Genomic DNA, 144179 nt, shown 5'->3' with positions numbered 1-144179 from the left:
CCACATGGAATGAAGGTCGTGCCACTGACTTTCACAGTTCGGAGGAAGAGGCAGTGGTGAGACCGAGCCAACAGCGTAGCAAAAGAGGGAGCAGTGGGCAAAAGCAGAACACCCGCCGCCAAGAGACTCCGCCTGCTACTGACCGCCGCCATCTGGGACCGAGCACCCCAAAGGCAGCTTCAAGGAGTTCCCTGGCATGGCACTTCTTCAAACAATGTGCTGACGACAAGACCCGAGTGGTTTGCACGCTGTGCCATCAGAGCCTGAAGCGAGGCATTAATGTTCTGAACCTTAGCACAACCTGCATGACCAGGCACCTGCATGCAAAGCATGAACTGCAGTGGAGTAAACACCTTAAAAACAAGGAAGTCACTCAGGCTCCCCCTGCTACCTCTTCTGCTGCTGCCGCCTCGGCCTCTTCTGCTGCTGCCACCTCGGCCTCTTCCTCCGCCTCTGGAGAAACATTGGCACCTGCCGCCCAGCAAACAGGGGATGTACCACCAACACCACCACCTCCGTCACCAAGCATCTCAACCATGTCACACGGCAGCGTTCAGCTCTCCATCTCACAAACATTTGAGAGAAAGCGTAAATTCCCACCTAGCCACCCTCGATATCTGGCCCTGAATGCCAGCATTTCTAAACTACTGGCTTATGAAATGCTGTCATTTAGGCTGGTGGACACAGACAGCTTCAAACAGCTCATGTCGCTTGCTGTCCCACAGTATGTTGTTCCCAGCCGGCACTACTTCTCCAAGAGAGCCGTGCCTTACCTGCACAACCAAGTATCCAATAAAATCAAGTGTGCACTGTGCAACGCCATCTGTAGCAAAGTCCACCTAACCACAGATACATGGACCAGTAAGCACGGCAGGGATGCTATATCTCCCTAACTGCACACTGGGTAAATGTAGTGGCGGCTGGGCCCCAGGCGGAGAGCTGTTTGGCGCACGTCCTTCCGCCGCCAAGGATCGCAGGGCAACATTCTTTGCCTCCTTTTTGCCACCTCCTCCTACATAGCTTCCTCCTCCTCTTCTCCCACCTGCTCATCCAGTCAGCCGCACACCTTCACCACCAACTTCAGCACAGCCCGGGGTAAACGTCAGCAGGCCATTCTGAAACTCATATGTTTGGGGGACAGGCCCCACACCGCACAGGAGTTGTGGCGGGGTATAGAACAACAGACCGACGAGTGGTTGCTGCCGGAGAGCCTAAAGCCTGGCCTGGTGGTGTGCGATAATGGGCGAAATCTCGTTGCAGCTCTGGGACTAGCCGGTTTGACGCACATCTCTTGCTTGGCGCATGTGCTGAATTTGGTGGTGCAGAAGTTCATTCACAACTACCCCGACATGTCAGAGCTGCTGCATAAAGTGCGGGCCGTCTGTTCACGCTTCCGGCATTCACATCCTGCTGCTGCTTGCCTGTCTGCGCTACAGCGTATCTTCGGCCTTCCCGCTCACTGCCTCATATGCGACGTACCCACTAGGTGGAACTCCACCTTGCACATGCTGGACAGACTGTGCGAGCAGCAGCAGGCCATAGTGGAGTTTCAGCTGCAGCACGCACGGGTCAGTCGCACTGCGGAACAGCACCACTTCACCACCAATGACTGGGCCTCCATGCGAGACCTGTGTGCCCTGTTGCGCTGTTTCGAGTACTCCACCAACATGGCCAGTGGCGATGACACCGTTATCAGCGTTACAATACCACTTCTATGTCTCCTTGAGAAAACACTTAGGGCGATGATGGAAGAGGAGGTGGCCCAGGAGGAGGAGGAGTAAGAGGGGTCATTTTTAGCACTTTCAGGCCAGTCTCTTCGAAGTGACTCAGTGGGAGTTTTTTTGCAACAGCAGAGGCCAAGTACAAATGTGGCCAGCCAGGGCCCACTACTGGAGGACGAGGAGGACAAGGATGAGGAGGAGGTGGAGGAGGATGAAGCATGGTCACAGCGGGGTGGCACCCAACGCAGCTCGGGCCCATCACTGGTGCGTGGCTGGGGGGAAGCGCAGGACGATGATGATACGCCTCCCACAGAGGACAGCTTGTCCTTACCCCAGGGCAGCCTGGCACACATGAGCGACTACATGCTGCAGTGCCTGTGCAACGACAGCAGAGTTGCCCACATTTTAACGTGTGCGGACTACTGGGTTGCCACCCTGCTGGATCCACGGTACAAAGACAATGTGCCCACCTTACTTCCTGCACTGGAGCGTGATAGGAAGATGCGCGAGTACAAGCGCACGTTGGTAGACGCGCTACTGAGAGCATTCCCAAATGTCACAGGGGAACAAGTGGAAGCCCAAGGCCAAGGCAGAGGAGCAGCAAGAGGTCACCAAGGCAGCTGTGTCACAGCCAGCTCCTCTGAGGGCAGGGTTAGCATGGCAGAGATGTGGATGTGGAGATGCTAACTGCACCACCACCTGATACGCAACGTGTTAGCAGGAGGCAACATTTCACTAACATGGTGGAACAGTACGTGTGCACACCCCTCCACGTACTGACTGATGGTTCGGCCCCATTCAACTTCTGGGTTTCTAAATTGTCCACGTGGCCAGAGCTAGCCTTTTATACCTTGGAGGTGCTGGCCTGCCCAGCGGCCAGGGTTTTGTCTGAACGTGTATTCAGCACGGCAGGGGGCGTCATTACAGACAAACGCAGCCGCCTGTCTACAGCCAATGTGGACAAGCTGACTTTCATAAAAATGAACCAGGCATGGATCCCACAGGACCTGTCCATCCCTTGTGCAGATTAGACATTAACTACATCCCTTGAACAACTGAATGAGGTAGTTACACTCCGTGTCTCACAGGCAGCTTGGTACTGCCTGTATAGCGCATGCAGTAAAGTTAAGTCAGTGCAAGGGGAAGTTAAACATACGGCGGCGTCCCGCTGTATGTATACTTCAACAATGTTTCATTGCCCGGTTACTTGATGGCACATTAGGTTATAACGACCTCGAAGCCGGAACGGTCTTACCCGATTGGTGCGGCTCCAGCCGTCCTGAAGATCGGATGGACTTGCGTTTTCTTTCCTCCAGAGTTTCTTACCCTAGCGTAGATTTATACACGTGGGTCCGCCGGTTTGGCTTCGGATCCAGTTTGGTAATGTCCTCTACACGGGTTTTCACTGGACAATGAGCAGCGGTCTTTATCCTTTTGAGTAGTGCACTACTTCTTTAGTTGATGGGGGGTCTGACCAGACGCGTTTCGGGGCTAGAGTATCCCCTTCTTCAGTGGTAATCAGACCTCCCCCCCCCAAAATGTCTCTTTTATATGGTGAAAAAACTTGAAATTTAGGTCCGGCTAAGGTCATCACCCGGAACTATTCCCAATTTTGTATTTAACCCTTGCATGTGTTTTTACAGCTTAAGCGTAGTGATTCCGTTCTTTAATACATCCTCCTATTTCTTCTCTGTTCATGCGTATAGTACACTTATCTATAATTCCATATATATTATCAATGACTGCAATATATATGTACATATATATGTATTTTGCCCTCCTAATTATCAATTCTATTTTATAACAAGGTTCGTGCGGTGGCACTTTATAACAATGGTATAATTACCCATAATGTTAAACAATTTTAAATATATATCTAAAAGTTATTTTCTTTGTTTTAATTTAATAAAACTCTTTTAATCACCGATCTGAACAAACAGTATAATAAAAATAAAAATATATAAATATATCAAAAAGTATAATATGCAATAAACAGAGGGAAAATCAAGGCACATCGTGTGACAGAATCTAAAGTTAATGTTGCAGGCACGTCTATTTGTAGCTATAAATATACAAATGTGTATGTATTAAATATTGACATCACAAAATGGTCCCCCATAGTACACCTATATCGTATAATTGTTAAACTAATTTTAATATTATCATGGTTGTTAGCATGAATCGGAATCTATGCATTCATAGGTCTATAGTGAGTGAATGAATGAAGGATGGAACACGGATATTTCGAGTTTGGTTATGTGTGGTAGGATATATAGTTTTTTCTATATAGAAAATGTCCTACAGAAACGTAATTATTTATTTATTTGTAAAATCATTCATAATAGTTTATGACATAAACTTCAGTTTTATGTTGCGAGGTCCTCTATCCGGAACACGTAGGTGCTTTGAAGGCTCACTGCCGAGGGGGAAATCCGCCCAACTGCACAAACCGTTAAGCGGAGATCACCCCCGGCAGGAAGCCCCCACTGACCTCACAAAAAGCCAAACAACTCGTATTCCGCATTGAGGCCTCCCGGAATCATAGTTTCCATTTAAAAAATTCTCTGTGTTTCCATCCTAGACATCCTACTGATGTGGTTCCCTCCTCTCCAACTTCTAGGAACTTTGTCTATAGCCGCAAACTTTAGGCCAGTTGGGTTACTATTGTGGGCAATCTTAAAGTGTTTGGATAACGAATGAGTTTCCACACCTTTTTTAATGTTTCCTACATGTTCCGCGATCCGTTTTTTCAGGGTTCTTTTGGTCCGACCTATATATTGTAATTTACACGGACACTCAATGATGTAAATCACATTATCTGGATGACAAGTCAGAAACTCCTTTATATTGTGTTTGAACCCGTTAGTTGTTGAAATTACCTCCTTAGTGTGTTTACCAAAGGAGGTGATTTTACAATTGCAGCATTGTCCACATCTAATAAAGCCTATCAAATTAATCCATTTTTGTAAAGTTGGTTCTTCTAGTCTGTCTTCCCTAACTGTTTGTGCTATTTTATTCCCCAAGTTTGGTGCCTTTGTAAAAAATATTATAGGTTTGGGAGGGATGATTGTCCCCACCACCTTATCCTTTTTAATTGTGTCCCAATGTTTATATATAATGTTTTTAACTTTTTTATGTTCGCTACTATACGGTAAAATTATTTTTAACTGATTCTCCTTTTTAGTTTGGTCTTTAATCACTTTTTCTTTCTCTACAAAAAATTCTCCCCTTTCCATGTTTCTCACCTTAGTCAGTGCTAACTCTAAAATTTCTTCTGGATACTCCTTGTTTAAAAATTGTTGTTTCATTTTAACTGCTTCAAGCTCAAACTGCTCCGTTGTTGTGCAGTTACGCTTTAGTCTGCGAAATTGACCCTGGGGGATATTTAAAAGCCAACTTGGTAGGTGGCAACTGTTAAATAAAATATAACTATTACGTGATGTTGGCTTTGTATATGTGCAGGTCCTTATTGTCCCGTTTTCGACGTAAATTTTCAAATCTAAGAATTCTAGGCTTTCTCTACTATTAATGCCCAAAAATTTAAGGTTAAAAATGTTATCATTGATGGAATTTAAAAATGTCTCAAGTTTTTCGGGTCCTGATCGCCAAATAAAAACCACATCATCAATATATCTCTGCCAGAGCACCAGGTCCGTCCCCAGTTTGGGGGCCACTATTTGGTCCTCCCACTCGGCCATAAAAAGATTGGCATAACTGGGGGCGAACCTGGTGCCCATGGCAGTACCTCGGGTCTGTAGATAAAAAGAACCGTTAAAATAAAAGTAATTATGCATTAAAATGAATTCAATTCCTTCAGTTAAAAATTCTATTTGTTCCAATGTCAGTCTCTTTTCCTGTATCAGTTGTTTTTTAACGGCTTCCTTTCCCTGTCCATGATCTATAATTGTATACAGGGATTGGACATCTAATGTGCCCATTATCCAATGATCCTCAAATTGAGTATTTTCTATTTTTCTTATGATTTGTGTTGTGTCCTTTATATATGAGGGTATTTTTTTAACTTTCACTTGGAGTAAGGAATCAATATACTGGGAAAGGTTCGCAGTTAATGAGTCTATGCCAGAAACTATGGGGCGACCTGGTGGATTATTTTTATCTTTGTGTATTTTGGGGATACAGTAATGGAGGACCTCGCAACATAAAACTGAAGTTTATGTCATAAACTATTATGAATGATTTTACAAATAAATAAATAATTACGTTTCTGTAGGACATTTTCTATATAGAAAAAACTATATATCCTACCACACATAACCAAACTCGAAATATCCGTGTTCCATCCTTCATTCATTCACTCACTATAGACCTATGAATGCATAGATTCCGATTCATGCTAACAACCATGATAATATTAAAATTAGTTTAACAATTATACGATATAGGTGTACTATGGGGGACAATTTTGTGATGTCAATATTTAATACATACACATTTGTATATTTATAGCTACAAATAGACCTGCCTGCAACATTAACTTTAGATTCTGTCACACGATGTGCCTTGATTTTCCCTCTGTTTATTGCATATTATACTTTTTGATATATTTATATATTTTTATTTTTATTATACTGTTTGTTCAGATCGGTGATTAAAAGAGTTTTATTAAATTAAAACAAAGAAAATAACTTTTAGATATATATTTAAAATTGTTTAACATTATGGGTAATTATACCATTGTTATAAAGTGCCACCGCACGAACCTTGTTATAAAATAGAATTGATAATTAGGAGGGCAAAATACATATATATGTATATATATATTGCAGTCATTGATAATATATATGGAATTATAGATAAGTGTACTATACGCTTGAACAGAGAAGAAATAGGAGGATGTATTAAAGAACGGAATCACTACGCTTAAGCTGTAAAAACACATGCAAGGGTTAAATACAAAATTGGGAATAGTTCCGGGTGATGACCTTAGCCGGACCTAAATTTCAAGTTTTTTCACCATATAAAAGAGACATTTTGGGGGGGGAGGTCTGATTACCACTGAAGAAGGGGATACTCTAGCCCCGAAACGCGTCTGGTCAGACCCCCCATCAACTAAAGAAGTAGTGCACTACTCAAAAGGATAAAGACCGCTGCTCATTGTCCAGTGAAAACCCGCGTAGAGGACATTACCAAACTGGATCCGAAGCCAAACCGGCGGACCCACGTGTATAAATCTACGCTAGGGTAAGAAACTCTGGAGGAAAGAAAACGCAAGTCCATCCGATCTTCAGGACGGCTGGAGCCGCACCAAGCGGGTAAGACCGTTCCGGCTTCGAGGTCGTTATAACCTAATGTAACCGGGCAGTGAAACATTGTTGAAGTATACATACAGCGGGACGCCGCCGTATGTTTAACTTCCCCTTGCACTGACTTAACTTTACTGCATGCGCTATACAGGCAGTACCAAGCTGCCTGTGAGACACGGAGTGTAACTACCTCATTCAGTTGTTCAAGTGCACGGTAGCTTCTAAGGAACTCTCCCATTACGATTGACTGCCATTCTCCACTATTGCGCTATTCATATGACTGCTGTCGAGCTCTACCTTACAAACTATTATTAACGCATTGGTTCCAATTGTATTCTTAAAGATTTTTAATTATTTAAGTATTTTATTAGTAGTATATATTATATTTATATAGGGTTTTATACAATATTGTCTGCCAAATTATTGTTGATGTTTATAAGGTTTTAATGTATCACTATTTGCGTGAGTATACTAGTGTCTGTCTGAATATTGTTACTTTTAACTATTTTTAACCATTAAAATCAGTGGCCCAATATCTGGAGGTGTGCCCAGTCTCTTTCCTATATATATTATTTCCATTTTGAGTAGTGGGGTGATACTACTCGACTGTGGGCACCCCGTGTGGTGGTCATTCAAACCTGTGCGTCTTAACTACCTATTTTGAACCTATTAACTACATTCCCTTAACAATATATTATTGTACTCCAGGGCACTTCCTCATTCAATCCTATTTTTATTTTCATTTTACCATTATATTGCGAGGCAACCCAAAGTTGAATGAACCTCTCTTCTGTCTGAGTGCTGGGGCCTAAATATATGACAATGGACTGTTCCAATGTTGGATGACGTGAAGCATGATTCTCTGCTATGACATGCAGACTGATTCTCTGCTGACATGAAGCCAGATTCTCTGTTATGGGACCTCTCTCCTCTGCCTGGGTGCCTGGGCCTAAATATATGACAATGGACTGTTACAGTGGTGGCTGATGTGAAGCCTGATTCTCTGCTATGACATGCAGACTGATTCTCTGCTGACATGAAGCCAGATTCTATGTTACGGGACCTCTCTCCTCTGCCTGGGTGCCTGGGCCTAAATATCTGACAATGGACTGTTTCAGTGTTGAGTGACGTAAAGCATGATTCTCTGCTATGACATGCAGACTGATTCTCTGCTGACATGAAGCCAGATTCTCTGTTATGGGACCTCTCTCCTCTGCCTGGGTGCCTGGGCCTAAATATATGACAATGGACTGTTACAGTGGTGGCTGACGTGAAGCCTGATTCTCTGCTATGACATGCAGACTGATTCTCTGCTGACATGAAGCCAGATTCTCTGTTACGGGACCTCTCTCCTCTGCCTGGGTGCCTGGGCCTTAATATCTGACAATGGACTGTTCCAGTGTTGGGTGACATAAAGCATGATTCTCTGCTATGAAATGCAGACTGATTCTCTGCTGACATGAAGCCAGATTCTCTGTTATGGGACCTCTCTCCTCTGCCTGGGTGCCTGGGCCTAAATATATGACAATGGACTGTTCCAGTGTTGGGTGACGTGAAGCATGATTCTCTGCTATGACATGCAGACTGATTCTCTGCTGACATGAAGCCAGATTCTCTGTTACGGGACCTCTCTCCTCTGCCTGGGTGCCTGGGCCTAAATATCTGACAATGGACTGTTGCAGTGTTGGCTGACGTGAAGCCTGATTCTCTGCTATGACATGCAGACTGATTCTCTGCTGACATGAAGCCAGATTCTCTGTTACGGGACCTCTCTCCTCTGCCTGGGTGCCTGGGCCTAAATATATGACAATGGACTTTTGCAGTGTTGGCTGACGTGAAGCCTGATTCTCTGCTATGACATGCAGACTGATTCTCTGCTGACATGAAGCCAGATTCTCTGTTACGGGACCTCTCTCCTCTGCCTGGGTGCCTGGGCCTAAATATATGACAATGGACTGTTACAGTGGTCGGTGACGTGAAGCCTGATTCTCTGCTATGACATGCAGACTGATTCTCTGCTGACATGAAGCCAGATTCTCTGTTAAGGGACCTCTCTCCTCTGCCTGGGTGCCTGGGACTAAATATGTGACAATGGACTGTTACAGTGGTGGGTGACGTGAAGCCAGATTCTCTGCTATGGGACCTCTCTCCAATTGATATTGGTTAATTTTTATTTATTTTATTTTTATTTTTATTCATTTCCCTATCCACATTTGTTTGCAGGGGATTCACCTACATGTTGCTGCCTTTTGCAGCCCTCTAGCTCTTTCCTGGGCTGTTATACAGCCCTTTTAGTGCCGAAAAGTTCGGGTCCCCATTGACTTCAATGGGGTTCGGGTTCGGGACAAAGTTCGGGCGAACTTCTCGAACCCGAACATCCAGGTGTTCGCTCAACTCTATCAGGGATGAAACCCACTGTCTGGTGATGTCTATGTGTTCCAGACTTCCGGCTGTAATTGACTGCAAAGGATTTGCAACTAAGTATTAAAAAGTGAAAGTTTGATTTATGATTATTAGTCTGTCCTATTACTTTTGGTCCCTTACCAAGTGGGAGGCACATATGCAAACTGTTGTAATTCCTACACCGGTCACCTGATATAGATGTAAATACCCTCAAAATAAAGCTGACAGTGTGCAGTTAAATCACATCTTGTTCGTTTCATTTCAAATTCATTGTGGTGATGTATAGAGCCATAAATGTTAGAATTGTGTCGATGTCCCAATATTTATGGACCTGACTGTATATCACGGCCACCTATAAAATAATATACAAGAAGCCATCAGCCAAGGTTTAGCTCCAGCTCCCAATGCAAAGCAATGGTAGCCAATTAAAATTCCTGTATAAAGATGAAGCACTGTATAGTATGGTTCTGTGCCGCCATTAAGGGGTGGAAAGAGGTCTCCTGGTGTCCCTGGTGCAGTACGCAGTCTTTCCTATGTGATGGCGCCTCTTATAATTGCTTCTGTCACGTGAACAGTCACGTGGTCGGAATTCGGTCACGTGTTATATCGCGTGATCGGAACACCATCCCGTGCACTAAGCACATTTGCTGGTATTTACAATAGAGTGTAGTCACATGACTCTCTATTGGCCGTCTGGTCACAAAGATCAATATATTGAAGTCAAAAATTTTGAGAGAAGGGGGAGTGACAATAATATGTATAATGAGCTGATGTTGTAAACAAGGGAAAAAAGAAAAAGAAAAGATAGAGGAACTTGTGCAAACAATTACAGTTGCACTAGATTAATCAGAATTAAGTTATAAAGGAAAAGATCAAAGGGATATTGCCTTTATAGAGAGAATGGGTTGTCTACATGCCCCAGCGTCATTTAATACTCTATATAATATAGCTAATGTGGTAGTCCCCATCTAGATAATGGATCACAGAAATAAGATAATAATGCACTTAGTAAAGTAGATGCAAGCATTATATTTGAACAAAGTCCTCACTCTGATATGATAATATCTGAGACACTTAGCCATTATAGGCGGGTCCTACGCTAAACCTACCTAAGCCGTTGGGCTTCTATGTTCAGGAGCGCAGACGCCACACATATGGTGTGCTGCTCCTAGTCACCTCCATGTGCATCAAGCAACCAATGGGAGGAGGAGCAAGAACAACTATATGTACCACCTAATCAATTCCCTTGCACTTTTGCCCTTCCAATCCAATAGCCCAACATTTATGTGGGTTTTTCTTGTGTATGTTAACATGTGCATGCTAATGTTTAGCGTAGGAACTGCCTGACCTGAGACCACCTTGGTGCTTGGTAGGCGGGCACAGATGTGTTTTGATCCAAATATAATGGCTAAGTGTCTCAGATTTTACCATATCAGAGTGAGGTCTTTGTCCATATATAATGCTTGCATCTACTTTACTAAGTGCATTATTATCTTATTTCTGTGATTTTCTTCAATAATATGGCCAGTAACATCTGCAAATTTATATATCATACTGTGCAGGATGTTTTTACCTTAGTTTTTTCTGTGATTTTTTTTTTACTTCAAATATTACCCTCATAATTAATTCCTCCCATAGACTTTATTAGACCAATGGACATGCTCTTAATAGGGTTGTCCGAGTGTGTAATACCGATATTCAGGTAGGTCACCAGTATGTAATAGGTGGAGGACTGTTACTGATCAGCTATTTGATTGGATAACATCTGTGCTCGGTATTGCAGCTCAGTCCCATTCACTTGAACGGAACTGAGCTGCTCTTAGGCCATGTGACCAATGAACGTGATGTCACTGGCCTATGATGAGGTTTACCGGAATTCCATAGCCTCTTCAAATAGCTGATCAGTGGGGGTGCTGGGGGTCAGACCCACACCTATCAGATACTGATAAACTATCCGGAGGATAGATCATCAGTATTAAAAATTTAGATAACCCCCTTCAACTAAAACACATTGGCCCAGATTTACTAATGTGACTGGGCCCAGGATATAAGAAGTGTCTCAAATTGGCACAGTTTTCTAACACTTTTTTCTGACTTGCTCAAAAAAGGTACATAGGCTTTTGCACCACAATTCAGGTGAAAAATGTATGCCTCAAACTAAGCTAACAACTCTATACCAACGGTATAGAGTTAGACAAAAATATCTATCCCTGTATCACATTTATCACCCAGTCTGAGTCACTGTGTTAAATGTGGTGCAGGTCTAGACAGCCTAAGTTTATGCCAGCTATTGGATTAGTGAATATAGGTCACTATATTAAATTGTATTTTTTTATTTTCAGGGGCATGATCAACTTGTATAAATATATAACTTGTGTATACAAGAATTATGGTAAAAGTTGTTCCATGTAAAAAACCCTCAGAAGGCAAAGGGCACTGCCTCTGCCTAGAGAAGAAAAAGTTCAGTCTCCAGAGACAGCAAGGCTTATTTATTGCAAGAAATGTAAATATGTGTGTAAAGCAAGGTCCTTCCCTTTAATGTTTTTGTAACGTATGTTAGTGATGTCTGATACCTGGCAGCATTTCTGGGAGGGGCCAGGAGACTAGAAGACAATTTTGGAACAAGGAGCCCAGCCCCTTTGAAGACATCATCAGGGTAAGATGTCTTGCTGCCATCACCTCTCTTTGTATCATATAGGAATCAACTGAGTGCCATGTAGGGCACTGGTCGAAGTGGAGCTTGCTCAACTGCTTGAAAACTCTCCTTGGCTGTTACTTACTATATATTTGTGTATATATATACTGTATATATATATATATATATATATATATATATATATTGTGACAGGGTGTCACAATGTTTTGCAGAGAAAGTACTGGATGGTGTGTACATTGCACCAAGTTTCCAGCACTTCATGTGTTAAAAGGCTCCAGGAAGGTTTGGTTTTCCTTGTATCCAGAAGCTTTCTGGGAAAAAGAAAACCAGTTTAGGGTCCTGGAGCCGGTCAGGGAAGAGTTGGGTGGGTTCCCTGACCACCCGGAGCCAGTCCGGGTTTTACCTCCCTGGGGGACTGCTCACACAGCTGTACTAATTAAGTCAGCAGCCCTGACCGAGGGGCTCTCTCTCTGGCAGTCTTTTTGAGAAGCTGCAAGCCCAGGAGCTCTGAGAACGGTTAGTTTCTCCACCTAACTACTGAACTGTAAGTTGCTCTGTTTTCCCCTTGAAAAGGCTCTTTGTGTTTTGTGTTATGAGTTTAGCTAGGGCTGCCGAGTGAGATAGGCAGGAGCCAGACGGCTATTGTTGTTTTTGGTTTTGTTTGTTAATTAGAGCAACTTGCAGAATAAACTAGCAACAGTCTGACGCACAAGCTACAACGGTGTCAGTGTACCTGTTTCGGCCCAAAACAACCCCGCAGGAAGGCGTAACAGTTCACAATATATATATATATATATATGCTGCCTCATCCTTTGGATATTTACAAAAACATTAAAGGGAAGGACCTTGCTTTACACATATATATATATATATATATATATATATATACACACATACACACACACACACACACACACACACATATCTTCTATTTTAGTTTATTAAACTCTGTTTGCACCTAAATCATGTTAAGTCTTTTTTTTCCTAAACTTCAGATCCCACGATAATACAATGTGGAATAGTCTACTTTAGGATGTGGTCACAGCAGGAACTGTGATGATTTTTTTTTTAAAAGGCTTAGAAGAATTCTTAGAACTAAATGACATTAATACTTATGAAGATGTGTGGAAGTCCTAAAATTTACCTCTCCACCCATCCCATGATGGAAGGAACTCATATCTGGTTGAAGACTCATATCCGTTTTCAACAGCATCAGCTATGTAACTATTTATTTATCTGTGCCTAGAGTAAAATAAATGTTGCATTGTTTTTCACTTCTATGTCGCCTCGTTACCTATTACGGTACTTACAAAACAGAAATATACAATAGAATATACAATATTCGTTCATGGATAACATGAGCAAATGCATTCTTATTCCAGACAGTTATAATAAATTACATCTCCTTTCTTCAAATTTAGATACAATTTTAGATATCTTGAAGGAGATACCTGATTGATTTTTACATTAAAAAGTTGTCTACCACTTGATAAGAAAATTAATGAACAATATTAGTAATTCTGCCAAGTTCAGTTGAATAGTGATTGCAGCAGAATATGAGTAATATATATGAAAGCTGTTATCTGTACGGTAATGATATGCTGCTTAGTCATATAGGAAGCATAACAAAGTTAATAACTAGGGATGAGCGAACTCGAACTGTATAGTTCGGGTTCGTACCGAATTTTGGGGTGTCCGTGACACGGACCCGAACCCGGACATTTTCGTAAAAGTCCGGGTTCGGGTTCGGTGTTCGTCGCTTTCTTGGCGCTTTTGTGACGCTTTCTTGGCGCTTTTTGAAAGGCTGCAAAGCAGCCAATCAACAAGCGTCATACTACTTGCCCCAAGAGGCCATCACAGCCATGCCTACTATTGGCATGGCTGTGATTGGCCAGAGCACCATGTGACCCAGCCTCTATTTAAGCTGGAGTCACATAGCGCCGCCCGTCACTCTGCTCTGATTAGCGTAGGGAGAGGTTGCGGCTGCGACAGTAGGGCGAGATTAGGCAGATTAACTCCTCCAAAGGACTTGATTAACTGATCGATCTGCAGCTGTGGATCATTGAGCTGCTGATCCTCAATTGCTCACTGTTTTTAGGCTGCACAGACCGTTTGTCAGTCTCATTTTTCTGGGGTGATCGGCGGCCATTTTGTGTCTTGTGGTGCGCCAGCACAAGCTGCGACCAAGTGCATTTAACCCTCAATGGTGTGGTTGTTTTTTGGCTAAAGCCTACATCAGGGTGAAGCTGTCACACCAAGTGCATTTAACCAGCAATAGTCTGTTCATTTTTTGGCCATATACAAAATCAGGGGCAAGCTGCGCCTGTCACCAAGTGCATTTAACCCTCAATGGTGTGGTTGTTTTTTGGCTAAAGCCTACATCAGGGTGAAGCTGTCACACCAAGTGCATTTAACCAGCAATAGTCTGTTCATTTTTTGGCCATATACAAAATCAGGGGCAAGCTGCGCCTGTCACCAAGTGCATTTAACCCTCAATGGTGTGGTTGTTATTTGGCTAAAGCCTACATCAGGGTGAAGCTGTCACACCAAGTGCATTTAACCAGCAATAGTCTGTTCATTTTTTGGCCATATACAAAATCAGGGGCAAGCTGCGCCTGTCACCAAGTGCATTTAACCCTCAATGGTGTGGTTGTTATTTGGCTAAAGCCTACATCAGGGTGAAGCTGTCACACCAAGTGCATTTAACCAGCAATAGTCTGTTCATTTTTTGGCCATATCCCAGTCTAATTCTGTCACTAAATCCATACCGGTCACCCAGCGCCTAAATACTAGGCCTCAAATTTATATCCAGCTAAATCTGTCCCTAGTGCTGTAGCTGGGCGAGTTATTTAGTGTCCGTTCAAGCACATTTCTTGTTCTGGGTTGAAATACAATTCTCAATTTAGCAATTTCATAATTTAGTGGTTCCTGCTATATCAGAGCTCTTTGAAATCTATCCCAAAAAGGGTATATAATATTGAAGGTGCACATAGGGTCATTCAGAGTAACTTCACACACACCCGCTACTGTGTATTTCCAAGTCTAATTCTGTCACTAAATCCATACCGGTGACCCAGCGCCTAAATACTAGGCCTCAAATTTAATTCCCTCTAAATCTCTCGTTACCCACCGCTGTACTGTTGTTGCTGGGCAAGATATTTAGTGTCCGTCAAAGCACATTTTTTGTTCTGGGTTGAAGTACAATTCCCAATTTAGCAATTTCATAATTTAGTGGTTTCTGCTATATCAGAGCTATTTGAAATCTATCCCAAAAAGGGTATATAATATTGAAGGTGCACATAGGGTCATTCAGAATAACTTCACACACACCCGCTACTGTGTATTTCCAAGTCTAATTCTGTCACTAAACCCATACCTGTCACCCAGCGCCTAAATACTAGGCCTCAAATTTAAATCCCTCTAAATCTCTCGTTACCGTTGTCCTGTTGTAGCTGGGAAAGTTATTTAGTGCCCGTCAAAGCACATTTTTTGTTCTGGGTTGAAGTACAATTCCCAATTTAGCAATTTCATAATTTAGTGGTTCCTGCTATATCAGAGCTATTTGAAATCTATCCCAAAAAGGGTATATAATATTGAAGGTGCACATAGGGTCATTCAGAATAACTTCACACACACCCGCTACTGTGTATTTCCAAGTCTAATTCTGTCACTAAATCCATACCGGTGACCCAGCGCCTAAATACTAGGCCTCAAATTTAATTCCCTCTAAATCTCTCGTTACCCACCGCTGTACTGTTGTTGCTGGGCAAGATATTTAGTGTCCGTCAAAGCACATTTTTTGTTCTGGGTTGAAGTACAATTCCCAATTTAGCAATTTCATAATTTAGTGGTTTCTGCTATATCAGAGCTATTTGAAATCTATCCCTAAAAGGGTATATAATATTGAAGGTGCACATAGGGTCATTCAGAATAACTTCACACACACCCGCTACTGTGTATTTCCAAGTCTAATTCTGTCACTAAATCCATACCGGTCACCCAGCGCCTAAATACTAGGCCTCAAATTTAATTCCCTCTAAATCTCTCGTTACCCACCGGTGTACTGTTGTTGCTGGGCAAGATATTTAGTGTCCGTCAAAGCACATTTTTTGTTCTGGGTTGAAGTACAATTCCCAATTTAGCAATTTCATAATTTAGTGGTTTCTGCTATATCAGAGCTATTTGAAATCTATCCCTAAAAGGGTATATAATATTGAAGGTGCACATAGGGTCATTCAGAATAACTTCACACACACGCTTCTGTGCATTTCCAAGTCTAATTCTGTCACTAAATCCATACCGGTGACCCAGCGCCTAAATACTAGGCCTCAAATTTAAATCCCTCTAAATCTCTCGTTACCCACCACTGTACTGTTGTTGCTGGGCAAGATATTTAGTGTCCGTCAAAGCACATTTTTTGTTCTGGGTTGAAGTACAATTCCCAATTTAGCAATTTCATAATTTAGTGGTTTCTGCTATATCAGAGCTATTTGAAATCTATCCCTAAAAGGGTATATAATATTGAAGGTGCACATAGGGTCATTCAGAATAACTTCACACACACGCTTCTGTGCATTTCCAAGTCTAATTCTGTCACTAAATCCATACCGGTGACCCAGCGCCTAAATACTAGGCCTCAAATTTAAATCCCTCTAAATCTCTCGTTACCCACCGCTGTACTGTTGTTGCTGGGCAAGATATTTAGTGTCCGTCAAAGCACATTTTTTGTTCTGGGTTGAAGTACAATTCCCAATTTAGCAATTTCATAATTTAGTGGTTTCTGCTATATCAGAGCTATTTGAAATCTATCCCTAAAAGGGTATATAATATTGAAGGTGCACATAGGGTCATTCAGAATAACTTCACACACACGCTTCTGTGCATTTCCAAGTCTAATTCTGTCACTAAATCCATACCGGTGACCCAGCGCCTAAATACTAGGCCTCAAATTTAAATCCCTCTAAATCTCTCGTTACCCACCGCTGTACTGTTGTTGCTGGGCAAGATATTTAGTGTCCGTCAAAGCACATTTTTTGTTCTGGGTTGAAGTACAATTCCCAATTTAGCAATTTCATAATTTAGTGGTTTCTGCTATATCAGAGCTATTTGAAATCTATCCCTAAAAGGGTATATAATATTGAAGGTGCACATAGGGTCATTCAGAATAACTTCACACACACGCTTCTGTGCATTTCCAAGTCTAATTCTGTCACTAAATCCATACCGGTGACCCAGCGCCTAAATACTAGGCCTCAAATTTAATTCCCTCTAAATCTCTCGTTACCCACCGCTGTACTGTTGTTGCTGGGCAAGATATTTAGTGTCCGTCAAAGCACATTTTTTGTTCTGGGTTGAAGTACAATTCCCAATTTAGCAATTTCATAATTTAGTGGTTTCTGCTATATCAGAGCTATTTGAAATCTATCCCTAAAAGGGTATATAATATTGAAGGTGCACATAGGGTCATTCAGAATAACTTCACACACACCCGCTACTGTGTATTTCCAAGTCTAATTCTGTCACTAAATCCATACCGGTGACCCAGCGCCTAAATACTAGGCCTCAAATTTAATTCCCTCTAAATCTCTCGTTACCCACCGGTGTACTGTTGTTGCTGGGCAAGATATTTAGTGTCCGTCAAAGCACATTTTTTGTTCTGGGTTGAAGTACAATTCCCAATTTAGCAATTTCATAATTTAGTGGTTTCTGCTATATCAGAGCTATTTGAAATCTATCCCTAAAAGGGTATATAATATTGAAGGTGCACATAGGGTCATTCAGAATAACTTCACACACACGCTTCTGTGCATTTCCAAGTCTAATTCTGTCACTAAATCCATACCGGTGACCCAGCGCCTAAATACTAGGCCTCAAATTTAAATCCCTCTAAATCTCTCGTTACCCACCGCTGTACTGTTGTTGCTGGGCAAGATATTTAGTGTCCGTCAAAGCACATTTTTTGTTCTGGGTTGAAGTACAATTCCCAATTTAGCAATTTCATAATTTAGTGGTTTCTGCTATATCAGAGCTATTTGAAATCTATCCCTAAAAGGGTATATAATATTGAAGGTGCACATAGGGTCATTCAGAATAACTTCACACACACGCTTCTGTGCATTTCCAAGTCTAATTCTGTCACTAAATCCATACCGGTGACCCAGCGCCTAAATACTAGGCCTCAAATTTAAATCCCTCTAAATCTCTCGTTACCCACCGCTGTACTGTTGTTGCTGGGCAAGATATTTAGTGTCCGTCAAAGCACATTTTTTGTTCTGGGTTGAAGTACAATTCCCAATTTAGCAATTTCATAATTTAGTGGTTTCTGCTATATCAGAGCTATTTGAAATCTATCCCTAAAAGGGTATATAATATTGAAGGTGCACATAGGGTCATTCAGAATAACTTCACACACACGCTTCTGTGCATTTCCAAGTCTAATTCTGTCACTAAATCCATACCGGTGACCCAGCGCCTAAATACTAGGCCTCAAATTTAAATCCCTCTAAATCTCTCGTTACCCACCGCTGTACTGTTGTTGCTGGGCAAGATATTTAGTGTCCGTCAAAGCACATTTTTTGTTCTGGGTTGAAGTACAATTCCCAATTTAGCAATTTCATAATTTAGTGGTTTCTGCTATATCAGAGCTATTTGAAATCTATCCCTAAAAGGGTATATAATATTGAAGGTGCACATAGGGTCATTCAGAATAACTTCACACACACGCTTCTGTGCATTTCCAAGTCTAATTCTGTCACTAAATCCATACCGGTCACCCAGCGCCTAAATACTAGGCCTCAAATTTATATCCCGCTGATTTTGAATACAATACATTGGGCCAAATAATATATTTGTTGTTGTGGTGAACCATAACAATGAGAAAAACATCTAGTAAGGGACGCGGACGTGGACATGGTCGTGGTGGTGTTAGTGGACCCTCTGGTGCTGGGAGAGGACGTGGCCGTTCTGCCACATCCACACGTCCTAGTGTACCAACTACCTCAGGTCCCAGTAGCCGCCAGAATTTACAGCGATATATGGTGGGGCCCAATGCCGTTCTAAGGATGGTAAGGCCTGAGCAGGTACAGGCATTAGTCAATTGGGTGGCCGACAGTGGATCCAGCACGTTCACATTATCTCCCACCCAGTCTTCTGCAGAAAGCGCACAGATGGCGCCTGAAAACCAACCCCATCAGTCTGTCACATCACCCCCATGCATACCAGGGAAACTGTCTCAGCCTCAAGTTATGCAGCAGTCTCTTATGCTGTTTGAAGACTCCGCTGGCAGGGTTTCCCAAGGGCATCCACCTAGCCCTTCCCCAGCGGTGAAAGACATAGAATGCACTGACGCACAACCACTTATGTTTCCTGATGATGAGGACATGGGAATACCACCTCAGCATGTCTCTGATGATGACGAAACACAGGTGCCAACTGCTGCGTCTTTCTGCAGTGTGCAGACTGAACAGGAGGTCAGGGATCAAGACTGGGTGGAAGACGATGCAGGGGACGATGAGGTCCTAGACCCCACATGGAATGAAGGTCGTGCCACTGACTTTCACAGTTCGGAGGAAGAGGCAGTGGTGAGACCGAGCCAACAGCGTAGCAAAAGAGGGAGCAGTGGGCAAAAGCAGAACACCCGCCGCCAAGAGACTCCGCCTGCTACTGACCGCCGCCATCTGGGACCGAGCACCCCAAAGGCAGCTTCAAGGAGTTCCCTGGCATGGCACTTCTTCAAACAATGTGCTGACGACAAGACCCGAGTGGTTTGCACGCTGTGCCATCAGAGCCTGAAGCGAGGCATTAACGTTCTGAACCTGAGCACAACCTGCATGACCAGGCACCTGCATGCAAAGCATGAACTGCAGTGGAGTAAACACCTTAAAACCAAGGAAGTCACTCAGGCTCCCCCTGCTACCTCTTCTGCTGCTGCCGCCTCGGCCTATTCTGCTGCTGCCGCCTCGGCCTCTTCCTCCGCCTCTGGAGGAACGTTGGCACCTGCCGCCCAGCAAACAGGGGATGTACCACCAACACCACCACCACCACCTCCGTCACCAAGCGTCTCAACCATGTCACACGCCAGCGTTCAGCTCTCCATCTCACAAACATTTGATAGAAAGCGTAAATTCCCACCTAGCCACCCTCGATCCCTGGCCCTGAATGCCAGCATTTCTAAACTACTGGCCTATGAAATGCTGTCATTTAGGCTGGTGGACACAGACAGCTTCAAACAGCTCATGTCGCTTGCTGTCCCACAGTATGTTGTTCCCAGCCGGCACTACTTCTCCAAGAGAGCCGTGCCTTCCCTGCACAACCAAGTATCCGATAAAATCAAGTGTGCACTGCGCAACGCCATCTGTAGCAAGGTCCACCTAACCACAGATACGTGGACCAGTAAGCACGGCCAGGGACGCTATATCTCCCTAACTGCACACTGGGTAAATGTAGTGGCAGCTGGGCCCCAGGCGGAGAGCTGTTTGGCGCACGTCCTGCCGCCGCCAAGGATCGCAGGGCAACATTCTTTGCCTCCTGTTGCCACCTCCTCCTTCTCGGCTTCCTCCTCCTCTTCTTCCACCTGCTCATCCAGTCAGCCACACACCTTCACCACCAACTTCAGCACAGCCCGGGGTAAACGTCAGCAGGCCATTCTGAAACTCATATGTTTGGGGGACAGGCCCCACACCGCACAGGAGTTGTGGCGGGGTATTGAACAACAGACCGACGAGTGGTTGCTGCCGGTGAGCCTCAAGCCCGGCCTGGTGGTGTGTGATAATGGGCGAAATCTCGTTGCAGCTCTGGGACTAGCCAATTTGACGCACATCCCTTGCTTGGCGCATGTGCTGAATTTGGTGGTGCAGAAGTTCATTCACAACTACCCCGACATGTCAGAGCTGCTGCATAAAGTGCGGGCCGTCTGTTCGCGCTTCCGGCGTTCACATCCTGCCGCTGCTCGCCTGTCTGCGCTACAGCGTAACTTCGGCCTTCCCGCTCACCGCCTCATATGCGACGTGCCCACCAGGTGGAACTCCACCTTGCACATGCTGGACAGACTGTGCGAGCAGCAGCAGGCCATAGTGGAGTTTCAGCTGCAGCACGCACGGGTCAGTCGCACTACAGAACAGCACCACTTCACCACCAATGACTGGGCCTCCATGCGAGACCTGTGTGCCCTGTTGCGCTGTTTCGAGTACTCCACCAACATGGCCAGTGGCGATGACACCGTTATCAGCGTTACAATACCACTTCTATGTCTCCTTGAGAAAACACTTAGGGCGATGATGGAACAGGAGGTGGCCCAGGAGGAGGAGGAGGAGGATGAGGAAGAGGGGTCATTTTTAGCACTTTCAGGCCAGTCTCTTCGAAGTGACTCAGAGGGAGGTTTTTTGCAACAGCAGAGGCCAGGTACAAATGTGGCCAGCCAGGGCCCACTACTGGAGGACGAGGAGGACGAGGATGAGGAGGAGGTGGAGGAGGATGAGGATGAAGCATGGTCACAGCGGGGTGGCACCCAACGCAGCTCGGGTCCATCACTGGTGCGTGGCTGGGGGGAAAGGCAGGACGATGACGATACGCCTCCCACAGAGGACAGCTTGTCCTTACCCCTGGGCAGCCTGGCACACATGAGCGACTACATGCTGCAGTGCCTGCGCAACGACAGCAGAGTTGCCACATTTTAACCTGTGCGGACTACTGGGTTGCCACCCTGCTGGATCCACGCTACAAAGACAATGTGCCCACCTTACTTCCTGCACTGGAGCGTGATAGGAAGATGCGCGAGTACAAGCGCACGTTGGTAGACGCGCTACTGAGAGCATTCCCAAATGTCACAGGGGAACAAGTGGAAGCCCAAGGCCAAGGCAGAGGAGGAGCAAGAGGTCGCCAAGGCAGCTGTGTCACGGCCAGCTCCTCTGAGGGCAGGGTTAGCATGGCAGAGATGTGGAAAACTTTTGTCAACACGCCACAGCTAACTGCACCACCACCTGATACGCAACGTGTTAGCAGGAGGCAACATTTCACTAACATGGTGGAACAGTACGTGTGCACACCCCTCCACGTACTGACTGATGGTTCGGCCCCATTCAACTTCTGGGTCTCTAAATTGTCCACGTGGCCAGAGCTAGCCTTTTATGCCTTGGAGGTGCTGGCCTGCCCGGCAGCCAGCGTTTTGTCTGAACGTGTATTCAGCACGGCAGGGGGCGTCATTACAGACAAACGCAGCCGCCTGTCTACAGCCAATGTGGACAAGCTGACGTTCATAAAAATGAACCAGGCATGGATCCCACAGGACCTGTCCGTCCCTTGTCCAGATTAGACATTAACTACCTCCCCATAACCATATATTATTGGACTCCAGGGCACTTCCTCATTCAATCCTATTTTTATTTTCATTTTACCATTATATTGCGAGGCTACCCAAAGTTGAATGAACCTCTCCTCTGCCTGTGTGCTAGGCCTAAATATATGCCAATGGACTGTTGCAGTGGTGGCTGACATGAAGCCTGATTCTCTGCTATGACATGCAGACTAATTCTCTGCTGACATGAAGCCAGATTGTCTGTTACGGGACCTCTCTCCTCTGCCTGGGTGCTGGGCCTAAATTTATGACAATGGACTGTTGCAGTGGTGGCTGACGTGAAGCCTGATTCTCTGCTATGACATGCAGACTAATTCTCTGCTGACATGAAGCCAGATTGTCTGTTACGGGACCTCTCTCCTCTGCCTGGGTGCTGGGCCTAAATATATGCCAATGGACTGTTGCAGTGGTGGCTGACGTGAAGCCTCATTCTCTGCTATGACATGCAGACTAATTCTCTGCTGTCATGAAGCCAGATTGTCTGTTACGGGACCTCTCTGCTCTGCCTGTGTGCTAGGCCTAAATATATGCCAATGGACTGTTGCAGTGGTGGGTGACGTGAAGCCTGATTCTCTGCTATGACATGCAGACTGATTCTCTGCTGACATGAAGCCAGATTGTCTGTTACGGGACCTCTCTGCTCTGCCTGTGTGCTAGGCCTAAATATATGCCAATGGACTGTTGCAGTGGTGGGTGACGTGAAGCCTCATTCTCTGCTATGACATGCAGACTGATTCTCTGCTGACATGAAGCCAGATTCTCTGTTACGGGACCTCTCTCCTCTGCCTGTGTGTGTGCTGGGCCTAAATATATGCCAATGGACTGTTGCAGTGGTGGCTGACGTGAAGCCTCATTCTCTGCTATGACATGCAGACTAATTCTCTGCTGACATGAAGACAGATTCTCTGTTACGGGACCTCCCTCCTCTGCCTGGGTGCTGGGCCTAAATATATGCCAATGGACTGTTGCAGTGGTGGCTGACGTGAAGCCTCATTCTCTGCTATGACATGCAGACTGATTCTCTGCTGACATGAAGCCAGATTCTCTGTTACGGGACCTCTCTCCTCTGCCTGTGTGTGTGCTGGGCCTAAATATATGCCAATGGACTGTTGCAGTGGTGGCTGACGTGAAGCCTCATTCTCTGCTATGACATGCAGACTGATTCTCTGCTGACATGAAGCCAGATTCTCTGTTACGGGACCTCTCTCCTCTGCCTGTGTGTGTGCTGGGCCTAAATATATGCCAATGGACTGTTGCAGTGGTGGCTGACGTGAAGCCTCATTCTCTGCTATGACATGCAGACTAATTCTCTGCTGACATGAAGACAGATTCTCTGTTACGGGACCTCCCTCCTCTGCCTGGGTGCTGGGCCTAAATATATGCCAATGGACTGTTGCAGTGGTGGCTGACGTGAAGCCTCATTCTCTGCTATGACATGCAGACTAATTCTCTGCTGACATGAAGACAGATTCTCTGTTACGGGACCTCTCTCCTCTGCCTGGGTGCCGGGGCCTAAATATCTGAGAATGGACTGTTCCAGTGGTGGGTGACGGGAAGCCAGATTCTCTGCTATGGAACCTCTCTCCAATTGATTTTGGTTAATTTTTATTTATTTAATTTTTATTTTAATTAATTTCCCTATCCACATTTGTTTGCAGGGGATTTACCTACATGTTGCTGCCTTTTGCAGCCCTCTAGCTCTTTCCTGGGCTGTTTTACAGCCTTTTTAGTGCCGAAAAGTTCGGGTCCCCATTGACTTCAATGGGGTTCGGGTTCGGGACGAAGTTCGGATCGGGTTCGGATCCCGAACCCGAACATTTCCGGGATGTTCGGCCGAACTTCTCGAACCCGAACATCCAGGTGTTCGCTCAACTCTATTAATAACAAAATTATAATTTTTTTGCCAACAGTTCATTCACATTAGCTACTATTACTATTAGAGATGAGCAAATCGACTTCGATGAAACATCCAAAGTCGATTCGCATAAATTTCGTTTGAACAGTCTACGTACAGTATTAGAATGTATTGGCTCCTGTGAGTCTCGCAAGACTTTGCATTATAACTTCATAAATAAATTTCTACTGTAAAAAAACATTTCCCGAACTCGGGTTCGGTTCCAAAGACAGAATCAGTTGGTTTTTCATTTTTTGGGGGAGGGTGGCAATAGCATGAGGAGTCAACATAGTGGCCCAGTCACAGAGTGGAAAGGGTGGCAACAGCATGTAGAGTCAAGATGGTGAGTGGCAGTGGAAGAACATGGCAGCAGGTGTGTGGCATCAGGCAGGGGGCAGCATCAGAATAGTGGATGAAGTATGTGGCCAGAAATAGCGGGCAATTTTTCACAATGTTCTGCAGCACACTGCAGTCAGAACATTACTGCCAGAAAGATATAATCTGATGCTTCAGGCACCGGTGTGTGGAAATACTCACTGATCCACGCCTGATTCACCTTTAGAAAGGTTAATTTCTCAACATTTCATTTTGAAAGGGGAGTTCTCTTTGGGGTAACTATGCCCCTTGCTGTGCTAAACACCCGCTCTGATGACACACCACTGGATGGGCAGGAAAGCTTATCCAGGGCAAACTCGGCTAGTTGCAGCCACAAATCAAGTTTGGCTTACCAGTAGCCCAGGGGATCTAGAGTGCCAGGGTGCAGTCCATGTACACCATCACTTGCTGGTTCAAGTTCTGCTCCTTGTCCTGCTGCTGCTGTGTGGTTTCTTCAGTAAGCAGGTAAAGAAAACTGCTCATTAGAGACTCAGGACTCAAGTTGCTGTTAATGGACCTGGTGCTGCCCCTTCCACATTTCAACACCCCCCTCCAGCAGTCATGGCAGGGGAGTTGAGTGCAGACCCCAGACTACTGGCTCTCACTATGTTAGACCCTTGCTATTTTGTCCCAGTAGCAAGGGTCTAACATAGTGGAGAGCCAGTAGTCATCCCTATGCCTCAATCTCCACTGCATACTGCAACAATCTTTCAGGATCATCTGCCTGGTCTTCCTCAATGCCCTGCAGCTCCTCATGCTCCTCCTGTTCCTCTCCTGTCACTTGGGCACATAACCCACCTATTTCTGTATGCAATTCCTGGGCATTAATCTCCTCCGCCTCCTCCTCCACCAGTTCAGCCCCCACAGGGCTCAGGTGGCCATGAAATGTAGCCGCCAGATCTCCTGTCCCTTGGCCAGCCAGATTTATCAGCATCTGCTCCAGGGTGTGAAGTAGTGGAATGACATAATTCATCCCGTAGTCCTGGCGACTGACAAATAAAGGGGTCTCCTCTAAGGGACTGAGGAAATGGCAGGCGTCAAGCATGAGTTGCCACTGGCTAATGTCAAAGTTACACAGGGGAGTGCCCTTGTTCACCTGCATCATCAAGAAATCATTCATGCCATTCATCTGCTCATATAGTCGGTCCAAGAGGTAGAGTTCCAACATGTGGAAACATTGCTCATAAGGCAATGTTGGGGAACACTATTCTTCCTTTGTAGCTCAAGGAGGGCATACGTTGCAATGTAAGAGTGGCTGAAGTGAATGTACAGTTTTCTGGCAATTTTCAAGACATCTTTTATTTGGGTGAGAGACTTCAGGAACCACTTTACAACCAGATGAAAGACGTGCGCCATGCAGGATGCACAGGTCAGCCCTCCTTGATGCAGCACAGACATGATGTTCATCTAGTTATCGGTGACCATGGTTCCAATCTTCAGTTGACAAGGAGATAGCCAGGATTTAATTTCTTGATTGTTGAAGCGGATTAGTTCCTCCCTGGTGTGACTCTGTTCCCCCAGGCTGGCTAGGTACAGAAAAGCGTGACATTGCCATGCTCTTCATAGGTTGTATGCTGGAAAACCACTCAGAACTGTGTCTACAGTGGAGGCCGAGGACAAGGTGGAGGGTGATGAGGCGAAGGAGGACATGTCACCATCACAGCATGAGAACGCAGAGGCGGTATTAAAATCACCTGGACAAGTTGCTGGTATGCCTGGGCCAGAAACACATTTACCCAGTCATAAAGAACATATACAGTATTGTCCTTGAGCAAAGTTACAGCTCCACACATAGGTGCGGCCATGAACTGTTATATCGACAGGCTCAAGGACTGGCCTGTCTTCTGCTGTACGTACATATGCTGGTACAGATGTTTTACAGAAGTAATGATGGCTTGGGACTCTCCACCTTGACTTGGGACCAGCCATCAGGTCTCTGAAATATGTAGCATCAAACACATGGAAAGGAATGGACTGTAGTGCCAGCAACTTGGCTAGTAGCAGGTTCAGCTTCTGCACTGGTTGGAAAGGTGCATGCATACTGGTGTCTCTTTGTAATCGCCTCAGTGATCGATTGCTGACAAAACGTGTGACGAAGAGTAGGAGGAGCATCAGGACCAATAAACGATGGGAAGGAAACACAACTTTCTTCTGATGCTGGAAAAGGGGTGGGGGCTGCTGGAAGATGCATCAGGTTGTACCACTACATTAACAGAACGGTTTTCCCAGGCCACTTTATGGTGATGCTCCATGTGTTGATTCAGGGTCTTCGTACCAACATTGGCACCCTGACCAGGCTTCATCTTCTGCCCATAGATCCTGCATACGGCCACGTTGATGTCCTCAAGTGATCTGATGAAAAATTCCCACACTGATGAGTATGGCATTTTACCCTCATGTCATGCTGACTCACTGCCGCTGCCTCTATGAAGCTGTGTACTGCTATTTGTTTCTGGAAAGGTAGGCTTCTGAGTAACAGATGGTCTACTCTGGGCATATTTGACTCCAAATATCACACCGCTTCCGCTGGCTCATCATCACGCCGCCACGCTGCTGTTGTCTCACGAGCCTGCTGCCATACTCACCCCATGATGATGATGATGAAGCCCTCTCTTCACCCAGCTCCCACTTGTGATCAGCTACATCATCATCATCCACTACTAAATTACACAGCTTATTAACCTTGATTTGAGAATAAAGACAGAATAGAATTGTTAATCTGTTAACCAAGGTGAGCACAACAATAACGGTTAGATTATACAGTTTATTCACCCCAATTTGAGAATAAGAGGTAATAGAATTGCTTTTCTATTAAACAAGATGGGGACCACAATAACTGTTATATTACACAGCTTATTCAGCCTGATTTGAGAATAAAGATGTGATAGAATTGCTTATCTATTAAACAAGGTGGGCACCCAATGGCTTATTCACCCCAGTTTGAGAATAAAGACATAATAGGCAATTCTATTAATTAAACGAGGTGGGCACTATTCAGTTAGATAGCTCTTTGCCCTACCCAGGGGATTGATGCAAACTGCAATGCCTCTTATGAATCCCTGCAGCTTGCAGAGCATGCAATGTTCTGAAGTCTCCCTATTATCTCCCTATGCTCTCTCTACAATGTCTGAAAACTCTCCCTATGATCTCCCTACACTGTTCCTGCACTGTCCCTATCCCAGATTATGCTATTAAAAACTCTGTAAAACACTTTCCCTAGCACTTGTCACATCTCTCCCTATGCTTAGTACACTGTAAAATGGCAGTGACTGGGCAGAATGAGGCTTTTTATAGGGCTGCAACATCACAGGGCCTGGCTATCTGCTGTTTGGCTGGCTACACAGCATTATGGGTAATCCCTCTTTCCTGAGCTACTTACTTTCACTTTGTAACATGTGCAGCAGCCATTTTAGAAAAAAATTGATTTGTTACTATGAAGCGCAAGGAAATTCGGATTTGTGTCGAAACAATTTTTTTCTGAAATTCTAATTGATTTCCACTTCATTAACTTTGATTCACTTAACACTAGTAATCTTATTAAACATTAATAATATTAAACACTCAAAAAAACCTTTAAGAGTGTAACAGAAAATAAATCAAAGCATTCTCCTCACTGTAGTTTATATACCCGTTCTTCTAGAGGCTCTTTCACTTTGCAGAAATCAGTTATCATGCACAGATTTATTAAACCCCATGGAGATAAATATGTATCTAAGGCTACATTCACACGAACATATTTTGTTTCAGTGTCCGTAACGTCTTTTCTATGAGCTGTCTGCATCCGTACGTCCATTTTGTAGCCCCGCAAAAAATAGAGCATGTTATATTTTTGTCCGTTTTGCGGACAAGGATAGACATTGTTACAATGGATCCACAAAAAAATGGATCCGCATTTTGCAGAACCGCAAAATACATACAGTTGTGTAAATGTAGCCTAAGGGGATGGCCACACATAGCATTAACATTGTAGGCCTTCTGCAGAGGAATTACTTAGCACAAAATACACAGGCTTAGAGCTCATGCACACAAACATATTTTCTTTCCATATCCGTTCCAGTTTGTTTTTGCGGATCATATGCGGAACCATTCATTTCAATGGGTCGTCAAAAAAATGTGTGCATTCCATTTCCGTATGTCTGTATTGTTGTGCTGCAAAAAAATAGAACATGCCCTATTATTGTGCGCATTATGGACAAGGATAGTACTGTTCTATTAGGGGCCAGCTCTTCTGTTCCACAAAATACGGAATGCACACAGACTTCATTCGTTTTTTGCAGATATGTTTTTTGCGGACCGCAAAATACATACGGTTGTGTGCACGAGCCCTTATGCCTCATTAACATCAGTGTTTTGGTCAATGATTTCCATCAGTGCTTGTGAGTCAAAACCAGGTGCGGCTCTAAACACAGAGCAGGTGCCGATCCTCCCTTCAGGCCTCATGCACACGACTGTATGTGTTTTACGGTCTGTAAAAAAAACTGATAACATGTGCATTCTGTATTTTGCGGAACGGAACAGCTAGCCCCTAATAGAACAGTCCTATCCTTTTCTGTAATGCGGACAATGGACATGTTCTATTATTTTGCGGAACGTAAATACAGACAAACGCAAACGGAATGCATATGGAGTACCTTCCTTTTTTACGTACCCATTGAAATGAATGATTCCGTATACGGTCCATACAAAAAAACGGAACGGACACGGAAAGAAAATATGTTCGTGTTTATGAGCCCTTATAGCAAAGCAAACAATATTCAAAAAATAAGTAGATAGACGATAGAAAATAAACTTTAGAACCCTAGAATCATAAATTGTATTGATAACCTAAAATGACCGTACTGGTCAAACAATACACACATAACCCTAAAAAGGATAAAAAAAAGGGCCCAGGATTAAGTGGCATGAGGGAGGGCAATCATTTGGGGACAACTTTCCCTATTATGATCCTGATTGGTCCTCAGCCCGGAGGCATCACCTAAAGGTGGTGACCCTCCATTCTCGTACCTACCCTGGATTACCCTGGTTAGCCCTAACAAATAAATAAGTACCCTGTCAAACCGACGCGTTTCCCCCAGTCATTAGGTTTATCAGGGGGTACACAAGATGGGTGCTCAAAATAAATGTTCTAGTAGATAAAGGTGGGGCTGGTAGATACAAAGATACCTGTAGATAAAAAAAAAATACTGCAGTTATCCTGGACCATGGGTGGGGCTGAATGCCTGCTAGCGGCACATTTGAATGTAACACTCAATCATCCTAACAGTGAACTATTACCCACTACAGGTGTTTTTGCATCTACTAGCCCCATATTTATCTACTAGCCCATTTGTTGTGATGAACCTGATGACTGGGGGAAACGTGTCAGGGTGACAGGGTACTTATTTATTTGTTAGGGCTAACCAGGATAATCCAGGGTAGGTACGAGGACAGAGGGTCACCACCTTTAGGTGATGCCTCAGGGCTGAGGACCAATCAGGATAATAATAGGGAAAGTGTTGTCCCCAAATGATTGCTCTCCTCATGCCGCTTACTCCTGGGACCTTTTTTCATCCTTTTCAGGATTATGTGTGTATTGTTTGACCACTACGGTCTTTTTAGGATATCAATAACATGTATTATTCAAGGGTTGTAAAGTTCATTTTCTAGGTGTTTTTTCATGAGCCCTTATACCTTATCTCTGTGGAGGCTCCAATCCTGGTTGAAGCTTTATAGTAGCAGCAAAGTGAATAAAATTATAAAATATCTCATCCACACACAGAGGTTGTCCTGCCATTTATATTGATGACCTACTATCAAGATCGGATTGGCGGGGGTCCGACACCCAGCACCTCCACCGATCAGCTGTTTGAAGAGAAGGTGGCGCTCCAACTAAGCGCTGCTTCTTGTTCATTATACTGCCTATTCTCTCAAACGTTACAGCAGTCCAGTATAATGACAAGTACCATTCACTTGATTGAAGCAAATTCTTCTAGTTACACTGCGCTGCTGCTCCACGGGAGATGAGGCATAGTGTAGTGAAGTGGAAGCAGCACTTGGATGGAGCGCTGTCTCCTCTTCAAATAGCTGATCGGAGGAAGTGCCAGTGATCGATCCCCGCCGATCTGATGATTGCTCATCAATATAAATGGCAGGACAAAACCTTTAACAATTTATGTTGTGATATCTGCCATTGTCATCAGGGTATAGACTGCAGCAAACCCGTTGTATTTACCGCTAATATCCACAACAAAATCCGCACTTGTTGCTACAGATTTTGCTGCTGTGGATTTCCAGTTGTGGAGAATCCACAGCAGACCCACCAAGTCTAGTTAGAGTAAAGTGATTTAGGAACTAGTATCTGGTAGCATAACCTGTACCAATCCAATGTGTTTCAAATATTCCTGTTCTTTAACATGCCCGCTTATGATCCTAAGGTGCATATTGGTTAATAAATAGCTATTGAGGCTGTCTGCCACCTCACTGATGCACATGATGCTGCTGCAAACGTCCTTCACCATATCTTATTTTTGATAGCCAGTAGATGGTGCTGCTGTGTGGTCTCGGGATGTCGTGCACGCTATAATGAGGCTGAAAGCTCAAAAAACATTAAGTCACTGTTTTCAGCGTCCTTATTACGAACATAAAGTCAGAACATAGCCTACAGTGCATGCAACCTGATTGTCATAACACGGGGTACAGAGCCACTGGTCAGATTTTGTATGATAGATGTAATAATGAAAGCACAATAATATAATATCTTATCAAAATATACACTATATGGTTTCTAGAACCTGCATTAAACAGCATAAAATAATCCACGTAATTGTTATCACTAGACTTGGATTTTAGGAGAAAGCAACACATACTTTATAGTCAGGCTAGGGCTGCACATAGATGTTTAGACAGTAAAAAGTTAGTTTTATACATGCGGCACAGCAATCCGGCTGGCTGTTCTCTGGATCCATTATAGCTGGATAGTGCCACTAAGCCCATCGGGACTGGCCTTAGGAGGGATAGGGGGCAAACTGGGCAACTGCTCAGGGTCCCCATCCCTAGAGGGGCCCCCATTGCTGCCAGTGTCATACCTCAATAAGTCAGACCTCGCAACTGCTGTAGGTCAGGGGGAAGGCTACAGCTAACTATTGCTTATAGCAGTTTCCCCTACACTTATTAACAGCTAGTGCTCCCACCTGCTGTACTATCTTAATGGCTGCTTTGTCCTCATCTCCTCTCCACACACCAGAAAGACTTCCCTGATGTCTGTAAACAGTGCAGCTTGCAATTCTTCTGGTGGCCTGGGACCCTGCAGTCTCCCTGGAGTAATGGTCCTCATAGGTAAGCAGTGTTTTTAAGCCCCAAGGCCCATTGTGCGGGAGCAGAAGGGCATGCATCCTTACTCCAGGCTTGCTCTCTCTAAGCAGCATTTTTCTATTTGGCATGGGAAGCAGAGTGAGACAGATACGACATGAAACAGAATGTAAGCCAATGGTGCCAAATCAGTTTTCTCAGACACAAAAGAAAACGGATCCGGCGCCCACTGAATTAACAATGGTTTTAATGCCAGATCCGTCATGGTCATTTTAGAGATAATACAACCAGATCTGTTCATAATCCTAAATCCGTTTATAATCCTGTTTCATCCTAACGGAAGTGGTAGTTGTGGCCGATGCTTTGTGTTAATGGTGATAGCAGTAGGGGAGCAAGGAGCAACAGCAGCTGAGGCAGCAGCAGCTGCAGAAGGAGCCATAAGGTACTTGTTGGCAGAAAGGCAGCAGCATGATAAAGGCACCAGCAGTCTTATGGAAGATGATGCGTTAGCTGTTCTTCTTCCTCCTTATTCATCGCAACCTGTTGCATGAGGGTCAGTGTCTCTTCAAAAATACATAAAAAGGATGAAGGACAACTGCAGCATGAATGGTGTGAGCTGCCACTGTCCGACCTGGAAAAAACACATGCTCCCTGCTGAGGCTGTCTGGTGCATGACCAAGTGATTCATGGCTTTCCGCTGCTGCTACGGACACTCAAGCATGTGCAATGTTGAATTTCAGTGAGTTGGAATGTTGTGGATTAAACAGTGTGGCTGCAGAAACTTCTGATGCTTCAAGTCCAGGAGAACATTCCTCAACATGTGAGAATGGCTAAAAAGAGGGGCAGTCTCCTGGACATTGCCAGCACCTTGCAGATGCCAGGTTCAGGGCAACTAGGATTTTGCACCCATTGTCGCTGACCACCTTGCCCAGTTGGAGTTGGTGAGATGACAGCCAGCAGGATGTTTGCTGCTTGATGTACTTTAGCTGCAACTGCTAGCTGGTGTGGCTACTGTCGCCTACTACTACTACTACTACTAATTCTGGCTCGATAGCTGGTGCTGTTACTACCCACATTCTGGCTCCTTGCCTTTTATCTGGAACTCTTCTGTAGCCCTGACATTTTTGGATCTCAATTAATGTTATGCGCTACCCTGTGTATTGGTGTAGTAATCACGTATACACTACGTGCAGAATTATTAGGCAAATGAGTATTTTGACCACATCATCCTCTTTATGCATGTTGTCTTACTCCAAGCTGTATAGGCTCGAAAGCCTACTACCAATTAAGCATATTAGGTGATGTGCATCTCTGTAATGAGAAGGGGTGTGGTCTAATGACATCAACACCCTATATCAGGTGTGCATAATTATTAGGCAACTTCCTTTCCTTTGGCAAAATGGGTCAAAAGAAGGACTTGACAGACTCAGAAAAGTCAAAAATTGTGAGATATCTTGCAGAGGGATGCAGCACTCTTAAAATTGCAAAGCTTCTGAAGCGTGATCATCGAACAATCAAGCGTTTCATTCAAAATAGTCAACAGGGTCGCAAGAAGCGTGTGGAAAAACCAAGGCGCAAAATAACTGCCCATGAACTGAGAAAAGTCAAGCGTGCAGCTGCCAAGATGCCACTTGCCACCAGTTTGGCCATATTTCAGAGCTGCAACATCACCGGAGTGCCCAAAAGCACAAGGTGTGCAATACTCAGAGACATGGCCAAGGTAAGAAAGGCTGAAAGACGACCACCACTGAACAAGACACACAAGCTGAAACGTCAAGACTGGGCCAAGAAATATCTCAAGACTGATTTTTCTAAGGTTTTATGGACTGATGAAATGAGAGTGAGTCTTGATGGGCCAGATAGATGGGCCCGTGGCTGGATTGGTAAAGGGCAGAGAGCTCCAGTCCGACTCAGACGCCAGCAAGGTGGAGGTGGAGTACTGGTTTGGGCTGGTATCATCAAAGATGAGCTTGTGGGGCCTTTTTGGGTTGAGGATGGAGTCAAGCTCAACTCCCAGTCCTACTGCCAGTTTCTGGAAGACACCTTCTTCAAGCAGTGGTACAGGAAGAAGTCTGCAAGGTAAGAAAAACATGATTTTCATGCAGGACAATGCTCCATCACACGCGTCCAAGTACTCCACAACGTGGCTGACAAGAAAGGGTATAAAAGAAGAAAATCTAATGACATGGCCTCCTTGTTCACCTGATCTGACCCCCATTGAGAACCTGTGGTCCATCATCAAATGTGAGATTTACAAGGAGGGAAAACAGTACACCTCTCTGAACAGTGTCTGGAAGGCTGTGGTTGCTGCTGCACGCAATGTTGATGGTGAACAGATCAAAACACTGACAGAATCCATGGATGGCAGGCTTTTGAGTGTCCTTGCAAAGAAAGGTGGCTATATTGGTCACTGATTTTTTTTTTTTTTGTTTTTTTGAATGTCAGAAATGTATATTTGTGAATGTTGAGATGTTATATTGGTTTCACTGGTAAAAATAAATAATTGAAATGGGTATATATTTGTTTTTTGTTAAGTTGCCTAATAATTATGTACAGTAATAGTCACCTGCACACACAGATATCCCCCTAAAATAGCTAAAACTAAAAACAAACTAAAAACTACTTCCAAAAATATTCAGCTTTGATATTAATGAGTTTTTTGGGTTCATTGAGAACATGGTTGTTGTTCAATAATAAAATTAATCCTCAAAAATACAACTTGCCTAATAATTCTGCACTCCCTGTATATGCTGCTTTGAATATAATCAACAACACCCCCCTTCCCAAATTTAGGTCTAAATTCGCTATCACTGACACTTTAGTGCACTACCCTGTGTATTAGTGTAGTAATCAAGTATACAGTATATGCTGGTTTCATAAAATTGATCAATACCCCGAAAATAAAATTACAACCGCGTGGAAATGGAGTTTACGGAAACTGACAATTTGAGGCCTGACGCTCAATTTCTCGTTATCACTCACAGGAAAGTCGTTTGGTACACTACTGATCACCTACATGCTGGTTTTAATAAATTGAAACCTCCCCCCCCCAAAAAAAAAAATATATATATAAATAAAAAAATTCATAAAATTCCAACCGTGTGGAATTCACGGACATGGATGATTGAGTCCTGATGGACAATTTCTCATTATCACTCACATGTAGATTGCTGCCCTACCTTGTGTTTTGAAGTAGTCACGTATATATGCTGGTTTATTTAAATTGAACAAGTCCCCCCAAAAAATACATAATTTCAACCGTGTGGAATATACAGAAACGTATGATTGATGTCTGACCCTTAATATCTGACCATTAGAAATTTTTACCCTAGTGTGTATTGGGGTACTGATCACTGTTTTATTTCATTAAATTCAATTACCCACTCTCCCCCCACCCAAAAAATAAATAAAAACTATTGAAATTGGGTTCATCTGCCATAGAAAAAATTGCAAAGTTCAGATCAAACCCTGGTTCACTCATCCTTAGTTTCGACTATTGTAGCACAGAGAAAACTCTGGCTTTTGTGGCATGAATGGCACTATGAAGGGCAAATGTACAATGTACTAGCTAATTGTGGCTTGCACTATTCAGTCATGGGGTGAATCTGAGTGGATTGGGGTGGCAAGGCTGGCATGATATATTGCTATATATTAATTTTTTAGAATATTACGGCTATTCTAAAAAACAAATATATAGCAATGTAGCGAATATTATGTAATAATTATGTAGTAAGTCAGTGATAATATCTGACACTGGAAAAGCTGGGTATTAACTCAGTGTAGATCGTGAGTTATTACCCAGCTTTCCCAGTGTCAGATTTCATGACTAAGTTATTACCCAGCTTTCCCAGTGTCAGATATCATCATAGTGTAGATCGTGAATATTCTAAGCGCAAATTTTACATGTAAAAGGCTACACTCATGAGCTTGTCATAAGACTCAGTCTAATATTCTTGTCAGAAGACTATGAAACCAATAAAGGGCGCTATTGAGTTATGACCAGTGCCCTCTAATGGTTTTATAGTCTTCTGACAAGAATATTTGTCTCGTCATAAGACTATGAAACCAATAGAGGGCGCTGTTCATAACTCAATAGCGTCATCTATTGGTTTTCATAGTGTTATTATGACAGCTGAAAAACAAGGCAAATTCTGCTAATTTACCTTACCTGTAATTTACCATATGCTCATGTTTATGCAAATGAGTGTTAATATGACAAAACTGTATAGAAAGATTATTGAATATTATGTTAGGACAATAAGAAAACTTTTTGTCACCCTAATGATATTGATCTAGGTGTGCAGGTCCACCCAAGCCATCCTACAGATGCAAAATAATTTTGAGGTTTACTGGTTCTCAGTCAGATGAGAGCTAGTTTGGAATATCTCATAGTGCACAAGGCTGCCATTGTAAGGTATGCTGACTAAGCCTGTCATCTGTCTCATGGATAGATTAATTACTGTATATTCCTGCGTATAAGACTACTTTTTAACACATGAAAATCTTCTCAAAAGTCAGGGGTCGTCTTATACGCCGGGTATGGCGGGCGCTGCAGTGCCGGGACGCCCGAATTATCAACAGAGAGAGTCCGGGCTATTGCCTTGTATCCCCAGCAGCTGAGAGCTGCGATGTAACCCACGGCATATGCCCCCCCCTGCGCTGTACCATGTATACCGCCCCCTGCTCTGTACCTTGTATGCCTCCCCCCTGCTCTGTACCTTGTATGCTCCTTGTACCGCCATCCTCCCGGCCGCTCGCATCTCGCTCCTACGCATGTGCGAGATTTCATGCGGCGAGCGTGGATACACGGGATCCTCACGGCCGCTCGCATCTCGCTCCTGCGCAAGTGCGAGATCTCCGTGCGGCGTATCTAAGTGCGGCGCAGATGTGCATATGTGAATGTGAATATGAAGAATAAAATAACAAAAACATGTTCCGGGTATAGGTGGCACATGTTTAGGGTCTGGGAGGCAGGGAGGGAGGACAAGGAAGGTGGTGGGATGCAGGGATGGTGGTGATACCATGGGATGGCGGTGGTACCTAGGGATGGTGGTGGGATGCAGGGATGGCAGTGGTATCTAGGGATGGTGGTGGGATGCAGGGATGGTGGTGGGATGCAGGGATGGCAGTGGTACCCAGGGATGGTGGTGGGATTCAGGGATGGCAGAGGTACCCAGGGATGGTGGTGGGATGCAGTAATGTACTGCTGTGTGTTGGAAAAGGGGTAGTCTTATACGGCGAGTATATCCCAAACTCTATATTTTCAGTGTAAAAGTTGGGGGTCGTCTTATACGCCCAGTCGTCTTATACGCTGGCATATACGGTACTTGCACATACCTGGCTTTTGGCATAGAGCCTTTGTGTGGTTGTATGTTGTACATAATAGGAGTGAGACACATCCAACTATACTCTTAATGCTGTTTCCAAACCATTTTGATGGGGTTTCCATCAATTTCTAACCTTTTTTTATGAACCAGACACCCTCTTCTCTCCTGAGCAGAGGATGCCTGGTTGTCTCCTATTGACTTCCATTATACTCGGGTGCTCAGCCGAGCACACGAATATAGCAATGTGTTCGGGCCGAACACCCGAGCACCCGAATACTTTGGTGCTTGCTCATTACTACAAGTGATCTCTTCCAGTGATGTCACCAGTTCTTTCCTACATTGTTGTTTTTACACTTTTTTTTGATCAGTGTGTTCCAATAAAGTGATTTCATGATTATTATTCGGACTGGCAATTTTTTGTAGGTTCAACTATTTTAAAAAGGGGTTGTCTTTCTTTTTGAGTCATTCAACCTAAATTTACATTAAAAAGTTGTGTGTGTATAAAGCTTGGGGCGGAAAAGGGTCTTCCAAATGGACAGTGACCCGAAGCATATGGCCAAACTGGTTATGGCTTAAAGGGAACCTGGTCGCCTGGATTTTGGGTATAGAGCTGAGGCCATAGGCTGCTAGAACGCCGCTAGCACATTCACAATATCCAGTCCCCATAGCTCTCTGTGCTTTTATGGTGTAAAAAAAAAAGATTATATATATATATATATATATATATATATATATGTAAATGAACCTTAGATGAGTCCTGTCTCCTCCCTGCTTCAGAGATGAGTCCAGTGTTCTCTGACTCTGAGCCCAGCCACGCCCACTATGAAGGAGCCCAGCACCGCCTCTCATCCTCCAAATTGCCTCCTTGCTCCCCGAAGTCACAAAGCTAGAGAGATGTAATCTCACGATGTGCGAGATAGCGCATGCGCAGTTCGTTCCCTGAGAATGATGCCAGCATCGGGAAGGAACACTATGCCAACACTGCGCATGCGCTAGTTCGCGCATCGTGACATTACGTTGCTCTAGCTTTGTGATGTCGGAGAGCAAGGAGGAGATTTGGAAGATGCGGGATGGTGCTGGGCTCCTTCACAGTGGTGCTGGGCTCCGGAAATGTTAGTAGCCTCGTTTTTTTTACACAATAAAAGCACACAGAGCTATGGGGACTGGATATTGCGGATGTGCTAGCGGCGATCTAGCAGCCCATGTCCTGAGCTCAATACCTAAAATCCAGGTGACAGGTTCCCTTTAAGGATAACAAATCTATGGGCAAAGCTGAACAGGCAGGTGCGAGCAAGGCGACTAACAAACATGGCTCAGTTACACCAGTTTTGTCAGGAGGAATGAGCCCAATTTCCGACCAGCTATTGTGAGAAGCTTGTGGTAGGATATCCAAAACGTTTGACCCAAGTCATAGAGTTTTAGAGCAATGGTACCAAATATTGATGAAATGTATGTAAACTTTTGACTTTGCAGAAAGTAATAAAAATGGTTTCTGTCATGAGAAATAACATTATGTAGCTGACGGGCATTAGCGATGTGCTAATGTCAGCAGTACATAACAGTATGCTTTATAACTCCTTGCCTGCCACCGTTCTCTTAAAATAAAGACTTTTAAAATATGCTAATTAAGCCTCTAGGTGCTATTAGGGCGTTGCTTCAGCACCTAGAGGCTTGGTCTACGCACCCTTTGGCACGCCCAGGTCCAGTTGATTGACTTTCGAGTTCTCCTCATCGTCCCTCAAATCCTGCACCTACGCCGTCCTGTTTAGTATTCAGCGCAGGCACAGTGAGCGAAACTGGACGGCGCAGGCGAGTGATTTATGGGACACTGAGGAGAACTCGAAAGTCAATCAACTGGTCCTGGGCGTGCCAAAGTGTGTGCGTAGACCGAGCCTCTAGGTGCTGAAGCAATGCCCTAATAGCACCTAGAGGCTCATTAGCATATTTTAAAAGTCTTTATTATAAGAGAATGGTGACAGGCAGGCATAAAGCATACTGTTATGCACTGCGGACATTAGCACATCGCTAATGTCCGTCAGCTACATAACGTTTTTTCTCATGACGTCCAAGTATACTATACTGGGCAGGAAGAAATCACCATAGTGCACGAGCGGCCTCGGCGTACACTTTCGGGACTGCGCACGGCTGGCCGGGAGAAAAGAAGAAGTCGTCTGCACAAGCGCGGCCACCGTGATTCCGGAGAAGAGCGGTGGCCGTAACCAGGGGAGATGGAAGACAACAGTCAGGTAAGTATATGTTCATTTTCTTCTAAGGGGTGGGAATTAGTTAATTAAATAGATTTAGAAAAATGATCATTGTTAAATCATTAACAGATTTAACAGTGATCATTAAGATGGGAATACCCCTTTAAAGGGGTTATCCAGGTTCAGAGCTGAACCCGGACATACCCTTATTTTCACCCAGGCAGCCCTCCCGAGGCTAGCATCGGAGCATCTCATGCTCCGATGCGCTCCCTTGCCCTGCGGTAAATCGCGCAGGGCAAGGGCTCTTTTGTTTTCAATAACACACTGCTGGACGGAAACGTCCGCCCGGCAGTGTTCGGTGACGTCACAGGCTTTGATGGGCAGGCTTTAGCGCTGCCCTAGCCATTTTACTGGCTAGGGCAGCGCTGAATCCCGCCCATCAGTGCCGGTGACGTCACCAGGCTTCCTGGCAGCCCCATGGAGAGTCCCGCTACGTCACCGGATCTCCAAAAAATGCAACTGCTCCGATGCTCAAGTGAGGGGGGCTGCCTGGGTGAAAATGGAGGTATGTCTGGGTTCAGCTCTGAACCAGGACAACCCCTTTAATGGATCCAGTAGGAACTCCACTTTTATCCAGCAGTGCCAGATCCAGAGATCAGACTGCCAGAATACATGCTGCAGGTTGTAAACTAGCCTTACTGTAGTTCAGCAAACTCCAAGAACTCCCAGTTTGCTGTTTATAAACTCATTATTGGCTAACCAGTATCACTGTACATGGCAAGCCAGTATTGTGTGCAAGAATGAGCCCCTGGAAGCATTACATCTGGTACAGGTGGGCTGGCGGAGCCTATGCATTCAGTACAGTCTAAAGGAGGTCAAATATACTCTATATGGCCATTTAACCTGTATCAGTTGATGCCTGGCACTAATTACTGAGGATCATCATGTATAGCTCTTTTTTTTTTTTGCTAATGCTTTACTTCAGTGCTTCTATATGGACTAGCAGCACCTGCGGCACATGTCTCATCTGCCCCTCCAGCTATGCCAGTGATCATCTGAACTCCCACACTGCACTGCTTTTAGTTAACTGTCAGAATTTAAAATTTAGCTTTCTGGAGAATCCTCATTCATATACTGTAGGTACCAGAAATATAAATGTGAATTATTTAGAAAATAATGATCAAAGGATATATTCACAAATTAAATATTTCAATTACTGTATATCCATTGCAGTGATTGTTGACATCCTAAAGAACAGTTCCTGAAATCTGTACATCATACAAACTAGTTGGATTCCTGTTAAGCCAATACTAGCCTTTGTTCACCACAAATAGACTAGATTTCCAGTACGAATACTGAGTATGGTCTTGGTTTTGATGCTGCTGCTATGATGCGCATTCCTTTCTTCTCCATGTATCTGTTAGACTAGTACCAGTACTATGTCATCACTGTCATGATTAAGGACCGAAATATGAGGGTCTGAAACGCGTAGACTAATCATTGCATTTGTGAGTTGAAAGTTTTTACCGCACTGCAAATAAAGTATTCTCTGTTGTTAGAGTTGGATTTTTCATTGATTTCTTCAGTGCTATGTCATCTGTTTGGTAACTATCATATTCAGAAACATTATGTACTTTCACACCTACCATGTAGTGTTTCCGAAGCTTGGATCTGAGTGGTTATTTTCTATATTCAACAACAAAAAACATTACTGCAGGTCAAGCACAATAATTTAGACATGGAAGACTACTGATGTGGGAGAACAATCCATGTGTCATTTTAACCACTGAATTCCATTTTATTACTGGATAACCATGTTTACTAGGGAAAACCTGTTTTACCGGCTGCAGTTATTTTTCATATGACATCTGCTGGACACTAATTTATTCTAGCCTTACTGCTCACTGTTCCTTACAGAGTGTAAGTCATTATTTGTTTTCTATGTTTGTATTATTCTACATCTGTTAATCCTCCTATGGAATTATTATTGGAGTAATGAGCGAGCATGCTCGGCCGAACTGCTGTTGGGCTCGAGCATAGCTATGCTCGGCAGATCCGATTGCTCGGCTGAATAATTTGGGTGCTCCAATAAAATGTAATACAATGAAAAAACAATGGGAGAACCCCAGGCCCCCCTGCGCAGTAGAGAAAAGGGTGTCTAGTTCATAAAAAAAGGTTAGAAATTGATGGAATCCCCATTAAAAAGGTTTGGCAACAGCATTAAGAGAATAGCCAGATGCATCTTAGACTTCTATTATGTACGACTTACAATAGACAACCACACAAAGGCTATATGCCAAAAGCCAGGTATGTACAAGCCATTTATCTATCCATGAGACAGATAACAGCCAGCATACCTTACAATGGCAGCCTTGTGCGCTATGAGATGTTCCAAACCAGCTCTCATCTGACTGAGAACCAATAAACCTCAAAGTTATTTTGCATCTGTTGGATGGCTTGGGTGAACCTGCACACCTAGATCAATATCATTAGGGCAACAAAAAGTTTTCCGATTGTCCTAACATAATATTCAATAACCTTTCTATACAGTTTTGTCATATAAAAACATATTTGCATAAACATGGACTTATGGGAAAGACATGCAAATGAGCAGTATGTGCCTTGTTTTTCAGCTGTCATAAGACTATGAAAAGTTACGACTAGCGCCCTCTTTTGGTTTCACAGTCTTATGACGAGACAAATATTCTTGTCAGAAGACTATGAAACCAATAGAGGGCGCTGTTCATAACTTAATAGTGCCCTCTATTGGTTTCATAGTCTTCTGACAAGAATATTAGACTGAGTCTTATGACAAGCTTATTAGTGTAGCCTTTTGCATGGAAAATTTGCAATTAGAATATTCACGATCTACACTAGGATGATATCTAACACTGGGAAAACTGGGTAATAACTTGCAATCTACACTGAGTTATTACCCAGCTTTTACAGTGTCAAATATTATCACTGACTTACTACATAATTATTACATAATATTCGCTATATTGCTATATTTTCGTTTTTAGAATATTAGGAATATGGGTTGTCTCCCATTGACTTCCATTATACTTGGGTGCTCGGCCAAGCACACGAATATAGCAATGTGTTCGGGCTGAACACCCGAATACTTTAGTGCTCGCTCATCACTAATTATTATATAACTTTTCTTCTGCGGTAACTATTTCATGTTCCACTACGTAATGTTTCCTTTGATATTGCTGCAATTTTGTGCTACTGGGAGCAGGATCTTAACAGAATCTGTCTCCTTCCCCGTCTCGCAACTGACAATAAGGTCACTTCTTACTTCCCCTGAAGAAGGAGTATTCTCAGCTATACTAATATGCTACTGCAAAGGGCTTTGCTCCTTCCCTGACAAGCAGGCAGAATGCTACTATATTTCTATAGGTAAACAGAGGATCACTACAGGGAGTGCAGAATTATTAGGCAAATTGTATTTTTGAGGATTAATTTTATTATTGAACAACAACCATGTTCTCAATGAACCCAAAAAACTCATTAATATCAAAGCTGAATATTTTTGGAAGTAATTTTTAGTTTGTTTTTAGTTTTAGCTATTTTAGGGGGATATCTGTGTGTGCAGGTGACTATTACTGTGCATAATTATTAGGCAACTTAACAAAAAACAAATATATACCCATTTCAATTATTTATTTTTACCAGTGAAACCAATATAACATTCAACATTCACAAATATACATTTCTGACATTCAAAAACAAAACAAAAACAAATCAGTGACCAATATAGCCACCTTTCTTTGCAAGGACACTCAAAAGCCTGCCATCCATGGATTCTGTCAGTGTTTTGATCTGTTCACCATCAACATTGCGTGCAGCAGCAACCACAGCCTCCCAGACACTGTTCAGAGAGGTGTACTGTTTTCCCTCCTTGTAAATCTCACATTTGATGATGGACCACAGGTTCTCAATGGCGTTCAGATCAGGTGAACAAGGAGGCCATGTCATTAGTTTTTCTTCTTTTATACCCTTTCTTGCCAGCCACACTGTGGAGTACTTGGACGCGTGTGATGGAGCATTGTCCTGCATGAAAATCATGTTTTTCTTGAAGGATGCAGACTTCTTCCTGTACCACTGCTTGAAGAAGGTGTCTTCCAGAAACTGGCAGTAGGACTGGGAGTTGATCTTGACTCCATCCTCAACCCCGAAAAGGCCCCACAAGCTCATCTTTGATGATACCAGCCCAAACCAGTACTCCACCTCCACCTTGCTGGCGTCTGAGTCGGACTGGAGCTCTCTGCCCTTTACCAATCCAGCCACGGGCCCATCCATCTGGCCCATCAAGACTCACTCTCATTTCATCAGTCCATAAAACCTTAGAAAAATCAGTCTTGAGATATTTCTTGGCCCAGTCTTGACGTTTCAGCTTGTGTGTCTTGTTCAGTGGTGGTCGTCTTTCAGCCTTTCTTACCTTGGCCATATCTCTGAGTATTGCACACCTTGTGCTTTTGGGCACTCCAGTGATGTTGCAGCTCTGAAATATGGCCAAACTGGTGGCAAGTGGCATCTTGGCAGCTGCACGCTTGACTTTTCTCAGTTCATGGGCAGTTATTTTGCGCCTTGGTTTTTCCACACGCTTCTTGCGACCCTGTTGGCTATTTTGAATGGAACGCTTGATTGTTTGATGATCACGCTTCAGAAGCTTTGCAATTTTAAGAGTGCTGCATCCCTCTGCAAGATATCTCACTATTTTTGACTTTTCTGAGCCTGTTAAGTCCTTCTTTTGACCCATTTTGCCAAAGGAAAGGAAGTTGCCTAATAATTATGCACACCTGATATAGGATGTTGATGTCATTAGACCACACCCCTTCTCATTACAGAGATGCACATCACCTAATATGCTTAATTGGTAGTAGGCTTTCGAGCCTATACAGCTTGGAGTAAGACAACATGCATAAAGAGGATGATGTGGTCAAAATAATTCTGCACTCCCTGTATGCAGAAACTTGGCTGTGAGATGGTGACTGAGCATGTGTGACCAGCAGCAGTCAGCTCAGTACATGGATATGCATATTGCTATGCACTTTGAACACCAGGTGGTGGTATACTATGTAAGCAAAGGAAAAAAAAAAACTCTTTTCTAGGCTTGCAAATGACAAAAAAATAAATAAGAATTTCTCTCTAAAACTAATTTGATATAATGACAGGGCAAACCTTTGATCTCTATAAATTGGCATATGGCAGCATAGGTATATTGATGGCCTTTGTTCTAAAAGTCCTATTAGACTCTGCATCATACTGCAGGGAAGCATTATTATATTTCCTGTTACCAAGATGGAAGGTTGAAAGACAAAGGGGCATATTTATTAAGACCAGCGTTTTAGACGTTGATCTTAATAAAGCCCTAAGCTGGCGGTGGATCTGCCAAAAAATATAAAGAGACACTGGCCTCTTCATAACTTTGGCAGTTCTAAATCCAATTCATAATCCTCCGCCAGTTTTAAATTTAAGGCTTCTTACAAGCTGTCTTACATTTAGACCTTTTTCTACGCCTAAAAAAGGTGTAGAAAATGGTAAATGAGACAGGTCTGCCGGCCAGTCCCCTTCCCAATCCACACCACGCCCACAATTTGAGACCTGGCGGGAGCAGGGAGAAGTCGCAGATTGCAGCGCAAATTGATATTGTGCCGCAATCTGCACCTGAAATAGGGCTAATCAAAGGTACTTTCACACTAGCGTTAATATTTTCCGGTATTGAGATCCGTCATAGGGTCACAATGTCGGGAAAAAAGATTCAGTTTTGTCCCCATTCATTGTGAATGGGAACAAAACGTAACTGAACAGAACGGAGCGCTCCAAAATGCATTCCGTTCCGTTCTCATACTGGAGAGCAAACCGCATCCGTCATGACACACAATGCAAGTCAATGGAGACAGATCCGTTTTCTCTGACACATTCTGACACAATTGAAAATGTTTTGGATATGTTAAAGATAATACAACCGGATCCACTCATAACGGATGCAGACGATTGTATTATCAGTAACAAAAGCAGGGTTCATCTTACCAAAATATAGATCGCAAAGAACACTAATAGAAACTGTTATGAATTGCTAAAAGAGTTTGATCGTCATCAGCGCGGTCAGTGTACTGACAGCTCTGGCATAAACAGAAAGTGAGCGGCAAGGCTTTCTTCTGGGGAAACATCGCAAGATCCCCATGGAAACAAGTCCGCCCTTTGAAGTGCGTCACTACCAGAAGGCGGGGCGGGCCAGGATGGTTCAGTACAGCCTGTTGGCCCTCCTCTGCCTCCCAAGGATTGGTGAACGGCACCTAAGTGGGCGGTGCTAGAAGTATAAAAGGAGATAGAATCCTTTAGCAATCTTCCATTGCCATTTGTATTAAGAAGCTTTGCCACTGCACAGATAGTTCCCTGATGAGCCATTGTATTATGGTGAAATGTGTTGGATAGTACTTGCAGGCAGTTGTTAGAAGAAGGGATATTTAGGTCAGGCCCGAGGTTCCAGTGCCTGGGGGTCACTCTTTTCAGGGCGAGTGCTCCGACTACAGCCAGTTAGCCTATCTCCCCACTCAAGACTAGAGTTAGGGTCAGAGACAAGTAGGCTTAGCTGTATAGTAAATACTGAGCATCATCTGCAGATCTCGCCAAAGAAGCAACCCCCACCGCAAAACCGCCAAAGCCCTCACTAGGACAAAAGACCATACAAACACCCTTCTCCTATCAAAGAGCTATACGCATCAAAGTGCGTGTGTAAGAATTTTAGTAACACGGTCTCACTTATTTTTTTTTTTTTATTTTTTTTTAAATTAACAATTTTTATTTTTTTCAAATAATAACATAAGATACATGACATTGGTGGAAAAATAGCGCCAGTAGAATAGTACAAAAGTACAGATATATGGTATTACATCATACCAGCACATCCTAACACAGCAAATCAGTAAGCAATGCCATAAATTAACATAAATAGGGAAGGGGGAGTGGAGAAAACATCAACCAAACAAATGGTATAAATCAGGTGAGACATAAATATATACTATAGCTCATTAGGTGCAGCAACAAGGTATGGCACTAGGTCAATTATATGCCCTACACAGTAGAGAAAGGGTAAAATGATAATAATGAGAAAAGAAAGCTAGGAAAAAATATAAATAAAAAAGGAAGCTAGTAAAAGTTAAGGAAAAGTCAAGGAAGGCCCCTAAACGTCTTCCAAGGAACCCACACGTCCAGGAAGGTGCTTCTAGTACGGGTTTCCCAATGAGAAAGTTCCTCTAATCTATACAGTTGGTCTACCTTTTGTGTCCATTTAGCCTCATCTGGGGCCTCTGTAGAAAGCCAGGCGGCAGCAACTAAAATTCTAGATGCAGCTAGTAATATAAGCAATAAGGACCTGACCCTCTTGTGTATCTTTTCCAGCCCCAGGCCTAGGAGAGTCAGTTCAGGAGAACACACTAAAGAGGTACCACAAATCCTATTACACTTAGTTATTATGGAATGCCACCATGATTGAATAATTGGGCATTCCCACCATATGTGATAGAAAGTGCCCTTAGAGGTTTTGCATCTCCAACAGGAGTCGGAAACTCCAGAAAAGTATTTTGCAATATTCTCTGGAGTTTTATACCACCTCATCATAATCTTGTACCCATTTTCCTGAACACGCACGCACCTTGAAATTTTATGTGGAGCAGAAAACATAGTCTTGATTTCAATGGGGGTTAGGGATCGATTGAGATCTTTTTCCCAAACTCTCACTATAGCTGGTGTAATGTCAGTCACCGGTGATTTGATCTTTTTGTATATGAATGAAATTAATCTAATAGGCGCTTGTTTAGATCCAATTAGCCCTTCAAACCATGGGAACAAAGGCGTCACCTTAGGAAGGCTCTCCGCAGAAGCCATTTCAGTTAGTATATATTTGTGTACAAATGAAAGAGACATAGAGTCTTTCAAATTGGTAAAAAGGAGAGGAAGGGGGGGAAAGGTATCGTGCTCTTTTAGAATATCTGATACGGGTAAGTTAGACTGCCTAACCACAGGGCTACAAGTCTCTTTCAAATCAAAGGGTGCTAAATCAATGACATCTCCCAAAGTCAGAAGCGGGGAAGGAGTGGAAAGCATTCTACCACTAGAGGAGAACCATTCCCAAACTGCCAGTGAGCATCTTATCATAGGGTTTTGGATTTGAGAAGATGGGGGAAAGGCTTTCCCAGCAAGCAGAACAGCTCTGGGAGTGGAAGGGAGAAAGCAATTTTCCATCTGAACCCAAAATTTATGGGGGGGAGCCCTAATCCAATCTACTACTCTGGCTAGATGTATGGCTTTCATGTATATTTCAGGATCTGGGAGATTAATCCCACCCAGCTCCTTTGGTTTGGTGAGAGTGTCTAATGCAATCCTCGGTCTGCGCCCCTTCCAAATAAAATGACGCACTGCCTTGTTAAATCTATTAAAGAAGGATTTCGGTATCTTGATAGGCAGAACCTGCATGACATATGTCAATTTGGGTAGAATCAATGCCGATACCATATTTTTTCTGCCAAACCAAGACCCGGTCTCACTTATTTTAAAGAGATTAATAAAGGTTACATATTATTAGATCTCACAAGGCAGACTCAGTTTACGACATAAATATATATATATAAAATTGTAGGGATTTATTCTGGTAGGCAGGGTAAGCGGACACACTACAGAGGCAAAACCACGGTTTGAAAAGCAAAAGTCAGTGTTTAAACACACAAAAAGGCAGAAAAGAAACACAATACTTGGCAGGGCCCTGGTGTTAATTCACACCGCAGGAATCCTCATGTTAATTCACACAGTAAAAGTCACCTGGCAGTCCACAGCAGGCTTTAGGCTGGGTTCACACCTGAGCGTTTTACAGCGCGTTCCTACGCGCTGTAAAACGCTCAACAAGGAGAGACCAATGCTTCCCTATCTTCATGGTTCTCACCTGGGAGTTTTATAGCGCGTACGATCGCGCTGCAAAACGCCCGACGCCCCAAGAAGTACATGAGCTTCTTTGGGGCGTCTTGTCGCACGTTTCCATACATAGACTTTCGGGAACGCGCGACAATGGGCAATCACTTGTCTCTGTATGCGCGATTGCAAATGCCGGTACAATCGCGCATATAGAGCGCTCCTTTCAGAACGCTCAGGTCTGAACCCAGCGTTAAACCCCAGCCCAAAACCTGGCCTGGACGTGGGGAACAGCTACCCACCCTGCTATTTGGCTGCTCCCAATAAGAACCGGCCCGGATTGGCTTTACAGCCACACTAAGTAAACAGTGTCAGCGAGCACTAGCTGCTGCTGACACACAAAATTACCGGCTCTTATCTCACCGAGGCCAGAAACCTCGGTGACACGTACCTTCCGTCAAAGACAGACCCCTGTGCCTTCCTACATACCTCCCCCCTTTGTTCAACCCTGAGGGGGCGAACACACGACAGTATACTCGGGTCAGGGCATCCACATTTTCCTGTAACCGGCCTGCCCTGTGTTCTACTGTGAACTTAAAGTTTTGCAGAGACAAGAACCACCTGGTGACCCGAGCATTCCTCTCTTTGGCCTGGCTCATACACTTGAGAGGGGAGTGATCGGTCACCAGACAGAACTTCCTCCCCAACAAATAATAGCGGAGAGACCCGAGTAATCACTTGATGGCCAGGAACTCTCTCTTCACTATACTGTACCGGGTCTACGCTGGAGTGAGCTTACAGCTGAGGAAGACAACGGGATGCTCCTCTCCGTTGACTTCCTGAGACAGTACCGCACCGAGGCCTACTTCAGAGGCATCAGTCTGTACCACAAATTCCCTCTTGAAGTCGGGTGTCACCAAAACAGGGGACCCACACTGGGCTGACTTCAAATCGGAGAAATCCTCTTCCGCCTGGTTATTACAGCGGGCTATCACGGATTTCTGTCCCTTTAAGAGCCCTGTGAAAGGAGCCGCTAAAGTGGCAAAATGGGGGACAAACCTTATGTAATAGCCCACCATTCCCAAGAACGACTTAACTTGTCTAGAGGTGGCAGGTCGGGGCCAATACCGCATTTTGCTCTATTTTGCTTACTTGGGGTTTGATGACTGCGCACAATGACATACCCAAGGTATTTAGTCTCCTCTAACCCTATCGCACATTTCTTTGGGTTATCTGTTAGTCCCGCCTTTAGAAGGGAGTCCACTACAGCCTGTACTTTGGGTAGGTGACTTTCCCAGTCGGTACTGTGAATGATAATATCGTCAAGCTAAGCCGAGGCGTACCGCCGTTGTGAACGAAGTACGATATCCATTAGACATTGGAAAGTGGGGGGGGGGGGGGGGCGCCATGCAGGCCAAAGGGTAACACCTTATACTGGTACAGCCCCTTCGGTGTAATGAAGGCAGTTTTCTCTTTGGCAGCCTCCGTCAGGGGTACCTGCCAATACCCTTTGGTGAGGTCCAAAACAGAAAAATACCTGGCTTGGCCTAATTTCTCAATTAGTTCATCTACCCGAGGCATTGGATATGCATTGAACTTTGATATTTCATTTAATTTCCGAAAATAGTTACAAAATCGTAACGTCCCGTCTGGCTTGGGAATTAAAACTATAGGACTGGCCCACTCACTTTTATACTCCTCAATGACGTTCAGCCCCAACATGAGCTGGACTTTCTCCAAGATTGCTTTTCGCTGAGCCTCAGGTACTCGGTATGGCTTTAACTGGATTTTTGCCTGATGTTCAGTGACAATGTCATGTTGGATTATGGAAGTGCATCCAGGGAGGTCTGAGAACACATCCGTGTTCCGACTAATGAACTCCCTGGTTTCCTGAGCCTGTTTAGAGGAGAGGCTGTCAGCAATTTTTATTGTGGCAACCACTTCCCTTGCATCAGACATAGGAGCCGGAATCTCTTGTCTAAGAAAGCCCGGCCGCGGGCTGTCTTCCATACAGGCTTCCCTATCCTTCCAAGGTTTTAGTAAATTAACATGGTAAACCTGCTCCGGCTTTCACCTCCCTGGCTGGTGTACCTTGTATTTTACCTCTCCAATTTTTTCACGTACCTCGTAGGGCCCCTGCCATCTGGCTAGAAACTTACTGTCCACGGTCGGCACCAGAACCAAAACCCGATTACTTGGGTTAAAGTTCTGAACCCGAGCCTGCTGACTATGGATCCGACTCTAGGCTCGCTGAGCGGCCTCCATATGTTCACTGACAAAAGGCAAAACAGTCTCTATCCGCTGTTGCATCTTGATAACATATTCAACATCGCTTTTATGTGGAGTGGGTCATCCAACAAGCCACGAAGATGTCTGCCATATAGCAATTTGAAGGGCAAGAACCCAGTAGAGGCCTGGGGCACCTCTCGCACTGCGAACATAAGATAGGGCAGAAGAAGGTCCCAATCATTTCCATCTTTGGTCACCACCCTTTTTAACATCATTTTTAGAGTTTTGTTAAACCTTTCAACCAGTCCGTCCGTTTGTGGATGGTATAAGGACGTCCGTAACTGTTTAATAATACGCAGCAACTTGCAGAGTTCCCTCATGACCTTGGACATAAAAGGGGTCCCCCAGTCAGTCAGGACCTCCTTAGGTAGCTCCACTCGTGAGAACATCTCCATTAGCTATTTAGCTATAAGTTTTGCCGATGTATGTCGCAGTGGCACTGCCTCCGGGTACTGAGTAGCGTAATCAAGGACAATGAAAATGTGTTGGGGTCCCCTAGCGGACTTCAGTACAGGACCTACCAAACGGTACCTCGATGATAGGGAGGGGTACCAAGGGACTGCAAAAAAGGTGCTGGGGGCTAGTTGCCTGGCAGGTCGGGCAAGACTTATAGAACTCATCCACCTTTTTAAACACACTGGGCCAGTAAAACAGTTGTAGTATCCAGTCCTGTGTTTTCTGCATTCCTAGATGACCCCCGAGAACATGCTGGTGGGCTAACTCTAACAGGAGTTTGCGATAAGCCAACTGTTCAATGGATTCACCTCGCAGCTGATTTACCCAATACAACATATCCTGATGAACCACAAAACGTGGGTACACCGACTCTGCCCCTGGTTGTTGTGGCTCACCATCTATTATTAGTACATTTTCCCAGGTTTGGGATAAGGTTGGAACCCGGTGTTGCGTGGTACCAAAATTATCCCCGGAGACATTGAGGTCTGCCAGCTCAGGCCCCGGCAGCAAGTCTTCCATGTCTCCCACCGTTACACTCAGCGGGGTTGTGACTTCCTCTTCCATCAAAGTGGCAGTCACCCCTAATGCTGGCCCTTCGGACTCAAGTTCCAATGGTTCTGGTCTCCCCTCTGCTAGGGTTACATCTGTCTCATGCGTATCAGTCACTCTCGGAACAGGCCACAGTGCTGTGAAACCCGGGAAGTCTCTCCTTACTATAAGTTCATAATGTAGATTCGTTGCGACAGCCACCTTGTGGATCCACCTGCCGGAAACCGTAGACAGAGACACCATAGCAGTAGGATAGTCTTTTAAGTCCCCATGTATACACATGACTGCGACCTTACGGCCGGTGTACTCAGCGGAGCGTACCAGGGAAGTCCTTACCAGGTTCACCAGACTTCCTGAGTTTAACAGAGCCTCTGCTGGAGTGTCTCCCACCTCAACCTGGCACAGGTGGTTCAGAGACTCCAGAGCACACACTGCACACAGTTTCCTGGCATATAATGATGGCGGTAATCATAGTTCATGTCCATGGGTTCCCCCTGACATGGACAGTCCACTCAAACATGGCCAGGCTCCCAACACCGCCAGTAGATTATTGGAGCTGGGTCCACAGGGGTTACATCCCGTGAGGGTTTGGTGGGCACCGGTTGCTGGGTTCCGGGGTGGAGAGTTACAGGATTTGACTGCTTTGCTCCCAGCAGAACCCCCCTGTAAGTTCCGGGTAGCCTCCTAGCGCTCCACCAGGTCGACTATCTCCAGCGCATTACCTGGAGAGACCTGGCCAATCCATTGCTGGAGAGGGGGTGGCACTCCAGAACCTGTCTGCTAACAAACGGTCCAACATAGCAGTGTGGCTCAGCACGTCCGGTTGTAGCCACTTTTGCAACAGGTCATAATACTGGGGTCTCATGGGCTCCGCCAGGTTGAACCCCCACTGATGCACCCGCTGTGCCCGGACCAGCACATTCACCAACATTCTTTCCAAAATCTCCCCTTTACCTTTTGGTATTCGGCCATTTGATCGTCCAGCAAATCGAAAAACACCTGCTGGGAAAAGGAGCAACGACCTCAGCCTACTGGTCTTGGGGCAGCTTTTCCATGGTGGCCACCTTCTCATACATCGCCAGGTAGGTTTCAACGTTGTCTGCGGGTGTCATTTTAGGGATCGCTGTACGGACTGCTTTCCAGGCAACTTGGGGTTGCTCCTGCTGTCTGCAAAGCCATTATGTGTTGTAGTAGCAACTAGTTGGTCTCCAGTTAGGCCGGACACGGAGCGGAGCGTTAGGGGGAGGCCGCTCATGAAGAGGGTTGGGTGTGAGGGGACAGGGAGGTAAGGTGTTAAGGATCGGAGGAGGGGTTAGGTAATGGCGCGTGTCGCCATGCGAACGGGGGAGGGGCTATGAGGCAGAGCGAGGGGGAGGCGGTGTTAGAGGCATTCGGCCAGGGGTCGAACGGAGGAGCATGGCGGCGCCGGCGTGGTCTGTGGAGGAGATGCTGGAGCGGCTGTGCAGGGAGGCGGAGGTGCGGGGGCCTGGCTGGTTGCAGGAGAAGGTTGGTGCGTGTGTTATGGCTCCTGCTCCTGCAGCTACCCCCAATGTACGGGCGGTCCGGCCACGGCGGGGTGTCCCACCGGCGCGCCTTAGCCTAGAAAGCACCCCCAGGGTCCGGCGCCGAGTAGGGAGCCCCTCAAGGGACCCTCCGCGGCGGAGAGGGTCTGCCCAGTCTTCTGCAGGGCCCTCTCGTCGCGGGAGGATTCCCACCACACGGCGGGGCCCGGAGCAGAGCGGGACGCCCCTTCCCCCGCTCTCTGCTGCTATTCGTGGGGATGCAGGACCAGGAACGGTGGACCGGCCCAGTCCAGGTCCCAGCGGGCGGTCTACTCGGCTGTGTGAGGAGTTCCAGGTGGTTCGGGCTGCACAGTGTGTGGGAGAAGTGCTGTGCAGGCCCAGCGAAGTTCCAGACGGAGGGGGAGCCGTGTCAGCGTGCCAGAGGCCTGCCAGCGTTATCCAGAGGGCCGTGCCAGTCGTCCGGGAGGAGGTACCGTCGACGTCCAGGAGCAGCGCCGAAGGAGAGTCCGTCACAGCGCCCGTGGTGCCTGGTGAGATTACTTGGGGTCCCTTGTTAGCGCAGGGCTTCCCGGCGGGGGGTGCTGGGGGGGGTGGCCATGGGGGATTTAGGTAAAGGGTTGGTGCAGAGGTTGGATGATCGGGCACGTGGGGAAGTGTATGTGTGCTTTGAGGGTCCGTTGGGGGCCTATTTGAAGCAGGAAGTTAAGGAAAAAAATCTGGAAAGGGGAGTATGTGGAGATATTTTCACTGCTCCCGTTGGAAAGTTTAAATTGGATAGGGGTAAGAAGGATGAGGGGAAAAAGGAGGAGGAGGAGAAGCGGCGGCATAGGTTGATTCCCCGCACATTTGCTAATTGGCTGCAGGCATTTGCCATATTGGCAAGTGTGATTGGGGAACGGTCCCCGGAATGTTGTTCGGCGTTGTTCTGCTACCAGGATGCTATAGGCGAGGCGTATCGGGTGTATGGCGGGGTGGGGTGGCTTCGCTATGACGAGCAGTTTCAGCAGCGTAAGGCGGTTAGGTCAGATATCCGGTGGGACCACAAGGACATTGGATTGTGGTTGAAGGTGACGGCACCGCCTAGGGTGGGGCAGTCCTTTCGGGGGGAGCCCGGGGGGGTCGTCTCCGGGAGCATTGGCAGCGGCATCGGCAAAAGGGTTGTGTTTCCTCTTTAATGAGGGGAGCTGCAGATTCGGTGCTAAGTGCAAGTTCAAGCACGAATGCACAGGGTGTGGGGGGGCCCATGGAGCTAGTCGGTGCTTTAAGGGGGGTAGACAGAGGGGCGGTGATGGCGTTGGAAAGGGGTCGGACGCCGGTGCGGGTGGAAGAGATGCAGGAGTTCCTAGATAGGTACCCGGATCGGGCGGCGGCCAGGTTGTTGGGGGATGGGTTTCGGTTTGGTTTTTGCATTCCTTCGGTGGGGCCTATGGTTCATAAAAATCTTAGGTCTGCGCTTGATCATGCAGTGGTGGTGACGGAGAAGTTAAGGAAGGAGGTTGAGTTGGGGCGGATGGCGGGCCCTTTCAGGGCGCCACCGATTCCGGACCTTACAGTGTCTCCGCTCGGGGTGGTGCCGAAAAAGGAGCCGAACAAGTTTCGGCTCATCCATCATTTGTCTTACCCAAAAGGGGCGTCGGTCAATGATGGTATAGATCCCGAACTTTGTTTGGTGGTGTATACGTCATTTGATGCGGCTGTGAAGTGGGTGCGACGGTGTGGGCGGGGGGCGTTGTTGGCAAAAGTTGATGTTGAGGCGGCTTTTCGGCTGCTTCCGATTCATGTGGAGAGCATGGGTTTGTTGGGTTGTTGTTGGGAGGGGGAGTATTTTGTGGATAGGTGTTTACCAATGGGGTGTTCTCTCTCGTGTGCGTACTTCGAGACGTTTAGCTCTTTTTGGAGTGGGTAGTGAGGGAGATTTCGGGTTGTTCTTCGGTTATTCATTACTTAGACGATTTTTTGTGTCTGGGGCCTGCGAATTCTCGGGTGTGTTCTTTGTTGTTGCACACGGTGCAGTCGGTTTTTGCGCGTTTTGGGGTGCCGTTAGCGGGGGAGAAGACGGTGGGTCCGGTGACGGAATTATGCTTCCTGGGGATTGTGATAGACACGGAGCGGATGGAGTGTAGGCTTCCGGAGGACAAGTTACGGGATTTACGGCAGGAAATTGATAGGGCCATTGTGCGGGATAAGATTAGGTTGAGGGATTTACAGTCGTTGTTGGGGAAGCTTAATTTTGCATGTCAGATTATGCCGATGGGTAGGATTTTCTGTAGGAGGTTGGCTGCTGCTACAGCTGGTGTGTCTGCGCCTTATCATTTTGTTAGGTTGCGGAAGGAGTTAAAAGGGGATTTGAGGGTTTGGGCAGAGTTTTTGGGGCAATATAATGGGCGGACATTGGTTATGGGGGAGGTTTGTGACACAGCGGATTTTGAGTTGTATACAGATGCGGCCGGGGGAGTTGGTTTTGGCGCGTATTGTCAGGGGCAATGGTGTGCGGGCGGGTGGCCGGAGTCTTGGGTGGTGCGGGGTTGGGTGAAGAATGTTGCTTTGTTAGAGTTGTTTCCCATTGTCATGGTGGTTGTGTTGTGGGGGGACAGTTTGAAAATAAGAAGGTGCGTTTTCATTGCGATAACTTGGGGGTAGTTCAGGCTATCAACAGTTTGTCTGCATCTTCTCCTCCAGTGGTGCGGCTTTTGCAGTTTTTGGTATTGCGGTTCTTGTCATTAAATGTGTGGTTGGTGGCGGAGCATGTCGCTGGTGTGTCTAATTCTGTGGCGGATTCTCTTTCTCGTTCACAGTGGGAGCGGTTCCGGCTTCTAGCGCCAGAAGCGGAGTTGGAGGGTCTGGAGTGTCCGTCATGGCTGTGGGGGATCTTGGAGGAGAGGTGATGGGGTTGCTTAGGGATTTGCTGAGCCCGGGTACGTGGAGGGAGTATGGTAAGGCGTGGGACATCTGGGAGGAGTGGATCGGTGGCTGGGGAGCTGGTGGGGAGGATGGGTGTGTTAAGATGGTGATGTTGTTGGGGCATTTGAAAAGTGAGGGTTGGTCGGTGTCTAGGGTGAATCGTTTTGTTGCAGGGGTGGCGTTTGGTTTCAGGCTGCGGGGAGTGGTGGATTTGACAAAGGGGTTCTTAGTGCGACAGGTTTTAAGAGGTTGGCGTAGGGGGGCGGGTAAAGTGGCTGATTGGAGGAGGCCGGTGTCTTTTGATTTGTTAATGCAGTTGGGCGAGAAGCTGAGCGTGGTCTGTAGTTCTGGATGGGAGTTGGGGTTGTTTAAGGTGGCGTTTGCTTTAGCGTTTTTTGGGGCTTTCAGGTTGGGGGAATTGGTGAGCGGTAGTGTCAACCGGGCGGGGGGGTTGGCGAGCGAGGATGTGGAGTGGGGCAAGGACCAGGTTGTGGTTCGGATTCGTAGGTCGAAGACTGACCAGGAAGGCAGAGGGCAGCGGTTTACGTTGTTTCCTGTTCCGGGGTGTGGCATGTGCCCGGTTAGGTGTGTGGGGAGTTATCGTTTGGGTGTTGTGCGGGATTCATTGCCGTTTTTCCGCCATGAGGATGGTTCTTTTTTTGTCCAGATTTCAATTCGTGGCTGTTTTTCGGAAATGTTTGAGGGCATTGGGGGTTCGGGAGACAGAGTATTCCGGACACTCATTTAGGATTGGCGCTGCGACTGAGGCGGCCAGATTGGGGGTCAGTGATGAGGTCATTATGAGGATCGGGCGTTGGGAGTCAGTGCGATTTAGGTCTTATGTTAGGCTGGGTTTTTTGTAGTTGGGGTGCAGTGGGTATGGGTTTGTGTTAATTGTGTTTTTGTTTGTTTGCAGGTTTGCCGGCGGCTTTGGTGTGGATTTTAGGACATTCCTACGTTTTTTGGGGGGGCGCTTAGGGCGGATGTGAGGCCGAATGGCATGGAGGTCGGCAGCAGGGGTTGAGTGCTGAGGTTGCTACGGTGAGGTGGTTAGGGGTTAGAGGGATGCTTTGGGGGGGGGGGGGGTGTTGCGGGAGGTACAGAGGTTTCATCGGGCCCCGAATGTGTTGGTGCTCCATGTTGGGGGAAATGACTTGGGGAGGCGCCCATTTCGGGAATTGATACGGGATGTGAAATTTGACTTGTTGAGGATCTGGGCGTTGTTCCCTGGGGTGGTTACGGTTTGGTCGGACATTGTGCCGCGTAAGTCGTGGAGGGAGGCACGGTCCGTGGAGAGCATTAATAAGGCCCAGATTAAGGTGAATAGGGCGGTGGGCCGATTTATGGCAAGGAATGGGGCTGTGGCGGTGCGGCATGAGGAGTTGGAGAAGGGAGTTGGTGCATTTTGGAGAATGGATGGGGTGCATCTGAACGCGGTGGGGACGGATTTGTGGTCGTTGGGGATACAGAATGGAGTGGAAATAGCGTTGCAGATGTGGAGGGATGCGCAGGTTTGAGGAAGTCAATCTGCGCGTTCTTGGAGGCGGGGAAGGTCCTTGAAGTGGCAAAAGATGGTGGTATCTGAGGATGGGAGGGCCCCGCGGGAGGGGCTGGACTCTCATGGAGGAGCTGGGATTAACGAACTAGGCGTCCATCAGTTGCTGCCTCCGAGCTGGGTTCAACGGCTGGGGGCAAGATGGAGTCGCAGGGTTTTCCCCGGTGTTTATGAGGCTATTGGGGCTTCTAGGACCTCCCTCGTCATTGGTTAATTTATGTTAATTTATGTTAATTATGTTATGTATTTATTTAATAAACGGCTGCTGTGGCCGATTAAATCCAAGCAGTAGTGTTGTGTGGTTATTTATGGGAAGGGAGAAAAGAGGCAGGTAAAGTAAGAGTTGAAGGGACCGAACAATTAGCCAATTCCCTCTTCAAGTTAGGCCGGACACGGAGAGGAGCGTTAGGGGGAGGCTGCTCATGAAGAGGGTTGGGTGTGAGGGGACAGGGAGGTAAGGTGTTAAGGATCGGAGGAGGGGTTAGGTATTGGCGCGTGTCGCCATGCGAACGGGGGAGGGGCTATGAGGCAGAGCGAGGGGGAGGCGGTGTTAGAGGCATTCGGCCAGGGGAAGCGAACGCCCACCCGCCCGACCCTAGTTGAGGGGGTTGTACAAAAAAAAAAAAAGAATTAATAGATAATGATATTAAATGTGGGGGGGGGGGGGCAGGGTTGTATGTTATGTGGTTGTCGCGGCAGTCGAGGAGGCGGGGGAGGTCCTTGAAGTGGAAAAAGATGGTGGTATCTGAGGATGGGAGGGCCCCGCGGGAGGGGCTGGACTCTCATGGAGGAGCTGGGATTAACGAACTAGGCGTCCATCAGTTGCTGCCTCCGAGCTGGGTTCAACGGCTGGGGGCAAGATGGAGTCGCAGGGTTTTTCCCGGTGTTTATGAGGCTATTGGGGCTTCTAGAACCTCCCTCGTCATTGGTTAATTTATGTTAATTTATGTTAATTATGTTATGTATTTATTTAATAAACGGCTGCTGTGGCCGATTAAATCCAAGCAGTAGTGTTGTGTGGTTATTTATGGGAAGGGAGAAAAGAGGCAGGTAAAGTAAGAGTTGAAGGGACCGAACAATTAGCCAATTCCCTCTTCATGCTGCTGCTAATTAGCCTCGCTTTGCTGCAGGTTAGCCTCCACGAGTAGGGATGAGCGAACTCGAACTTTTCGTAAAAGTCCGGGTTCGGGTTCGGTGTTCGTCGCTTTCTTGGCTCTTTTGTGACGCTTTCTTGGCGCTTTTTGAAAGGCTGCAAAGCAGCCAATCAACAAGCGTCATACTACTTGCCCCAAGAGGCCATCACAGCCATGCCTACTATTGGCATGGCTGTGATTGGCCAGAGCACCATGTGACCCAGCCTCTATTTAAGCTGGAGTCACATAGCGCCGCCCGTCACTCTGCTCTGATTAGCGTAGGGAGAGGTTGCGGCTGCGACAGTAGGGCGAGATTAGGCAGATTAACTCCTCCAAAGTACTTGATTATTGATCGATCTGCAGCTGTGGATCATTGAGCTGCTGATACTCAATTGCTCACTGTTTTTAGGCTGCCCAGACCGTTTGTCAGTCACATTTTTCTGGGGTGATCGGCGGCCATTTTGTGTCTTGTGGTGCGCCAGCACAAGCTGCGACCAAGTGCATTTAACCCTCAATGGTGTGGTTGTTTTTTGGCTAAAGCCTACATCAAAATGAAGCTGTCACACCAAGTGCATTTAACCAGCAATAGTCTGTTTATTTTTTGGCCATATACTACATCAGGGGCAAGCTGCGCCTGTCACCAAGTGCATTTAACCCTCAATGGTGTGGTTGTTTTTTGGCTAAAGCCTACATCAGGGTGAAGCTGTCACACCAAGTGCATTTAACCAGCAATAGTCTGTTTATTTTTTGGCCATATACTACATCAGGGGCAAGCTGCGCCTGTCACCAAGTGCATTTAACCCTCAGTAGTGTGGTTGGTCAAGCTGTGACACCAAGTGCATTTAACCAGCAATAGTCTGTTTATTTTTTGGCCATATACTAAATCAGGGGCAAGCTGCGCCCGTCACCAAGTGCATTTAACCCTCAGTAGTGTGGTTGGTCAAGCTGTGACACCAAGTGCATTTAACCAGCAATAGTCTGTTCATTTTTTGGCCATATACTACATCAGGGGCAAGCTGCGCCCGTCACCAAGTGCATTTAACCGTCAGTAGTGTGGTTGGTCAAGCTGTGACACCAAGTGCATTTAACCAGCAATAGTCTGTTCATTTTTTGGCCATATACTACATCAGGGGCAAGCTGCGCCCGTCACCAAGTGCATTTAACCAGCAATAGTGTGGTTATTTTTTGGCCATATCCCAGTCTAATTCTGTCACTAAATCCATACCGGTCACCCAGCGCCTAAATACTAGGCCTCAAATTTATATCCCGCTAAATCTCTCGTTACCGCTGTCCTGTTGTGGCTGGGAAAGTTATTTAGTGTCCGTCAAAGCACATTTTTTGTTCTGGGTTGAAATACAATTCCCAATTTAGCAATTTCATAATTTAGTGGTTTCTGCTATATCAGAGCTATTTGAAATCTATCCCTAAAAGGGTATATAATATTCAAGGTGCACATAGGGTCATTCAGAATAACTTCACACACACACGCTACTGTGCATTTCCAAGTCCAATTCTGTCACTAAATCCATACCGGTCACCCAGCGCCTAAATACTAGGCCTCAAATTTATATCCCGCTAAATCTCTCGTTACCGCTGTCCTGTTGTGGCTGGGAAAGTTATTTAGTGTCCGTCAAAGCACATTTTTTGTTCTGGGTTGAAATACAATTCCCAATTTAGCAATTTCATAATTTAGTGGTTTCTGCTGTATCAGAGCTATTTGAAATCTATCCCTAAAAGGGTATATAATATTCAAGGTGCACATAGGGTCATTCAGAATAACTTCACACACACGCTACTGTGCATTTCCAAGTCTAATTCTGTCACTAAATCCATACCGGTCACCCAGCGCCTAAATACTAGGCCTCAAATTTATATCCCGCTGAATTTGAATACAATACATTGGGCCAAATAATATTTTGTTGTTGTGGTGAACCATAACAATGAGGAAAACATCTAGTAAGGGACGCGGACGTGGACATGGTCGTGGTGGTGTTAGTGGACCCTCTGGTGCTGGGAGAGGACGTGGCCGTTCTGCCACATCCACACGTCCTAGTGTACCAACTACCTCAGGTCCCAGTAGCCGCCAGAATTTACAGCGATATATGGTGGGGCCCAATGCCGTTCTAAGGATGGTAAGGCCTGAGCAGGTACAGGCATTAGTCAATTGGGTGGCCGACAGTGGATCCAGCACGTTCACATTATCTCCCACCCAGTCTTCTGCAGAAAGCGCACAGATGGCGCCTGAAAACCAACCCCATCAGTCTGTCACATCACCCCCATGCATACCAGGGAAACTGTCTCAGCCTCAAGTTATGCAGCAGTCTCTTATGCTGTTTGAAGACTCCGCTGGCAGGGTTTCCCAAGGGCATCCACCTAGCCCTTCCCCAGCGGTGAAAGACATAGAATGCACTGACGCACAACCACTTATGTTTCCTGATGATGAGGACATGGGAATACCACCTCAGCATGTCTCTGATGATGACGAAACACAGGTGCCAACTGCTGCGTCTTTCTGCAGTGTGCAGACTGAACAGGAGGTCAGGGATCAAGACTGGGTGGAAGACGATGCAGGGGACGATGAGGTCCTAGACCCCACATGGAATGAAGGTCGTGCCACTGACTTTCACAGTTCGGAGGAAGAGGCAGTGGTGAGACCGAGCCAACAGCGTAGCAAAAGAGGGAGCAGTGGGCAAAAGCAGAACACCCGCCGCCAAGAGACTCCGCCTGCTACTGACCGCCGCCATCTGGGACCGAGCACCCCAAAGGCAGCTTCAAGGAGTTCCCTGGCATGGCACTTCTTCAAACAATGTGCTGACGACAAGACCCGAGTGGTTTGCACGCTGTGCCATCAGAGCCTGAAGCGAGGCATTAACGTTCTGAACCTGAGCACAACCTGCATGACCAGGCACCTGCATGCAAAGCATGAACTGCAGTGGAGTAAACACCTTAAAACCAAGGAAGTCACTCAGGCTCCCCCTGCTACCTCTTCTGCTGCTGCCGCCTCGGCCTCTTCTGCTGCTGCCGCCTCGGCCTCTTCCTCCGCCTCTGGAGGAACGTTGGCACCTGCCGCCCAGCAAACAGGGGATGTACCACCAACACCACCACCACCACCTCCGTCACCAAGCGTCTCAACCATGTCACACGGCAGCGTTCAGCTCTCCATCTCACAAACATTTGAGAGAAAGCGTAAATTCCCACCTAGCCACCCTCGATCCCTGGCCCTGAATGCCAGCATTTCTAAACTACTGGCCTATGAAATGCTGTCATTTAGGCTGGTGGACACAGACAGCTTCAAACAGCTCATGTCGCTTGCTGTCCCACAGTATGTTGTTCCCAGCCGCCACTACTTCTCCAAGAGAGCCGTGCCTTCCCTGCACAACCAAGTATCCGATAAAATCAAGTGTGCACTGCGCAACGCCATCTGTAGCAAGGTCCACCTAACCACAGATACGTGGACCAGTAAGCACGGCCAGGGACGCTATATCTCCCTAACTGCACACTGGGTAAATGTAGTGGCAGCTGGGCCCCAGGCGGAGAGCTGTTTGGCGCACGTCCTTCCGCCGCCAAGGATCGCAGGGCAACATTCTTTGCCTCCTGTTGCCACCTCCTCCTTCTCGGCTTCCTCCTCCTCTTCTTCCACCTGCTCATCCAGTCAGCCACACACCTTCACCACCAACTTCAGCACAGCCCGGGGTAAACGTCAGCAGGCCATTCTGAAACTCATATGTTTGGGGGACAGGCCCCACACCGCACAGGAGTTGTGGCGGGGTATAGAACAACAGACCGACGAGTGGTTGCTGCCGGTGAGCCTCAAGCCCGGCCTGGTGGTGTGTGATAATGGGCGAAATCTCGTTGCAGCTCTGGGACTAGCCAATTTGACGCACATCCCTTGCTTGGCGCATGTGCTGAATTTGGTGGTGCAGAAGTTCATACACAACTACCCCGACATGTCAGAGCTGCTGCATAAAGTGCGGGCCGTCTGTTCGCGCTTCCGGCGTTCACATCCTGCTGCTGCTCGCCTGTCTGCGCTACAGCGTAACTTCGGCCTTCCCGCTCACCGCCTCATATGCGACGTGCCCACCAGGTGGAACTCCACCTTGCACATGCTGGACAGACTGTGCGAGCAGCAGCAGGCCATAGTGGAGTTTCAGCTGCAGCACGCACGGGTCAGTCGCACTACAGAACAGCACCACTTCACCACCAATGACTGGGCCTCCATGCGAGACCTGTGTGCCCTGTTGCGCTGTTTCGAGTACTCCACCAACATGGCCAGTGGCGATGACGCCGTTATCAGCGTTACAATACCACTTCTATGTCTCCTTGAGAAAACACTTAGGGCGATGATGGAAGAGGAGGTGGCCCAGGAGGAGGAGGAGGAGGAGGAGGAAGAGGGGTCATTTTTAGCACTTTCAGGCCAGTCTCTTCGAAGTGACTCAGAGGGAGGTTTTTGGCAACAGCAGAGGCCAGGTACAAATGTGGCCAGCCAGGGCCCACTACTGGAGGACGAGGAGGACGAGGATGAGGAGGAGGTGGAGGAGGATGAGGATGAAGCATGGTCACAGCGGGGTGGCACCCAACGCAGCTCGGGTCCATCACTGGTGCGTGGCTGGGGGGAAAGGCAGGACGATGACGATACGCCTCCCACAGAGGACAGCTTGTCCTTACCCCTGGGCAGCCTGGCACACATGAGCGACTACATGCTGCAGTGCCTGCGCAACGACAGCAGAGTTGCCCACATTTTAACCTGTGCGGACTACTGGGTTGCCACCCTGCTGGATCCACGCTACAAAGACAATGTGCCCACCTTACTTCCTGCACTGGAGCGTGATAGGAAGATGCGCGAGTACAAGCGCACGTTGGTAGACGCGCTACTGAGAGCATTCCCAAATGTCACAGGGGAACAAGTGGAAGCCCAAGGCCAAGGCAGAGGAGGAGCAAGAGGTCGCCAAGGCAGCTGTGTCAATGCCAGCTCCTCTGAGGGCAGGGTTAGCATGGCAGAGATGTGGAAAACTTTTGTCAACACGCCACAGCTAACTGCACCACCACCTGATACGCAACGTGTTAGCAGGAGGCAACATTTCACTAACATGGTGGAACAGTACATGTGCACACCCCTCCACGTACTGACTGATGGTTCGGCCCCATTCAACTTCTGGGTCTCTAAATTGTCCACGTGGCCAGAGCTAGCCTTTTATGCCTTGGAGGTGCTGGCCTGCCCGGCGGCCAGCGTTTTGTCTGAACGTGTATTCAGCACGGCAGGGGGCGTCATTACAGACAAACGCAGCCGCCTGTCTACAGCCAATGTGGACAAGCTGACGTTCATAAAAATGAACCAGGCATGGATCCCACAGGATCTGTCCGTCCCTTGTCCAGATTAGACATTAACTACCTCCCCTTAACCATATATTATTGGACTCCAGGGCACTTCCTCATTCAATCCTATTTTTATTTTCATTTTACCATTATATTGCGAGGCTACCCAAAGTTGAATGAACCTCTCCTCTGTCTGGGTGCCGGGGCCTAAATATATGCCAATGGACTGTTCCAATGTTGGGTGACGTGAAGCCTGATTCTCTGCTATGACATGCAGACTGATTCTCTGCTGACATGAAGCCAGATCCTCTGTTACGGGACCTCTCTCCTCTGCCTGGGTGCTGGGCCTAAATTTATGAAAATGGACTCTTACAGTGGTGGGTGACGTGAAGCCTGATTCTCTGCTATGACATGCAGACTGATTCTCTGCTGACATGAAGCCAGATTGTCTGTTACGGGACCTCTCTCCTCTGCCTGGGTGCTGGGCCTAAATATATGCCAATGGACTGTTGCAGTGGTGGGCTGACGTGAAGCCTCATTCTCTGCTATGACATGCAGACTGAATTCTCTGCTGACATGAAGCCAGATTGTCTGTTACGGGACCTCTCTCCTCTGCCTGGGTGCTGGGCCTAAATATATGCCAATGGACTGTTGCAGTGGTGGGTGACGTGAAGCCTGATTCTCTGCTATGACATGCAGACTGATTCTCTGCTGACATGAAGCCAGATTGTCTGTTACGGGACCTCTCTCCTCTGCCTGTGTGCTGGGCCTAAATATATGCCAATGGACTGTTGCAGTGGTGGCTGACGTGAAGCCTCATTCTCTGCTATGACATGCAGACTAATTCTCTGCTGACATGAAGCCAGATTGTCTGTTACGGGACCTCTCTCCTCTGCCTGTGTGCTGGGCCTAAATATATGCCAATGGACTGTTGCAGTGGTGGCTGACGTGAAGCCTCATTCTCTGCTATGACATGCAGACTAATTCTCTGCTGACATGAAGCCAGATTGTCTGTTACGGGACCTCTCTCCTCTGCCTGTGTGCTGGGCCTAAATATATGCCAATGGACTGTTGCAGTGGTGGCTGACGTGAAGCCTCATTCTCTGCTATGACATGCAGACTAATTCTCTGCTGACATGAAGCCAGATTGTCTGTTACGGGACCTCTCTCCTCTGCCTGGGTGCTGGGCCTAAATTATGACAATGGACTGTTGCAGTGGTGGGTGACGTGAAGCCTGATTCTCTGCTATGACATGCAGACTGATTCTCTGCTGACATGAAGCCAGATTGTCTGTTACGGGACCTCTCTCCTCTGCCTGGGTGCTGGGCCTAAATTATGAAAATGGACTGTTGCAGTGGTGGGTGACGTGAAGCCTGATTCTCTGCTATGACATGCAGACTGATTCTCTGCTGACATGAAGCCAGATTGTCTGTTACGGGACCTCTCTCCTCTGCCTGGGTGCTGGGCCTAAATATATGCCAATGGACTGTTGCAGTGGTGGCTGACGTGAAGCCTCATTCTCTGCTATGACATGCAGACTAATTCTCTGCTGACATGAAGCCAGATTGTCTGTTACGGGACCTCTCTCCTCTGCCTGTGTGCTGGGCCTAAATATATGCCAATGGACTGTTGCAGTGGTGGCTGACGTGAAGCCTCATTCTCTGCTATGACATGCAGACTAATTCTCTGCTGACATGAAGCCAGATTGTCTGTTACGGGACCTCTCTCCTCTGCCTGGGTGCTGGGCCTAAATTATGACAATGGACTGTTGCAGTGGTGGGTGACGTGAAGCCTGATTCTCTGCTATGACATGCAGACTGATTCTCTGCTGACATGAAGCCAGATTGTCTGTTACGGGACCTCTCTCCTCTGCCTGTGTGCTGGGCCTAAATATATGCCAATGGACTGTTGCAGTGGTGGCTGACGTGAAGCCTCATTCTCTGCTATGACATGCAGACTAATTCTCTGCTGACATGAAGCCAGATTGTCTGTTACGGGACCTCTCTCCTCTGCCTGGGTGCTGGGCCTAAATTATGACAATGGACTGTTGCAGTGGTGGGTGACGTGAAGCCTGATTCTCTGCTATGACATGCAGACTGATTCTCTGCTGACATGAAGCCAGATTGTCTGTTACGGGACCTCTCTCCTCTGCCTGGGTGCTGGGCCTAAATATATGCCAATGGACTGTTGCAGTGGTGGCTGACGTGAAGCCTGATTCTCTGCTATGACATGCAGACTAATTCTCTGCTGACATGAAGCCAGATTGTCTGTTACGGGACCTCTCTCCTCTGCCTGGGTGCTGGGCCTAAATATATGACAATGGACTGTTGCAGTGGTGGCTGACGTGAAGCCTGATTCTCTGCTATGACATGCAGACTGATTCTCTGCTGACATGAAGCCAGATTGTCTGTTACGGGACCTCTCTCCTCTGCCTGTGTGCTGGGCCTAAATATATGCCAATGGACTGTTGCAGTGGTGGCTGACGTGAAGCCTCATTCTCTGCTATGACATGCAGACTAATTCTCTGCTGACATGAAGCCAGATTGTCTGTTACGGGACCTCTCTCCTCTGCCTGGGTGCTGGGCCTAAATATATGCCAATGGACTGTTGCAGTGGTGGCTGACGTGAAGCCTCATTCTCTGCTATGACATGCAGACTAATTCTCTGCTGACATGAAGCCAGATTGTCTGTTACGGGACCTCTCTCCTCTGCCTGGGTGCTGGGCCTAAATTATGACAATGGACTGTTGCAGTGGTGGGTGACGTGAAGCCTGATTCTCTGCTATGACATGCAGACTGATTCTCTGCTGACATGAAGCCAGATTGTCTGTTACGGGACCTCTCTCCTCTGCCTGGGTGCTGGGCCTAAATATATGCAAATGGACTGTTGCAGTGGTGGGTGACGTGAAGCCTGATTCTCTGCTATGACATGCAGACTAATTCTCTGCTGACATGAAGCCAGATTGTCTGTTACGGGACCTCTCTCCTCTGCCTGGGTGCTGGGCCTAAATTATGACAATGGACTGTTGCAGTGGTGGGCTGACGTGAAGCCTGATTCTCTGCTATGACATGCAGACTGATTCTCTGCTGACATGAAGCCAGATTGTCTGTTACGGGACCTCTCTCCTCTGCCTGTGTGCTGGGCCTAAATATATGCCAATGGACTGTTGCAGTGGTGGCTGACGTGAAGCCTCATTCTCTGCTATGACATGCAGACTAATTCTCTGCTGACATGAAGCCAGATTGTCTGTTACGGGACCTCTCTCCTCTGCCTGTGTGCTGGGCCTAAATATATGCCAATGGACTGTTGCAGTGGTGGCTGACGTGAAGCCTCATTCTCTGCTATGACATGCAGACTAATTCTCTGCTGACATGAAGCCAGATTGTCTGTTACGGGACCTCTCTCCTCTGCCTGGGTGCTGGGCCTAAATATATGACAATGGACTGTTGCAGTGGTGGGCTGACGTGAAGCCTGATTCTCTGCTATGACATGCAGACTGATTCTCTGCTGACATGAAGCCAGATTGTCTGTTACGGGACCTCTCTCCTCTGCCTGGGTGCTGGGCCTAAATTATGAAAATGGACTGTTGCAGTGGTGGGTGACGTGAAGCCTGATTCTCTGCTATGACATGCAGACTGATTCTCTGCTGACATGAAGCCAGATTGTCTGTTACGGGACCTCTCTCCTCTGCCTGGGTGCTGGGCCTAAATATATGCCAATGGACTGTTGCAGTGGTGGCTGACGTGAAGCCTCATTCTCTGCTATGACATGCAGACTAATTCTCTGCTGACATGAAGCCAGATTGTCTGTTACGGGACCTCTCTCCTCTGCCTGTGTGCTGGGCCTAAATATATGCCAATGGACTGTTGCAGTGGTGGCTGACGTGAAGCCTCATTCTCTGCTATGACATGCAGACTAATTCTCTGCTGACATGAAGCCAGATTGTCTGTTACGGGACCTCTCTCCTCTGCCTGTGTGCTGGGCCTAAATATATGCCAATGGACTGTTGCAGTGGTGGCTGACGTGAAGCCTCATTCTCTGCTATGACATGCAGACTAATTCTCTGCTGACATGAAGCCAGATTGTCTGTTACGGGACCTCTCTCCTCTGCCTGTGTGCTGGGCCTAAATATATGCCAATGGACTGTTGCAGTGGTGGCTGACGTGAAGCCTCATTCTCTGCTATGACATGCAGACTAATTCTCTGCTGACATGAAGCCAGATTGTCTGTTACGGGACCTCTCTCCTCTGCCTGGGTGCTGGGCCTAAATATATGCCAATGGACTGTTGCAGTGGTGGCTGACGTGAAGCCTCATTCTCTGCTATGACATGCAGACTAATTCTCTGCTGACATGAAGCCAGATTGTCTGTTACGGGACCTCTCTCCTCTGCCTGGGTGCTGGGCCTAAATTTATGACAATGGACTGTTGCAGTGGTGGGTGACGTGAAGCCTGATTCTCTGCTATGACATGCAGACTGATTCTCTGCTGACATGAAGCCAGATTGTCTGTTACGGGACCTCTCTCCTCTGCCTGGGTGCTGGGCCTAAATTTATGAAAATGGACTGTTGCAGTGGTGGGTGACGTGAAGCCTGATTCTCTGCTATGACATGCAGACTGATTCTCTGCTGACATGAAGCCAGATTGTCTGTTACGGGACCTCTCTCCTCTGCCTGGGTGCTGGGCCTAAATTATGACAATGGACTGTTGCAGTGGTGGGCTGACGTGAAGCCTGATTCTCTGCTATGACATGCAGACTGATTCTCTGCTGACATGAAGCCAGATTGTCTGTTACGGGACCTCTCTCCTCTGCCTGTGTGCTGGGCCTAAATATACGCCAATGGACTGTTGCAGTGGTGGCTGACGTGAAGCCTCATTCTCTGCTATGACATGCAGACTAATTCTCTGCTGACATGAAGCCAGATTGTCTGTTACGGGACCTCTCTCCTCTGCCTGTGTGCTGGGCCTAAATATATGCCAATGGACTGTTGCAGTGGTGGCTGACGTGAAGCCTCATTCTCTGCTATGACATGCAGACTAATTCTCTGCTGACATGAAGCCAGATTGTCTGTTACGGGACCTCTCTCCTCTGCCTGGGTGCTGGGCCTAAATTATGAAAATGGACTGTTGCAGTGGTGGGTGACGTGAAGCCTGATTCTCTGCTATGACATGCAGACTGATTCTCTGCTGACATGAAGCCAGATTGTCTGTTACGGGACCTCTCTCCTCTGCCTGTGTGCTGGGCCTAAATATATGCCAATGGACTGTTGCAGTGGTGGCTGACGTGAAGCCTCATTCTCTGCTATGACATGCAGACTAATTCTCTGCTGACATGAAGCCAGATTGTCTGTTACGGGACCTCTCTCCTCTGCCTGTGTGCTGGGCCTAAATATATGCCAATGGACTGTTGCAGTGGTGGCTGACGTGAAGCCTCATTCTCTGCTATGACATGCAGACTAATTCTCTGCTGACATGAAGCCAGATTGTCTGTTACGGGACCTCTCTCCTCTGCCTGGGTGCTTGGCCTAAACTTATGAAAATGGACTGTTGCAGTGGTGGGTGACGTGAAGCCTGATTCTCTGCTATGACATGCAGACTGATTCTCTACTGACATGAAGCCAGATCGTCTGTTACGGGACCTCTCTCCTCTGCCTGGGTGCTTGGCCTAAACTTATGAAAATGGACTGTTGCAGTGGTGGGTGACGTGAAGCCTGATTCTCTGCTATGACATGCAGACTGATTCTCTACTGAAATGAAGCCAGATTGTCTGTTACGGGACCTCTCTCCTCTGCCTGGGTGCTGGGCCTAAATATCTGACAATGGACTGTTGCAGTGGTGGCTGACGTGAAGCCTGATTCTCTGTTACGGGACCTCTCTCCTCTGCCTGGGTGCTTGGCCTAAACTTATGAAAATGGACTGTTGCAGTGGTGGGTGACGTGAAGCCTGATTCTCTGCTATGACATGCAGACTGATTCTCTACTGAAATGAAGCCAGATTGTCTGTTACGGGACCTCTCTCCTCTGCCTGTGTGCTGGGCCTAAATATATGCCAATGGACTGTTGCAGTGGTGGCTGACGTGAAGCCTCATTCTCTGCTATGACATGCAGACTAATTCTCTGCTGACATGAAGCCAGATTGTCTGTTACGGGACCTCTCTCCTCTGCCTGTGTGCTGGGCCTAAATATATGCCAATGGACTGTTGCAGTGGTGGCTGACGTGAAGCCTCATTCTCTGCTATGACATGCAGACTAATTCTCTGCTGACATGAAGCCAGATTGTCTGTTACGGGACCTCTCTCCTCTGCCTGTGTGCTGGGCCTAAATATATGCCAATGGACTGTTGCAGTGGTGGCTGACGTGAAGCCTCATTCTCTGCTATGACATGCAGACTAATTCTCTGCTGACATGAAGCCAGATTGTCTGTTACGGGACCTCTCTCCTCTGCCTGTGTGCTGGGCCTAAATATATGCCAATGGACTGTTGCAGTGGTGGCTGACGTGAAGCCTCATTCTCTGCTATGACATGCAGACTAATTCTCTGCTGACATGAAGCCAGATTGTCTGTTACGGGACCTCTCTCCTCTGCCTGGGTGCTGGGCCTAAATATATGCCAATGGACTGTTGCAGTGGTGGCTGACGTGAAGCCTCATTCTCTGCTATGACATGCAGACTAATTCTCTGCTGACATGAAGCCAGATCCTCTGTTACGGGACCTCTCTCCTCTGCCTGGGTGCTGGGCCTAAATTTATGAAAATGGACTCTTACAGTGGTGGGTGACGTGAAGCCTGATTCTCTGCTATGACATGAAGACTGATTCTCTGCTGACATGAAGCCAGATTGTCTGTTACGGGACCTCTCTCCTCTGCCTGGGTGCTGGGCCTAAATTATGAAAATGGACTCTTACAGTGGTGGGTGACGTGAAGCCTGATTCTCTGCTATGACTATGAAGACTGATTCTCTGCTGACATGAAGCCAGATTCCTGTTACGGGACCTCTCTCCTCTGCCTGGGTGCTGGGCCTAAACTTATGAAAATGGACTGTTGCAGTGGTGGGTGACGTGAAGCCTGATTCTCTGCTATGACATGCAGACTGATTCTCTACTGAAATGAAGCCAGATTGTCTGTTACGGGACCTCTCTCCTCTGCCTGTGTGCTGGGCCTAAATATATGCCAATGGACTGTTGCAGTGGTGGCTGACGTGAAGCCTCATTCTCTGCTATGACGTGCAGACTAATTCTCTGCTGACATGAAGCCAGATTGTCTGTTACGGGACCTCTCTCCTCTGCCTGTGTGCTGGGCCTAAATATATGCCAATGGACTGTTGCAGTGGTGGCTGACGTGAAGCCTCATTCTCTGCTATGACATGCAGACTAATTCTCTGCTGACATGAAGCCAGATTGTCTGTTACGGGACCTCTCTCCTCTGCCTGGGTGCTTGGCCTAAACTTATGAAAATGGACTGTTGCAGTGGTGGGTGACGTGAAGCCTGATTCTCTGCTATGACATGCAGACTGATTCTCTACTGACATGAAGCCAGATTGTCTGTTACGGGACCTCTCTCCTCTGCCTGTGTGCTGGGCCTAAATATATGCCAATGGACTGTTGCAGTGGTGGCTGACGTGAAGCCTCATTCTCTGCTATGACATGCAGACTAATTCTCTGCTGACATGAAGCCAGATTGTCTGTTACGGGACCTCTCTCCTCTGCTTGTGTGCTGGGCCTAAATATATGCCAATGGACTGTTGCAGTGGTGGCTGACGTGAAGCCTCATTCTCTGCTATGACATGCAGACTAATTCTCTGCTGACATGAAGCCAGATTGTCTGTTACGGGACCTCTCTCCTCTGCCTGGGTGCTTGGCCTAAACTTATGAAAATGGACTGTTGCAGTGGTGGGTGACGTGAAGCCTGATTCTCTGCTATGACATGCAGACTGATTCTCTACTGACATGAAGCCAGATCGTCTGTTACGGGACCTCTCTCCTCTGCCTGGGTGCTTGGCCTAAACTTATGAAAATGGACTGTTGCAGTGGTGGGTGACGTGAAGCCTGATTCTCTGCTATGACATGCAGACTGATTCTCTACTGAAATGAAGCCAGATTGTCTGTTACGGGACCTCTCTCCTCTGCCTGGGTGCTGGGCCTAAATATCTGACAATGGACTGTTGCAGTGGTGGCTGACGTGAAGCCTGATTCTCTGTTACGGGACCTCTCTCCTCTGCCTGGGTGCTTGGCCTAAACTTATGAAAATGGACTGTTGCAGTGGTGGGTGACGTGAAGCCTGATTCTCTGCTATGACATGCAGACTGATTCTCTACTGAAATGAAGCCAGATTGTCTGTTACGGGACCTCTCTCCTCTGCCTGTGTGCTGGGCCTAAATATATGCCAATGGACTGTTGCAGTGGTGGCTGACGTGAAGCCTCATTCTCTGCTATGACATGCAGACTAATTCTCTGCTGATATGAAGCCAGATTGTCTGTTACGGGACCTCTCTCCTCTGCCTGTGTGCTGGGCCTAAATATATGCCAATGGACTGTTGCAGTGGTGGCTGACGTGAAGCCTCATTCTCTGCTATGACATGCAGACTAATTCTCTGCTGACATGAAGCCAGATTGTCTGTTACGGGACCTCTCTCCTCTGCCTGGGTGCTTGGCCTAAACTTATGAAAATGGACTGTTGCAGTGGTGGGTGACGTGAAGCCTGATTCTCTGCTATGACATGCAGACTGATTATCTACTGACATGAAGCCAGATTGTCTGTTACGGGACCTCTCTCCTCTGCCTGTGTGCTGGGCCTAAATATATGCCAATGGACTGTTGCAGTGGTGGCTGACGTGAAGCCTCATTCTCTGCTATGACATGCAGACTAATTCTCTGCTGACATGAAACCAGATTGTCTGTTACGGGACCTCTCTCCTCTGCTTGTGTGCTGGGCCTAAATATATGCCAATGGACTGTTGCAGTGGTGGCTGACGTGAAGCCTCATTCTCTGCTATGACATGCAGACTAATTCTCTGCTGACATGAAGCCAGATTGTCTGTTACGGGACCTCTCTCCTCTGCCTGGGTGCTTGGCCTAAACTTATGAAAATGGACTGTTGCAGTGGTGGGTGACGTGAAGCCTGATTCTCTGCTATGACATGCAGACTGATTCTCTACTGAAATGAAGCCAGATTGTCTGTTACGGGACCTCTCTCCTCTGCCTGAGTGCTGGGCCTAAATATCTGACAATGGACTGTTGCAGTGGTGGCTGACGTGAAGCCTGATTCTCTGTTACGGGACCTCTCTCCTCTGCCTGTGTACTGGGCCTAAATATATGCCAATGGACTGTTGCAGTGGTGGCTGACGTGAAGCCTGATTCTCTGCTATGACATGCAGACTAATTCTCTGCTGACATGAAGTCAGATTGTCTGTTACGGGACCTCTCTCCTCTGCCTGGGTGCTGGGCCTAAATATATGCCAATAGACTGTTGCAGTGGTGGCTGACGTGAAGCCTCATTCTCTGCTATGACATGCAGACTAATTCTCTGCTGACATGAAGCCAGATTGTCTGTTACGGGACCTCTCTCCTCTGCCTGTGTGCTGGGCCTAAATATATGCCAATGGACTATTGCAGTTGTGGCTGACGTGAAGCCTCATTCTCTGCTATGACATGCAGACTAATTCTCTGCTGACATGAAGCCAGATTGTCTGTTACGGGACCTCTCTCCTCTGCCTGTGTGCTGGGCCTAAATATATGCCAATGGACTGTTGCAGTGGTGGCTGACGTGAAGCCTCATTCTCTGCTATGACATGCAGACTAATTCTCTGCTGACATGAAGCCAGATTGTCTGTTACGGGACCTCTCTCCTCTGCCTGTGTGCTGGGCCTAAATATATGCCAATGGACTGTTGCAGTGGTGGCTGACGTGAAGCCTCATTCTCTGCTATGACATGCAGACTAATTCTCTGCTGACATGAAGCCAGATTGTCTGTTACGGGACCTCTCTCCTCTGCCTGGGTGCTGGGCCTAAATATATGCCAATGGACTGTTGCAGTGGTGGCTGACGTGAAGCCTCATTCTCTGCTATGACATGCAGACTAATTCTCTGCTGACATGAAGCCAGATCCTCTGTTACGGGACCTCTCTCCTCTGCCTGGGTGCTGGGCCTAAATTTATGAAAATGGACTCTTACAGTGGTGGGTGACGTGAAGCCTGATTCTCTGCTATGACATGAAGACTGATTCTCTGCTGACATGAAGCCAGATTGTCTGTTACGGGACCTCTCTCCTCTGCCTGGGTGCTGGGCCTAAATTTATGAAAATGGACTCTTACAGTGGTGGGTGACGTGAAGCCTGATTCTCTGCTATGATATGAAGACTGATTCTCTGCTGACATGAAGCCAGATTCTCTGTTACGGGACCTCTCTCCTCTGCCTGGGTTCCGGGGCCTAAATATCTGAGAATGGACTGTTGCAGTGGTGGGTGACGGGAAGCCAGATTCTCTGCTATGGGACCTCTCTCCAATTGATTTTGGTTAATTTTTATTTATTTAATTTTTATTTTAATTCATTTCCCTATCCACATTTGTTTGCAGGGGATTTACCTACATGTTGCTGCCTTTTGCAGCCCTCTAGCCCTTTCCTGGGCTGTTTTACAGCCTTTTTAGTGCAGAAAAGTTTGGGTCCCCATTGACTTCAATGGGGTTCGGGTTCGGGACGAAGTTCGGATCGGGTTCGGATCCCGAACCCGAACATTTTCGGGAAGTTCGGCCGAACTTCTCGACCCCGAACATCCGGGTATTCGCTCAACTCTATCCACGAGGCCTTCATAACAGCCTCCATTTCGTAACGTGACAAAGGTTTGAATCTAGCCGGTTTGATAAAGGACATACAACCGTGTGCAAACCAAAAATATTTCGCTCCCGTAGGCAGGGTAAGCGGACGCAATACAGAGGCAAAACCAAAGTTTGAAAAGCCACAATACTTGGCAGGGACCTGGTGTTAATTCACACCGCAGGAATCCTCGTGTTAATTCACACAGAAAAAGTCCACAGAACTCAAAAACACATCACCTGGCAGTCCACGGCAGGCTTTAGGGCACCTGACTTCCAGCTGGCAGCTCTCATGCAGCTCTCAGCCTTGCAGTATGGCAGAACTCCTCAGCTCACAAAACACAGAGCTCCACTATCACCTGGAGGTTCATTCCACACCCAGCTGAGCTGCTGGCTGGGCTTTTTAAGCCCCAGCCCAAAACCAGGCCTGGACGTGGGGAACAGCCACCCACCCTGCTCTGTACTTTTTTTGTACGAATAAAGAATTTGAACCATGCCGGTGAGTGCCGCTTTTCTATTTCTCTCCTCATGTCTGGTTGCGGCAACTGTTCCATCTAGTTTTGGTTTTCTTTACTGTGAAAACATAAAACATTAGTAAATAAATTTAATTTCGAACCACCCAAAAAATACTAAATACAAGTAACATCAAAAGAGGACAATAACCATATAGCTTTCAAAGCATGCTAAAAGGGGATAATTGACAGCACATGGTACAGTAGGGCATCTCTCAATAACAGGCCACATTCTACTGGTCACACAGGTTCATGGGCAGGCTACAATAAATAAATGGCAGACGCATGGCCCAGTGTGAGTCAGCTCTGTATATACAGCTAATGCGTTTCTACATCGTCTAGCAGGGATTACTCTGCTCGTTGTTTATACACTGTCTACTCACCTGCCCAAACTACACACCAGCAAAACAATGTCCTGTCCAACCTGGCGAGGCAGGTGTGGGTATCAGCAGCATTTCAAAACTGACATGATCAGCAAACGCAACATAAAATACACAACAGGGCAATGTGGGACGGTACATGGTGGTACTGATGTGGAACACTGGATACTAATGTTAGAGAATTGCATAATGTATGAAAAGCTTTGGGGTATCCCTTTTATAAATAATATTTTATGGGAAGGGACAGATGTCACCAGATCTATTCTAACAGGGCCACATGAGTACCAAACCGTAAAGGCCGCAGGCTGTGCAGACATTACTACTGTGTGCTGGAGCAAAGGTTGTGACATACATTAAAACATTGGGGTGATGAGGAAATTGGAAGACAAAATTTATGACAAAACATGCACAGCCCACACCAGATTTAAGGCTGTCCATAAAAGGGACAGAATATGAACTCATGCTACTAGTACGACAATCATTAGGGACAACACAGGTCCAAGACCCAAAACAACATTGATTGCACTAACCTAAATCCGCACGACCTCTGTAGTTGGCTCGGTCCCATTTAGAAGGCCTCAAGAGTCTTGCCACTTCTTCCCATGAGCTGTCCTTTTTAATGTGGTTGTTGTACACACTGCTACTTGTGTCCCACAGCACTGGCCGTTCTTGGACCAGGATTATACGTTTTTTAACATCCCAGCAGGGAATTATTTTGGCAAGTTGCACACAATCTCTCCTCACAAATCCTAACTTTTGGCAAACTGCCTTTGAACTTCCTGTCCAATAATTTATTTATTTTTTAATAAAGCTTCAAGCCCTTGGACACAGGTGGCAACGGATCCGCAAAAAATGCAGATGCAATTGACCTAAATGGGTCCTCAAACCATATTTTGCGGTCAAGAATAGGACATGTTATATTTTTTTTTGCAGCCAACGGAACGGAGCAACGGATGCAGACAGCATACGGAGTGTTGTCCGCATCTTTTGCGGACACATTAAAGTGAATGGGTCCACATCTAAGCGGCAAAATATGCGGCTCGAATGCGGACCAAAACAACGGCCATGTGTATGAGGCCTAAGCGTGTAAAAAATCAACCAGGCCAATGACATCTGCCTCACTTGTGGATGGCACAGGTGGGGCCCAGGGCATGGCAAATACAAAAAGAATGTGACATTTTCATAATAAATCCACACCTGGCAACAGGACAGTCTCTATACTCCACAAGTGATTACCACTGGTAACAGGACACTATGCTCCACAGGTTATTATCACTAGTAACAGGACAGTCTCTATACTCCACAGGTAATTATCACTAGTAACAGGACAGTCTCTATACTCCACAGCTAATTATCACTAGTAACAGGACAGTATACTCCATAGGTGATTACCACTGGTAACAGGACATTATACTCCACAGGTCAGTACCACTGGTAACAGGACAGTATTGTCACGGACGTTCCCGCGACAGGTGGCTGGAGATCGGTGAGACTGGCAACACATGGTTTGATCTGACAGGTTTTCCTTGTGGATCAATAGGTGTCTGTGTTGTTTCTGGTAATGGCCACACCCCTTGCCTCAGGTGTTGATAATGTGGTCACTTAAACTTCCTTATTCATTGTTGCTTCTCCCACAGTTCTGTGTGGTTTATAGCTTCAGTTTCAGTTGTGGATTGCTGGTGTGTGGATCTTGGCAGAGTTCCTGGTGCTTCCATGGCACCTTTGAAGTTAGGTCTTTCCTTTCCCTTGTATATTTTTTTTGGGTTCTGTGTGTTGCATTTCCTTATTGTTTGTATTAGGCCTGAAGTAGACTCCTGTTCGGCCTTCCTTTTGGAGGAACAGGTAGTCTTGTCCCTGCCATTAGTAACAGGGTCCAATAGGGCTAGATAGGACTCTAGGTATTCTTGTGTATGATCACACCTACCTTTGGGGTCTGTTCATACTGGTAGTCAGTCAGGATTTGGGTTAGGGTTTTACTAGGAGGTGTGCATCCTTCTTCCCTAGTTCTCAGGCCTAATTCCATGTTCCCCCCTTCCATCTTATGCTTGGTGGGTTATTTCCCTTCCACACCGAAGCGTGACATTATAAACTGCCAAAACCATCATTTTTTGTTTGTGTGCAGCCATGGATCCTTTAGCTGCACTGGCAGGTCAGCTGCAAGGGCTATCTTTGGAGGTAGCTGACCTTCGCACGACCGTCTCGCAGATGCACAGACCACAGGCTGCTTGTCTTAGTGGTGGTGGTTACCATGCCTGTCTTGAACCTAAAGTTGCCCTCCCAGACAGATCTCTGGAAGACGTGATAATTTAATTTTGTTTAGGGAGGCGTGCAAACTGTATTTTAGGCTATGTCCACACTTATCTGGGGATGAGAAACAGTGAGTCATGGGATGCGCAGTCATGGGCTATTTCTCTGCCGACCGTATCACAGTCTCTCCGGTCGGTAGATGAATTTTTCAAGCTTTGGGTCTTGTCTATGATGATCCAGATCGGACCTCTCTAGCCGAAACCAAGCTGCGCGGCCTTCACCAAGATGATTGTTCCACTGAGGTTTATTGCTCTGAATTTAGGAGGTGGGTACGGATACGGAGTGTAATGATCCTGCCCTCCGTAACCAGTTTTGTCAAGGGTTATCAGAGCGGCTGAAGGACACCTTGGCCTTTCATGAAACCCCAGTGTCTCTGGAGGCTGTTATGTTTCTTGCTTTACGCATGGATAGAAGCCTGAGAGGGCGCCACTCTCAGGATGCACTATCACATGATGTATCATCCTCCTCTGATACTTTGGGTGAAGCTACTCCTGGGTTATTGTCTGGGTACGAACCCATGAAATTAGGGGGAGCTACTCCTGGATCCGCTTTTAAGCATACTGGTAATAGGAAGGGAGTGTGTTTTTTCTGTGGACAAAAGGAATATTTTATCAGAGTATGTTCATGCATTTAACGGCAAAAAGAAAACAGAAGGCCTTTTAATTCCCATCTAACTCTTCAAGGGGTGTTTCTGGAGAGTCAAAAAATGTGCATTTGTCTTTAACTGGTAGTACCCGATTTCTCATGGCTGCTAAGGTGGCGCTAGAGTAAAAAAAACTGTGGGGATTGAGGTGTTTATCGACAGCAGGGCCAGGGTGAACCTAATTAATGCTCAGTTCGTCCGTAGTGCATTAGAAAAAAATGGGGAGTAGTTCTCAGGCCCGATTCCCTGTCCCCCGCCCCTTCCCTCTTATGATTGGTGTGGTGTTTCTCCACAGGGGATTACCACTGGTAACAGGACAGTCTCTATACTCCACAGGGGATTACCCCTGGTAACAGGACAGTCTGTATACTTCACAGGGGATTACCCCAGGTAACAGGACAGTCTTTATGCTCCACAGGTGATTACCCCTGGTAACAGGACAGTATACTTCATAGGTGATTACCACTGGAACCACAACAGTCTCTATACTTCACAGGTGATTACCACTGGTAATAGGGCAGTCTGTATACTCCACACATGATTACCACTGGGAACAAGACGGTATACTCCACATTAACACTAGTAATATAAGCCATAACACGTGATTACCACTGGTAACAGGTTGGTCTCTATATTGCACAGGTGATTGCCACTGGTAACAATACTGGAATATAATGTGTAGGAAGGTGGGAAGGGATCCATAGGCACTGCTTTGCAAGTCCCCCTCAGAATGGTGATTGACAAGGCGTGGTCTATGCGTAAGGTTAGAGTGAAAAATAAAAACGCACAAAATAAGCCAAAATGAACCCTTAGGGCATTTCTGCAATGGAAAATCTAAAGTGAATCTGACTGAATTCTGCTACCGCAAAATAAGCAGTTTTTTACACTGACATTTCTAATGGAGTCACAATGGGACCTTCACTGCTTTTAACCTTTTGTTGCATTGCGAAGGTTGAAAGATACAGGTAAAACCCACAGAATAATACTTGCTGCAGGTTGAATATCAATAGAACAAGTCCCTTTATGCTGCAGGTTTTCTCTCCAGAATCTCGTCACTTTTTCCACCCTTAAAAATTTGAGACCTGTCGGATTCTTTAAAAGTGTTCACCAAAAGAATCCGACAGGTTTCAAATTTTTAGGGGTGGAAAAAGTGACAAGATTTTGGCGAGGAGGCGACCCAGTCAAACAGATTAACAAAAAAGAGGCACAATGGATTTTTGACATTGATTGCCTCCAGCCCAAGGGGCTCAATATAGAGTGGGACATTAGGGCAGCAATGTAGCCTTTTCTATGATAGTATTTTTCGGGATTTTATCTGGCTCCTTATTATATCTATTTTTTATCTTTATGCGATTGTTATTATAGTAGATATCCTGTTTTTTTTTCTCTTGTGCTTGTGATTTATGTTTGCAATTTTTATGAATTACCATGAGAATGTCTTTGTATGATTATTATACTCCTTTTATATGAAATTTTAAAGCTTAAGGTTTTTATAGAAGTGTTGTATTTTTATGAATGTGCTTTTATTTTTTTTACAGAAGTGATGTACTATGAATGTATTTATGAATTATTCTGTTTTATATATGTATGTATTTTCATTACTGTGTGGGATACTGTGATATAATATGGGATCATTGCCTATGTTAATGACCTGAAAAGGTGGTGTGCCGGACTTGATAGAGTTAATTCCTGACACAGAAGCACTTACCTTTGTAGAGCCCCTGACGAAGCCTCCAGGCGAAACCCGGGTCGGGCAGTGATATTTCAGATGACTATATACGCTTGACATATTCACGGGTACTGCACTATGTTGCTGATCTTTTGAATGGTCATCGCTGTCCTATGAAGTTTCGGTCGGCAGTGTGGCGTGTGCCTGTGGGGACGTTTCAGCGTGGGAGATGATTTAACTGTGCTTTTCTTCTACAAGGCGTTTCCATACTTATCTCCTGTGAGGCGCGGACCTGGACTCTGTTTTATTGATTGCATGGGGCCAAAACTGACCAAATAACTCAAGTGTGAACTCAGCCTTACAAGTCAACATCCAGGCATAAAGAACCGTGCAGAGGCCCAAGATCCTACTATAGCGCGAAAAAGTGCACTCCTTTTATACCATCGTCAGCTGATTCCACATAGATTTCTACAGAACCTATACTATTAAACACTTATACAAGTAGAGCCCCCCCCCCCCCCAGACAGAGTGGAGAGGGTGTCAGCAGTAACTTTGTGTTGACGTCACTGATTATTTTGCCCTTTCTCTGATCTGTGAGAGGAATAACCACCAAAAAACGGATCCTGTCTGTTGACATGTGCCTTCACTTAATCAGCATTTGGTCAGTAATTCATCAGTATTGCTAAAGCCAAAAAAAAACACGAGTGGATCCAAAAAAGAGATCACAAGTGTATGGAATATTTGCATGTCTTCTGTGTTTTGCACCTACTCCTGTTTTTGGCTACCAAATCATAAGCCAATTCTGATGCAAAATAGGGACCATGTCATACAGGTCTTACAGCTTCTATATAGACAGGATCCGTTGTGTGTCTAATTTTTCCCAAGAGGAAACCACAGAGTTGCCCAGTGACTCCCAAGTCTTGAGTTGGCAGCAGCATGAAGAGACCACAGAGTGGTGAGGTAGCAACAACATGAGAAGACCACAGAGTGTTGAGGTGGCAGCAGCATGAGGAGACCACAGAGTGGTCAGGTGACAGCAGCATAAGGAGACCACGGAGTGGCCTAGTGACAAAGTGGTGAAGTATCAGCAGCATGAGGAGACCACAGAGTGGTGAGGTGGCAGCAGTATGAGGAGACCAGAGTGGTGAGGTGGCAGCAGCATGAGGAGACCACAGAGTGGCCCAGTGACATAGTGGTGAGGTGGCAGCAGCATGAGGAGACCACACAGTGGCCCAGTGACATAGTGGTGAGGTGGCAGCAGCACGAGGAGACCATAGAGTGGCCCAGTGACATAGTGGTGAGGTGGCAGCAGCACAAGGAGACCACAGAGTGGCCCAATCCTGGCTAATCCTAACCTGATTCATCTTCACAAAGGTCAGTTTCTCCACATTTTGGGTGGACAGACGAGTTCTCCTTGGGGTAACTATGGCCATCGCCGCACTAAACACCCACTCTGAGGCTACACTGCTGGCCGGGTAGGAAAGCTTGTCAAGGGCAAACTCGGCCAGTTGCGGCCACAAATCAAGTTTGTCTGCCCAGTAGTTCAGGGGATCTTCAATGTGGGGTGGCAGGGTGCAGTCCAAGTATGCCGCAGCCTGCTGATTCAGGTTCTGCTCCATGTCTAGCTGCTGCTGCTGGTGAGTAGTTTCTTCACTAGGCAGGTGAAGAAAACTGCTCATCAGTGACTCTAGACTTAAGTTGCTGCTGATTGAGCTGGTACTGCTCCTTCCCCCCTCCACTCTCACAGCAGCTATGGCAGTGGAACGTGAATGCAGACCTGTGTGATGATGGGTGATGGAGCACATAGACAGCGACCAACTGACTATATTGGATGTCTCAATAGTAGTTCAGTTTGTCCTCCCTCTCAGCGGGTGGAAAAAAAGCCCCAAAAAAGTAGTCATCACTCTGCCGAATGATGACAATAAGGCTGTCCCTACGCAAGGAGATGAGCATGCATCAGGCCATTTGCACAAGTGACTCAGAGATTCCATCTCCACTGCTTATTGCCATGGTGTGTCTGGGTCATCTGCCTCGTCTTCCTGTAGCTCCTTTGGCTGCTCCTGCTTCTCCTGTTCTTTCAGCTGTGTAGAAAAACCATCCATTTCTCTACGCATTGCTTCTGCTCGAATGTCCTCCTCCTTTAGTTTAGCTCCCACAGGGCTCATGTGGCCGTGAGATGTAATCTCCACGTCTCCTGTCCCCTGGCCAACAAGATTTAGCAGCATCTGTTCCAGGACATGAATCAGTGGAATGACATTGTTCATCCCATAGTCCTGGCAACTGACAAATAAAGTGGCCTCCTCAAAGAGCAAACGCCAGGTGTCACGCATGAGCTGCACCTGACTAACATCAAAGTTACATAGGGGAGTACCTCTGTCCGCCTGTATCATCATTAAATCGTTTATAGCCTTTCTCTGTTCATATAATCGGTCCAACATATGGAGGGTGGAATTCCAATGGGTGGAAAATTAGCATATCAACCTATGTTGGGGGACACCGTTCTACCTTTGCAGCTCAAGGTGTACGAGTGGCTGAAGTGCATGCAAAGTTTCTTGGCCATTTTCAGGATGTCTTATAGATGGGGTGAAGACTTCAGGAACCACTTTACAACCAGATTGAACAAGTGCGCCATGCAGGGCGCATGGCTCAGCCCTCCTTGGCGCAGTGCGGACACCATGTTCTTAATGTTTTTGGTCACATAGTTCCAATTTTGAGTTGTTGAGTAGAAAGCCAGGATTCGATTTATTGATGAAGGACGCGGAGCAGTTCGTCCCCTGTGTGACTCCGTTCGCCCAGGCAAACTAGCTGCAGAACAGCGTGACACACCGCTGTGCCCTGCACATGTGGTATGCTGCAGGAGCACTGTGACTTGTCCCTGCAGTGAAGGATGAGGACACAGTGGAGGTGGCAGAGGCAGACATTGTCGCAGGACCAACGGCGTGAGAACGTGGAGGTAGAAGCGGCGTCACCTGGCCAAGTTGCTGGTGTGGCTGGGGAGGAACCACATTTACACAGTGGGCCGTAAAGGACATATATTGTCCTTGACCATAGTTACAGCTCCTCACGTCGGCTCTGCCGTGCACTTTGGCAGACACTGACAGGCTCAAGGACTGGCCCACCTTCTGTTCTACATATGTGTACAGGGCTGGTACCGCCTTTTTTGTAGAGAAATGATGGCTTGGGACTATCCACTTCAGCTCAGCACAAGCCATCAGTTCTTTGAAAGGTGCAGAGTCCACCACTTTGAAAGGGAGGGACTGCAGCACCAGCAACTTGGCCAAGAGCACATTCAGCTTGTGTGCACTCATACAACGGTACAGATCTTAGCAATCACTTTTGTGATCGATTGCTGACGAAAAGACTGAGAAGGAGTAGGATGAAGAGGAGCAGGAGCATCAGGATGAGTAGATCAAAAAAGTGGTTGCAGATAACACAGCGACATATGGATGTCTGATGGTTCAAAGTTGTGGGACCATATAACAGCCAACAGAAGGTTAAAGTGCAAGTGCATAAGAAGTCACTATATCAATGGTCAAATACCACAATTGTAGCTATGGTGACAGCTTAAACCTCCAAATACATGCAAAGTTAAAGTGCAAGTGCATAAGAAGTCACCATATCAAATGGTCAGATACCACAATTGCAGCTGTGGTGACAGCTTAAACCTCCAAATACATGCAAAACTGGCTCAGGTGCACAGTAAACATCCACCTGTGGATAACCCAAGTGGGTATAGCTGAGCACCTAGAGCCAATGAGCACATCCCTCAAAAGTCCACAACAATATAGCATGTCTACATACCCATAGATGTGGGGATGTACACCTCAGGAGAGCCACGTAACAACGACGCGCGTTTCGGCGGATGCCTTCCTCGTTTTTATGTGTCATTAATTCAATAAAGGATTTATTTTTGATGATATACCCGTTTAATCTCAGTTTATTCTTGTTGGTTGGTGTAGCTCGCTAAAAAGTGGAGCCGAGCCTATGGCATATAATAATTCTCCTGCTTAGGGAACAGAAAATGACAAAGGCAAGTTGAGGACAGATGGGGGCACAGGGTCTTCTTCCTGGATTTGCCAACTAAGCAGAACCCACCGGCTCTTGCCTGGGGTTGTCTGATGTAATTTGCGACAAAGTCGAAGACGGAGTCAAACATTCAAGCACTGCTGCGTTGATGATCAAGACACGACCACTAGATGACACTGGGAGCTCAGGCCTCTCGTAATGATTCCTGCTGCCAACCCCCTTTTTCTGCTCATACTTCTGCCTAAAATAGAAACATTTTGGTCACTGCCCATTCCCTTTGAAGGGCCTGTCTGTCTGATTTTCGGTAAAATAAAACTATTAAATTAAAAGTAAAATAATACACCCCAAAAATGGCTGTACGTAACTTCACTGCAGAATGGCAAATAATACTTTTTTTCCCCCTAATACACCCCCCAAAAAATGTATAATAATGTAACTTCATTGCAGAACAGCTAATAGGATGTTCTTATATTTCCTATTAATGCACCCCTTAAATGGCTATAGTACAATGTAACTTCACTGCTGAACGGAAATTAAGACGTATTTTATTTTTACCTATTAAACTGCAGAATTGCAATTAAGATGTATTTTTTTCCTATTAATACACCCAAAAAAAGTATCACAATGTAAATTGACCACTGATCATCTAATAGGACGTATGTATATTTCTTATTAATACACCCTGTAAATGGCTGTAGTACAATGTACCTTCACCACAGAACGGCAATTAAGAGATATTTTTTTCCTATTATTGCACCCCCAGAAAAAATGTATAACAATGTAAATTCATTGCAGAATGGCTAATAGGATGTATGTATATTTTCTATTAATACACCTCGTAAATGGCTGTAGTACAATGTAACTTCACCACAGAACCGCAATTAAGACATATTTTTTTCACTATTAATACACACAAAAAAAAGTATAACAATGTAAATTCATTGCATTACGGCTAGTAGGACATTTGTTTGTTTCCTATTAATACACCTCGTAAATGGCTGTAGTACAATGTAACTTCACCACTGAAAGGCAAATAATATATATATTTATTTTCCTATTAATACACCCAATTTTTTAAAATAAAAATGTAAATTCACCGCAGAACGGCTAAAAGGATGTACGCATATTTCCTAATAATACAGCCCGTAAATGGCTGCATCACACAGAACTTCCACCCCAATGACAAGCAAGGTTTGCTGAAATTACTGATGTATCATTTAGTGAAAACCTAAAAGCAGCAGTATAACAGCAATTTGGATCCCCAGTTAGTGCAGCAAGGCGTAATAGAATTGCTCCTATTACCCAGATTACATTCCCCTATTGGACCCTGTTCTCCTTTTTATAGTGTGAATAATTCCTCCCTATCCTTTCCCTACACTATGAATAATCTTTCCTAAACTTCAAAATCTTCATTTTTTTTCCAGCACAATACAATCTTTCCTAGCACTGTCCCTAGTGCCTGTCAAATCTCTCCCTGCACTAAGTACACTGGAAAATGTCTTAATCCAAGATGCCTGAGGCTATTTATAGGGCTGTGACATCACAAGGGGTGGCTGGCTGCTGATTGGCTGCATGCATGGCATTGTGGGTGATTTCTTATTCCCAGAGTTCTTTGCTCCATGTCCTAACAGGTTCAGCAGCCATTTTAGGAAAAATTTGATTTGTTACCATGATGAAATTTGACTTTGGTGCAAATCAAATTTTTCCTGAAATTCGGATCGAATTCCACTTTGTCAACTTCAATTCGCTCATCTCTGATTAGTACTATTAATGATAACCAACAGAAAAGAGAGCACAAACCTAATAAAATGCTTTATATCCAGTATGTTAAAATAGTGTCAAATACTAATTCATAAAGGAGCAGTATAAATTATACCTACTGTTCTTTTTGTCCCCAAATTCACTTCTGCTTAAAATTGTTATAAATTTTATGTTAGCGTTTCCAGTTACAGGCAGGATAAATATCAGCAGAGCACATGGATAGAGAGAGAGAAAATTACCAAGAGCAGATGGATGACAAAATCATGCCATTTTCAAGCGGCAGTGTGGTTCATGAATAAAAAATCGTGTTTGATTACTACTGTTATGAAGCATTCTACTGCAATTCCAACAGGTCTGAAGACACTGTTTATAACTGTACTATGGAAAGAGATTGTTTGATGCTGCATGAATCATATCCCAATGGAACTTTCTCTGCATGTTCTCCTCTACTACACAATGGCAGATATTGAGATTAGTTACATATTAATCTACCGCTGGCTTGCTACCATGATATTATCTTCAAAAGAACAAGCCAAAGGATGCAATTTTTCATCAATTTATACCTTAGTGACAGTAACTGAAGAAGAAACTGAGTCTTGAAATTTAGGTAACAGCGATAAAAATTCTGTACAATTCTGCCTATTCTGAGTTAAGTACTAAAAAGAAATAGTTGCATGTGGGAAAATGGCCAATGTGTCCCGTGGTTATTAAAAAAATATTAAGAAATATTTTTCTGTGTCCTCCTACTTTGTGGCTCCGTAGTATATGCAATGCTATTTAGTTATATCATGCAAAATTACTGAAGCCATTCAGCTTTCATTTAATGACTACCATGCATAAGATTACTTTTAATGCTGAATATACCATGTCTCATATTCTCATACAAACAGAATGAGAGATGACTGAAGCTCTGAGAGTGTTTGTTCTCATAACCCTATATCATACTGTCATGTTTCCTGCCTGGTGCTGCAGCAATTCACGCTGCTAGAAGACCCTGGGATCAACTGCTATTTCTCAGAAGTCAAAGAATAAATGTTAATTTTCTGTAAAGTTTTGTTTCCAATGGGCACCTGATGTCCTCCTAACTTAGTCCTAAGATGAGGTGCAGCTAGAAGCAACCAGGGGTGTAGCTATAGGGGATGCAGAGGTAGCAGTCGCTACCGGGCCTAGGAGCCTGAGGGGGCCCAAAGACCATTGTGCCACATAAGAAGACACTGGTATGATAGAAAGTGCATGCTGGTCAAGTTACACCTCTGGCTGGAGGGAAGGGGTTAGGTCAAGAATTTGGCATGGGGGGGGCATTGCTTCAGGCAGAATGAAGGCTATGTGCTTCCCTGCCCCTGGCCACAAATCAGGGATGAAGGGCCCAAGCTGAACATTTGCACCAGGGCCCAAAGGAAGCAACCAAAGGATAACTTCACAGTTGCGGCAAAGCTATCCGGCAGGCTGTTCCAGCAGAGAATAGCCTGCCGGTGTTCTTCTGATCCAGCATAGGTGGATAGTGCTGTGTGCCTCTTTGACTAAAATGGGACCTGGCAGGGATTTGGCCACTCTCCAGCATAAATGTCCTAACAAAAATCCATGCAAGCAGCCGGATTAGAGTCAAAGGAGTCCGGTGAGCACAAGGCACTATTTGGCTATGACAGATCCAGAGAACACCAGCAGAATGTCCTCTGCCAGAACAGCCTGCCAGATAGCTTTGCTGCAAGTATAAAGTTATCCTAACAGAGAGAGACTGGCCCATACATTTTAACTGTAACTATGGTGCTGATGATGATGCATATACAGTTGTAAGTAGTGCTCTCCCGGGGATCACCCAGTATGGTACACTTCTGGCTTGACAAGTCTCAAAGTTTTTTTTCTGGGAAATTAAAAAAGTTTGTCTCAACAGAGAAAACCACTTTCAAAATGTAGCCTCCAGGGTGATCAGCTGATATCTCCTGCCACTCCAGCAAATAGCTGCAATTTTTTTAGATCAGCAGCACTCAGCCAAGCAACTAAATTTATGTAAAAGTTCGGGTTTGGGTTCCGTGTTCGGCACTTTAATGGCGCTGTTTGAAAGGCTGCACAGCAGCCAATCAACAAGCGTCATACTACTGTCCCCAAGAGGCCATCACAGCCATGCCTACTATTGACATGGCTGTAATTGGCCAAGTGCAGCATGAGACCCAGCCTCTATTTAAGCTGGAGTCACATAGCGCCACCCGTCACTCTGCTCGGATTAGTGTAGGGAGAGGCTGAATCTGCTGTGAGGGAGAGATCAGGGAGAAATCCTATAAAGAACTGCTTTTTTACTCAGCGATCTACAGCAAATGTGTTTTGCGGGTGCAGTGCACAATTTTTTTAAGCCTGCCCTGAGCCAACTACTGCTGAAAACAAACTTTTTTTACTTCAGTTTGTCAATATCAATACAGAATTGGCAACCATTTTACGCAACAATAGTGCACCAGCACAGGCTATCAGCATGTCTGCAAATACAGCTTTTTGCTTACTGGGGTTTAAAAAAAAACTTTTATTCTCATAGGGCACATCTAGGATTAGACGTGCATAAGTGAGTGTCACATTTAGGCCAGAAATACAGCTTTTTACTTACAGGGGTGAAAAAAACCTCTGATATTCTGCACATCTGGGATTAGACGTCCATAAGTGACTGTGAAATTTAGGCCACACATATGACTTTCTCATACTGGGGCAAAAAAAAAAAAAAAAAAAAAAAAAAAACATCTGTTTCATATAGTGCACGTCTAGGATTAGACAATCATAAGTGACTGTCACATTCAGGCCAGAAATACAGCTTTTTGCTTACTGTGGTGAAAAAAAAAAACCTCTGATATACTGCACATCTGGGATTAGACATGCATAAGTGACTGTCACATTTAAGCCAGAAATACGGCTTTGTGCTTACTGGGGTGAAAAAACCATCTGATAAACTGGCACACGTCCTTCCACCGCCAAGGATTGCAGGGCATCATTCTTTGCCTCCTGTTGCCTCCGCTTCTTACTCGGCTTCCTCCTCCTCTTCTACCACCTCTTCATCCGGTCAGTGACAGACCTTCACCACCAACTTCAGCACAGCCAGGGGTAAACGTCAGCAGGCCGTTCTGAAACTGATGTGTTTGGGGGACAGGCCCAACACCGCGCAGGAGTTGTGGCGGGGTATAGAACAACAGACCGACAAGTGGTTGCTGCCAGTGAGCCTCATGCACGGCCTGGTGGTGTGCGATAATGGGTGAAATCTCGGTGCAGCTCTGGGACTAGCCGGTTTGACGCACATCCCTTGTCTGGCGCATGTGCTGAATTTGATGGTGCAGAAATTCATTCACAACTACCCCGACATGTCAGAGCTGCTGCATAAAGTGCGGTCCGTCTGTGTGCGCTTCCGGCGTTCTCATCCTGCCGCTGCTCGCCTGTCTGCTCTACAGCGTAACTTCTACCTTCCCGCTCATTGCCTCATATGCGACGTGCCCACCAGGTGGAACTCCACCTTGCACATGCTGGAGAGACAGTGTGTGAGCAGCAGCAGGCCATAGTGGAGTTTCAGCTGCAGCACGCATGGGTAAGTCGCACTGCGGAACAGCACCACTTCACCACCAATGACTGGGCGTCCATGCGAGACCTGTGTGTCCTGTTGCGCTGTTTTGAGTACTCCACCAATATGGCCAGTGGCGATGACGCTGTCATCAGCGTTACAATACCACTTCTATGTCTCCTTGAGAAAACACTTAGGGCAATTATGGAAGAGTATGTGGCCCAGGACGAGGAGGAGGAAGAGGGGTCATCTCTAACACTTTCAGGCCAGTCTTTTAGAAGTGGCTCAGAAAGAGGATTTTTGCAACAGCAGAGGCCAGGTACAAATTTGGCCAGCCAGGGCCCACTACTGGAGGATGAGGAGGATGAGGAGGATGAGGAGGTTGAAGCATGCTCACAGCGGGGCGGCATCCAATGCAGCTCGGGCCCATCACTGGTGTGTGGTGGGGGATACGGAGGATGCAGACGATACGCCTCCCACAGAGGACAGCTTGTCCTTACCTCTGGGCAGCCTGGCACACATGAGTGACTACATGCTGCAGTGCCTGCACAACGACAGCAGAGTTGCCCACATTTTAACAAGTGCTGACTACTGGGTGGCCACCCTGCTGGATCCCCATTACAAAGGACAATGTGCTGTCCGTAATTCCCTCACTGGAGCATGATTGGAAGATGCGTGACTACAGGCGCACGCTGGTAGACGCGCTTCTGAGAGCATTCCCGACTGACGCCGGGGGACAAGTGGAAGCACAAGGGGAAGGCAGGGGAGGAACAAGAGGTCGCCAACGCAGCTATGTCAGCGCCAGCACCTCAGAAGGCAGGGTTAGCATGGCCGACATGTGGAAAAACGTTGTCAACTCGCCGCAACAACATGCCCCAACTGCTGATATGGAGTGTGTTAGCAGGAGGCAGCATTTGAACAACATGGTGGAACAGTACCTGTGCACACGCCTACACGTACTGACTAATGGTTCTGCCCCAGTCAACTTCTGGGTCTCCAAATTGTCCACATGGCCAGAGCTTGCCCTGTATGCCTTGGAGGTGCTGGCCTGCACTGCAGCCAGTGTACTCTCTGAACGTGTATTTAGCATGGCAGGAGGCGTCATTACAGACAGACGCAGCCGCCTGTCCACAGCCAACGTGGACAAGCTCACGTTCATTAAAATGAACCAGGCTTGGATCCCTCAGGACTTGTCTGTACCTTGTGCAGAATAGACAGTTTTAACAGCCTCAACCATCCATCCTTGTACTCAAGTGCACTTATTCTTTTTTTTTTCTTTATATATATATATATATATACACTCACCTAAAGAATTATTAGGAACACCATACTAATACGGTGTTGGACCCCCTTTTGCTTTCAGAACTGCCTTAATTCTACGTGGCATTGATTCAACAAGGTGCTGATAGCATTCTTTAGAAATGTTGGCCCATATTGATAGGATAGCATCTTGCAGTTGATGGAGATTTGAGGGATGCACATCCAGGGCATGAAGCTCCCGTTCCACCACATCCCAAAGATGCTCAATTGGGTTGAGATCTGGTGACTGTGGGGGCCATTTTGGTACAGTGAACTCATTGTCATGTTCAAGAAACCATTTTTCCAGTCTTCAACAGTCCAATTTTGGTGAGCTTGTGCAAATTGTAGCCTCTTTCTCCTATTTGTAGTGGAGATGAGTGGTACCCGGTGGGGTCTTCTGCTGTTGTAGCCCATCCGCCTCAAGGTTGTGCGTGTTGTGGCTTCACAAATGCTTTGCTGTATACCTCGGTTGTAACGAGTGGTTATTTCAGTCAAGCTTGCTCTTCTATCAGCTTGAATCAGTCGGCCCATTCTCCTCTGACCTCTAGCATCAACAAGGCATTTTCGCCCACAGGACTGCCGCATACTGGATGTTTTTCCCCTTTTCACACCATTCTTTGTAAACCCTAGAAATGGTTGTGCGCGAAAATCCCAGTAACTGAGCAGATTGTGAAATACCCAGACCGTCTGGCACCAACAACCATGCCACGCTCAAAATTGCTTAAATCACCTTTCTTTCCCATTCTGATATTCAGTTTGGAGTTCAGGAGATTGTCTTGACCAGGACCACAACCCTACATGCATTGAAGCAACTGCCATGTGATTGGTTGACTAGATAATCGCATTAATGAGAAATAGAACAGGTGTTCCTAATAATTCTTTAGTTGAGTGTATATATACAGGGAGTGCAGAATTATTAGGCAAATGAGTATTTTGACCACATCATCCTCTTTATGCATGTTGTCTTACTCCAAGCTGTATAGGCTCGAAAGCCTACTACCAATTAAGCATATTAGGTGATGTGCATCTCTGTAATGAGAAGGGGTGTGGTCTAATGACATCAACACCCTATATCAGGTGTGCATAATTATTAGGCAACTTCCTTTCCTTTGGCAAAATGGGTCAAAAGAAGGACTTGACAGGCTCAGAAAAGTCAAAAATAGTGAGATATCTTGCAGAGGGATGCAGCACTCTTAAAATTGCAAAGCTTCTGAAGCGTGATCATCGAACAATCAAGCGTTTCATTCAAAATAGTCAACAGGGTCGCAAGAAGCGTGTGGAAAAACCAAGGCGCAAAATAACTGCCCATGAACTGAGAAAAGTCAAGCGTGCAGCTGCCAAGATGCCACTTGCCACCAGTTTGGCCATATTTCAGAGCTGCAACATCACTGGAGTGCCCAAAAGCACAAGGTGTGCAATACTCAGAGACATGGCCAAGGTAAGAAAGGCTGAAAGACGACCACCACTGAACAAGACACACAAGCTGAAACGTCAAGACTGGGCCAAGAAATATCTCAAGACTGATTTTTCTAAGGTTTTATGGACTGATGAAATGAGAGTGAGTCTTGATGGGCCAGATAGATGGGCCCGTGGCTGGATTGGTAAAGGGCAGAGAGCTCCAGTCCGACTCAGACGCCAGCAAGGTGGAGGTGGAGTACTGGTTTGGGCTGGTATCATCAAAGATGAGCTTGTGGGGCCTTTTCGGGTTGAGGATGGAGTCAAGCTCAACTCCCAGTCCTACTGCCAGTTTCTGGAAGACACCTTCTTCAAGCAGTGGTACAGGAAGAAGTCTGCATCCTTCAAGAAAAACATGATTTTCATGCAGGACAATGCTCCATCACACGCGTCCAAGTACTTCACAGCGTGGCTGGCAAGAAAGGGTATAAAAGAATAAAATCTAATGACATGGCCTCCTTGTTCACCTGATCTGAACCCCATTGAGAACCTGTGGTCCATCATCAAATGTGAGATTTACAAGGAGGGAAAACAGTACACCTCTCTGAACAGGGTCTGGGAGGCTGTGGTTGCTGCTGCACGCAATGTTGATGGTGAACAGATCAAAACACTGACAGAATCCATGGATGGCAGGCTTTTGAGTGTCCTTGCAAAGAAAGGTGGCTATATTGGTCACTGATTTGTTTTTGTTTTGTTTTTGAATGTCAGAAATGTATATTTGTGAATGTTGAGATGTTATATTGGTTTCACTGGTAAAAATAAATAATTGAAATGGGTATATATTTGTTTTTTGTTAAGTTGCCTAATAATTATGCACAGTAATAGTCACCTGCACACACAGATATCCCCCTAAAATAGCTAAAACTAAAAACAAACTAAAAACTACTTCCAAAAATATTCAGCTTTGATATTAATGAGTTTTTTGGGTTCATTGAGAACATGGTTGTTGTTCAATAATAAAATTAATCCTCAAAAATACAACTTGCCTAATAATTCTGAACTCCCTGTATATATCTATATATCTATATATATATATATATATATATATATATATATGTATATAAAGCGAAGAAGCAGGACTGCACTCCAAATGTGGTAAAATAGCAGTGATTTATTCACCCATAATATGGCAGGTCTTGCGACGTTTCGGCTCACAAGAGCCTCCCGGTGGGGTCTGCCGCTGCCCTGTGTTGGACCGTGCACCCGCACTCTGGTTGGTGCTCCCACTGGACTTTTTTCTTCTTCTATATATATATATATATATATATATATATATATATTTCCCAATATTTTTTGGGATACTCCTATGTAAAAATGCAAAATAACACACATCTGTGTTGGCTACCTATTCCTCCTTCGCCGCCGCTTCCACCTAGACCGCCATGTGAGCCTACACGGCCACATCCACCCATTCACTGCCTCCTCAACATATTTTTTTTAGGCCTTTTATGTGTTTTTTAATTCATTTCCCTATCCACATTTGTTTGCAGAGCATTTGCCATGCTCTTAAGCACATTTTGCTGCCTTTTGCAGTCCTCTAGCTCTTTCCATGACATTTTACAGCCATTTTAGTGCTCAAAAGTTTGAGTCCCCATTGACTTCAATGGGGTTCGGGTTCGGGGTCAAGTTCGGGTCCCGAACCCAATTTTTTTTTTTTAAAGTTCTGCCGAACCCGAACATCCAGGTGTCCGCTCAACTCTAATTGTGATATAGTGTAGCTGATAGGAATTACTGTTTCTCTGCTGTCCATACATACATGCTACAGACATAGTACTATGATGTCACAACAATACTTAGTACACCAATCAGTAATATCTACTCAGACCTGATAAAATGTGAAGTTGCATGTATTGTGCAAAAATATGTGCATCATTAGTGCCGATTTGCACAATCGCAAAAATAATAATGACTGGATATCACAAATTCTAGAATTCACAAATTTCTTGCAAATATTATCTGAAAAATGTGCGAAATATTGCAAAAATTATTATTCCCTATGTTGCTCATCACTATACTTCACCAGAATAGGAGCCACTTACAGTGTAGCTCCCATTTTTGGCTTCTAGAGGGTAATCCTAAGCAGGGGACCTTCTCCTTTTTATGTCCATTTTCCGTAAAATTGTATGTGAACAGGGGTTGTCTTTATAAGACAGCCCTTTTTATGTAATCCAATTATTTTGTTTTAGGCAATATTTTACATTTAACCTACTATGAAATTTCCAATTCTGCTGCATTCTATATTTCTTCTACTATTCACAGATGCAGTACCATTCCACATGCCTCCGCTCTGCCTATAACAACCTGCTCTCACACACACACAAGATGTCTCTTGTGCCCCACATGTCCTCTAGATCTCCTTTTCTCATTTCAATCAAAATCCTCCAACCCTCCGAAGAGTTCCACAACTTATGTTCTAATAATAGCTCCCCTGACATGTCTAGAGCAGTTTAATTCTATCCCTGACCTCTTGTATACACTATGTTCAGAGACTGTAAGCTCCCATGGACAAGTCATCTATTTAATGTGTGCTGTAGATAACGTTCCATTTGTCTATGCCACACTTTCTTTTGTGTTAGGCCTCCTTCATGCATACGCACATGTGTGTTCACACATGACTACGGAAGCATGTCTTATTTTGTCCGTGACTATGGATCTGTCACACACATTATATCTATGAAAACCATGGACATAACGCAGATGTCATCAATGTTTGGTCAGTGGTCTTCACAGACCATTGATAGGGGGAGATGCTTCGAAAACTAATTTTCAGCCTAGCAGTGTCCGTGAAATACGGATGACACAGACATACGGACCAAACACTTCATGGACCTACTCATGGATGGGTCTCACAGGCACACTGTTGTGAAACGGACAGTTTCAATGTAGTACAATACAGCATGTATTGTACATTTGAACAGGGATCAGACCCTGAAATGTTGAAGTCCCTGTACTGGGACGAGCCTTTGCTGTCCATTGTCTGAAGCCTTTATAGAATACTTTTTGTTCTCCGCTAGATAATCCAATATGCTGACAATCAGCAGCAAATCTATTGATACAGATGTTGTCAGAAAACAAACAGATTTCCTTCAATATTTACATCCGTATACAAGGCTAACATATTGCATACCCCTAGGCTGTGCTGCATATCCCATGAAACAACATTCCAAGACGGATCCATTTTACATAAAGTAATTAATCATTCCCTGTGCCTTTCTATAGTATAGCACCAAACAATACATTCCGTCTGATTTACATTCTCGTTGCTCCCCGTATTGTATATGACTGCACAAACACCTTTATGTCTTCCCTATTGCTTTAACAAGACTCCTTGTAATGTACACCCAAGCCCGAGACAGAGGTGAAACAATGCCGATGAAGATATAAAAGGTGGGAAATCGTGTGACCCCCTGCTTCCTACAGACTGGTGACCCCCCCCCACCCCCATCCCCCGCTTCCAAATAAATGCACCCGTCTGAATAAATGTTCTAAGAATAGGTCTGTCAACAAGTCCTCCTCGCTCCCTGTTGCTCACAGTGCTAGTCTGTGTCAATGTAAATCAGCCATGCAGAAAGTGAGAGGGGTCTCTTGGGGAAACACTTGGCACTTCTTCCAAGGAAGCAGGAGGAAGATACATGATTTTATTTTGATTATGTTTCACTGATTTATTTCCTTTGCGGGCGATGACAGGACAGTCAGCAGAGTGCATGGTGTACATGTACCAGACAGCATGTTGGCGTCACAGAATGGTTTTTAACACCTCTGATGCTTCAGAACACTATGGCTATGGAGAATAGTGACAGTTTCTGTTCAGGATATCACCCAAATATGACAACTGGTAAACTGTCTTTTACAGAAAACCCTATTAGTGGACTTTCCCATCTAATGATTTCTTCTATTGATCAGCAGTCGTCTTCCTCTGTGCAATGACTAAAGCCGAGTGTGGCCCATTGAATGGATTGATGTTACTGTATAGGCAAAGGCTGTCCTGATATGTGATATATGTGTTTGACGCGGGGTATTGAGAAATCAAAGATGGATGTCACAACACTAGAGCTTATCTCCATGGTCCACTACGTTCTGAAGTATTAGAGCTCAATTCATGTCAGGACTCAAGTAACTGTTATTGGGGATTACGGATCCCCTCTGAATGGCCATAATTATTTAGGCAATGCGGTTCCTTAGTGAAATAGCCAATTACAGATGAAAGGGGATTATGTAATTCAGCATGGAAAACAAATGTCGGTGTCACTTGTTCCCACTGGCACAGTGTGAGAAAAATAGAATTTGTAACACTTAACATTTGAAATGAATTAACTTGAAAGCAGGAGTAGGCGGAAACATAGCAGCAGCGATTGTAAATGGAGTGAAGTTTTGAAAACTTTAATTCGGCTGCTTCTCTGAACTTTGACAAGAAATTAGATTTGTTGCAAATTACTTTGCCACAGGTCGTTTTCCATTGTAGGGTATGGGTGCACTGACTGGGAACGGCGATCGCACCATCCCCCGTCAATTAACCCCTTTAGATGCAGCAAGCAATGCTGACTGGGGCATCTGTGACTCATATTCAGCCTTTCAGGATCAGGATGGTACCAAAGATGGTGCATAGCACTGATGCGGGAAAACCTTACTCAAAACAATAAAGTTGAGGGATCCACAACAGGGATGACCATAATCCCATGTCGATCCCTCTACAGTCCAGAATCCCTCGCTACTATGAACCTAGTGGTATTTTGTTTTAAAATTATTAGGGTTGAGACAAGATGGCAGAACATGGTGGATGGATCGAACATGGCCGCTAGATTATTGCAACAACACTGTCCCCAGCACATGAGGGCTTGCCATGTCTCTCTATGCTCAGCTCATAGAACAATGGTGGAGACCATGCAGGATGAGGCTTTTATAGGGCTGTGACATCACAGGGGATCTGTGGATTGGCTGGCTACACAATATTATGGGTGATCTCGCATTACCGGGAATCCTACTTTCACTTTTTAACATGTACATCTGCCATTTTGGGAAAATCTGATTCTTTGCCATGAAGCTCAAAGGAAATTTGGCTTCACTACAATTTGAATTTTCTTAAACTTTGGAGTGAATTCCGCATTTAATGCTTTGCTTTACTCAACACTAACTATAGTGTTCCCTGCTTACAGCAAGACAGCTGCTCAAATAAGAGCTATCCCTCTCAATAACTTTATTAGTTAACCTTGAGCATTTCCTGCACGTAGTGTATTGTGTTAATTGTGTAGATGCTGGTAGGTTAAGTGGACAGTTCTAATAGATGTGCTAGCTGGGGTTAAAAAAAGTGGTAGACCAACAAAGACAAAAACAGTATCTAAATAGCAATAATAAGCAGTAATAATAAGGAAGCCAAGCCAGAACTAATAGAAGTAAGAGGTACACAGGCACAAGCAGGGGCGTTGCTAGGCAAAAAAAAATGGGGCCTGGGCCCCTGATATGTTGTTTGAGGCCCTGAATGTACTGCCTGGTCAGATACAACTGTATTGTTTTCCTCTAATGCACTGGAAAAGCTGAAGGACCTGTGATGACATCACAGTCCATGTGATCATTGCAGAAGGCAGTGGTTGAGGAAGAAGTTGTGGTGAGGTCTGTTACATGAGGAGAGGTAAGTGAGAGGGTAGATTTCTCAGTGTGAGAGGCAGAGTAGGTTGGGGATTGTGGCTATTTAACTGGGACTGTATGTTAGGGCTAAAGGGATGGATTTTATTTACATGGGAGTGTATGTTGGAGTGGGGTGGAGTGATGTTATTTACATAGGAATAAATGTTGAGGGGGTGATGTTATTTACATGGGACTGCATGTTGGAGGTGGCTGGGACAGGGTGATGTTGTTTACATGAGACTGTGTGTTGGAGGTGTATGGGGAGGGGATGATGTTATTTAAATGGGACTGAATGTGGAAGGCGGCTGTGGGAGGAGGCAATGTTATTCTTATGGGACTGTATGTTAATGACACCTGTGGGAGGGAGTGATGTTATTTACATGGGATCCCATGTTGAAGGCGGCTGGGGGAGGTAGTAATGTTATTTACACAGGACTGTATGCTAATGGCAGCTGTGGAAGGGAGTGATTTTATTTACCTAAGACTGAATGTTGAGGGGACAATGTTATTTACATGGGACTCTGTGTTAAAGGTGGCTGCGGGAGGAAATGATTTTATTTGCATGGACTGAATGTTTAGGGAGGCAGCTAAGGAGGGGGTGGTATTATTTACCTGGGACTGTATGTTGAAGGCAGCTGGGGAGGGGGTGATTTTAATTACATGGGACTGTATATTGGAGGGGCTGAAGGGAGGGAAGTCATGTTATTTACATGGGACTGTATTTTGGAGGGGGCTGTAGATAGAGAGGGATGTTATTTATATGGGAATGTATATTGGAGAGGGCAGGGCTGCCATCAGAAATTTTGGGGCCCCTTACACAGCTCAAGGCCTGGTCCCCCCTTCTACCCCGCCCCTTTAGAATCCATCCTGACTCCACCTCCCCTCCACCCCCAAGGACCTACCCCCAATTTCATTATTTTTTTACAACTACAAAGACAGTAAAAAATGATAATCAGCGATTTCAGTAAGGAATTATTTTTTGACCAAATAATATGAAGCCTGCTACCACGACAAGGTAGACTCTTTTAAGCAGGACCCTACACTAACACTAACTACACTACCTGTTCTAATCTGCCCTAGCAATCTTCCCCTGGCACATTTAAGAAAAAACACCTTAAAAGCACAAGGTTTACTATTACAGTGTTATGGGGGATCTGTGGATGACTTACTGTTATGGGGGGAATCTGTGGATGACTTACTGTTATGGGGGGAATCTGTGGATGACTTACTGTTATGGGGGGAATCTGTGGAGGACTTACTGTTATGGGGGGAATCTGTGGATGACTTACTGTTATGGGGGGAATCTGTGGATGACTTACTGTTATGGGGGGAATCTGTGGATGACTTACTGTTATGGGGGGAATCTGTGGAGGACTTACTGTTATGGGGGAATCTGTGGAGGACTTACTGTTATGGGGGGAATCTGTGGAGGACTTACTGTTATGGGGGGAATCTGTGGATGACACACTGTTATGGGGGGAATCTGTGGATGACACACTGTTATGGGGGATCTGTGGATGACACACTGTTATGGGGATCTGTGGATGACACACTGTTATGGTGGATCTGTGGATGACGAACACTGTTATGGGGGATCTGTGGATGACACACTGTTATGGGGATCTGTGGATGACACACTGTTATGGGGGATCTGTGGATGACACTTTTATGGGGGATCTGTGGATGACACTCAACCACTCTCAAACCCAACTGGTCAAACTTGTTAAATGGATCCCAAACACAATATGCACAATAACACCCCCCACCCCCTCCAACACTTAATTGACCCCTTCATGGCCTTAACATTTTTTAAAAGCAGAACACAAAGCTAAATAGGGCTGGGTGGGCTGGCAAGGGAGGGGTTAATAACAATAAGTGATGGAGGATCCTGGCCCTGTGGGATAATCCAGAAAACAGCTTTGTATTTTACCCCCGAGCAAAGACCACACAACATAGAGCTGCCTAGCCAAGTAGACAACATAAGGATCAATATGAAAATAAATAATTTGGAGCCTTTGAAATAGCTCAGCTCAGTATGCGGCACAGGCTACTTTCACACTGCCATTTCTGGGCCCGCCTGTGAGATCTGTTTCAGGGATCCCACAAGCGGCCCCAAACAGATCAGTTTTGCCCCAATGCATTCAGAATGGATAAGGATCCGTTCAGAATGCATCCGTTTGGCTCCGTTCCGCCTCCATTCTGCTATGGAGGCGGACACCAAAACGCTGCTTGCAGCAGGCAGGCAGGCTGTGGCGCGCTAATCTGAAGGCGGCGTCATGGCATGAGGCGGCAGCAGGCAGCGGACAGCGTCTGACGTCACCTGCAGCTGCGCAGCGGCTCAAAGCCTTTTAAAGGGGAATGCAGCCGGAGCCGGTATACCAGGTATAATACGGGAATCAGCGGAGTGAAGGTGGGGGGGGGGGGGGGGGGTCGGTCAAGGTATAGAGATAGGAAGTTCGGATCTTTCAGATCAATCGGTTCATTTGAATCAGCTCATTCAAATGAACTGATTCATGAATCGGATCTTCGGTTCATTTGCTGAGTCTACTGACTGAAGAGCTTAGGTGGTGCGCATGCGGGGATGCTTCGATTCACTTGCTGACTCGCTGAGTCGGCTCTTGGTACATTGTCTGAGCTCTGACTGAGTGAGTCAGGAATGAAGGGAAGCGGACAGGAGGACTCAGTCACTCAGGAGCTGTGTGGTGTGCATTGTTGTTTGTTGTGCATGCAATGCATTGTTACCCACAGTGACAGCAGACTGACAGCAGTACAACTAAGTGAATGCACAGGGAAAACTGTATGTGATAAGGTGATAACAGTAACACTGGCTGATAATAAAATAGTCCCCACAGTCCACACAGACATCACTCAGGAAAATAACTAGTGTGCAATTTGTGCACGATTTTCTAATAAACCTGAAGAGAGATTGTCACCCTGTCGGATCCGTCCTGCTGCCGCTCCGTCCCCTTTGACTATAATGGGGACGGGGGTGGCGCTCCGGCGCAGTATAGCAGTTCGCGGTGAGAGGCCGCCGGACTAAAAAGTTGGACATGCAGTACTTTTAGTCCGGCGGCCTTTCGCCATGCACTGCCGTGCTGCGCCGGAGCTCCACCCCCGTCCCCATTATAGTCAATGGGGACGGAGAGGCGGTCGGGTGAAATAACGGCAGGACGGATCCGACAGGGTGAACAACCTGTCGGATCCATCCTGCCGCTAGTGTGAGAGTAGCCTTATAATCTCATGGCTTCTGAGCAACAGATCGCGTGGTCTTCACAGTCATCTGTCACTTCTCTTATCTCTCTGCTCCTGTCCCTTAATCTTATCACTGCTGCAAAAGCATCAGCCTCAGTGTAAACTGTTCTAGTGACTGACGGTTCTTTTAACTCAAAGAATCGAATGAGTCTCTAACTAAGTCGGATCTTTAGATTCTTTTAACCTGAGACTCATTCGATTCTTAGACTCCCTGTACTTGTGTCAGTGACTCAGAGCTGCTAGTGCTTGCCTTGCCTCAGCTCTGATTGGTTGGTGGGCGGGGAGGGGCTGGCAGAAGCAGCTTCCACTCTAGGATCAGATTACACTCCTCCCGAGCCCCTCCCCTCCCTGCTGCCAGCGGCTCTGCTATTGTGTGCTGTGACTCACTGACTCAGCTCTGATTGGTTGGTGGGCGGGGAGGGGAGGGGCTGGCAGAAGCAGCTTCCACTCTAGGATCAGATTACACTCCTCCCGAGCCCCTCCCCTCCCTGCTGCCAGCGGCTCTGCTATTGTGTTCTAGGTCAGACTGAGCTGTTTTACGCGGATCAGCTCAGTCAGGTGAATCGACTCCTCCGGTTCAGTGAACTGAATCGATTCAAATGAACGATTCGTTCATGAACCGGACATCACTAAAGGAATAATCAATTGCCCCCCTCTAGCGATGCAATAAAGTTCAACTCAAGTCACTGACAAATGGGAGGGGGGTATTGGCTTTACCCCCTTACTGGGGTATTGGCTGTACCCCCTGATGGCAGCCCTGGGAGGGGGATGGAGAGATGGTGTGATGTTATTTACATGGGACTCTACGGCGGAGGGAAATAGTGTTATTTACATGGGACTGTATGGTGGAGGGGCTGAGGGATTATAATTTCTGAGGACACTAAAGGGAGGAATATAACTACAGGAGCACTTCAGTGGGCATTCTAATTACTGGAGGAACTTCAGGGCAAGCATTATAACAGTAAGGGGCAAAATAAATACTGGGGACACTGTAGGCACATTTTAAATCCAGGGGACATTAGGCATTTTTATTATTACTGGGGGCTCTATAGGAGTGACTTATAGATCCACCATATTTCTTTCAAGAGCACTATAGAGGGCCTTATTACTACTGAAGGGTCTGTAGAGAACTTTATTACCACTGGGGGGAAATGGGGGGGCTTATTATTACTGGGGTCTCTATAAGGGCATTATTAATACTGGAGGGCTCTTCTACTAATGGAGGCACTTTTGTGAAGCATCGTCACTGTTAGGGCACTGTAGGGGGCAGTATTATTAATGAGGGCATTCTAGAAGGGAATTACTATTGGTGGGAATTTGAGAATCACTATTCCTGTGGGGGGATAGTATATTTCTTCAGGATAGTATTTGGGGATATTGGGGTGCATAGCGAGCAGCAGGATAACACTGTTGGGAGTCCAGATTGGGGGATGATGATAGAAAAGTGAGGAACCTAAGATCTACATCAGAGGAGACATTACCTGGGAGGCACTGGATGTGGGAGGTATGTGCTGCTGTATAGCAAGTACAGTAAAATGCGGTGGGAAGGTCGACTTACAAAATTTGGCCATATTTATTGGGGCTTGGGCTCCGGATCTTTTGAGACCATAGCAACGCCCCTGGGCACAAGGCAGGAGAATAGTAAATATGCAGTGCAAAGCCAAACACTGTAACAAGAAAAAGAAAAGTGCAAAGAATAATTGGGTAGACAAGCTGGGTCAAAAACATAAGAATACTCACTATATGCACAGAGTAATCTAGTACACACAAGAACCAGATTGGAAATACAATAACTTCCATTGAGCAATTTCACAACAGGATTTTAGCATAACACAGATCTCACTGATTGTCTCTCAAACCAAGAATCCTTTTGCCTCTTTTCTACAGAACAGGTCTGGATATGCCCTCTCCTACCCTTTTGCCTATCTTCTGAAGCAGAGACTGTCATCGCAATTTACTTTAGGTGTAGTTTTTTAACATTAGTGTGATCTCTTAAAAGGAGATGTAATACTATTTATTCCTAGGATATATACTATATAGGTACAGCAAACAGTTAACTGAAGCCTGTTGTCTATGTTGAAAATGCACCAATCGAGACTACCATTCATTCCATCAGCTGTGTTGGCACATTGCTTCACAATGTTGTACAGACCATGTCATATGCTTTTAAGTGCCACTAAGCTTTGAAAAAACAACAACTTTGCTACGTAATAGTGACATATCAAAGGTTGCGTTTGGCTGGGTCTGAGTGCCGAGACCCCCACAAATCTCTAGAATGAGGAGAAAGAAGCTCTCACATAGCATGCTCTCTCTCCAGGCTCCAAAAAACAAGTTCTATAGAAAGTCTATGTGCCCATATTCATTCCATCTCCTTCAGCAAGGAGAGTTGGTGCACTATGTTAGGGGTCGGTGGGGCTCTCAGCACTCAGACCCCACTGATGAAAACCTTTAGTACATCACTATGACATATCAGAAGTTTTTTTAAAGCTCAGTGGCAGCATAAGTGATATAAGGACATGCTACATTTTTTTAAAGATGTAAATCAACACTTTTACTGCATAACATTATCTTTCTTTACCATGTAAAGCATAATTTTAATTACAAAGAAAAACAAAACTCCTCTTTAAAAGGAATTGTGTCACCAAAAGATTTACCTGCCAGTTAAAACTAGATAGTAACATACAGGCTTTTTTTCTATTTTTTTTTTATTTTCAGATTACAGATTTTCTTATTCTATTTCCTGCAAATTATTATGGGGGCAGCCATCTTGCCTGATCTGTTCTTAACAGCATTAAGGAAGCATTAAGAAAATTGCTTTACGGTAGCCCCATGGGCCATAGACAATGGTCAAGACTCAAGAGGAATCTCTTTGACTTTTATGGGAGAGTTTTCTAGCCATGCTCTGTGACCTGTGCAGGGGTCATTGTAGTAGTAGAGAATAGATAAGCTTTGATTAGTGATGCGCGAAGTTTTGAAAAATGTGATTCTGTTGATTTGCTGAATTTCAACAGGAAATTAAATTTGTTACAAATTGATTTGTCATGAATGGCAATAAATCTGGTACACCCAGGCCATTCTCCCTAATCATATTTATCCCTCTCGGTGTCCCAATATCTGTGTGAAGGCTTCGAACTTACACTGCAGGGAGAGTGTATCACCGTGTACAGTACATTCTAGTACACCCACATTCTGTAGGTACTGTGCCATCAACATTATAGGCAGTTGTAATTTATCATCATCTACATCGCTATGCAGTGCAACCAGATTCATAGCTAACCCCTTCTGTTAAACAAAAAAGAAAAGTGTACAAAACCCTACAGTAAAGTAAAAAAACAAACAAATGTGTGCCTCATTCAAGTGGGGAGGGTAGCAGTGGCAATAACACTGACAAATAGTGGCCCCACGACAGAGTGTGTGTGTGTGTGTGTGTGTGGCGGGGGTTCCAGCAGCAGCAACCATGACAAAAGTAGCCCCATAACCAAGTGGTCATGGTGGCAGCAGTAGTGGCCCCATGACAGAGTGGTGATGGTGGCAGTAACCATGACAATAGTGGTTATGTTTTAATAGGGGTTTATAATTTAGTTCTGTGTAACAATGAAAATAGTGGCCCATGACAGAGAGGGGACAGTGGCAACAGCAGTAGTGGCCACATTACAGAGTGGGGACAGTGGCAGCAGCACAGGTGGCAGTAGTGGCCCCATGACAGAGCTGTGGCAGGGGATAAGTGACCAGACTGAGCTATGGCTCTCGCCACTCAACGTACAACCAGGCATGGTTGTGTATGATAATGGTCGTAACTTGGTGGTGGATTTGGAGCTCGGCAAGCTCACACACATTCCATGCCTAGCCCACGTCTTAAACTTAGTGGTTCAGCGGTTTCTCAAAACCTCCCCCAATTTGCATGAGCTACTGGTGAAGGTGTGCCACGTGTGTGCAAATTTCCGAAAGTCATCGACAGCTTCCGTCGATCTGTCAACGCTGCAGCAGCGCTTTAACTTGCCAGCTCACCGGCTGTTGTGCGATGTGAGAACGCGCTGGAACTCCACGTTCTACATGTTGGCCAGGCTTTGCGAGCAGCAGAGGGCAATAGTGGAATACCAGCTGTAACATGGTTGTCGCCTTTCCAGTCAGCTTCCGCTAATCAGAAGTGAGGAGTGGGCATGGATGTCTGACCTCTGTGAGGTTTTAAGAAACTTTAAAGGAATCTACGCAGATGGTGAGCTGTGATAACACTATTATCAGCATAACCATCCCACTTCTGTGTCTACTCAAACGCTCACTGCTCAGAAGTAAGGACGACGCTTTGCATGTGGAAGATGTGGAAATGGGGGAAGAAGACTTTACACAGGGTAATAGCCAGACCACTCTCAGTCCATCTTCTCAGCACGAATTGGACGATGAAGAGGAGGATGAGGAGGAGCAGGAGACAGTTGCCTCCGCTACAGAGGGTAGTACCCATGGAAGTTTAATTCCATTTGTTCAGCATGGGTGGGCAGAAGAGGAGGAAGAGGAGATTGAGAGTGATTCTCCTGATGACGACAGCGAAGTCTTGTCTGTTGGTACTCTGTCACACATGGCTGACTTTATGTTAGGCTGCATTTCCCGTGACCCGCGCGTTATATGCATTTTAGACAACACAGATTACTGGGTGTTCACCCTTCTCGACCCTCTCTATAAAGAGAACTTCTCATTTCTCATTCCTGTGGTGGAGAGGACAAGCAAAACAGTGCAATACCAGAAGATTCTTGATGAAAAATTGCTCCATAAATTTACATCTGCTAACGCTGGCAGCAGAGTCCATAGTTTCTTGGCCAACCGAGGAGAGGAGACAAGGGGAAAACACATCAGTTCCAACAGAGGCAGGGCAACACTCTCCAAAACCTGGGACAGTGTCATGACACCCCGTGAGCAACCTTACCCTGATGTGCAGACTAATGTCACAAGGAGGAAAAAAAATTGGAAGATGGTGGAGTACATAGAAGACCATGTCAGCTTCCTCAATGATCCCTCAGTGCCTTACAACTACTGGGTGTCCTAGCTGGACAAGTGGCACAAACTGGCGCTCTACGCCTTGGAGGTGCTGGTCTGCCCTGCTGCCAGCGTTTTGTATGAGCAGGTATTTAGTGCTGCAGGTGGCATTATAACAGATAAGCATAAAAATGAACAAGGCCTAGATTGACCATGACTTCTCGACTCCACCAGAGGAAAGCAGCTGAACATATAGGCACTTTAAATGTGTTGTTTATAATGTAGAATACACTGTATTCCCATGCACCCCTTCCACAACAAACAAGGGTATATGGTTGAATCTTCCTTTTCTCATGCTTATCCTCCTCTTTCATCATATCAACATGCTTATTAATCACATATAATGTCTTTGCATATATGCGCTTCGCATATAATATTTTACAGGGTCAGCTCACTTGCAGGCCCTCTCATATAATTTTTTAGATGGTCAGCTCAGCTGCAGGACCTCGCATATAATTTTCTTAGAGGGTCAGCTGACCAGCAGGCCCTCACCTACATTCTTTTACTGGGTCGGCTCACCATCAGGCCCTCGCATATAATCGTTTAGAGGGTCAACTCACCAGCAGTCCCGCACTTACAATCTTTTACAGGGTCAGCTCACCAGCAGGCCCGCACCTCAAATCTTTTAGAGGGTCAGCTCACCAGCAGGTCTGCACCTCCTATCTTTTACAGGGTCAGCTCATCTGAAGGCCCTCGCATTTAATATATTATAGGGTCAGCTCACCTGCATGCCCTTGCATATAATGTATTACAGGGTCAGCTCACCTGAAGGTCCCCACATATAATGTTTTAGAGGGTCAGCTCACCAGCAGGCCCTCGCATATAATTTTTTACAGGGTCAGCTCACCAGCAGGACTTCACCTACAATCTTTTACAGGGTCAGCTCACTTGTAGCCCCACACCTAAAATCTTTTGCAGGGTCTGCTCACTTGCAGGCCCTCACCTAATTATATCTAATAGGTAATTTGCGCGCATGTGGTAGCCATAGCTGTTTCTCAGGCTCCCTCTCCGGAATCGTACCTTGATTCCCCCATTGCCCATGGTTTACATGGTTTAGGCTGAAAATAACATCGAAAGTTGATAGGGCAGACATCCGAATGGATCGTCGCCATCACGGTGACGTGCGATGGTACTAGGTTATCTAGAGTCACCAAAGCGGCAGCAGGCCCTCGCCCATAATGTTTTAGATGGTCAGATCAACAGACCCTTGCTCCAAATGTTTTTGAGGGTCACCAGCAGGCCATCAATCATAATTTTTCAAGGCTGTATATGATGCCCTCCTTTATGTGTAACAAAGGGTGTATTGGAGTCCCGGTTTCTTGTAATTTTTGGCAGCCCTTTCACTTAGTGCATAGCCTTTATGAGTGTAGGAGTCCCAGTACATGAACTATTGTACTACAATGTGAACAAGGCCCTCCTTTATGTGATATACAGGTTATATCGGAGTGCCTCTTCCTTGTGCAGCACTTGCACTTTATATACAAGTAAATATACAGGAAAGAATGTTTCCTATAAATTTTTCCTCTAAAATATTTTTTTTCTTTGGTTTTGTGCGTATTATTGTCAGTCTGTAAATATGGCATACTATTCAGACAACATCGTTCCCAGCAGCGACCTGCAAGTGCAACATGCATCCAGACATCCTTTCCATGCTAGTGGTGTTTCCATCAATCTCTGACATTTTCCTAGTCACTAGTCACCAGGCACCCTCCCCTCTTCAGAGCAGGCTATGCCTGGTTTAATGCTCGGGTTCTCCCATTGACTTCCATTATACTCGAGTGCTACGGTACTCAATCAACACTAGTCGTCTGGTTTTCACACCAGGCAATTATCTACTAGTGATGAGCGGCAGGGGTCATATTCGAATTCTTGATATTGCACAAATATTTTGTAGAATATTCAGTGAATATTCACAAATTCAAATATTCTTTATATTCTACGATTTTTTTACTAAAAAAAATCGACAAGGTAATGATCGCGTAATATGCAAATTTTTTATTTCAAATTTTTAAATAGCCGAGCAACGAATGTAGAGCAATTTAGCTAATATAGTGCTATAATCTTTTTTTTTATTTAAAATTTTTAAATAGCCGAGCAACGAATGTAGAGCAATCTTTTTGGGACTTCAGATGAGAAAAAAATTACAACTATTAGACACAGAAGATTATAGCACTATATTACCAAAATTGCTTTATATTAGTTTTTTTTTCGAATATTCGCTATATTGCTATATATTCTTGTTTTAGAATATTACGAATATAAAAAAAACGAATATATTCGATATAGTGCTATATATTTGTTTTTTTAGAATATTCACATTTTTTCCCATTTAAAGTCATGATTCCGCCCTGCTTCTTGCTTGTGGGCCAAAGAGTCATTGGCCTACAAGCAAGAAGCAGGGAGGAATCATCTTTTTACTCGGCAATTAAAAAATTTGCAATAAAAATTAGCATCACAAAATTTGCAATAAAAAAATCTTGAATATTCGAAATTACGAATATATATCACTATATTCTAAATATTAGCAAATTTTCAAAGTACCTATATTTGCGATAAAAATTAGCAATTCGAATATTCGTGATCAACCCTATTATCCACATCCACCTTTATGGGTTTTTTCCTTATATCCAACAGAAACAAGACAGAGCATTGTTTCCACTCCTGCTCTTCATTTTAAATCTGTAAAGTGAAGCATTTGCCATGCTGTCTTAAAACCGAGTGAGAGAACCTGCATGGCAGATCAGTTGCTAATTTGCATCAAGCAACAAATTTCCCACTGGACTTCTCACCACCAACTAAAACTGGGCAAGGTGGTCAGTGGCAAGTGTGGGAATTTCGTGACTGTGTTGCATTTGGAGAAAATAACATGCTCAACACTGCCACAGCAGAATGCAAGTGTTATTTTCAGCTTAGGCAGTATAGTATCTCATTAGAGTGGCCTTTTGCATACTCAGGCCTTTAAAGAGACCACCAAATTTGTGAGCAGGGTCAACAGCAGCTTAAACACTGTCACCCCACTGATATTTATATTACAGAAAATGCTCAAATTGATACAACAAGAGATGGTGGAAGAAACGGCTTCTACATCTTGCTTGCCACCTTGCAGAAGCTCCATGATGGAAGAAGTGGAGTAGTATAAAATAAAGAGCTATAACTGGTGGACTTGGTGATGCAGAAGGATGAGAATGAAGATGATGATGACACTGGCCATGACCAATTATTTCAGGGGGGGGGGGCGGAACTGGAAAGAACAAGGTCTTTGGGCACGCTGGCAAGTATGACAAGCTGTATGTGTCATGGACGTTCCCACGACAGGTGGCAGGAGATCGGTGAGAATGGCAGCACATGGATTGATCTGACATGTTTTCCATTTGGATCAAGTGATGTCTGTGTAGTTTCTGATGGTTGTCACACCTCCTTTCCCCATATGTGGCTATAAGGGTCATTTAACCTTATCTACTTATAGTTTCTTCTCCTACAATGCTGTGCGGTTTATAGCTTCTGTTTGAACTTTTGGAGAAATTGTGGTTAGATCTCAGCTGAGTTCCTGGTGATTCCATTGCTCCTTTGAAGTTAAGTCTTTTCTTTCCCTTTTGTATCTTGTTTGGGTTCTGTGTGTTGCATTTCCCTATTGCTTGTATTAGGCCTGAAGGAGACTCCTGTTCGTCCTTCCTTTTGGAGGAACAGGTAGTCTCATCCCTGCCATTAGTAACAGGGTCCTATAAGGCTTGATGGGACTCTAGGTATTCCTGCATATTAACTCACCTACCTTTGGGGGTCTGTTCATACTGGTAGTCAGTCAGGATTTTGGTTAGGGTTTTCACTAGGAGGTGTTCATTTTCCTTCCCTAGTTCTCAAGCCTGATTCCCTGTTACCCCCTTCACTCCTATGCTCGGTGTGTTGTTTCCCTCCGACACTGAAGCGTGACAGTATGCTTGGTTGATTACATGCTGACAAGTATATAATTAGTATCAAGAAAAGTGAAGATTACTGGATTGTTTTCCTGATGCTGAAAGGGAGGCAAAATTGCTGTATTGCCAGGATATGCTCTGTATACAGCTTACCATGACTTTCCCCCAACATAAATCTGCTTCTGGAGTTTCTGACCAGGAGGCCCCTCTCTGAGTCACCAACCTCCCATTGTTTTTGCTACTAAAAGTGGCAGAAGCCACAGCAGCACCAGCAGCAGGCAATTAAGTTTGCTAAACATGACTGAGCATTTTTTTTCAAGTGCCCCACCACACTAGCCCAGTTTGCTATAGGTTTGTGATGGCTAACCTCCGACATTCCAGCTGTGGAAAAACTCCAACTTCCAAGATGTTTGACTATACTCATAACTCCATTGAAATTAAAGGAGCATGCTGGGAGTCATAGTTTCACCACAACTGGAGTGCCGGAGGTAAGCCATCACTGATATAGGTATGCTGTCTTGTCCAGCCTCCATTGTACTGTCAGAGAGGGTATTCAGCGTGGCAGGTGGTGTATTTACACTTCATCAGCAGTGTACACTGCTATAGACACCTCAATTTCAGGTGCCTATTTTGAAGATTACAGAGAAAAAAATAATAAAGTGTATTACAAAAATTTATCATATGATATCTTCAATTTTCTTTAATAATATTGTTTTAAAGGATAACTGTCACATTTAGACCCTAATTTCAATTTTCATATATGTAGTTACTAATAACATGATATTCCAGAATCAGTTACTATTAGACTGACTTACCCCATATTTAATAAGATTCAGCCCTTAGCAACCAGTCTGCATAAAACTACAATTTCACTATTCCGTTAAGATGGCCACCACTGCCCTCACCCTGAGATCTCCCTTCCCTGGTCTGCGCTGCTTCAACTCTACTTCTCCAGCTCTGCTGAGTGAGGGAGCGTCTGCCAAGCGCAGGGACAGGGAGAAGTGCACACAGCCCAGGCACTGTTATCAGCTGCTGGGGAGGACCTGGCTCTAATCATTTACTTACAGTCCCTGGCTGTCAGTAATCTGACCTTGCACGCTGCGTGCTTCTGCGTCCTCCGTCCTTCAACACATAGACGGACCATGCCTAGCAACCCTATTTTAAGCACAGGTAAAAGTAGGCAGTACAGAGAACAAAACTGTGGAATTAAGGGGTAATTGAATACACAGTGAAAAGTTGAAATCGGGCCACCAAGGTGATATTAATCATCACAATCCAATACTCCCCAAAAATAAAAAAAATATGACAGTTATCCTTTTAAGTACACCTTGATTAATATTAAGAATTCATTCTTAAAATGGTCTTAAAGTCTTGAATTGGGGTAGCTGTCTATTGTACAGATATGGTTATATTTTATTAATTGGATACTGTATTTTAGATCTTTGCTTTAATATATTATGAAGACAATAGTCCAATGACTCTTTCTACCATATGTAATATTTATAATAACAGTTCTCTCTGGCACTGGTTTCCTTTTCTTGTAGAATTCAGCCAGTCTTCATTATTAAATTTTTTAACTTTTGTCTCTGGAACTTCTCCTGTGCTGCACACATCTTATAGGGCTTATTGCCTTGGAACATTAGCCTCACTCCTGATAACAATAGTTTTTAGAGTGCATTGAAAACTCCTTTTTATAAGGATGCTTGTCACAAAAGGAAAAAATCACGGCTTCAACCCATGGCATATACATAGTTTCTTCCTGTATCTAACTTGCAGACTGACTTTGTTACCTAGGTATACCTCATTATTATTGTTGAGCAAAGTAGAATTCGGTCCCAAGTTTAGGAAAACTTTGATTCGCAACAAATCTGAATTTCCTTGCGCTTCATGGTAATAAATCTTTTTTTGTCAATTGTCACGTGTTACAAAGTGAAAGTAAGAAGCCCGGGAAAGCAAGATCACACATAATGCTGTGCAGCCAGCAAATCCGCAGATAGCCATCCCCTGTGATGTCAAAGCCCTATAAAACATCCTGAACATTCTCCGCCATTGTCTTGTGAGCTGTTCTTAGGGAGAAACATGGCAAGCGCTCATGCGCTAGCGACAGTGTTGCAAAAAATTATTAATAGAAGAATATTGGAGAAGAACAGTGCAGGGCGGGGATTGCAGGAAGAGAGCAGGGAGAATCATTTTGTGTCAGTTTTATTTATTTTATTCCTACATTTACTTATTACTACATCAGCCGTAAACTAAGATATGTAATTTATGCCTGCCAATACAATCCAGATTGCACCCTTTAGGGGGACCAGGTCTTAATGATGACTATCCTCATCTTTTGCTGGCTTAACTTCTTCAAAATAATCCTTCAAAGTCTCCATGTCCTAGAAAAGTCAGCAAGATACAGAGAGAGGAGGAGCTGGATGTTCCTGAGTACATGATATGACATATCGCGTCCCAGGTTTAGTTGGAATGCCAACCTGGATACAGTGGGACCCGAAGCTTTGGCTCCGTAGCATTAAAAAGGGGAATAATTGAGGGATAAAGGAAAATAAATTGAGTCCAGACCTTGTTGTGAAGTTCAATGGCAGCTTTACTTGAATATACATTCATCCAAACAATTTGCAGGCTTTGTTTTGGTCCCAGCAGGCTTTAGCATAAAATTGCAGGCAAACTCAATAACTCTGCTTTCTCTCTTTGTCTGCTGTGCTGACAGGCTTGCTTAATTAACTCTGTTTCCTTTTTTTATTCTGCACTAAACTCTGATTAGGTCTGGTTTCTGTATGGTCAGTTCTGATATCCTTGGATGGGGTGCTGTCGAGGGGTGTTATTCCCCTCCTGACACTTAGCAAAAACTTATTTTCAGGCGAAGAATTATTCCTCTTGCTGACTTCTCTTATAGTGTCTGAAGAACTATTCCTCTGGGTCCTATGGCTTCCAGACATCTTCTTCCATAGCCAGCGGAGCTTATGGTGCTCTGGCTGCCATGGGCACACCTGAGAATGACGCACCTTGGTTATCTCCTCCTGTCCAAACTCACACTAACTCTTTCTCTGACTGCTGCCCCACCCTTCCTGCAGGAAGCAGGACTCACCCACTTCTGCCCAAGCTCCATTCTCTACAACTATAGCTCTGACATTTACATTGCCACCTGGTGGTGAACCAGGCACATTACATGTAATAACAGTTGCATAGTAATAATATTACTGCACAATGTGGAGGACCTGGACAGAAATACATAAGATGGCATTTATGTTAGACCATTAAAGATAGTAGCAGGGTGTTACACATATTCTCATTGATATTAGATGATGTGAAAAAAGAAAAAAAAAGCAGATGGCAGAAGAAGGGCAGGAGAGCGCTGGGGATTGTAGGGATTTGCTCTGGTAGGCAGAATAAGCAGATGCAATACAGAGGCAAAACCACTGTTGAAAAGCAAAAGTCAGTGTTTATTCACACAAAAAGGCAGAAAAGAAACACAATACTTGACAGGGCCCTGGTATTAATTCACACAACAGTAATCACCGTGTTAATTCACACAGCAAAAGTCCACAGAATTGAATAAACACGTCACCTGGCAGTCCACAGCAGGCTTTAGGGCGCCTGACTTACAGCTGGAAGATCTCCTGCAGCTCTCAGCCTTGCAGTATGGCAGAACTCCTTAGCTCCCAAAACACAGAGCTTCACTATCACCTGGATGTTCATTCCACACCCAGCTGAGCTGCTGGCTGGGCTTTTAACCTGTTACGGACACATGACCTACCAGTATGGCATGATGTCCCGGTACCTAAGGACACATGACGTACCGGTACGTAATGTGTAGTTCCGAACACCGCCACCCGGCGGGCTGTGTTAGGAACAAGATGCCTGCTCAAATGATTGAGCATGCACCCGGGTCAATTCAGACCTGCTTTTTGCGGCTTTAACAGGTTGCGGCAGGTGGCGGGCTGTAGGGGGGACCCGATGGAATTGAAGGCAGCGCGATGCCTTCCTGAGGCATTGGCGCTGCCTTCCTGTGATGAGCCTGTGAGATCCAGCCTCCTGGATCTCACAGGCCGGAAGCTGTATGAGTAATACACACTGTATTACTCATACAGCTAATGCATTCCAATACAGAAGTATTGGAATGCATTGTAAAGGGGATTATACCCCCAAAAGTTGAAGTTGAAACTGCTAAATAAACTATTTTTTTGTCACCTTACATCACAAAAAGTACAACAGCAAGTATCAAAAAGGCGTATGCCTACCAAAATAGTACCAATCTAACCGTCACCTCATACCGCAAAAAAATTTAAGCCCCTATCTAAGACAATCGCCCACAAAATAAATAAAAATATGGCTCAGAATATGGAGACACTAAAACATCATCATTTTTTTTGTTTTAAAAAAGCTGTTATTGTGTGAAACTTACATAAATAATAAAAAGTATATATATTAGGTATCACCGCGTCCGTAATAACTTGCTCTATATAAATATCACATGACCTAACCCCTCAGGTGAATACCGTAAAAAAAAAAAAGTGTAAAAAAAAAAGGTAATTTTTGGTTACCTCACATCAGAAAAAGTGCAATAGCAAGCGATCAAAAAGTCATATGCACCCCAAAAGAGTGCCAATCATACCGGCATCTCATCCCGCAAAAATCAGACCCTACCTAAGATAATCACCCAAAAAATGAAAAAACTATGGCTCTCAGACTATGGAAACACTAAAACATGATTTCTTTTGTTTCAAAAATGAAATCATTGCGTAAAACTTACATAAATAAATAAAAAGTATACATATTAGGTATTGCCATGTCCATGACAACCTGGTCTAAAAAAAATTACACGTGATCTAACCTGTCAGATGAATGTTGTTAATAACAAAAAAATAAAAACGGTGCCAAAACAGCTATTTCTTGTTACCTTGCCTCACAAAAAGTGTAATATATAGCAACCAAAAATCATATGTACCCTAAACTAGTACCAACAAAACTGCCACCCTATCCAGTTTCTAAATGGGGTCACTTTTTCTGGCGTTTCTACTCTAGGGGTGCATCAGGGGGGCTTCAAATGGGACATGATGTAAAAAAAAACAGTCCAGCTTAATCTGCCTTCCGAAAACAGTATGGCATTTCTTTTGCTTCTGCGCCCTGCTGTGTGCCCATACAGCGGTTTATGACCACATATGGGATGTTTCTGTAAACTACAGAATCAGAGCCATAGATATTGAGTTTTGTTTGGCTGTTAACCCTTGCTTTGTAACGGGGAAAAAATTATTAATATGGAAAATCTGCCAAAAAATTGAAATTTTGAAATTGTATCTCTATTTTCCATTAATTCTTGTGGAACACCTAAAGGGTTAACAAAGTTTGCAAAATCAGTTTTGAATACCTTGAGGGGTGTAGTTTCTAAAATGGGGTCACATTTTTGGAGTTTCTACTCTAGGGGTGCATCAGGGGGGCTTCAAATGGGACATGGTGTCAAAAAACCAGTCCAGCAAAATCTGCTTTCCAAAAACCGTATGGCATTCCTTTCCTTCTGTGCCCTGCCGTGTGCCCGTACAGCAGTTTACAACCACATATTGGGTGTTTCTGTAAGCTATAGAATCAGAGCCATAGATATTAAGTTTTGTTTGACTGTTAACCCTTGCTTTGTAACTGGAAAAAAAAAATAAAAATGAAAAAATCTGCCAAAAAAGCGAAATTTTGGAATTGGAAATATCTTCCCAAAGTTATTGCCAAAATGGTCCAAACATGAATTAGACATATGGGGAATGTAAAATAATAACTATTTTTGGAGGTATTACTATCTATTACAAAAGTAGAGAAATTAAAATGGGAAATTTGCAAATTTTTCAAAATTTTGGGTAAATTTGGTATTTTTTTTTTAAATAAAAATGATTAATTTTTTTACTCTATTTTATCAATGTCACGAAGCAAAATATGTGATCACAAAACTATCTCAGAATGGCCTGGATAAGTCAAAGTGTTTTAAAGTTATTTACACATAAAGTGACACTAATCAGATTAGCAAAAAATGGCCTGGTCCTTAGGGTGAAAATGAGCCCGGTCCCTAAGAGGTTAATGGCTTTGCGACTAATGACATAGCCAAGGTATTTAGTCTTCTCTAACCCTATCGCACATTTCTTTGGGTTAGCTGTTAGTCCCGCGTTTCAAATAGAGTCCACTACGGCCTGTACTTTGGGGAAGTGACTTTCCCAGTCGGTACTGTGAATGATAATATCATCCAGGTAAGCAGAGGCGTACCGCCAATGTGGATGAAGTATGATATCCATTAGATATTAGGAAGTGGCTGGGGCGCCATTCAGGCCAAAGGGCATACCTTCTGGTCTAATGAAGGCAGTTTTCTCTTTGGCAACCTCCGTCAATGGTACCTGCCAATACCCTTTGGTGGGGTGCAAAACAGAAAAATACTTGGCTTGGCCTAATTTATCAATTAGTTCATCTACTCAAGGCATTGGATATGCATTGAACTTTGATATTTCGTTTAACTTTCCAAAAATCGTTACAAAATCGTAAAGTCCCGTCTGGCTTGGGAATTAAGACTATAGGACTGGCCCACTCACTTTTATACTCCTCAATGACGTCCAGCCGCAACATGAGCTGCACTTCCTCCGAGATGGCTTGTCGCCGAGCTCAGGTACTCGGTATGGCTTTAACTGGACTTTTGCCTGAGGCTCAGTGACAATGTCATGTTGGATTACGGAAGTGCGTCCAGGGAAGTCTGAGAACACATCCGTGTTCCGACTAATGAACTCCCTGGTTTCCTGAGCCTGTTTAGAGGAGAGGCTGTCAGCAATTCTTATTGTGGCAACTGCTTCCCTTGCATCAGACAGGAGCCGAAATCTCTTGTCTAAGAAAGCCCGACCGCGGGCAGTCTTCCGTACAGGTTTCCCTATCCTTTCAAGGTTTTAGTAAATTAACATGGTAAACCTGCTCCGGCTTTTGCCTCCCCAGCTGATGTATCTTGTAATTTACCTCTCCAATTTTTTCATGTACCTCGTAGGGCCCCTGCCACCTGGCTAGGAACTTACTGTCCACGGTTGGCACCAGAACCAAAACCCGATCACCTGGGTGAAAGTTCCGGACCCGAGCCTGCCGATTATAGATCTGACTCTGGGCACGCTGAGCAGCCTCATTATATTCTCTGACATAAGGCAAAATGGCACCTCTCGCACTGCAAACATGAGATAGGGCAGAAAATGGTCCCAATCCTTTCCATCTTTGGTCACCTCCCTTTTTAACATCGTTTTTAGAGTTTTAGAGTTAAACCTTTCAACCTGTCCGTCCGTTTGTGGATGGTACACGGACGTCCGTAACTGTTTAATACGCAGCAACTTGCAGAGTTCCCTCATGACCTTGTACATAAAAGGGGTCCCCTGGTCAGTCAGGACCTCTTTAGGTAGCCCCACTCGGGAGAACATCTCCATTAGCTCTTTAGCTATACGCTTCGCCGATGTATGTCGCAGTGGCACTGCCTCCGGGTACCAAGTAGCGTAATCAAGGACAACCAAAATGTATTGGTGTCCCCTAGCAGACTTCAGTACAGGACCTACCAGGTCCATAGCGATTCACTCAAATGGTACCTTAATGATCGGGAGGGGTACCAAGGGACTGAGAAAAAGTTTCTGGAAGCTAGTTGCCTGGCAGGTCAGGCAAGACTTACAGAACTCGTCCACCTCTTTAAACACACGGGCCAGTAAAACCGTTATAGTATCGGGTACTGTGTTTTCTGCATTCCCAGATGACCCCCGAGAACATGCTGGTGGGCTAACTCTAACACGAGTTTGCGATAAGCCTGGGGCACCACCAACTGTTCAATGGATTCACCTTGCAGCTGATTTACCCGATACAACATATTCCTGATGAACCACAAAATGGGGGTACACTGACTCTGCCCCTGGTTGTTGTGGTTCATCATCTATTATTAGTACATTTTCTCAGGCTCGGGATAATGTTGGATCCTGGTGTTGCACGGTACCAAAATTATCCCCGGAGACATTGAGGTCTGCCAGCTCAGACCCCGGCGGCAAATCCTCCATGTCTCCCACCATTACACTCAGCGGGGTTGTCTCCTCCTCTTCCACTGAAGGGGCAGTCACCCCTGCCGCTGGCCCTTCGGACTTAGGTTCCCAGGGTTCTGGTCTCCCCTCTGAGCCGGGCCACTCTGCTAGGGTAACATCTGTCTCATGCGTATGTCATTCTCGGAACATGACACAGTGCCGTGAAACCCGGGAAGTCTCTCCCGACTATAAGTTCGTAAAGTAGCTTGGTTGCGACAGCCACCTCGTGGATCCACCTGCTGGAAACCGTAGACAGAGACACCATAGCAGTAGGATAGTCTTTTAAGTCCTCATGCATATACATGACTCCGACCTTTCGGGCGGTGTACTCAGCGGAGCGTACCAGGGAAGCCATTACCAGGGTCACCAGACTTCCAAAAGCTCCGGAGTCCAACAGATCCTCCGCTGGAATGTCTCCCACCTCAACCTGGCTCAGGTGGTTCACAGACTCCGGAGCTTTCACTGCACATAGTTTCCTGGCATATAATGATTGACGGAAGCCATAGTTCGTGTCCATGAGTTCCCCCTGACGTGGAGAGTCCACTCGAACATGGCCAGGCTCCCGACTTTGACTGCCCTCTCCCAACAGAACCCCCTATAAGTTCCGCGTAGCCCCATAGCGCTCAACAAGGTCTACCATCTCCAGCGCATTACCTGGAGAGACCTGGCAATCCATTGCTGGAGAGGGGGTGGCAGAGCCCTCCAGAACCTGTCTGCTAACAACCAGTCCAACATAGCAGTGGGGCTCAGCACGTCAGGTTGTAGCCACTTTTTCAACAGGTTGAGCAGGTCATAATACTGGGGTCTCACGGGCTCCGCCAGGTTGAACCCCCACTGATGCACCCGCTGGGCCCGGACCAGCTCATTTACCCCCAGTCTGTCTAAAATCTCCCCCTTTACCTTTGGGTAGTCAGCCGCTTGATCGTCTGACAAATCAAAAAACACCTCCTGGGACTCTGATGTCAGAAAAGGAGTGACAAACTCAGCCCACTGGTCTTGGGGAAGCTTTTCCCTGGTGGCCACTTTCTCATACATTGCCAGGTAGGTCTCAACGTCGTAATTTTTGGGATCGCTGCACGGACTGCTTTCCGGGCATTGTGTACTCTTGGGGTTGCTCCTGCTGTCTGCAAAGCCATTACATGTTGTTGCAGCAACTGGTTGGTCTCCTGCTGCTGCTTATTTGCCTCGCGTTGCTGCAGGTTAGCCTCCACGAGGGCCTTCATAACAGCCTCCATTTCGTCACGTGACACCTGTTTGAATCTAGCCGGTTTGATAAAGGACATACAACCGTGTGCAAACCAAAAATATTTTGACGTTGACGCCAGCCCCGCTGCGCTTGCCCGCTCCAAGCCACCAATTGTAGGAATTTGCTCTGGTAGGCAGGGTAAGTGGACGCAATACAGATGCAAAACTATGGTTGAAAAGCAAAAGTCACTGTTTATTCAACAAAAAAAGGCAGAAAAGAAACACAATACTTGGCAGGGCCCTGGTGTTAATTCACACCAGAGGAATCCTTGCGTTAATTCACACAGCAAGAGTCCACAGAACTCAAAAACACGTCACCTGGCAGTTCACAGCAGGCTTTAGGGCACCTGGCTTCCAGCTGGCAGCTCTCCTGCAGCTCTCAGCCTTGCAGTATGGCAGAACTCCTTAGCTCCCAAAACACAGAGCTTCACTATCACCTGGAGGTTCATTCCACACCCAGCTGAGCTGCTGGCTGGGCTTTTAAACCCTAGCCCAAAACCTGGCCTGGACATGGGAAACAGCCGCCCACCCTGCTCTTTGGCTGCTCCCAATAAGAACCGGCCCGGATTGGCTTTACAGCCACACTAAGTAAAACAGTGTCAGCGAGCACTAGCTCTGAGTGCCCCCTCTGGCACGTGTGCCATAAGTTCACCACCGTGCTATATACAAATGGCATGGGGTTTTGAATGTATATTATTGGCAAAGCTTCTTTCTAGGTAATTGTAGATGCACTGAGCAATACAGATTACTGTAAAGCTATATTTACCCTTTATGCCTAATGCACATGACCATTCTTTGCTTCTACGTCTGTTCCGCCGATTTTAGCGTTTCAGGTGCGGACCCATTCATTTATATGGAGCAGTTGAAAATGCGGATAGTGCACCGTTTGCCATCCGCATCCGTGATCCGTGGTTCCAGTCCATCAAAAAAATATAACCTGTCCTATTATTTCCGCGGAAAACGGTTTGCGGACCCGTTCAAGTCAATGGGACCTTTTGGGTCACGCAAGGTTGTCATCCGCGTCCGCGCATCCGCGTCTGTTTTATTCCTATCATTTGCATGGCAAACCTGTCTTAGACTTGTTTTTACATTCCTTTATGTCTGGTGGTCCTCCAAAAATAAAGGAAGACAAAAAGGAAACGGATCACGGAACAACGGAGACCCATTTTGCGGAACGGAACACAACAACGGTCGTGTCCATGAGGCCTAAAGGCAACAGAATTATAGGTTAATAGAGGATTCTGGTTGGTTGCTAAGCCAGTTCTACTTTGCACCAGTTTGATGAATGACCCCCATAATGTTTAAGGAGGCTTCAAGATTTAGGAGTAAATTCCTGTGCTATAAATAATAGTATGCATCATCAATGTAATGGTTATCCACAAATGCTGGAAACTGCACAGTTCTGTATTTGAGTCATGTGCAGTATTAAAATATGATTCCTGCAGAAAAACAGAACACTTCAAAGTGTTCTCATATTATTCCTAAATCAGGTGTATTATATCAACCAATGATAACTTGGAAACATACAAGGTCACTTTAGAACATGCTGTTCTGATAAAATAACCTGTCCAGCTCTGATTTAAGAAATCTCCTTCCTATAAACCATCCTCTACATTTCTTCTAGTGTAGCACAGCCTATTCCCTAGAGGCAAAGAAAAATATATGTACTTGGCACCCACATGCTTGATGACAATCTGTCGCAGGTTTAATAAGCTTGAAGTGCACAAATTACCATTTTCTTAATGGACTGTTAATAAATGTATTTAAGGTCTTATGGCATGCTGAACATGTTCATTAAAAGCGAAGTATCATAAATATATATTTACAGCAAATGAAAATACATATGTGTGCACAGACGCATGGAGATGTAACATACATATGTCTTAATCTATGATCTCTAAAGAAATAATATCCTTTAGGCCTCCTTTAAACTCACTATTTTTTGGTGTTTTGTTTTATTTAGCATTTTTTAAAACAATTTTTTCAGTTTATGTTTTTAACATGCATTTTATATGCATGAAATTGTGTCTTAACCCTTTAGTGACCACCCATACGCCTTTTTACGGAGGTCACTAAGGGGCCTTAGGCTGGGCTGTCGCTTTTTTCGACAGCCCAGTCTAAGCGCGGCATGGGTCCCATGCTGCGGCCCTGCTCTAACTTCCCGGACTGGCAGGAGTGCCGATCCGGGCTGTTTAACACTTCACATGCCTTGGGCAATCACGCCCGCCACATGTAAAGCGCTGACAGAGGGAGCGGACTCCCTCTGTCTCCTATCAACACCCTGCAAATGCGATCACGGGGTGCCGATGTGAGTGAAGGCTGGCTGTGGTCTCATGTAGGCCCCAAGCCTGCCTTGAGTAGTTTCCAGGAGGCTGTGTCTCTTTAGTGCAGCCTGCTGGTCAGAATAGCACTAACATTAAAATGCAATGCACTATAGGGATAGTGAATTGCATTTTAAAATCAATCAAAAAGCTGTCTTTTATAGTACATCTTGGCCACGGAAATGAAAGGGGCTGCATCCGTTCTGCAAAATTGCAGAATGGATGCGGAGACATAAATACGGTTGTGTAATTGAGCCCTTACAGGAACAATGTGTAACAGCAGTTGCGTAATGCCGGTGTTTGCCTACTCACCACTGTAGTCCCAGACTGCCCTCCTGGCTGCCTTCGTCATTTCCCACATACATCTGTGTTACAGGACAGGGAGCAGCGCTGATCTTCTGCCAGTGTTTCTCCATGCATTGCTCCGGTTCTGCACTCTGTGCCTGCAGATGCCGTACCTTCTGAAATCCGCTCCACAGTTTCCTTTCTGCCCTGGACACAGCATACCTTTTAGCCTGTTTCCTGTGGCACCTTGGTAAGGACCAGCATGCATCACTTCCTGTGATGTAAGGGTTTTGTACATGTGACCTGTGCGACCATTCTCAGCCATCCTACACCTATTTTAGTGGCCCAGCACCCTTCCCAGGTGCTTGAGCGTCAAAGTTCCTTGTGTTCTGCAAAGGTCCTCCATTCTGTATCTATAGTAATTCCTAAGTAGAGTCAGTACAGTGACATCCACATTTGTCATTAAGGACTGCAGAAAAGCTGATAATGTCTTTATGGCCCTAATGTTGGACATTAGGGATGTAGTTTTTCATCAGTATAATAAATAATGACTTTTATTTTTTATTCAGCAGTTAAAGGCAGCTCATATGATTGCAATTATGCATAAAATAAGCCTCCCGCTAGAAGTCTCCCGCTATATTATACGATTGGACCATCTGGCTCCAAAGTAAAATGTAATACAAGATAAAGGGAACCTGAGTAACCTCATAACAACAGTTAATGTACTGTATATATTTAAAGGGGTTGTCCAGTACTTTTATAGTGAAGGCCTGTTAAGAGACTGATAAACTGTTCTGCAGTAGCTCCAGCACCAGAAATAAGCACTGGATTCAGGGGTGGACATGGACAGCAGAGCGTCCTGAACTTCACTAGGGAGCAATGTTCTTCACTCTACTTTTAAAATATATTTACAACTATCTGAAGAACCCAGCTTTGCACTGGTATATTTAACCCCTTAAGGACCTGCGCTGTACATGTACGGCGCTGGTGGACGTGACTTAAGGACCAGCACCGGCAGTCATTGGGATCCGGCAGTCATTGATAGCAAGACATATTCAGTATTGCCACATCCGTATCGACCGACTCTATAAAAACAACACATGACCTAACCCCTAAGCTGAACATTGTCCAAAAAATAAAATAAAAACGGTGCTAAAAAAAACATATTTTTGTCATCTTACATCACTAAAAGTGGAAGATCAAGCGATCAAAAATGCATATGCCCACCTAAATAGTACCAATATAACCATGACCTCATCCCGCAAAAAATGAGCCCCTACCTAAGACAATCGCCCAAAAAAACTAAAAAAAAAACTATGGCTCTCAGACTATGGAGACACTAAAACATGATTATTTTTTTTATTTAAAAAATGTTTTTAGTGTGTTAAATGTAAAAAAAAGTATACATATTAGGTATTGCCACATCCATAACGACCTGCTCTACAAAAATATCACATGACCTAACCCCTCAGACGAACACCGTCAAAAAAATAAAATAAAAATGGTGTAGAAAAATAAATTTTTTGTCACCTTACATCACAAAAAGTATAATAGCAAGCAATCAAAAAGTCATATGCACCTCAAAATAGTGCCAATCAAACCGTCATCTCATCCCACACAAATGATACCCTACCTAAAACAATCGCCCGAAAAATAAAAAATAAACTATGGCTCTCAGACTATACAGAGACACTAAAACATAATTTTTTTGTTTGTTTCAAAAAATAGATTATTGTGTAAAACTTAAATAAATAAAAAAGTATAGATATTAGGTATCGCTACATCCATAAGAACCTGCTGTATAAAAATATCACATGATATAACCCCTCAGGTGAGCACAGTTAAATAAAACTCAGTAAATCACTTTACATCACAAAAAGTATGATACCAGTCAAAAAAGTGATATGCACCCCAAAATCAAACCAATCAAACCTTCCTCTCATCCCACAAAAATATGAGACCTTACCTAAGACAATTGCCCAAAAATAAAATAACTATGGCTCTCAGAATATGGTGACACTAAAACATGATTTTTTTGTTTAAAAAATGCTGTTATTGTGCAAAACTTATATAAATAAAAAAGTTTACATATTAGGTATCGCCACGTCCGTAAGAACCTGCTGTCTAAAAATATCAGACAAACTGACGGCTCAGGTAAAAAAGCCATTTTTTGTCACCTTACATCACAAAAAGTGTAATAGCAAGAGATCAAAAGTCATATGCACCCCAAAATAGTGCTAATCAAACCGTCATATCATCTTGCAAAAATGATACCCTACCTAAGATAATCGCCCCAAAAAAAAAAAAAAAAAAAAGCTATGGCTCTCAGACTATGAAGACACTAAAACATGATTTTGATTGTTTCAAAAATGCTGTTATTGTGTAAAACTTTAAAGGGAACCTGTCACCGGGATTTTGTGTATAGAGCTGAGGACATGGGTTGCTAGATCGCTGCTAGCACATCCGCAATATCCAGCCCCTATAGCTCTGTGTGCTTTTATTGTGTAAAAAAACCGATTTGATACATATGCAAATTAACCTGAGATGAGTCCTGTACGTGAGATGAGTCAGGGACAGGACTCATCTTGGGTTAATTTGCATATGTATCAAATTGTTTTTTTTACACAATAAAAGCACACAGAGCTATGGGGACTGGATATTGCGGATGTGCTAGTAGCCATCTAGCAACCCATGTCCTCAGCTCTATACACAAAATCCCGGTGACAGGTTCCCTTTAATAAATAAAAAGTATACATATTAGGTATTGCCACATCCGTAAGAACCTGCTGTATAAAAATATCACATGACCTTACCCCTCAGATGAACACTTTAAAAAATAAATAAAATAAAAAGTGTTTTCAAAAAAGCCATTTTTGTCACCTTAAATAGCAAAAAGTGTAATACCAAGCGATCAAAAGTCATATGCACCCTAAAATAGTACCAATCAAACTGTCATCTCATACCAAACAAGCACCTATATTAGACAGTCGCCCCAAAAATTATAATATATGGCTTTCAGAATATGGAGACACTAAAACTTTTTTTTTCAAAAATGCTTTATTATGTAAAACTTAAACAAACAACCAAAAAAGTAGTCATATAGATGTAGCAAGATTAACACTCAAACTGTTAACTCAAATTTCTTAACTCATCATGTTATCTTGAAACAAAAACCATTGAAAAGCAATTGAAGGTGTTTGCTTAGCTCATTTAGTTTAGATAACCCATCTCATAAAGCATGAGTGTTAACTCTACTACATCCGTATTTGGTATTGTCATGTCCGTAACAACCTGTCAGATGAACACTGTAAATATTGGGGGAAAAAATGTTGCCAAAACAGCTATTCTTTGTTACCTTGCCTCACAAAAAGTGTAATATAGAGCAACCAAAAATCATATGTACCCTAAAGTACCAACAAAACAGCCACCTTATCCCGTAGCTTCCAAAAAGGGGACTTTTTTTGAGTTTCAACTCTAGGTGTGCTTCAGGGGGTCTTCAAATGTCACATGGCAACTTAAAATTATCCCAATAAAATCTGCCCTCCAAAAACATATGGCATTCCTTTCCTTCAGTGCCCTGCCTTGTGCACGCACAGGAGTTTACAAACAAATATGGGGTGTTTCTGTAAACTACAGAATCAGGGCAATAAATATTGATTTTTAAATATAATTAAATATAAATAATTATGTATAGTAGGCATGCTATCATCCAGAACTGTACCAATATATTCTACAAATCCAAGTGTAGTACACTGTTTTATATCCCTGGGACCAATTAATTAGGTGTTTTGGCCACTGAACTATATTTTATAGTGACTAATTTATAAGAAATTTTATACATATAGTTCCTAAAAAATATCTTAAAAAATTAAAAAAATTATGTAAATAAATATTCCAGATAAGTCTCTTAATAATTATGGTACAATATGTCCATGTACAAGGATTTAGTTCAGTGATTGTGAAGTGTAGAAAAGAGAAAACTGAAAAAAAATATATAAAATGAAAAATATGAAAAAATTATAAAGTCCAGTGCTGTAAATAATAATAATAATAATAATGATACAAGTCTAGTGATTATAAAAAGTTAATTAAAGTAACTAAAAAAGGTGATGGTAAAAATTATAGAGAATGATTTAAAAATATACATATAATCTGTGGATCAAGAATGTGATTTGAACATACAGATGTAATCCGGGGGTAAAGATACTTGTATAGTAAAAAAAGATATACTGGTAGTGATATAGCAATATGTATATTGAAAAAAACCGTTCCTCTGTATCAAATAATGATGTTTTAAAACATTTGGAATACTTAATGATGGCTACAATGTAGCTCAATTACCATACAGTTGCTCTGATGCAGTCCTCTCCCGGCCTTCCTCTTTCTGTGCTGTGCCTCATTTATGGAGGGCACCCACCCCAGGATCTACAGGAAGCCTAAAAGTTCAATTTCAGCATTAAGTCCCTTCGGGATTAGGGTCTTGAACTTGAAAATTCTTCTTGATTCTACTCTTGACATTTGTGCTATATGGTTTCCTCCCCTTCATGTTTTTTTTTATTCTTTCCAAGGCTGCAAAGGTAGGTACTGTTGGATCTCTATCATGCCAGTCTTTAAAGTGTTTTGAAAGAGAGCACAGATATGAACATAAGGGACTATTAAGAACTAATGGGCAACCAATAATATTATAATATAAAACCCCCAAAAATGCAAAAATACTTAAAATATGCACCATATATAGATTGATACATACTCCCATTGTATTTTCATTCTGATATATTGAAGAAAAATAGACAAGTACTAGATAATACTCTATATATGTAGAAATTATACAGTAATATATCAGATACAATGGAACATAAATTGCGTCTCCTATATAATTATTTTTAAACATTTTTAATCACACTATATACTATTTATTGCATCATTTATTATATATCTTATTTTATAAAATTTTATCATATACTGCATGCATTGTGTATCTGGGATTTAATTAATCCATTCTGGATTTTCCAAATAAGGCCTCATGCACACGACAGTATTTTTTTGCGGTCCGCAAAAAGGGGTTCCGTTGTTCCGTGATCCGTGTCCGTTTTTGTTTCTGTGTGTCTTCCTTTATTTTTGGAGGATCTCCAGACATGAAGGAAAGTTAAAAAAAAAATATCTAAGTCAAGTTTGCCATGCAAATGATAGGAAAAAAAACGGACGCGGATGTGCAGACTTGGATGACAATCTTGTGTGCCTCCATGTTTTTTCACGGACCCATTGACTTGAATGGGTCCGCGAACTGTTGTCCGTGAAAAAAATAGGACAAGTCCTATTTTTTTCACGGACTGGAAACACGGATCACAGACACGGATGACAAACGGTGCATTAGCCGGGGACCCATTGACTTTCAGAAAATCACGGAAAACAGAACAACGGACACGGGACACAACAACAGTCGTGTGCATGAGGCCTAACCCTACTGAGATGATTCCCCACAGAAAGAAATTATTTAAACACAGTAAAATAGATTGCGTTCACGTACTACTGAGGAAGGGGCATGCAAGCCTTGAAACGCGTCTGGTAATATGTGAACGCAATTATAAAAGAAGCTTCTCATAATGTAAAAAGTCGCCTCTCCTTTCAAGAAAAATGACAATAATTGCCAGCTGTAGAACATAGGTTGGCAAAATACTTGGGGTGAGATTCCAACAATCGCTGAAGGGGTGAGATTCCTACAACCCCTATACACAGCCACAATCTCCAGCAACTCTATTATCCGGTGAGTGATACAGTCCACAGCCATAAATCTGGAGTACAAGTGTGCCAAAACATGGGACGCCACGTGGGACGCCAACCACGACACAGTGCAGAAAGAGCAAGGTCGGGAGAGCAACTGTATGGTAATTGAGCTACATTGTAGCCATCATCAAATATTCCAAATATTGTAAAACATCATTATTTGATGCAGAGGAACCTGTTTTTTCAATATACCCATTTCTATATCACTACCGGGATATATGTTTTTATTATACAAGTATATTTACCCGCAGATTACATCTGTATGTTCAAATCACATTCTTGATCCACAGATTATATGTATATATTTAAATCATGTCTCTATAATTTTTACCATTACCTTTTTGAGTTACCTTAATTAACTTTTTCCAATTACTGGACTTGTATCATTGTTATTATCATGATTATTATTTACAGCACTGGACTTTACAATTTTTTCATATTTTTTATTTTATATATTATTTTCAGTTTTCTCTTTTTTACACTTCACAATCACTGAACTACATCCCTGTACATGGACACATTGTACCATAATTATTAAGAGACTTATCTTGAATATGTATTTGTCAATTTTTTTTTCAATTTGTAATAAATCATATATATATATTTTTAGGAACTATATGTATGACATTTCTTATAAATTAGACACTACATAATATATTCCAGTGACCAAAACACCTAATTCGTCCAAGGGATATAAAACCCTGTACTACACTTGGGTTTGTACAATATATTGGTATAGTTCTGGATGATAGAGTGCCTACTATACATAAATAATCATATTTATTGACTTTATTGGGTTTCCAGGGAAAACCCTTCTTTTTAGCGGAGCACCTAAACCATTTGTCACAACAGGTGTGCCACCACACGCTTTTTTGTATTTGAATCTATAATTCCCTGCAGGTGTTGCTCCCTGAAGTGACAATATGGACATCTGGAACTGTATTAAAGATAAATGTAATAAAGCATAAACATATAATTTGGAGATGATAATTACATACCAAATACAACACAATGATCAAAAATAGAAATATTTAGTGAGCTAGAAAATGTACTACACCAAAAGCTAAAACAAAAATGGGAAATTAAGTCCTTAAACCAATATTTAAAAAATGACCAAATACCAAAAGGCCTAAGACTTATAAAAAATCCAGCACAAGATTTATTGAATGAAGACTTTGATATATAATGGAACACATTTCAAAAAAAAACCAATCAATTACATTAATACAAATGATGATAAAAAAAAGAAACCAAATTTTAGAAGAAACTATAGAACAAATTGAATTTATAAAAACTACAGGGGGGCATGGCCAGATGCAGAGCAGAGAGGACGCATAGAAGTTCCACAGCGGCTCATCCATATCATTGCAGACTGCTTTTATCTCACCCCACAGTTGTCCACAGCAGTCCTGGCTACCTCCAGTCACCGTTCTGTCATGACCAGAGGGAAAAGAAAAGGCACCAGCCCTTCTAAACTCTCAGAATTCTTCCAGCCTGCACAGATGTGTGCTCAAGATGTTGCTGACTCCCGCCACTCAGGAAGCGCATCCCTGCATGCCAGTGAAGCAAGAGACTCTCCTACAAAAGGGAACATCAAAGGCAGCTGTAAAGACTTCACAAAAACGGTTCTCTCAGTCCCAAGAAACATCTCCTGCTAAAGTGAGTAATCACATTTGAATAACCCCTTCTGATCCAAGCCAATCTCAGGGGAACTTACAAGTGCCATTGCAAGAAGTAAGAGCAATGTTTCAAGAGCTTAAAAGCTCCATCCACCAAGACATAACTGAAACAATTTCTGCTATCCATGTGGACATTGTGGCAATAGGTGAACGCACTGCTCACTTAGAAAATAAAATTGAAGAATTTGTCACTGCACATAACAATCTGGTAGACTCTAATAATGTGATGGAAGAGGAAATCTCTGCTCTCAAATTCAAGTTAGCTGACTTAGAAGACCGTTCCAGGTGGAACAACGTACACTTCAGAAATGTACCAGAGTCAATATCAGACTCACAATTACAGGAATATCTGAAAGACCTAATAGGGACATATCTCCCAGATACATCAGATAGAGATCTGATGATAGACAGAGCACACACAGTTCCCAAGCCTAAAACCCTGCCGGCACACATTTCACATGATGTTCTAGCAAGAATTCATTATTAAATAAAAGAAACCCTATTAAAATCAGCATCCCCCCAAAAAAAAAGAGTCCATCTCTAAACGCTTTAAGAAAATATCGCTGTACTCTGATTTATCCTCTGCCACATTGTCAAGATGCAGGGAGTTTGCTATCAGCACTAAAGTTTTGAGGCAGCATGATATCCCCTACAAATGGGGTTTCCCAGTAAAATTAATTGTACGGAGAAATGCAATCAAGCATACTTTTATCAACCCCAAAGAGGCGGAGTCAGCAATCCAGAATTGGGGTCTGGAAAACTCAGAGGAAGAAAACTAAATGTCCACTAGATCTCCAAACAGGAAAAAAAAACTTTTCCACTTGCCCACTTTTACTTGTTTTTTGGTTTCTGTTGTATAGGCTTTCAGTTCATCCAAGCAGGATACACATGCCCGCCTAAGGAGTACGATGAAGCCACTTCTCTTCACCTGCCCTTATGATAACTCGAGGAGGAATTCCTTATTACATCCTGTGCAGTGGTGTACGTAGAGAAGTAAGGGCCCCATAGCAAGGATCATACTGGGCCCTTCCACACAGGACAAAGGGGTTTCTGTCAAAACCCTTTTCAGTGACCCTTGGGATATTTTTCCACTGCCTCATTTGCTAAAAGTTGTTCATTTAGACCAGGCATCCTCAAACTGCGGCCCTCCAGCTGTTGCAAAACTACAACTCCCAGCATGCCCGAACAGCCTACAGGTATCAGCCTACAGCAGGGCATTGTGGGAGTTGTAGTTTTACAACAGCTGGAGGGCTGCAGTTTGAGGATGCGTGCTTTAGACGATAGAATCCTGACCAAGTTTTCACCTCCAGTAGAAGAGGAGATGATCCCAACTAAGACTGGGTCCCCTCTTGCCCTGGGCCCCATAGCAGTCGCATGGTCTGCCGCTATGGTAGTTACGCCCCTGATCCTGTGAGACTTACTGATTATGACAATGTTGTTTTGCAGAGATTGACTTTATATTTTCTGTTATATGTTAGTACATTTAGCGCCCCTTGTTTTTTGGACAAAAATTCTCTCCTTTAATGTAAAGGGCCTCAACAGTTCTTCCTAAGATTTCTAACATGGTTTTAAAAAAAAAAAAAAAAAAACAGAAGTGTGACATCTTCTGCCTACAGGAATCACACCTCAACAAATCAGATTTCTACCGCTTTCAAAACCCACAATTCCCTCACATATACTGATCCCACGCTGTCCAAAAATTATTTCAAACATAACATTGCATTTCAATTGCACAAGCAAGTTGCAGACGAAGAAGGCAGATACATTGTCCTGGTTTGCTCCCTCAATAAGAATGTGTATACAATAGATAACTTATATGCTCCCTACACAAATCAGTTGTGTTTCATCAGAAAACGCTTAAGAAATCAAACAAGGCTCTCTACTACTATGGGGAGATTTTAACACTACTCCTGACCCTGTATTAGACAAAAAACCCTCAAAGGGTTATTTGATGTTTGGAGAGTATTTCATGCTAATGAGAGAGATTTAACTTTTTTTTCAATCCCTCATAACTGTTAGAATAGATGTATTTATCTCAGATAAATGGCTTCTACAAAAAGTCAAGAAAGTGTCAATTCTCCTCCATAACATGGTCTGATCATGCCCCTATTACACTGGATATAAAATAGCAGTTTAACCCCATATATTTATCTCTGTGGCATCTCAACAATTCCCTTTTAACCAATACCAACTTACAATTGACCAACACATCTACCCTATCAAAGTTCTTCCAATTCAAGATAATGGTATGACCTCAGATACTACTTTATGGTGTTATCACGATCGGCGTAACTGTCACATACGTGACACGGAGGGAGGAACAGAGGGAGGCCCTGCCCTAGTGAGAGGGAAGGTGGTGACCCCTGACTCACCTTGCGTCTGGCACCTGGCTGCCCTGTCGTCCCTAGACGGGTTCCTCACCCGTACGCCGATCACGTGCCTAAAACCCTGGCTTTCCCTAGGATGAGCCCTAGGTAGTGAACAGGGCGGTGGGAACACTAGTCCGCACCACTAGCTCTAGAGGAAAACACCAAGGGGAGGACAGACAATACAAACTAAACATATAATCCCAGGTGGGCAACAACAGGAGACAACAAAAGCCCAACAGGGATCCGGAGGGTAGCACTCTGGAACAACAACCAGATTCTCAGCTCCAGTGGGTCAGCATAGATGTCCAGGCAGGAAGCTCTATAACTGGCAACAAGAGAAGTGTGAGAGGAGAATATAAGGAGTTTGGGAGTGGCAGACAAGAAACAGCTGAGGAGGAGAAGCTACGGATCCCTGAGTGAGACAAAAAGGATAGCAAGGCAAACACAGAAAACAAACACTAAGAAACACCGTGATCTTTAGGCATAGAGCGCGCAGCCACCCGCTGCGACTTCCTGACCCCGGGTATAACGGAGTCAGACGTGGCTCTTGACACCCTCGTGACAGTACCCCCCCTTTCACGAGGGGCCTCCGGACACTCAGGACCAGGTCTCTCCGGATGAGAGACATGGAAAGCCTGAATCAACCTGTTGACGTTTACCTCTGACGCTGGAACCCACATTCTTTCCTCGGGACCGTAACCCCTCCAATGCACCAGATACTGAAGAGAGCGGCGGACCCGACGAGAATCAACAATTCTGGATATTTGAAACTCCAGATTACCATCCACAACAACAGGAGGAGGTGGCAGCGGTGATGGTTCTAGAGGTGGAACATACTTCTTGAGCAACGACTTATGGAAGACGTTATGGATCTTAAAAGTCTGAGGTAGCTCCAGGCGAAAAGCCACAGGGTTAATGACGGCTACAATTTTATAAGGACCAATGAACCTAGGACCCAGTTTCCAAGAGGGAACCTTCAACTTAATATTCCTAGTAGACAACCACACATAGTCATTCACTCCTAGGTCCGGACCTGGCGACCGTTTCTTATCGGCCATGCATTTGTATTTACCACTCATATTTTTCAAGTTAGCTTGCACCTTCTGCCATACCGATGAAAGAGATGAAGAAAACCGTTCCTCTTCGGGAACCCCAGAAGACCCCCCCTCTTTGAAAGTACAAAATTGGGGATGAAAACCGTATGCACCAAGAAATGGTGACTTGCCAGTGGATTCCTGACGGCGATTATTTATGGCAAACTCGGCTAACGGTAAATATGATGACCACACCTCTTGGTTTTCAGACGCAAAACACCTTAAATATGTTTCTAGGTTTTGGTTGGTACGCTCAGTCTGTCCATTCGACTGAGGATGGAAAGCTGAGGAAAAGGATAAGTGTACCCCTAAACGGGTACAAAAAGCTTTCCAAAACTTAGAAATAAACTGGGTTCCCCGATCCGAAACCACATCGGAAGGGACCCCGTGAAGCTTCACGATTTCACTGATAAACACCTGAGCAAGAGTCTTAGCATTAGGAAGTGCGGGTAGCGCAATAAAGTGTACCATTTTGCTAAACCTGTCTACTACTACCAAGATAACTGTTTTACCCGCAGACAAAGGTAAGTCAGTGATGAAATCCATTGATAGATGTGTCCATGGTCTATTGGGGATGAAAAGTGGCAGTAAAGACCCTGCTGGACGTGTATGAGAGACTTTCGCGCGTGCACAAGTAGAACAAGTAGACACGAAATCTATTACATCCTGACGCAACCTTGGCCACCAAAAACGACGAGACAATAGCTCCAAGGTTGCTTTACTACCCGGGTGCCCAGCAAGTGCCGAATTATGATGTTCCTTCAATAACTCAAGACGCAGGTTTAACGGTACAAACAATTTCTCTGAGGGGCAAGAGGCCGGGGCGTCCCCCTGGGCCTCTAACACCTTTCCCTCTAGAACAGAGTGTACAGCCGAGACAACCACTCCTCTTTGTAAAATAGGTACCGGATCACTAACATTACCCCCTCCAGGGAAACTACGAGACAATGCGTCTGCCTTGGTATTTTTTGCCCCAGGACGATAGGTGATTACAAAGTTAAATCTGGTAAAGAATAGCGACCACCTAGCTTGTCTAGGGGTGAGACGCTTAGCCGATTCTAGGTACAGAAGGTTTTTGTGATCCGTAATTACCGTGACGGGGTGGATTGCTCCCTCTAAGAAGTGACGCCACTCTTCAAACGCCAGTTTAATCGCCAACAGTTCCCTATTTCCAATATCATAGTTCTTTTCTGCTGCAGATAATTTTTTGGAAAAGAAAGCGCAAGGACGCCATTTGCCAGGAGACGGACCCTGAGACAATACAGCCCCCACTCCCACCTCCGACGCATCAACTTCAACAATAAAAGGCTGGGAGACATCAGGTTGAATTAGAACAGGTGCCGAGGTAAATCTCTCTTTTAGAGAGGAAAATGCAATTTTAGCGGCGTCAGACCATTTAGAAAAATCAGTCCCCTTCCTAGTCATGTCAGTAAGGGGTTTAACGATCACTGAATAATTTTTAATAAACTTTCTGTAGAAATTTGCAAAACCCAAAAACCGTTGTAGAGCTTTAAGGTTCTCAGGAAGATCCCAATCTAAAATTGCCTGGACCTTCCCAGGATCCATACGGAAACCTGAAGCAGATAATAGATATCCCAGGAATTGTATTTCCTGAACGGCGAAGACACATTTTTCAATTTTCGCATATAATTTATTCGTCCGTAGGACCTGCAGTACTTGCCTGACATGTACTTCATGTGTTTTCAGATCAGCCGAATAAATTAAGATATCATCTAGGTATATGACTACAAACCTGCCGATGAGATGACTAAAAATATCATTAACGAAATGTTGGAAGACAGCAGGGGCATTGGTCAGACCGAAAGGCATGACTAAATTTTCGTAATGCCCCTCAGGGGTGTTAAAAGCTGTCTTCCACTCATCCCCTTCCTTGATACGAATCAGATTGTAGGCCCCCCTAAGATCAAGTTTGGAGAACCACCTAGCACCCGCAATCTGATTAAAAAGGTCAGGAATGAGAGGAAGAGGGTATGGGTCTCGGACGGTTATCCGGTTTAGCTCACGGAAATCTAGGCAAGGACGCAGGCCCCCATCTTTCTTTTTAACAAAGAAAAACCCTGCAGCCACGGGTGAAGAAGAGGGTCTGATGTGTCCCTTGGCCAGACTCTCGGAGATATAATCTTTCATGGCTTGTCTCTCGGGACCCGAAAGATTATACAACCTGGACTTGGGTAATTTTGCACCGGGAATCAGGTTAACCGGGCAATCATAAGGACGATGAGGTGGTAGCTTCTGACAACCCTTTTCAGAAAAAACGTCCTCAAAGTCCGAAATAAATGTAGGTAGGGAAGCTATGGAGGCGATTAAGCAATTGTTATTTAAGCAATTCTCTCTGCAATGCTCACTCCACTCCAATATCTCCCTGGCCTGCCAATCCACCACTGGATTGTGCGCTACCAACCAGGGAAGACCCAATACCACAGGAGAGGGAAGGCCCTCCAGAACGTAACATGAAAGACGCTCCTTATGGTGGTCCCCTACCCGAAGATGTAAGTTATGGACAACGTGAGTGAGGTTTCTCTGAGACAGAGGAGCAGAGTCAATAGCGAATATGGGAATGGGTCTCTGCAGCGTACAGAGAGACAGACCCATAGTGCGGGCAAAATGGGCATCTATCAAATTTACCCCTGCACCACTGTCTAGAAAAAAAGAAATAGTCTCCGTCTTAGCGCCAAAAACAATAACCGCTGGCAACACAAATTGAGATGTTCGTATGGAGGAAACGTATACCCCCCGGCTGACATCCTCCGCACAGCCTGGGGTTAGTAGTTCCGACGGTCTTTTGTTTTTGGGAAAGGAGGGACAGACATTAATGAAATGACCCCTCTCCCCACAGAAAAAACAAGCCCCCCCCCTACGGCGAACCTCAGGAGGACGGACCTGACGAGAAGTTCCTCCTAGCTGCATAGGCTCATCCAAGTCAGTACAGACTAACTGCTGCTTGGAAGAGGTTACCGATTGCTCAGGAATTTTCGATCTCTCCCTAAGACGTCTATCTATCCTGATAGAGAGGGACATAACAGCATCAAGGGAAAGGGGAGTCTCATACAGCGCCAGCGCATCCTTAACCCTTTCAGATAACCCAGAGCAGAACTGACTCCTGAGAGCCGGGTCGTTCCACTGAGTATCCGTAGCCCACCTGCGGAACTCTGAGCAATATTCCTCTGCTGGCCGATCTCCTTGTAGGAGTCTCCGTAACTTCGACTCAGCCAGGGCGACACGGTCAGGGTCATCATATATGAGACCCAAAGCCCCAAAAAATCCCTCCACTGACCGGAGAGCCTGGGAACCAGGGGGTAACGAGAACGCCCAGGATTGCGGGTCCCCCTGAAGCAGGGAAATAACAATCCCCACCCGCTGTTCTTCATTACCTGAGGAGTAAGGGCGCAGCTTAAAATATAATTTGCAGGCCTCACGGAACAACACAAATTTGTCCCTTCCCCCAGAGAATCTGTCAGGAAGAACAACCTTGGGTTCTGTAACAACCTGGTTACCCATAGCAACCGCTGGGCTTACGGTCTGCTGCATTTGCTGCTGCTGTTGGAGGACAGACGCCTTCAATCCTGCCACCTCCAAAGACAGGCCTTGAAGCTGTTTTGCCAAAGCAGCAATAGGATCCATATTGGATTCTAAGTAGAGAAAAAAAAATTAAATAATTATTATTTTTTTTTTTTTCTCAAAAAATAAGGGCCAGTTATAATATCACGATCGGCGTAACTGTCACATACGTGACACGGAGGGAGGAACAGAGGGAGGCCCTGCCCTAGTGAGAGGGAAGGTGGTGACCCCTGACTCACCTTGCGTCTGGCACCTGGCTGCCCTGTCGTCCCTAGACGGGTTCCTCACCCGTACGCCGATCACGTGCCTAAAACCCTGGCTTTCCCTAGGATGAGCCCTAGGTAGTGAACAGGGCGGTGGGAACACTAGTCCGCACCACTAGCTCTAGAGGAAAACACCAAGGGGAGGACAGACAATACAAACTAAACATATAATCCCAGGTGGGCAACAACAGGAGACAACAAAAGCCCAACAGGGATCCGGAGGGTAGCACTCTGGAACAACAACCAGATTCTCAGCTCCAGTGGGTCAGCATAGATGTCCAGGCAGGAAGCTCTATAACTGGCAACAAGAGAAGTGTGAGAGGAGAATATAAGGAGTTTGGGAGTGGCAGACAAGAAACAGCTGAGGAGGAGAAGCTACGGATCCCTGAGTGAGACAAAAAGGATAGCAAGGCAAACACAGAAAACAAACACTAAGAAACACCGTGATCTTTAGGCATAGAGCGCGCAGCCACCCGCTGCGACTTCCTGACCCCGGGTATAACGGAGTCAGACGTGGCTCTTGACACCCTCGTGACAGGTGTGCTCATAAATGGGTAATTTTCTGAAAACGGCTTCCATTCAAAAAAAGAAAAGATCAGAAATAATAGACTCTTTAACCGCTGAAATCAATAAACTAGAGAAGGAATTCTGGGGCTCTTTTCATAACAACACCCTTATAAAACTAAAGAAAACCAGTTTTCAATTATACTTACACCTCCAAAATAACTGACTTCCATCTATGTAGGATAAAAGCAAACCACTATTCTCATGGTATCAGAGCTAATAAACAACTGGCCAGGGAGATTAAGACCAGAGAAGTTAAATGTAGAACCCCCCCCCCCCTCCCTTTATCCTTGACAGTCAAGGCAACAAAGTTTTTAACCCCAAGCAAATTTCCGAAGAATTTGCAAAATACTATTGTGACTTATACAACCATAGCGAGTCTTACACAGGCCCACATCCAAATGCTGATAGAATTAATAGATTTCTTGACCATATCTCCCTTCCTAGCATCACTGACAGTCAGTTAGAAATTCTTAAAAAGAAATCTCCCTGAATGAAATATTACAAACCATTTCAACATTAAAATTAAGCAAATCCCCAGGGCCAGATGGTCTGACTAACAAATATTATAAGCAATACGCTAGTGTACTTGCCCCATATCTAAATCATACTTTTCATAACATTATACAATCTGGACACATACGTTCTGACATGCTCCAAGCTTTAATTATAACCCTTCCCAAACCTGACAAATGTACTACTAATCCCTCAAATTTTAGACCTATATCCCTGCTAAATTCAGATTTAAAAATATACTCCAAAATCCTTGCCTCAAGGCTTGCAGACATTTTACCAGAAATAATAAATCCAGACCAAATAGGTTTTATAAAAAATTGTCAATCCTCAGATGGAACTAGAAGATTTATTGATTTGATGGATGTGGTTCAGGGCCCCCGAATGCCCTCTCTGCTTCTATCTTTGGACACAGAGAAAGCATTCGATAGGGCACACTGGAATTATATTGAAGCTGTGTTGGCAAAATTTGGTAATACGGGGTCTTTCCTAACAGCAATAATGTCACTTTACACAACACCGTCTGAATTGGCTTACTCTGCCAGATCCTTTCTTCCCCTTTTCCTATATCCAATGGTCCTCTATCCCCTCTTATTTTTGCCATGGCAATGGAGCCCTTTGCTGAACACTGCATTAGTTTATTTGTAGATGATGTACCTGGATGTTCGGGTTTGACGGGTTCGGCCGAACTTCGGAAAAAAGTTCGAGTTCGGTACCCGAACTTGACCCCGAACCCCATTGAAGTCAAGGGGGACCAGGTCGAGGTTGAGGAGGCGGTGGATGTGGCGGTGTAGGTGAAAGTGGCAGTGGAGAAGGAGGAGGTAGCCTACACTGCTTTTTGGTTTTACATTTTATTTTTAAAATTAGGGTACACTCCAAAACATTGGGAAATATAACCTGTGATAACCCCCTCTAGTCATGATAAACAAACGTTCAGACAATACACTGGCTGTAGGGCAGGCCAGCATCTCCAAGGGGTAAAGGGCAAGCTCAGGCCATATGCCCAATTTGGAGACCCAGAAGTTGCAGGGGCTGACCCATGTCAGTTAGTTTTTGTAGGCGTGTGCACACTTAGTGTAGGCCTGAAGTAAATATTTCTTTGCCCAAAATGGCTGTATTTCAAATGGCTGTATTTCAAATCCCTGAATCAAACCCCTGTATGTAGAGGGTGTATCTCATAGGGCCTGAACCAGTGTAGGCCTGAATTCAATAATGGTGCACCAAATGGCAGTATTTAAAATCTCTAAATGTAACCCAAATGTATTAAGGGTGTATCTCCTAATGGCATCTGCATCAAAGGCTGCTAACTACATTTTTTGTGCCCAAAAGATGAGTGTATTTCTAGCTTAAATTGCACACTGACAAATCCAGATGTTGCAATTTGCCCCAAAAAATTGTGATTTGCAATGTCCCAAAAGCTGAGATGCAGTGCTGGTGCACTGAGCTTGCATAAAATGGCCGCCACCGCCGCTACCACCCACCTAACAGAATTATAAAAGTTATTTCTTTTTTGGTCAATAGCCTCAGGGCAGGGTAAAACAATTGTGTCCTGCACCCACACAACTATTTCTAGGTAGATCGCTGAGTTAGATTCTCTGCTATTCTCTCCCTGAAATCACAAGTCCAGCAGCATCCTCTCCCTACACTTGTAACAGCAGAGTGACATGCAGCGCTACGTGACTCAAGCTTATATAGAGCCTGGGTCACATGCTGCTCTGGCCAATCACAGCCATGCCATTAGTAGGCATGGCTGTGATGGCTTTTAAGGTCAGACAGTTAACCGCTTGTTGATTGGCTGCTGTGCAGCCTTTCAATAAGCTCCAAGAAAGCGCCGAACACTGAATCCGAACTTTTACGTAAAATTTCGGGTTCGGGTCCGGGGTCCAAAAATCCAAATGTTCGGTACGAACCAGAACTTTACAGTTTGGGTTCGCTCAACCTTACTTACGACAAGACCCGAGTGGTTTGCACGCTGTGCCATCAGAGCCTGAAGCGAGGCATTAACGTTCTGAACCATAGCACAACCTGCATGACCAGGCATCTTCATGCGAGACACGGCTGCAATGGAGTAAGCACCTTCAAAACCAAGAAAGGGCTCAGGCCCCTCCTGCTCCCTCTTCTGCTGCTGTTTCAGCCTCTTCCTCCGCCTCTGGAGGAATGTTGGCACCTGCCACCCAGCAAACAGAGGATGTGCCACCAACACCACCACCTCCGTCACCAAGCATCTCCACCATGTCACACGGAAGTGTTCAGCTCTCCATCTCCCAAACCTCGGAGAGAAAGTGTAAATTCCCACCTAGCCACCCTCGATCTCTGGCCCTGAATGCCAGCATTTCTAAACTACTGGCCTTAGAATTGCTGTCATTCAGGCTGGTGGAGACGAACAGCTTCAAACAGCTCATGTCACTTGCTGTCCCACAGTACGTCATTCCTAGCCACCACTACTTCTCCAGAAGAGCCATGCCTTCCCTGCACAACCAAGTATCGGATACAATCAAGTGTGCACTGCGCAATGCCATCTGTGGCAAGGTCCACCAAACCACAGACACGCGGACCAGTAAGCATGGCCAGGGACGCTATATCTCCCTAACTGCACACTGGGTAAATGTAGTGGCGGCTGGGCCCCAGGCGGAGAGCTGTTTGGCGCATGTCCTTCAACCGCCAAGGTTCGCAGGGCATCATTCTTTGCCTCCTGTTGCCTCTTCCTCCTACTCGGCTTCCTCCTCCTCTTTTACCACCTCCTCATCCGGTCAGCGACAGACCTTCACCACCAACTTCAGCACAGCCAGGGGTAAACGCCAGCAGGCTGTTCTGAAACTGATGTGTTTGGGGGACAGGCCCCACACCACGCAGGAGTTGTGGCGGGGTATAGAACAACAGACCAACGAGTGGTTGCTGCCAGTAAGCCTCAAGCCTGGCCTGGTGGTGTGCGATAATGGGCAAAATCTCGTTGCAGCTCTGGGACTAGCCGCCGCCGCTCGCCTGTCTGCTCATACAGTGTAACTTCGGCCTTCCCGCTCACCGCCAAATATGCGTCGTGCCCACCAGGTGGAACTCCACCTTGCACATTCTGGAGAGACTGTGCGAGCAGCAGCAGGCCATAATGGAGTTTCAGCTGTCGCACTGCGGAACAGCACCTCTTCACCACCAATGACTGGGCATCCATGCGAGACCTGTGTGCACTGTTGCGCTGTTTAGAGTACTCCACCAACATGGCCAGTGGCGATGACGCCATTATCAGCGTTACAATACCACTTCTATGTCTCCTTGAGAAAATACTTAGGGCCATGATGGAAAAGGATGTCGGCCAGGCGGAGGAGGAGGAGGAGGAGGAGGAAGAGGGGTCATTTCTAAGACTTTCAGGCCAGTCTTTTAGAAGTGCCTCAGAGGCAGGTTTTTTGCAGCACTATAGGCCAGGTTCAAATTTGGCCAGCCAGGGCCAGTACTGGAGGATGAGAAGGAGGATTATGAGGAGGAGGAGGAGGATGAAGCATGTTCACAGCAGGGTGGCACCCAACGCAGCTCGTGCCCATCACTGGTGAGTGGCTGGGGGGATACGGAGGACGCAGATGATACGCCTCCCACAGAGGGAAGCTTGTCCTTACCTCTTGGCAGTCTGGCACACATGAGCGACTACATGCTGCAGCGCCTGCACAACGACTGAAGAGTTGCCCACATTTTAACTTGTGCTGACTACTGGGTGGCCACCCTGCTGGATTCAAAGACAATGTGCTGTCCTTAATTAACTCACTGGAGCGTTATAGGAAGATGTGCGACCACAGGCGCATGCTGGTAGAGGCGCCCCTGAGATCATTCCCGACTGACGTCGGGGGACAAGTGAAAGCACAAGGCAAAGGCAGGGGAGGAGGAAGAGGTCCCCAACGCAGCTGTGTCAGCGCCAGCACCTCAGAAGGCAGGGTTAGCATGGCCGACATGTGGTAAAGCTTTGTCACCTCGCCGCAACAACCGCTCCAACTGCTGATATGAAGCGTGTTAGCAGGAGGCAGCATTTGACCAACATGGTGGAACAGTACCTGTGCACATGACTACACGTACTGACTGATGGTTCTGCCCCATTCAACTTCTGGGTCTCCAAATTTTCCACATGGCCAGAGCTTGCCCTGTTTGTCTTGGAGGTGCTAGCCTGCCCTGCCCAGTGTACTCTCTGAACGTGTATTTAGCACGGCAGGAGGCGTCATTACAGACAGACGCAGCCGCCTGTCCACAGCCAACGTGGACAAGCTCACGTTCATTAAAGTGAACCAGGCCTGGATCACACAAGACTTGTCTGTACCTTAACCATCCATCCTTGTACTCAAGTACACTTATTCCTTTTTATTTTTTTTAAATGTCCCAATTTTTGGGGAGATACCCCTATGTAAAAATGCTAAATAACACACATCTGTGTTGGCTACCTATTCCTCCTTCGCCGCCGCTTCCACAAAGATCGCCACGTGAGCCTACACCACCACATCCACCCATTCACCGCCTCCTCAACCTCTTCCTCCCAGATTATTCCTATTTTTTTTATTTTTTTAAGGTCTTTTATGTTATTTTAATTTCCCTATCCACATTTGTTTGCAGAGCATTTTCCATGCTCTTAAGCACATTTTGCTGCCTTTTGCAGCCCTCTAGCTCTTTCCAGGGCTATTTTAGAGCCATTTTAGTGGCCAAAAGTACAGGTCCCCATTTACTTCAATGGGGTTCGGGTTCAGGGTCAAGTTCGGGTTAAAGTTTGGCCGAACCTGCCGAACCTGAACATCCAGGTGTCCACTTAACTCTAGTTAAGAACTGTCCAACGCATTAAAAACTAGAAGGATAGTGGGGACCCATCACATTCGAGGAAGAAATGTGGCGGGAAAAATCCTAAATGATCGTGATCAGCGATCACTTAAACATTTGGGGAAATCAAATTGAAGAAAAACAACATTATAACTCTGGGCTAAGTTTAATAGTGAAAGTAAGAGCATTTCCACACACACAATACAAAGGGAACTCAAGGATTGGGACTTAACAGCTGTGTAGCCATAAGAAAACCACTAATCAGTGAGGCAAACCAGAAAAAAAAGGCTTCAATTTGCTAGGGAGCATAAAGATTGGACTATGGAGCAATGGAATAAGGTCATGTGGTCTGATGAGTCCAGATTTACCCTGTTCCAGAGTGATGGGCGCATCAGGGTAAGAGGAGAGGCAGATAAAGTGATGCACCCATCATGCCTAGTGCCTACTGTACAAGCCTGTGGGGGCAGTGCTATGATCTGGGCAGGGGCGGATATAAGCCGGGGCAGCTGGTTCAGCTGCACAGGGGCCCGACGTGTGAGGGATCCCATTCATACTAGTGAGCGCTTCTGGAAGTCCAAAAGTGCGTCCAAAAGCTCTCACAAATAAGCAAGAGATCGGCAATTACTTACCCGTCCGGCCTGACTGCGTATAGCGTGCACTATGATCTGACGCTGTACGCAGTCAGGTCATGTGACTATGCAGTGCGGGCTTACTCCAAAACCAGCCGGTCTGTCACATCGATATGGGGGGCAACTGAGATATGGGGGGGCTGAATAAACTGATATTGGGGGGTTCCGCCTGAGTAACTGATATGGGGGGGTTTCCTGGACAACTGGCATATGGGGGGGGTCTGAGCAACTGATATGGGGGGGTAAATGGGCATCTGATGGGGGGGGTCCTGAGCAACAGATATAGGGGCCTATCTGAGCAAGTGACATATGGGGGGGGCTGAGCAATTGACATATGGGGGGCCTGCCTATTTTATATACAGTAATATGCAAAATAACTGTTTTATATATTGGCAGACATGGGGGGCACTATGGAGGGGGAGGAGCACTATGGGGGGCCCTATCTTGTATACTGGCACACATGGGGGCACTATGGAGGGGGGAGTAATATGGGTACCCTATCGCCCTATCTTATATACTGGCACACATGGGGGGCACTATGGAAAAGTGGGAAAAGGAGCACTATGGGGGCATCTTCTGGTGCTCTATCTTATATACTGGCAGACGTGGGGGGCACAATGGAGAGGAGGAGCACTTTGAGGGTCCTATCTTATATACTGGCAGACATGGGGGGCAAAATGGAGGCGAGGAGCACTTTGA

The sequence above is a fragment of the Bufo gargarizans genome, chromosome 2, assembly GCF_014858855.1.
Source record: "Bufo gargarizans isolate SCDJY-AF-19 chromosome 2, ASM1485885v1, whole genome shotgun sequence".
Lineage (NCBI taxonomy): Eukaryota > Metazoa > Chordata > Amphibia > Anura > Bufonidae > Bufo > Bufo gargarizans.
The sequence above is the reverse complement of the archived record's forward strand: the minus strand, read 5'-3'. Positions refer to the sequence as shown.